Consider the following 130,258-nt stretch of genomic DNA (forward strand, 5'->3'; position numbering starts at 1 on the left):
AACCAGGATAGTCCCATTGAGAATAAGAACCTCTTTTCCAAGGAAGACCTGGCCAAGACAGTCAGCAGCAAAAACACAAAGTTACAGTCAGAGACACAAAGGGAGACAAAATACAATTAGCAAAACATTAACACATTAAAAGAGAACTATCAATGAGTCAAAACTGGGAGTCATTAGTTCAAGCAGTCGAGCTTTAAGCATCAACATCTTATAGAATGTGCTTCCAAGTCCTTCATTTTAGATGAAAAAACATTTAAGGACACCAGCTCATTGGGTTTCAAGTCACTCGGCCACAGATTCCAGGCTTGAGGGGGCAGAATACCCAAAAGCCCTTTTCACCAATTTCTGTCTGAGCGTTTGGGACAGAGAGCATAAAGAGGTGCAATGCACTTGATGCACGTTATAATTCTCGTTTGAAGCTCTGACCCAGAATAGTCTATATTCTGATGATTGGTCATGTGACCATTATGTATTTAACTCACCTGTATGCCCTCATGATTACGCTGGGCGAACCTGAGGATGCTACAGGTGAAACACGTTATTGGCTCACCATGAAGTGACATTAAAGTAATTTTCAGTGTGCAACGGTTTATTGATTTATTTTTTCATTTTATGTTCCTATTTATGTTTTATTGTCTGATACTCATATTTTGGTATTGTGTGGTAGGTAGGTATATTGTATTGTATTGTTTCGTATCGTATGGTATCATATCGTATCTTAACGTACCGTACAGTACCGTATCGTACCGAACCGCATCGCATCGCAATCCCATCATATTGTAGTTTTATCAGTATGGGTGTTGGGGAGGGAAAACAAAAATCTAGATAGCTTTCTATATATTGTTATTTGGTTTAAAAGTATTAATAGTTGACTTTCCTGGTGAGAAAGGAGAGATGTGACTGTTTCAAAGCCTGCTAGTAATTGTGGGTGAGTGTGGGGGGGATGTTGTGGCTCCATGGAAGCATGACGCTGGGGTGACTCAGTGAAGCCCTGCTCCTAATTGTGGCCCAGGGAAACGATTGTAGTCAGGGTGCAGGTCACCCCAGGCCCCATGAAGGTTACACTGGCCCTCTTAAACCTGTTGTTGCCTGGCGCTCACATAAAAATTACACCTCGTAAATATGTACAGCCAGGGAGTGTGTGAGGCAGGACGGGGTCACTTACTCTTCTGAACCCTGCCCTTTAAACTTGCAGTCACCTTGGTCCCGCTGCTGACTGCCTGTTCGGTTGTTTTCTCTTACAGACTGCTTGGCAGAATGAGAGACCAGCAGCTGTATGTTTACTGGCTTGTCCTTTCGCTTAATAGATTTTTTTTTGGCTAGTCATGTTATCTGAATTGCTCCAAATTTCATCTCCTGTGTTGTTAATCTAGAATATGTTCTTCTATTACTTGCTTTGATTGGTTGAAGAAAAAATCTAGATGCACCAGTGCACTATGGTTTGATACTGTTAATGTTGTGTGCATGCTATATGAAAATATGTGAAAATTTTCTTTGAATTGTTTGTGATTGTAAACTTGTTAAAAAGTATACTTTAATTTAGTATCTCTTGAGACCATGCAGGAGACTGTTCTCCCAAGAAAAGTGAAAGAAATGCATCACTTATATCAGCCACTACCCAAAAAACACTTGTTTTCCCTCATTTTAGGAAGAGGGAACAAGGGAGGAATCAGGGTGGAAAGGTGGGTTTACAAAACATGGCTGAATACCAAAAGAGGCAGCTGTTCATTTCCCCTTTTATCTACCATTCAATGTTGGTTTCTTTCAGTTACAACCGAATTTGCTCTCTAAACTAAGTTCTCTAGTCAAGTGCTTATTGTAGTAACCATGAAGAAGGTTGTTGATAATTCGATTTGATTCAAGACCAAGATTTTCATTTTCTTTCATTGTTTATGACCAGAACCACTCTGTTTCCAAAACCCTGACCATGTTGGGTTTGTGCCCATACACAATCAGAGCTTTTCAATTAAAGTGGATACCGGTCTTTTTGTGTGTACATGTGGTTTTGGAGGGTGCTGACGAATGATGTTGTCCTTCCAATAGGGCCATCAGATCAGAAAAAGCTGTTGTTATGGAAGGCTGTATTTTGTCATTCATTTTGGAAGATGTTTTTGTACGATTTTTCAAATTGTTTGGTTTATTTTAATACCTAGCAAATCCAATTAAGTTATTCTGAAGAAAAAAAACAATTTCAGACATGGTGACATTAAAAGAGCATCATATGATTTAGCATTTTTGATCTCAAGTTGGACAGTTTAGAGAAAAACTAAACAGATCAAGATATATGTCGTTTTAATTCCACACATTCCTTTTCCTTGTCAAAACCAGGCAATACATTACCCACAATGCCACCTGACAGGTAACAGCAGTGGTGTCTGCTAGCGGCCGATGTAGCCTAAAGCTGCAGGTCTGACAACCTATCCTCTTTACAACCCCTGGATTATTTTCAAATAAATAGTGTAGTCACTAATTCAATCCTCAAGCCTGAGCCTACACTGACTCAAGTGACATGACTCGAGGCAATTCATCAGACTTCACAGAGCCCCCTGAGGAAGCTTTGTATTACTTTTTTTTTCAGAAAGTAGCTGAACTTCTTTTAGTATTGTTATTGTCTTGTTCATATCATCACAGATTTTTTTTTTTGTGGTATGAGATTCATACAAAGGTAAAATAGATATAACAACCCAATTTACTCAAAAATGTGAAAAATAAAGAAATACATGGATAGGACATGAACGTTATACATATTACAACATTTTAATGTAATGTCCTCTTCATTGTGAGGACTGTAAGGTTCACTTTTTATTCTGGTCACAATTCACTCATTTTTGGCACTGTTACAAAAATTTGCTCTGCTCTCGTTGGGGCATCAAAACCTTGTGAGATAAATATTTTTTCAATGTATTTATTCAGCTTCAGCCTCATTACTCTCTCTCTTCCTCCCTCCCTCCCCCCCTCTCTCTCTCTCTCTCCTTTTTTTCGCCAATTTTCTCCTTCTTTGGTTTCCAGAGTCCTATGTGGGAACAATAGATGTACAATTAACGTGGGCCAGGCACGGGAGAGCGAGCGTTTGATGTTCCTGTTGAGTGGTCTCCTTACTGAGGGTAGGAAAGCCATGTTTGGCTGTGCTCGGGCTTCACTGTGTGTTTTCCTATTTTCTCAAGCATATTAGCTCCCAGATTATTAAAATTCAGGTCATAAATAAAATGATGGCAGCTGCAATATGCCAGAAATAATGTTTACAAAGCCAAGGCCCTCATTATCTCCCCAAGGCCTTAAGTAGAAAGACAAGGAGAGGGAGGAAAAAAAGAAAAAATGCTTTTAGCCTCCTTTATGCGCACTTTACTCTGCTCCTCTTTTGCCTAATTTCCTCACGTCCTACTTCCTCCCTCACTTAATGTGAAGAGCAAGAAATAGAAGATAAAGTCAAGGTAATGCCCAACTGATTGTAACAGTAGAAAAGGAAATTATCTCCACACGCTCCATATCTTATAGCGCTAATGTAAGTATGTACCTGTATATATTTTGTTAGGTGAGTGTAGGACCAACTTATAGGCTACTTTGGGAAAAGGGCAGCAGGAGATTTCATTATGAAGCAACGGTTCTAACCACAGAGACATCATGCTTTCACCATGTTACCAATGGACACGTTACAATTTGATCTTATTAACATCGATGGAACATTAATAGTTCCTTTTTTGGAATGTGAGTTCAAACCTCATCTCAAACTAGTGATGTCATTTCTCAGTACCTTTGAGCTCAAAGGGTTGCCTACAAGAAATAAACTGTACAAAATCAGGCTGTCAAATGTCTTACTTACAGTATTGTAAACATCAACTGTTACAGTTTCAATGAAGAAACTGATTTAGTCTCAGATGCTTTAAAAATATTAAGACATTCCTAAAAAGTGTATTCTCATTTTATTTTGCTCAACAAATGAAAAACCTCACCGCTACCTGTACTAAATGTCCTGCTCACAGACTTGTGTCAACTGAGCTCAGAGGTTGACCTGACACATAATCACCAAACTGCAAAACAGATTCAAATAAATAAAGTGGACCATCTAAAAGCAGCCTTTGGAGTGGTGCAGCCAAAGAAAATCTACGGACATGAGGAGAACCGCTAATCCAACTAGAAATTTGGCCACAATGGGAAAGGACATTCAATTGCTTGCATGCTCTGACATTGAGGATTTACCTTTTTGGTATAAAAAATAAATAAAAAATGGGGATGAGGCATGAGGCATGAATTGGGAAAAGGTTTGCTGCCTAGGCAACATGAGGAATGAGTCGTAGCATTTTCATGATAATGGAGAAACAAGTTTGTAGGAACCTTGCCATGAAGAGTGTCAAAGGTTCATGGAAAACATCGTTTAAATCTATTCTTACCCAGCAGCTCTGCCTTGGAGGTGGGTTACATGGCTCGAGCTGCTGTTATTATACTAAGATGCAATGTAGGCCACACAGAAAACACAATGCCTGTGTGTATTTGTGTACTGTGTGTAGTTATAACTAAACATAACACTCGTACATATATTGCAAGCACTTTCAGCACAGTAGCAGCAGGTGCTTGTTGGAAATGTAGTTGTTTTCAGTGTCTTTGATCAGTGGAGCTGCTGATTGAGGCCGGGGACAGTCAGAGTGTGCTTTCATAAAAGATGAAGACAGTGTCACATCAAAGATTGTTGCTTTGTTGGGAATAGCAGACAGGAGGGACTGTGAGTGTTGAAGTGTGAAGTAATGAGGTGGGTGTTGAATCTTCTCATGCAAAGCATAAACAGACCAGAAACCACACGGATGCTCACACACATTGTCACACTCTCTATGTTACAAGCACAAGCAGGAACCATCAGTGGAATGATTGAACAGGAAAAAAAACATTGTTTTATGACTAGACAATGTATGTTGATCAAGCACTAATTTACTTCCCGTTTGGGGGAACATAAACATATAACATATCTTTTCTCAATCCAGGAAATAGTGCATTGTTGCCCAGAGAAGCCAAATAGATCAGAGACCCCGCAGCCTGTACATCCACATACCTATACCTTTGAACAAGAGAAATTGTCATGCTTGGCCAAGAAATAATGATGTTGGGATGTGTGTTCCCGGGGGAACAGAGAGAGACAGCAGGCATGAATCCAAGAGGGTAGCATCCTTTTCACTTTTTAACACCTGATGAACTTTTCTGTCAAAGATAATGGAAAAAAGTGTGTTTTTGGGATGAATTTGAAAGAAAAAAACAAAATAAAATGTTTCCAACAATTGACAACTTACATGAGTTGTAAAATACAACATGAGGTATCTTGTGACACTTAACACTTAAACCAGGTCTAGACTGTAGAGCTACCCACTAATAATTTACAATGAGCAAGCTCTTAGCAACATCTGCAATGCATATGTTTGACTGCAAATGATTGAATTCATGACGTAGTCTTAAAGTTCTGTAACATACCTTCTCTATTTTTACATTTAAAAGGTAACCAGTGATAACAGGAGGAGAGGAGAAAGAAATAGCCAAAGCTTTAATAGAGTGGATGTTCACTGTCTTTTCTTTTTTAACGTCAGTGTTTTTTCTTCCTTTCTCTTCTTCTGCAGTCTGAGTCTTTAAGTGAGTCTAAGACTTTCCATTTGGCTGTCACTTTGCGTCTTATCTTCTAAGAACTCATCCACTCCTGTTGGCAGCTAATGGAAGTGGTGTGGAGGTGTGCATCAGGAATGAAAGCATTTGATATCACAGGATAAAAAAAAAAAAAGAAGTAAAAGACGAAGAATATATATTTTAAATAGGGCCACAGCAGCCGTTTAGGTAACTATGTAACAAAGTTATTTAACAACGACATTCGAGAGCCAAACGAGAGCTAGCAACAGATTATTTTTTCATTCGTCAGTATTTTAAGCAAAGACGCAGATGTATCACTGATATATCTGTGCTCTAACACAAACAAACTCTCTCTGCATAAGTGACAACAGAAACTGAGCTGAAAGTGCTGAAATTTATCGGTGGCGCCTTCACAAACTGGCAACGCAAAGCTAACTTCAATCTACTCTGCATAGAATTTAATGGAACGGATACTACTCATGCGATTGCTGCCAGCTGCAGTGCTCCATTTTCAGCTGAGAGAGAGGCAGCAGGGATAAATCAGAAGTCAAATGCCAATACGCCATCGGCCAAATCTCTCAACCTGATGAAACACAAGAATAATCAGATTTGGAGACACTTTCTTTTTTTTGGGAGTGGAAGTTCTTCTAGGGGGAAAGTGGGAGTGTTGGGTGATGATATGAGCAGAACGGACAGAACAAGGAGCTGCTTTTTTTCCTGACTGACAGAAGGTCCCAAACAAGGCTGTTCATTGAGGGAGGGAGGGAGATGGGGGGGGGGGGGGGGGGGTTAGTACAGGGTCTAAGGGAGGAAAAAAAATGAAGGAGGAGAATTGTCATTCGGTTAAGGACAGGGGATGCTTGGTTGATGTGTAGGTCAGATGAGGTTGGAAAAGTTGAGAGATTGATGGATGAATTAGTTTTGGCAATTATTGTTGTGTAATGTTTTAATTTGCTTCAATGTTTTTTTTTCAACTAAACAAGCACATTTGAGTTCTTCATCTGTGGTCCTTTTATGAGCATTCATATTTAAAGTGATTTCATAGTGTTAATAGTTTTCTGGTGTATTAATGTGTGTGTGACTGCAGACACATAAGTGCAGTTTTTGTCTGTTCATGCATCCATGGTGACTAATGTGTGCGTGTGTGTGTGTGTGTGTGTGTGCATGTGTGTGTGTGTGTTGCCTGTCGCAGGTATTTCATCTCCTTGTTCATGTGGAAAGAACTGCTGGAAAACAACACACACATAGCTGCTTCCCTGTCAAGACAGACTTTAAACGCCTCGGCTGTCGTTACATTTTCACTTTTCTCCCACACTTTGCCATCGCTCGGTTGGCTTCTTACTGCACACACTGAACAATGACGTGCATGTATCTGTAAAGACTTAATGAAACGTGAGATTCCTCCTGAATAGAGGACTGTACGGTGTAATAGTTTAGGTCGTGACTCATTTGAAATAGAAGGGCATGTTTGGACAGGAGAGTGGGTTAAAGCGGTCATAATATTCCTTCAACTCAATCAGGTGTGAATTTTATTGCATGAGTAACAATAATCTAAATGCTCTCTCTAATTATCATGCAATGCCTTCCAAAATAAACAAGCAAATACTTCCCAGTTAAACAAATAAAAACAAGCTGAAACAGAAACTTTTATACAGTTGCTTTTTTTCTTCAAATCATGCTCGGTTATTGTGTAATCTTACTGAATCTTCCAATCATCGAAACAAAAACAATAACAAATTCTGTTATTCACAATAAAATAACTTTGTGAAATGAAACCCACAAAAGGCCCAAGACGTCGACCAACACTGAAATAACAAAGATACTTTTTTGATTCTTTATTAAATAAACAATATGAAATGTATTTATCATTACAATTAATACATGACTTACATGAATAATCTTTAAACTCCTGTCAGCTTGTACTCACAAACTACTTTAATAATTCAACTCTAAAAAAAATAAAAATAAAAATAAAAATAAAAAAAATAAACATTTTTCTGACAAATAACAAATACAAAATAAAACCTGGTCTTAAGTTAAGTTCAAATCCCAAAGAGTTAACTATGAATTACATTCTTGACACGTTTGGTTGTATTGACATCGCTCACATTAGGGCGCCAACTTTGGACTTTTATTTTGAGAGTACAAACTTGCTGAACCCATGGTGTCATTTTCTTACAGCTGTAGTGCTTGCACTGTTGTTATTCTGTGCTTTGCTCTCTGCTATTTCCAGCGGCCAGAAGTAAGCCTAATATAGCCTACTGGAAACGTGTCCGCCGTTTCAAAAACTGAAAATGTAAACACACTGTGAGCCAATGTCTAACTGAGGAGAGATTTTAAGTGATGTGAACAGGACAGCTGTTAGTGTGCCTGTACTGATCCATACTTTTTACAATGGGAGGGGTGGGGGGTATATTTACAATAAGGGTGTTTAATTTCCTGATAACATTTTGTTTAGTGTCGTTAAATACTTTTTACTCCGGTGTTTGGAGGTACTTGGTGCAAAGCGCGCGTGTGTGTATGAACAAGAGAGTGTAAGAGAGTGTGCGCGGAGTATATCTGCCGTACAGTAAGCAGTATCCGGCTGCAGCGGCGCCAGGTATGCAGCACACACACACAGCAGTGTTCCCGTCGAGCAGAGAGAGTCAGCAGGCCTGAATCCGAGAGGGTAAGATCATTTTAACTTTCTAACACCTGAACATTCAAACAGAACAGCAGCTTTAATTCATTTTGACTTTAAACAAAATTACTGATTTGGGTTATTAATCTGCGGGATGATATTGAGAAGGGATTTGTTAAATGTATGCATAATAATAATAATTAAACATGAAATGTAAAATGTGGCACGTGGGATGATTTTGTTTCTTGACCTTGCAAATGTATTCTTATCGAGTATTTTTTTATTTAAAAATTAAAGACAAGTTAATGTGTTTTTTTTTTATTATAATTTAAATGAATTGTCACGACTGTTCCATGTAAAAGACGCGCATTGCGCAGGAGAAAAAAGACAGTTGTCCTATTAAATTAAGATTAAAGTACGCGAAAATAACAATGTTGTTTCATTCATATTCATACAGCTTAGACATTTATGTTTTCAACGGCCCGACTGACAGTCAAAGTATTGATGAATTGTTATATTTAAATTATTATTCATTGTTTTTGCCTCACTTTGTATACAGTATCCTGTGCAAATGTGGACGAAAGTGTGTTATCCTGCAGTTCCCTAGCGCCATGCAGTGGCTGAGAAACATTTCTTTTTGGCCTCTACAATGACCAGGAGTGATTTATGCTCACCGTGTGTCCACTTTGTCAGATCCCCCCTTTTTTTTTAACAAGACGATGTATGTTCCCTTTTCTCCTTTGCTGATCGAAAACTCAAAAAGAAAAAAATATGACGAATCCAGCTCCTTCCATGCGCACGTGCTTTGAATCAACTTATTTAAGTTGTTAAAGGAATTATAACATACGATTTTATAAAATAAAAAATAAAAAAAAAACCTTCTCATTATCCTCCGAGTTTAAAAGATAAATAGGCCTATACACCGTGTCGTAACCTAGATCAACTTTTGTTGGAGGTAACTCTGATGTCAGGAGACAGAAGCGTTTTAGCCGAGGAGGAAAATCCTAATAGCATAATTGGGTCTATCAAGTAAAATTGATACAATAACATCCACTCACTCGGTTCAAAGAATGCCCGAAGAAAACTCTAACACTTCCTCCTTTTTCATTTTTTTTTTTAGGTCTAATGACCCCTGCAATTTTCCCCCAGCCGGACTCATTTTCCCGGCGAGTCGAGGAAATATTCCATGTGAGCGTTTGAGGATGGTTTTTCTTTGAAACCGTTTCTGCAGGTCGCTCCTGAGGGGAGTTTGAAAACATGTCGGCTCTAATTAGCGCTTCAGACATCACACACCAGTCCTCGAGTTTGTCCGGTTTACACCACAGAAAGGTCCCCCCCCCCCCCCCCCCCACCAAAAAAATAAAATAAAATAAAAAATAAAAAAATCCCAGTTTCTGTGTAAAATGTACCCGTTCATAGTGGAATCATTTCTGTAAGCGATTTCAAAATTTATAAGAAAACATCATGCTAATTTTTTTTTTTAATGTCGCATAATTTATATTTCCTAGTTAACAGCAATTGTTAAATAAATAGGCATTTTTCATAGTAAAAAAACAATTAAAAAAATCAAAAGTTCCTCACTTAATCCAACCTTTAATTGCAGTAAGTATGAGCTGAATATATTTATGAACTTGAAACTTCACATTAAATATTAAACTGTGTAAGAGAGAAAACAAAATGTTGTAATTAAAACATGTACACATTCTTAATGCTGGTCATTAACAATAATTAGAACAACAAAGCTTGTTTTTTTCTGCCTTTTAAAAGTGTTTCTCTGTTTTTCTGTCCTGTTTCTGACTTTCTGTCTGTCTTTCTTCCCTTCAAAATGTCACACCATGATCAGTCCCGTTATTTTGTGAAACACGTAAGCTAATGTTCTTATTTATCCAAAATTTTTCCAAATATAAATCTTAAAAAAAAAATGAAGGTCTGTCTGGTGCTAGTTATTTAGAAAACATAAATAATACAGAGACAGATATAACATCTGTTTTTTTCTTGTTTTTGAGTAAGTCTACATTTAGCTGAATCTCTGCCTCAAACGGATCAAATACAGATTTCTGCTCAATTTAGCATTTCATCCTTAAGCCCACGCTAAAGGATCTTAGAAGAAGGAATATGATCATACATCATGGCCATTTCAATCACATTACATCAGTGATGATACCAATATCATTGCCATCATTTACCGCAGTTGCCTATTAATCACCTTTCATTAGTGTCTTTTACCGAGCTCTCAGAAGAGGTTCCAGGATCCTGGTCCATGTTTGAGGATAAATGAGTCATCAAGCCAACCGCAAAAATACAATAACTATCTGCCTTTTTGTTCCTGAGTGTCAGCCCGGCGTGATTTTTCATTTGGGTTCAGAACACGAACAGGGCTATCGATTAGAATATGTTTCCCCCACCCACAGGAATGGACACCGTAGTGTCCCACGGGGTCCCAAATCTGGGTGTGAGCAGAGTGAAGGGAAAGAAAAGAGAGCAGGAGAGACTCATGAGCAACACTTTAAAAGAGGAGGGTTCTCCATCATGCTTTGTCAGGGGGTCTGCTGAAATGGGGAAACATCTGCTGTGGAGAAATAGAGACTGATGACTCAAATGATATGCAGTCAGTGGGTCTGCCAGCTTAAATGGGGAATGTCACGACAGAGAATATGCATAGACAGCATTTGTTTGACCCCCCCGTGCCCTTCGATTCTTTTAGGTCAAACACAAAAAATGTTACCTTGTGTCATACAGGTAAAATCAATGTGGCAAATCATGAGGAGGTTGTGTTTGATAAGCTATACCGCCTGATTTATACTTCTGCATTGAAACTACACACTGCAGCACACGCTGTAGGTTTGTGTAGCTCTCTACCTACAGAGAAGCCTACGTAAGTGTAGCCTGACATGCACCCCCTCAGAAATGTGACTACACATCGCAACAAAGCAGCCGCAAGCCCTGCGATTGGCGCGCTGGGTGGCATCTTATTTTATGTATTTACAACATTTCTGGCATTGCTGTTGTTTTTCAAAATTCTGCAGATGGAAGAACGCTACAAGCCAGTAAAATCACCTGCTGATCAATATTTATCAGCTCCAACTCCAACATTATACACCCAGTTTCAGTCATCATGGTGTCCTGTACACAAACAAGCAGAGAATGTGGCTGAACCAAAAACTGGCTATATAACAAGCATAGAAATCAGACTGCCAACTAGTGTTTGTGGACGGAGTTTTGCAGCGCTACGCAGACACATCAACTCACAAGTATGTACGGCATATAGCTACGTCGTTCATTCGACAAATAAGTATAAACCAGGCTTTATTCAGCCCACAAATGTTCACGATCAGCCTGTGTTTGACCCCCTGCCCAAGAGTGTTTGGGGTCAAATCTCATCAAATGTATCCTTTTCATTCAGGTAACAATTATCTTGCAAATCAGTTTTTGTTTTTGTGAAGCTGAAAAGCTGCTTTATTCTCCCAACACATGTCCAATACCGTATACCTAGTGTCTGTTTAACCATTTTCCCATAAATGTTTGGGGTCAAATCGCACAACATGCAACCTTAGTTCATCCAGTTGAGAAGAATCCCACACATTAGGGAGCCGGCGTGGCTGCAAATGCCGAAGTGTATCACATGTATAAAATGACTTTGCCCATGGCTGCGACGACCAAATCTTGCAAACTTGGGGGTTTGTATGTGCAAAGCTGAAAGGTTCAAAAGAAAATCTTCCATGTTCTCCCCACATATGTGTGTGCTCTGTCGTCTGTTTGAACCTGCCTCCAACCCACCTACAAATTTGAGGTTCAAATCTTTTTTTTGATCGGGTCCAACTCATCTGTCACATCAGCTTGTTTGTGTTTGTAAAGCTGGAAGTTGCAAAGATAAGCAGCTGGATTCCTCCCACACTTTGACCTCGACATGCTTCCATTTGACCAAATGCCCCCAAATTTCAGGGGTTGAAATCATAGATTGTAAATTTTAATGGTTGAAGCCTGAGTGACATCACCCATCTGTTACTGCAGGGGGCTTTGGAGCCCAGTCAATGGCTGAATGCTAGAGATTCTGTCTCAACCTAACTTTCAGTCAACCCAAGGGCTTAGAGACAGAGTTTAGTTGGGTTTTAAGCTTTTTGCAACTGTTACATTGCGCTCGTCTGTCCATCAGGTCAGCTTCTCACCTTATTGTGAATACCGCTTATCCTCCATCAAATCAAAACGGATGAGTTATCACTTTCAGCATGTTCCCCCAAATAATTGGGGTCGAAATGTGTTAAATGTAGCCTCTACTTGTTCAGGTAAAATATAATTGACAGCAGGGGGGTTTGTGTTTGTAAAGCTGAAGGTTCCAAAGATAAAGTATTTCCCCCACACATGTCCAGCAGGGTTTTTGTTGTCTGCCTCTAATAATCAGCCTCTCTGCCATTTGATCTGCAGGCAGCTGAGCAGTCTGTCTCTGTCTGCTGCATGTTATTCGTTGTGTTGGTCCACTTGAGTGAAGATGGAATTTTTAGGAGCATGTTTCACCTCTCGGTTTTTCCTTTGCAACAGCAGCTCGCTGATGCTTTTATGATTAGGAAGACTAAATTAGAACCAGAGAGAGCAAAGCGGGAGAGACACAGACAGGAAGACAGAGGAGAGAGTGCTCCATGCAGCAGCCAAGCGACCGGCCTGCTACCTTCGCTTGTATTGATGCAGGGAGCCAATAAAGCCTGGTTTCAAAAAGATCAATTCTGTCATTGTTATTATAATGATAATCACCAGACACAAGGCTTGCAGCAGGCTGTTCCTTGACAGCATGTCAGTTCTTATGATCATCAGGAACAACACTGGCTCTCAGAACGTTTCATCAAATGTTTCCACCATAATAGTGTTGATTTACTTGCAATTGTGAACCCTCCATGTGCTTGACAAAAGAAAGCTGAAACACAGACATAAGTGCGCCTACATTCTCGTTGTCCATCATGCCAGTGAGCTGATATCTCCATAAGAGTCAGATCTCCAGAAAAAGCAAGAGGAGAAGGCTATCGGATCATTATTACGTGTTCCTTTACTCCCCTATCTTCCTAATGACTGCAGGATTCCTGCTTTGATTTGGAGCCCATTCTCCAAAGTGACTTGAGTGGACTAGCTGAGCTAAGACACAATTTTCAGGAGATTGCAGAGTAAGTGCCTCTGGCAAGACCTTTCTATTTTTTATGGCACTTGACTTTCTCTATCTCTCTCTTATGTTTGGGAGAAACAGAGCAGGGAGGGAAGACAAACAGTTTTAAAAAAATCACTCGGAATTCAGGTCAAAACATTTCTTTGATGGTTCTCCAAAAAGACAGTTCATATTTATTGCTGTTTACAGGCTTGAAAATATGTTCTGTTTCTCACCCATATTGCTTTTGAGTAACAGTAAAAACGTCAAAATCTAGATGAGTCCAAACTTTTCAATTGTTCTTTTTCTATAATACTCAATTCGTTGCAAAAAAGCCGGGAAAAAAATATATTTTACAGTTTGCATGGAGACACATTTTCTTAATTTGTCCAAAAATCTTTCATGCAAAAAGAAACAAAAAACAACCAAGTGGAAAAATCAGCAGCCTTTTATGTGCATAGCTTACAGATATTTGGTAGATTTTGTTTCAGTGTCACTTTGTTTACAAAAGGACACTGACCTGTTTTAGTGGCGTCCTGATTTGTTTGTGAGTGTTTGTCCAAAGAGACTCACAATTCAGACGAGATATTCTGTGGACATTTTCAAACAAACATTTCAGTTTGAGTTACAGTACGCCTATATTTTTCCATTACATTTTTTTATACACATTGCTCTCATAACCAACAACCCTCACAGCTGTTTACAGTCCGCTCAGTCTCTCCATCTTTGCCTGAGTTTGTTCATGACAGTGTGTGTGTCACCTGTGTGTGACCCAGAGGTCTCCTCCATACAGAATGCAATCAGAGATCATTGATTCATTTGATTGGTGACAGGTTGATTTAATGTTCACTGAACCTACAGTCATGAATGTAGCATATGTTTTCTATGCATGTGCTATAGTTCATCTGTTGACTAACAACTCTCCCTTGTGGGCCAGGACGACACTGCACGCGTAAAGAAAGAATACTTCAATGCAAGGTAGCCTACATCACAGTCTTTCCTTTTTTTTTTTTTTTTTTACCAAATCATTATAAATAATGTTACAGCATTTAGGCAAAAAGTCAATCCAAAAAATTAAACAGAAAATGTTGATTTGATTTGTTTATCCCTCCCACATTGAGTATAGTGTAACACTGATGGGCACATCATCGAATCACTGCAAAATAATTGGATTCAATTAATTATTTTTGTAGGCATAACATATAATTAATTACATATTGATAAAATATATTTAAAAAATACAAAAATAAGTGTGAAAATCTGTTTAAAAAAATGCAAAAAGTGAATAAAAAATCATGCCATTCATCTTTTGTATTTTTCCCAAAACAATAAATAAGCAGAAAAGTAAGCTTTGAGCACAACAATACGTTTGATTCTGTTGCTAAACAGAACACTGCGATTGCTAGGCAACACAAACAGAAGTGTGTAATTACTAGTGTGAGTGGCAGTTTTCCATTAGCGTGCATAACATTGAAATTCACAGTAATTCAGACCCAGGTGTGCCGTTGTTGGCTGCTTCAAACACGTCTTGGCCAATCACAGCAGCGGACAGGAAACCTCCTTCTCATAATGAGGTCATATAATTAATGAAAGAACAAAACAATGAGGCTGGAGAGGCCGTGTTTTACATGTCAGAGGCGTTGATAGGCCTCATCATGATGCCAGGCAGGGGGTGAAGTGTCTGATGGCTTATTGGTTTAAGGGCTCAGCAGAAAACACTCTGTGCTTTAGTAAGATACGACAACGTGTTGTTACTTTGCTTTTATGAACAAATAATTGTAATTTCTTCCGAAATAGTTTCTTTAATACTGAGCCTGTGTCTGATTTAGTTTTAGCAAATAAACATTTTCTTATTTTTAACTACAGTGTTTGATGTGTTGGTGATGTTCTAATCGATTATAAACAGATGTTGCAAGTTGACAGTTAAACATCTGGGACATGAGCTCTCTAATATTAGCTTACATGTGAACTGTGAAAATGCCAAATAATATTAAGTTGCTGAAGCCTCACCCACACACATCAGTTTGCTATTCGTTTTCCTACCATTAAAAAACACATTCAGCCTCCAGCTAGTCTGTTCTTTAATCATTGAAACAAATTCTTGCTCTGTTTTCTTTTGAAAGACTTAGAGTCTTACTTTATTATAAGTATGATCATTTCCTCTTTAAAATACCAAGGTTCAAAAAAATCATGTGATGATGAAACATTATGGATCCTTTATTTTTTGCAATTGATCAATACCACTTCTTGTCTTCTTTAGTGCCTAAACATCTGCTTCCATCTTCACCAGGTATTTAGCTTGATGCAATCATGCTTCTAATTCAAACGTTTTAAGGACCTTATTTCTAAGCCTTATTCATCTAAGTCCTTGTCTGAGCTTTTTGTACGGAGGAAAACAAATGAGACTGTTCAAAAGTGGGTGAAGAAAAGGAAACTTCATGCAAAATTTCAGAAAGTTTGTGAGTCTCTCAAACGTCTACGTGTAAAATGTTTCAGAAATATCTTTATATAATGATATTCCAGCACACTTATGACTAATGGTCAACAATTCAGTGAATTGAGTTCTTTTAATATTAATAAACATGAACCTGATTCACATTCCACTCTTCACTCTTTCCTTCTTCATTCACCACATCCTCTCCTTTCCCTGGATGGCTGTGGCACACAGTCATCAAGGGGATTAATGTCCTTCAAACTTTCATATCCGACGTCAATGACTCATTGTTTTCTCTGCCTCGTTTTGATGTGTGTGAGAGAGTGGCCCTTTGAAGTCTGCAGAGCTTTTTATCTCCCCCTATTTACATTGGTTAAAGTGTTAAGTGTTCTCATTCAGCTTGGAGGATGTTAAAACCCTGCAATGAGAGATTTTACATGAAGGACAATTGCAACTCCTTGCTCATTTTCGCTGTAAACAAAAGCTGTGCATGGCTCTTTGTGTTGGGTAAGAGCTGTGTTCGCTTTGGAGCCATTTGGAATATGGTGCAGGATTTATCTGGCTGGAGTTGACCTTACACAGAAGCAAAGGCAACGTGAAGACACTAATGATCTTATATCGACTGATTTCCTCAGTTGACGTGAGGGGAATATTTACTTATGTTTGCATCTTCTAAACAATCAGACATACACATTTACTGTCAAGCCAAGTGTATGATTCTGCTTTCTTTAAATAGATTTGTCGGATGATAAAAGTCTATTTCAAAACCTCAAGATAAGGTCAAATACAATCTCTCACCTTGTGTAGATTTGTGTATGTGTCTGAATCGAACCATGCAAGAGGTATGATAATAGAATCTCAATTAATAACAATCCTCAAATAAAAATAGAAGGTACAATTAGTAGGGGAACCAAATGCTACAATATTATCTCATGAAAGTCAAGGAATGATGTGAATATGGACTTTGACCTGATGATAGGCTAAGAGCGCACTGTTTCACAGTAATTCAATTGGGCAGCAGGCAAAAAAACGGAGGCAACCGAAATCTCAAATCCTCAAAATCTCCCACCTTTTGGAGAGATCGATTTGGATTTAGTCTCTCAAGAGCCACCGTATTCTCATTAAATAAATAGATTTTTCCATAAAACATTTCTGCAAATTAGAACTTAAATGTTCAATGTCAAATCAGCGTTTTAATATTTTTATAGTTTGTAAAATTAAACAATTAGAATTGTTGCATCAGTGGCCCCGTTGAATAAGCCATATATATTTTACCAATAGATAATATTTTTATCACAGATCTGACTTGACACCTCTCAAACCCAATTTTTACTCGAGGTTCTCAGAACAGGATGAACTTGAGCTTAAAGTCTATTTATGTGTCTTCCCTAATGACCCGTTTAGCATGCGTGCTAAAGCAAGTGTGTAAATTAGTTACACTGTAGGTCAATTCAAATAAAAATAGGAGCTACAACCTTCCAACATCATCATCAGCTTTATCATTGGGTGGTGATCACCCTGACCGGAGTCGCTCACAGCCCCTGCAGAGTCCTGAACCCTGGCTGACCTTAGTGCCGTATCAAAGGTCAGGCAGAGACAGGACCCACCACGATGTCCACTAAAGGCTGCCATGACAGACAACAGGCAGACAGCAAGGTATTCAATAAGTGTGTGCATGTGCATGTGTGTCCCTTTCTCTCTCTCTCTCTCTCTCTCTCTTTAAAGTTCAGGAAATTCAGCAGAGTTATCGCCATCTACAAAGCGGTGTGAAGCTACAGCCGCCAGCTGCCTCCACTTCTGAGGGAGAGGGCATGTCAAAACAGCACAGCTCTGCCCCAGCTAAAGTCTCTGCTGGGACCGGAGCACTCTCACAGGTCATCGGGAGTGACAGACTGGTTGCAATACTGGTCCTTCACGTACCTCGGGTTTCAGGTCAGGATGGTTTGTCATTCCTTAAAGATCTGCATTCAAAGCATGCATCTGAATCAAACAAAACATGATGCTGGTGTTTTGTGAAGTGACTGAAGTATGCCTAATGAAGCAGCCATTCTGGTGAGCTTTGAAGTGTCACTCTCCTCCAATGAAATAATCTTGTGCAACTGTGGGTCAGGCAGCAGTTTGGCCTGTTTCTGTCTTTCTGTAGCACTTTGTGTGACTAGGGAACTGTGACATTTCTCATAAAGGCTCCAAGAGAGAACATTTTAGTAAAGAGCTTGGCGTGTTGACAGACTTGAAGGTTTAAAACATGAAACATGGTGGACCAACGTGAAGGTTAGCTCTGAATTGATTCACATTCAGCTGATTTTTAAATGTTGAATAAATGTGTCATGTCCTGCATTCTGATGCATTTGACTCTGTTTTGATGCTTTTATTTGGCTACCTTGACAGACATGTTTCCCATTTATGTTAATCGATTTGCCGCTTCAGATTCGGGGGAATCTGAAACACGAGGAATCTCGGGATAAGTTGGGCCAGAGAGGATTCACCGGATGGATCCATCATTTCACGGGGGTTATAAGGACACGTTTGTCGGCTGCATTTGAAGGAGCTTTCGAACTGGGACGCTTCTCTGATCTGATTGGTATTCCAACGCACTCTAAGGACGCATTCCTTACATCAACCCATCGATCCAGTGTGAATCCAAAAAAAAAAACAGTTGCTACTGAAATACAAATATAATATAAATATTGTGAATTTTCTACCAAATCTGTTGATCTGAGATGCTGTCAGTATAATGCTTAAATATACTCCCATTACATGTCTTCATTCCTCAGAGGCAGTATTTCATGTTCTGCTTCATGGCTACAATAAGCCAGCATTCAAGTGTTAAGTTGTCTCTTTTTTTTCTCTTCTGTTAGGGCTTTTTAGAACAACCTTGTCCTCTTACGTGGGCACGCTGGAGCCAGAAAACGCCGATGACTTCTAATTGAGTTTGCTCTAATGCTACGTCAAGCCAGACCCTGGTCTGGCTTCTTTTGTCCAGTCTGCAGGCCATTTGGCTGGAGCAATCCACTTGGCAAGCAAGATAACAGGTAAATGGCCATGGTCTAATAGGCCATCTGTGGAAAACACACTGCAGTCAATTAGAGTCCACTGCCTCCTGTTGTGACGGCCATTAGACAGCCCCACCACGACAAGTGACTCTTTAGTGGCTTTTACTCTTCAGTGAACCGCTCCTCTTCATTCATAGTGTCCTCAAGCTGCTCAGGCCCTCAACACTGACTTTTGTCCTTTATGTCAACCATTTTGTTCTGCTTTCCAGGTTCTATTAAAAAGCAATTTTCCTGACCCTGATGGTCAAAAAGAACATCCTTCACTTCCTCTCTCTCTCTCTCTCTTCCTCACAAATTCAAATTCCCCAACTACATCACACAAAAGGAACAACTTCCACTTATAAGGATGTCCTTTAGAATCAGACACATAATAAGCTTACTTAAAAGTCCATGAAGTTTGTTTGACAAATGCATTTACAATTTTTCACTTCGAGTGCTTTAAAACACCACAACACTCACACACACACACACACACACAAATGCACACACACTCAGCATGCAGTTGACTCTCCGATATTTAGCACTGCTGCACATACACGACTTAATGCACAATTGTGCAACAGCTGAGAAAGATAGCACATCATCAAGCAGCAAACATCAAAGATGCCGCTGTGACCTGGAGCGCACAGCAGCAGTCTTCTGCCGTGATGAAGGCTTTTATTACAGTAACATACTGATGTGGCACTCCTTGTTGTGGGGCTCGGTCCCATTTCCTTTTGTATCTATTTGACATAGATTCTAGAGGTCAGTGCAAAGTAACAACTTTTTGATAGGATTTAATAGGATAAGTTGAATAAAATGTTTCTGTTTGTCTGGAGTGCTTCTAGATAAATGAAACCAGCTCTTACTCTATGTCTACATGAGAAAACTGAAGTCAATAAAACTAGACTATCTTGTTCAACAGGAGGGACAACAGCTGGATGACAGACAGAATCTTTCATTATTCATTTGCTTTAATGACCTAGCAAGTAAAAAAGACTATTTTTTTGAAAGGTCAGACTTTCATCTCATCCTCACCTTCAGGCTTACTCACAATAACAAAAATAAAGCTAAGTAATTAGCTGTAATCCCTTTGGGTGTTGAAGTATGTTAAGCTTATGTTGGAAAACAAAGCGTCACACGTTTCTGACAGCAGTGTAATAAAGGGCTGGTCTTCCTCTTCACACACGTAGTTATTATGATTATTACTACTGAACACTATACTCTCACTGTTTCATGTTGGACCTCTCCTGCTGCCTGCAGCATTTACTGTTCATAAAAAACATCATTATGTAGAAATACATTACATGAGACACTCTGGAGACAAAGAAATATTGAACTTTCAAAGAAAATCCTGATTTTATGGAATAAATGTCCCCTTTTCAGACCCTTTTACTAACAGTAAAATTAGGGCTGAATTACTTTTGATTAGCCCCATATATTGTTAGTAGAGGAAGGAGTATCGAGGTCCTTCATTCTAGTAGAAGTAGCAACACCACGTTGTAAAAAATGCTTGTTAAAGGAAAAAAAAAAAAAAGAGTAGGGCTTGAATTCAAATGTGATGGTCCAGGAAAATAACACACATAAAATTACAATTAATAATAATATTATAAAGATAATCAAATGGTTTTGATAACATTTAAGATGAATTTGAAATAAATTTTGATATGTAACCTTCTTACCTTACCTTCTTAAAGTAATGGATTAAACAAACGATCAGCAACGAGTGAAATCAGTGTAAGCCAGTCCGTGGTTTACAGTTCCTTGTATCAAAAAAGAACTCAGAACGCAGCATCGCTTTCAAGAGTTTTAATAATTTACTAAAAAAGAGTGTAAAAGTAACAGACCCCTCCCGCTGAAGTGGATCTGTTCGATATTCAAAGTGATGACAGATGTAACAAATTTTTGCAAACTTGCCCTCGTCTGTACATTTGTGTACACTTGGCAATTTAACCTCTCGGTTGTAAATATGAGTTTTGTACTGTATACTGTATCAAAAAAAAAAAAAAAAAAAAAAAGCTCACAGCAAAATAAAATACTTTGATATGAATCACTTGAAAGTAAACCAACCAGCATGAAATGTACAGCTTTAAGAAATTCCAAAAGACACGGCGGAAAAGTGTATATACAAACATGCTAGGAGTCTTAACAAAGAGCAGACAGAGTGAAGCTGAGGAGACAGGACCTTCTATTGGTTTGACATCATTTAGGAGAGCCAATGAAATAAAGTCTCTTTTTAAAATATTTCATAACCTTGCAATGTTCGAATGCCATCATCTTAATATTGCCTATTTCAAGATCTCTTTGATAGCAGAAGAAAAAAACACGTTATAAATATAGAGTATACTGTATCTCCTGCATCGACTTGTTTAATTTAAACGCATTAAATAAAAAGGCAAAGTTCTCATTATCTGTAGAAAAACAATCAACTCAAATGCAATGTCTTTGATAAATGTTCATACTGTGTCCACTTCAAAAGAGATGGTTGACTGTACCACCTTTTCTCCTTAAGTGCCTGCATGGAAGAGGTAATATATATTTATATTTATATATATATATATATTTATATATATATATATATACACATAGATATCAAATTTTATGACATGATATACTTTGTATAAATATGGCATCTTTACAATTGCATTAAAATGACATTTTTCTATTTCAGATCCCAAGACAATTCAAAGTCAATCGGGAAAAAAGGCTTGTTTTAGTTTCTCTTTTTCTCGCTTTAAATATTAAAAAATAAGTCTCAATTCTTTGCAAATGTTTGTCTGACATAATAAACAACACATCTGTCTTTACTGGTCAAATATTTTCCATTGTGTTCGTATCGACAACACTTCGGAAGGTGAAGAAAAAAAGTGCCATTGTCAAATTCTCCCCCCTTTGGAGTGAACAAGGACGTTTGCCCCTTTCAGAATAAAGGTAAAAGGTTTTATCAACCCCACTGCAAGTCCCCATGAAGCTCATCAGTTTCGTTCTATACAAAAACAAAATGTAAAAGTATCATTGACAAAGCCAGGTGTTTTTTTTTTTTGTCGCCATGCCGTTTTTGCTGGTTGTACATTATGGAGTTATGTGGCCCTGTATAGACGTCCCTTTCCACAGGAGAGGGTTTCATACAGAGCTTCTCTTGAAGGGTCATCCACACACACCTCAAAGTGGAACATAATGCTGCTGTGATCAGGAGAAAGTTGTGATATGTCAGTCAAAGGAGCATTGTTGGATGAAGAAGTCCGTCTTCATTCTTAGAAAGCACCACAAAACAAGCTTTGAAGGTACAAACTGCTGCAGTTAACCAGTAACACTTAAAAGGAACTGTTCGAGCATTTCACCCCACTCATTCATAACATTCCTGCCGTGGGAGAGTCTGACTTGCCCTGTCCTTAATTTGGCCGTTGAAATCCACAGAGGAGCTCTGGTGCTCTCTGGTGCCCAGACGGAGGAAGCGTATAGGCACAGAGAAAGTGAACCATCAGCTGTCCATTGAAGTGTCCCACAGCTAAAGCATGTTCAGGATGGCATTGTACATTTGGATCAGTACCGCCAAGTGGACCGGCAGGCAGGACTGGCGGTCCTGGGTGGCAGGGGTGCAAGTCAGCCAAGAGAGGGCGTTGTACTGCTCCAGTACAAACCTGTGTTTGGAAAACAGGCAATTTTTGAAAACAGAATAGGTAAGAAACTCTGGCTTTCAAAAAAAAAATACTGAAGTTATTTTCCATTTAAATGCACATCCAGAGAAGTAATAACTATAAAGGACTGGTTAAAAAAGGATCACAATTTTGTAGCATACGGTGGCACTAGTAAATCTTTTGGCAATCTCATCTCTTTCCCTTTCCCATCAGTCAGTTTTTAAAGAGAAATGTACATTTTATCAAGACAATGATAACAATGAATAAACATATTATTTAATCTAGCAATATCACACATGAGGGAGTATTGCTGTAATGAAAATCAGCTGATATTCAGCACAACAGTACACCCTTGAGTGTTGCATTGCTTTTTATTACACAGTTTTATGAGCAAAATACAGTTCTAAAAAAGTCATAAGCAAAACCTGCGATACAGTGGTACCAGCTCATATCCTAACAATACTTCACCAGCGCTTATGGCATTCCTCTTGTCCAATCAAATGACTAATTGTTGTAGTTCTATACAGGTTAACCAAAGGGACAGCATTGTGCTGTGTGTTTACCTGAGCACATCAGAGGTGGTCTTCGAGTCTAAGGGGTGAGGGGTCCATTTGATCTTTTCTGACATCAGCTCATCTGACTGGGCGATAGAGATATGGTGGTGGAGGGAGGCCTGAAGGAGAAAACACACCACAATGTTTTATCACATTAAACAAATTATTGATCCAGTCACTTTTTCAGTATCACCTACCAGCTCTGTCTGTTTCTCTCTAGTGAAACAAGTCTGACTGACACTTTATTTGTTTCTTTCACCCCTCCCCCCACACACACACACACACACAGTATTTTGAATACCTTGAGAAAGAGTGGACACTGGCTCTCAGCCTGCGGGCAGGAGGCCCAGAACCAGTGAGGGAGTCCGTTTGCTTGTGCAGTGGAGACGTAGTAACCCAGAGCCAGCGGCTGCTGCTTCAGCTCCTCTGGTGGACTGTCTCTGGACAGCAAGCGCTCCCCCTGGCTCTGTGCACACAGGAGCAGGCCAGCAATTAATCACCAACACACAATGAGATCCAAACAAACCCTGGGTAACGATTTCAACCAGTTATTTACCCATCTACATCAAACATGTATGAGCCTTTGCAGTGGCTTTACAGGAATGTGAAAAAAAGGATACGCAAACATGTAATTTTCACATTAAAACATGAAAGCATAACAAAAAGTAAAGACCAAACTAGTAAAAAAAAACCTGTAATATTGCTGCATATCTTTTCTCCATGTAACAGCCTGTCTTTTATCTGGAGCTGAAGATTGTAATAAAGTTTGAAATGAAAATGGAATCAGGTCTTAGTGAACAGAATTCTTTACAGATGTGCTGCATTTAGAAAATTGCCAAATGAGATCTGCTTTCTATTTGGGCTCTGGTGTTTGGAGCTGTGTTTAAACATAGACTCACTGTATGTAAAGCCAGAAATAGACACTGTGTTGAATGATAGCATACTTTAAGTTACACCTGCATCACAGTAGATACAATATAAAGAGAACAAAAATGTCAACAAGATGTTTCCCCTCCATACATGTAATATATTACTTCTTCAGCCCAATAAAAACAAGATACTTGGGGCACAAATATCTTGTGTTTATTTCAATTTTCAAAGGAACAACACACATATTTGCAAATCAATATGGAAATAATGTACATGTATGTTTTTATATAATGGCTTGCTGTTGAACGAATGCTCCCTCAGTTTGTCAGTGCTGAATGACAAGTTCAGTTATGTAGGTTGTCAATGTGTCTTGTCTCTTGTGCCCTGAAGACAAATTCCTTTACATTTGTTATACTTGGCAAAATGTCAGATTTTTGTCTGATAACATGACAACAACCCCACGTGCTTTAGAGTGAGAAAAAACAGATCCATACCTGAAAAGGTATTCATTTGTATTCCAGGAACACAGGAATTTAATTTAACAAATATTAATTATTGAGCTGTGGAAAAGGGGTAGGATTAAATACGTTTTATACTTCTTCCTACTCCTTTTCAGGCATATCAATTGAATATATGTAATTTTCTTTTTCTCTTTCTTTTTTTTTTTTAAAATTATTTGAACATTGTTTTTTGTTTATTGTATTTTCGTGCTTTTCATTTTGTTTTGTATTTTTGATATGTTTGATTTTATTTGATATGTCTGAAATAAATTTAATCAATCAATCATTTGAATTCCAGTACAATACTTCTGCAATAAAATCACGTCATTTGTCTAAAGGTCATATATAAGAATATTGTATTTATGCTCATCCATTTATCATTATCATTATTTGTATAAGTAGTACTGTTATTTTAAGGTTGTCCTGGAAGGTTTAGTAAGCAGACTATAGTAAAGGTAAATCTTTTTAAGTAACACAACTATTTATTGTCACACTGTGTTTCTCTTCCTTCCTCTGCAGCCTCAGAGCAGTGGACAGCCGTCGTTGCTCATTCCCAAACAATGAGTTAGTACTGATGTGTAAAATGCAGCCGAACGTTTTGTCACAAGGAGGATATGTATGTCACTGTCTTTCGGCTGCTCCCCTCACTCACCTTGGTGTGCTGGAAATGTGATCCCATTCCCAGCCCAGACGGAGAGCCAGGCGAGGGCACAGGAGAGGTGTTAGGGGAGGGGTGGAGGTTCCCCGTGATCAGCATCATGTCATGGTCAATGTCGTTCTCCAGTTCATCAGGAAAGGGCAGATCAAACATGTCATCTGCAGGAGAGGGAAAAGAGACGAAAATGATGTCAGCTCACCCCAAATTAATTTAAACTTTTGGAATAAACAATGACAAATATCTGATTTGGAGTTATTTCCCATCAATAAAATTCATATTCACACAAAAATGCTATTTTTCTGTGGTTGTGATGCATGGAGAAGTTTTTTTTTCACACAACGATGCCCCCTGGTGGTAGATAATAAATCTAAAGATACACTTTTTTGAACATTTCATCATGTAGACCTTGTTATCTTGTTGACTGTTACAGTGTTTTCCTTACCATTATTGTCCTCAGTGGGATAGGAGCTGGGTGCCAGCTGTGTGGTGGCAGACGTTGGGAAGACTAGGATGTGCGTACAGGAAGCATCCTGAGGTGTGTTCAGCTGCGACGTCTGCAAGTTCAGAGCAGTGCTGCGGCCAAACACTGAGCCCATTGTCACTGCGTCTGGACGTACGCATAGAGAAACAGCAAAGGTAAGATGTCTTTCAACACCGGGTCTCACAAAGTACGATTCTTTAAATAAGCTGTAAAATAAGTGCGGTCCAAATCAAATAAAGTTGTCACTCATTTAGAGTTGATCTATTCACTTAGTGTCATTTTGTTTGTCAATTGAATTAAACAATACTATTACAGAGCGCTGCAACATCCAATAATATAATCTCTTTATAAACCACCAACGTCATGACCATCATCTTGTTATTGAAGTCAACCAACAGTTTCCCTAAAGTGAACAGACTACTAACCAGGCATGACCACAAAGGAGCCCTGTGGCTCCATGGCGACAAGGCAGGCACTGAGGATAGCTGGGGTGTCAGCAGCTGAGATCCCACAAATACGACAGGCCTCCCTCAGCTGGCGCCCTACTGAATGAAGGGAGTGCTCCCCAAGGAGCGAGCTCCAGTCTATTTGGAGAGCGAGAGAGAGAGAGAGAGATTGTAGGGAAGACAAGAGAAAAGAAGACATACTTAGAAGGAAAGACATTAGGGAATCATTCTCTGATACATTTGATCTCTTCAGGGATAATAAAAGAGAGCAAAAACAAACAAATAAGAATATAAAAAAGGGTTGGAAAAGGAGTGTATAAGAGGACAGTCTGAAAGTAAGTGTATGCTCCTATGTTTACATGTGACTGTTTGTACTATAAGTGAGAGCAGGTCAATGTCAGAGCACAACATCACAGTTTATGCTAAAGGAAGACTCTACTTTCTATTTCTCTAAAGCAAGAGTCTGAGTTAATACGTATAGGAGAGCTAAGCCTGCAGCCATTTTATTTTATTGCGGGAGTGCAAGTATCTTTGAGTTAATGATGATAAATTGTTTCAATGTTTCATCCACTTTTAAATGAGACAAACAATATCATTATCATGCATAAAACAGGAGCTACTTTTTTGCTTTCAACATTTTTAGTTCAATCCTCAAGAGAAACATCAGGTTTGGTCCCTTACCTTTTAACTCTCCATGTCCCAGTCTGCCTAAGCGACCGATCACAATCCTCCAGGGTAGTGACGTCTTCTGTATGATGCCAATGCACCATTCCCACATCTTCTGTAGTCCCATCTTCCTGGCTGAAACCTTTGGCCTTCGTGATCTGAAGTTAAAAAAATAAAAAATAAAACAAAAAACGCATGAAGAGAGATGCTGCCAAACAAGTTCACACACACACACACACACACACACACACACACACACACACACACACACACACACACACACACACACACACACACACACACACACACACACACACACACACACACACACACACACACACACACACACACACACACACACACACACACACACACACACACACACACACACACACACACACACACACACACAAAAATGACAGTCTTTTTTATGAAGTTAAGTACAGACAACTTTTCCACACCTGTTGGGTACATCAATATTGATAATGCAGGTCTCCAGAAGTTCCCCCTGCTGGTCTGTGCAGGACACCAGGATCCAGCGCTGGTCATGTGACAGACAGTATCCAACGAAGAGCACGTTGAATTTGGGAGGAGGTTCGGCCCACATTTCCCCTGGTTCCGGCTGCTTGGAACGGGTTGGACCAAGGATGAAAGGAGGAGAGTACATCTGCCGTGGACTTGGATGCTGGAGGTGAAAATTCAAGAAATTAAAATGAAAGAATGTAGACAAAAGTAAAATAAAGTCATACAGTATACAGTGTATCATATGAGCTCTTTCCTTACAAAAGTATACATTTTTTGGATTCTTACGCCTACCTCTGGACCGTTTAGTACAGAACTGACAGTGGACACTGGTCCAAAGCCAGTCAGGGACTTGATGTGTGTTTGATGGGGAAGCAGACGCCTGCATTGGGAGTAACACGAGAAGGCCATGGAGCGCAGCTGTTGCAAGTACAAATGGCTCTCTCCACTGGCCGGCTGGAGGAGGTACTGGCAAGGCACCACCTACGTTCAACACAAATTAAATTGATGATGGTCACAAGAGTGGGAGTAAATTCGCTTTCATTTTGTCTAGAGCAAAACCACAGCATCCTCCTACCTGTAGCACCAGTGCAGGTCTCATCATCTCAGGCAAAGTCTGCAGCATCTCTGTGTAACAGCGAAGAAGCCCGAGTAGCCAAATGCTACCTGCCTCCATATCGTCACACTCGTCCTCCTCTCCACCTTCATTTCTTGCTCCATTTGAGCTAAGAAAGGCATCCACTATGTAAATAACAATAGCTGGTGGGTTTGCATGGCTGTCCGCTGAGTCGGGCACGGTTGGGATGCCAATTCTAGACTGCTCTGAAGTACTGAAAGAGAGCAAGAGAAGAAAAACATTAGTGTTAAAATGTGAGGAAAAAATGTGTGTGAGGTTATTTTTCAAATATTTCGGCCTTACAGTTCAGGGTTTTCTGCTGGTGTGTTGGCTGGTGGAGTGACAGTGGGAGGCCCTTTAGAGTCGCTGGTTGCTGCTTGTGTCGTCTCTCCTGTCTGGCTTGAGGTCGCCCCGTTCGGGGTTGGAACATTTCCCGAACTGGCAGCTCCCGGAGCAGGTTCACCATCAGGTCCACAAGATGGAGTTTGCCCAGAGGAGGCGGGCTGGGCTGAGGATGTGTTGTTTGCGGGCGGCTGGAGTTTGGGAGGTACAAGAAGACTGCTGTCCAGAGGCAAGATTGAAAGCTTGGGACCTGCGTTTAAAAGAATTGGAGTGAAGAATTCAGTGAAAATCTGCATTTTAAAAAGACAATTCAACGAGACATCAGGCTGTTTTTCAAGTATAAATAACACAATAACATACACACATACAGGCTACATAAAGGTTCTAGTTAGCTATTTCCCTAGCTAACATTAGCAAGGGAACAGTAGTATTAGCTAGGGAACAGTAATGCTAGCTAGGGAGCCTTACAATGCTTACATTACCATATGATAGAGTAACAGGATATGATGGTAACGGTGTATATTCCAAGCTAACAATAACCCTAACTAGAAACTCTAGAATTCTTACATTAGCTGTTATCCGATGCTACTTTACTCAAAAGGAATTTCTTTGTGTCCATTTAGATTTTCACTAGCGATTGTCTGAGTAGTTTCTAATTGGTCTTGCAGAGTTGAAATGACATTGTTCTGAGTCCCAAGTTTTTTTTACAATTAACAACCTAGTAGAGCAGTCAATCTGTTATAACATTATTTAAGTTTCATACCCTGCGGTGTGTGAATACGGCGAATGGAAGTGCTTGGATCATATTTTATGAATAAGATTAGATTACATCAGATTTGAAAAAAGATTAGTAGAATAAATGTTCTGACCGAGCTGCTGCTTGCAGGCATACGCGTAGAGTTTAAGTTTGCTGAGGTTGTCGTTGTGTTGCTGTCCAGCCCAGGGTCCTGTCAACCACTGGTCCACATCCAGCTCTTCCATTTTTTCCGGCTCTACCGCTTCCCCCACACGCACGAGGCCATCTCTGGACACCTTGGCAAGAGGTCGGTGCTTTCCAAGGCGGCACGTCTGGAAACAGAGTCATCATTCTGTCATTAGAGACACTTGCCATGTTAACGTACAATCCTTTGTTAGCCCTCCATCTCGCTTCCTTTTCAGAATCCAGCCTCCTACCTCATAAACTGTGCTTAGCTCCTGGAAGAAGGCCTGGGCTGCAGCCAGCAGAGAGGGACTGTTTGGACACAGCACCAAGTAAGCTACATCCCGCTGCCCCCCATAAGGCTCAAGTAGTAGCTTCTCCCAGAAAGGTAACGCTAAGGGGGACAATGCTAAGAAGTCTCTCTCACGGTCATAGCCAAGTAACACTGTAGGGATGGGCAATGGCTCTGGTGACTCTTCCGAACCTAAGAAAAACCACAAATAGTCACAATTTTATTAGGCATTTCTATGTGTGACTCTTCAGAAAACTGTAATCTCAAAAATGTAATAAACAGAAAATTTACATAGGATTTGTTTTTAGTTTTTTTTTTTTTTAAATCAATTTTGGGAAGTACTGGACTCACCGTATGAGCCTCTACCGGCCATCTTATGGAACTGCTGCCAGGTGAGTGGACCCTGAACGTGCTGAATGTTCTCCCAGGTCCTTCCTGTTCTCTTCTTCTGGATGGCGTCCTGAAGAAAAGGCTGAAGAGACAGCAGCATACGAACCATATCCTGGGACGACAACATGCTCATCTCCACCACTGTGGGGATTGGCAGACACACAGGCACGCGCACACAACAGTACGTACACACACACACACACACACACACACACACACACACAGACACAGAAAAAGGATACATGAACAGATGCACACATGTTAACATGATTCTATACACAAGAGAAACAAATAAACACACATGAAACAGATTGATATGTAGTTTAGATATCACAAAGGGAAACAGGCATACATGAAACATTTATTTGCCAAGGCTTCCTGTAACAGGACTATGTTTAAAGGACTCAATCACACAGTGTTTTCCCAGGAACGTATTTGAATGGTTTTATTTTTCTACATAACTCTTTGGCTGCTAAATTGAGTTTCTTACCATTCGTGTGAGGCCAGGGGTGAAGAGCAGTGCTTCTGACAACAGCTTGATCTACTTTTCCTCCTGTGGAATTATCCACATACTGCAGCCCCTGTTCCAAGGCATTGTAACACTCCACACAGGCATCGCTCCCATCTGCCCACTGCTTCTCAGACATCCAGCTTTGCAGCAGCGCCCCCTTGCGGCCGTGACAGGAACAGCTGAGTGGGACGTGAAGTGATGCCAGGGAGGAAATCGGCTGGGAGCACTGTTCCTGCAGAAGTACCATGACTAACGGAGATGCAGGGGCTGCATCCTGGGGCTTCTTAGCTCTCGGGTCTCCCATAGCTGGGTCCCTCCGGCATAAAGCCAGCCTCCTCTCAGCTGCCCGGCCTACCTCTGAAGTCCTACCGAAAATATCCAGCTCATCCTCCAGGAAGAGGCCTGTCCCATGGGCCAGCAACCTGTTTACAATGGCGCTGAAGCCGCACATGCAGCGGTACTGATCCTCACAAGTGGAATCAGGGATATATACCCCCACATCTGCACCTTTGACATTCATATTACAGGCGCAGATGCAGCAGCTGTCAAAGTTACGATCCTTGAAAACATTGAGGACGGAGTCAGAAAGCAGGAGGACGGCGTACAGGCTGTGGGCTTCGGGAAGGGAGGGTCCTGGCCGAGCTAAGGGATCCACAGAGCTGAGAGGCAGGCTGGTGGAGGTTGAGACCGGCGAGCTGAGCTCAGTACCATCCTGCTTCACCGAGCCCTGCCCAGAGCTCGCAGCGTTAATCCCCCGTGGTGTTCGAGGAGTTCGTGGAGTGGGCACTGAGAAACGTGGAGTGGCAGGAGAAGGAAGGATCCCGATGGTGGTGCTCACAGAGGCAGTGGTCGCGCTCATCTGACCGTACTCCTGGTCGTTGAGGGTGTTAACGCTGGGCACATTTCTGGTAAACACACATCGACAGAATCAAAAATAAGAGTTAGACAGTCGAGTACGATTGAACTAACTTACAGGATATTTTATGAACCAACTGACATTCAGCATATTCACATGATGACCCAGTTTTTCTGACATCCTGCTCAAGGTGGGAAACTCAAATTCTTGTATAATGCAAAACTGATTTATTCCAGGTTGTAAGTTGGACAGTATCCGACAATTATTATAAGTTTACTGCTTTTTGATTGATCAGCAACTGAATAAAAAGTGACAACAGAATATTTAGAGGGACTTTGGGCCACATCTCAAATAAAAATAACCTACTTCACAGTATTCTGTCTTCTGTTAGAGACTATAGCAAATTTTAGCGTTCAACCACTTCCTGGCTAACATTGTTAGCTTGAATTTAAACCTCTCCTATTGTATCATCTAGCTCAAATAAATGCTTAAAACAGCTTAAAGCCTGATGCCACCTAACGATTATATTAGCTAAGTAGAATGCTAACAATAGCTAGCAATGGGTATCCACTGAAAAAAATACCTTTTCCCCCTTTTTTTAACAGTTTATTTTGTGGAATTTTTCCCCTCCAAATGCGGCGGGGAGAGAAAGAAAAATGGGGAATGACATGCGACAAAGGAACCACGAGTCAGATTTGAATCAAGTCTGCTCGCTTGGAGGACCATAGCCTCTGTACATAGGTCGCGCACACCAACCACTAAGCTACCAGTGCCCTTTTGTTTAACTTAAAAACTTAGAATGAGCTCATGTCCCATCAGAGTTGTACGTTTCATTGTCTGCTTGTCCTAATAGAAGCAGTGAAATGATAACGATTTATTTGAGCTTCCATGAGCATGACGCCAGAGGAAAATGGTGGCTGTGTGAATATGGCTAAAGTCAACCTCACATATCCATCCTTCAGAAGCTAAGTGGTCAAACAATTTTTTTTATTTTATTTTAACAGAATGAAACATCTTCATCAACAAGAAAGGTTTATTTTCTTTTGTGTCATAGTTGACTACTCACGTGTATCCGTCTCTGATGAAAGCCTGATGCTGTGGATGCATGATCGTGGAGAAATGCTCCATTTTGGGCATGAGGGCCCATGATGGACGGTAGTAACATTGATCTGGAATCTTAAGCGGTGGTATACTCTGGCTGGGTAGGCAGGATAGTGGAGCAAACATGGAGGAGCCTATATGTGGCTGCATAGAGAAGATACCAGGGAGAAATTAAAGTTTAACATTCAGTTATATTGACACATGCTTCTACAATGTTCTATGATGTTGCAAGTTGTGTTTGACACAACATCCTTTTAGTAAGCATGTCCGGCAAGAATTAGGTATGCGTAACAACATTTATTAAGTTTTTAAATTTGACGTTTTGTTAATTGTGGAACCTCTGGAATTCTTCAGCTGGCAACTTTTTTTTATAAAATGATATTTCCTTATTAAACAAGTGCTTAATACAATAGAATCTGTGTCAGGATACCAAATAACGGATAATATGTCAGGCGCTAACACTCATGTCATCAGTTGACTAAGATCCAATCCATTCAAATGTTAAATTGGATCCTGTTTGTGTGTTTAACATATTGAGCTGATAGAATAAAGCGTATTGTCTGGAGGAGCTTTCTGTTTGTGTTAATGAGGAGATGAACATAATAGTGGCAACTAAATGCATTTAACTACACAGTAATTAGTGTTTCCCAAATGCTTAAAGTCTGCAGTAAGTACAAGAGTCTGACTTATATCGAAGATAGCTAATTAGCAAAGATAGCTAATTAGCACGCTACAGGTTATAGTAAAACAATTCTAATGATGTGAGGGCCTGACAGGCTTGTAAGGAACTGACTGCCATTCATATTGACTTCCCCGTGTTGAGTTTTAAATGGACTAAAGCAATTTGTGAAAGTAATTAACAAGCCCAAGTTGCTATTGTCTTACTAAAGTGTTGTTTTCTAGGTTCGCAATGACACACAAAGCTACATATGCTGCTATTTGTGCTGTTAATTGAAGATTGGTTCAGCATATTGATTGAACACTTTAATTAAAATGTCCCCTCACCTTGATATCTTCCAGCCGTGGACTGACCATGCCCTCATCAAAATCCATCCTGTATTCCATTATCTGGGTGCAGGCTAAAGGCGGCATGTGGTCCAATGGTCCGCTGGGTGCGGGGGGCTCCTGGCTCGGGGTGTCACGATACGTCATGATTGGAGAGAAGGCTGGGTGCTGTTCTAAGGAAGGAGGGGTGGGAAACATCCGCTGGAGGTCTGCTACTGCTAAAGGGAGACAGAATAAGGAGAACAGAGGAAACAAATGTTGTTAACAAAGGTGTGTGCCTGTCATCAAAACAACTAAACAAACAATGATAGATGCGATTGTAGTGTGCTATTAATTTTGTAAAAATGATGAAAGTAAATGCTCACTTGATGGATAAGGTACAGCAACTCTGCCTTCTTTCCCCAGGGGGCGATCTTCTGTTGATACTTGTGGCTTGGTTGAATGCTGGTTGGGATAAACAGTCTACAAATTATTACACATAAGACATAATGATCAGATTAATTTAACACAATATGTTCTGCTTCGGAATATGACAGTATTGACATGGATAAAGAAAATATGTTTGCTACAAAGGCGACTATGATAAAGAAGGTACAAACATGCAGTTTCTTATAAAGCAAAAACAAAAACATGTGGAACAGAAAAGCATGTAAATGATGACAACTCACCCCCAACTCATCCTCGTCTTCATCAAATATGTTATCCAGATCAGAGATGTTCACCACCAGATCTTTCTCTCTGGTCAGAGAAGGGTTTGCTTTGGCAGCTCCGTCATCCTGACTTGAGTCATCTGAAACAAAAACCAAAAACATTAGGACAATGGCTACAAATTACCCATGAATCATAAGAAGTGAAAGATTTGGACTCGAGTCAATATACACTAGGAAATGGATATGATGTACTGTAGATGGTGGCACCTGATTTTGGAGCAGAGTTAAAAATGGACATGGCGTCTTTCCCATCAGGCAGTGCTCCATTGCTGGTGATTTCTTCTCCCTGCTGGATAAATTACAGGAAAAATTGTATTTAGTTTAAGTACAGTCTCATATTTTCAAAGGTTTAAAGCTAGGAGCTCTAAAAAGACAAAACAAGACTTGTGTGTATAGTGCTGCTGTTGACAAGCAAAATGTACACAAAAAGAACTCAGTACACATAGAAGCTGCAATTTTCACAAATAACACAATGTCTTGTATTTTTTTAATTAAAGAGTATTTATTTGACCCCTGAGGGTTTTTTTTTGGCCACTTCAAGGCAGCAGAGATGGGCTGTGAACATAAAAGTTACAGTTAATAAAGCCAACAGATCTACCACCAGTTACACATCCAATAGATATAGAGCAATATTCAAACTATTTGGAGTCTTCCTTTTGGCCACTTAAGAAATGCAAGTAGTCCAATATGAACTCTGCTTTAATTCATTAGATTATTTTTCTATTTACTTTATTAATCCCAGAGTGCAAATTCAGGTTTGAGCTGACACTGAGAAACACACATGGGCCCAAAATACAACATGAACAAACAGAATTCTATATACATGCATTAATGCATGAATGGAGAGATATGTCAAAGTGAGGGAGCTGAACACAGGGGGGCCCCCAAGCAGTTTGGGGTGTCTTGCTTAAGGGCACCATAGCAGTACTATGGCAGGCCGAGTCCCTACATAGGGAGCTAACTGCAGCCTGCACTGTTTCGAGGCTCTAACAACTTCTGTGACAGATTAAATAAAAGCAATAAAGTTGTAAGGCTGGATCAATAAATCATAACAATTAGCTCTCTCCTGATACAAGTTACATGGTCCTTATTTCAGAAAAAAAGCTATTATTGCATTGTGTTTTTAAACAGAGTGTGATCTCTTACCTTGACCTTCTTGCTGGGCTCTCGCCCCTGACCCTTTAACCTCTTGGAGGTGGAGAAAGTGTACTCAATGTCTCCTTCCTTAAAGTCATATGGATCGTCCCCCGGCTCCCTCAGAGCCTCGATACCGGGCTGCTGGTAGAGGCCTAATGTGTGAATGTGGTCCTTCACCCTCTCCTCTGAGATTTTAAATCTCTTGTGAGTCTGTGTATACAGTCTGGGGGAGACAAAAGACAGAAAAACACAAGTGTTGTAGTTGGGGCTTGTTCTATCTGTATTCTTTTTTTTTGTGTCCCCATATCTTTCATTTCATATCTGCAAAATAAAAGCCAGAAACTCTGAGGAGAATTATAAGAAGGCATGAATCCATTTATCCATATTCTTAGCTATGTTCCCATCCCTTTCCTAACTTATACCCTTCTGTTGTTGTTTCTCTTTCCCACCTCTTTAGCGGCGCTCCCTCTGCGGCTGCATCCGTCTTCAGTTCCTCCGACTTATCAGCGGGAATTTCGGGGGGTCTGCAGTCAGTCTTATCAGTTCGGGGAGTTCTAAAGCCTCTCCACCAGCCACCCCCACTCTCCCGCTGCCTGAGAAGGGCTGTATATACCGCCGTCTCGCTGGTTATCAGCCCCATCCCTGAAGCCCCATCCTGGCAAACAGACATATCCACAGGCCCATCGAGCACCTCTTGGTCCTGCACTCTCGGGTGTGGGCTTAGCGTGGGTGGAAGTGGAGACATTGGTGAATGAAGAAGGGACTCAGAGGCTTTTCTGCTGTTTGAAAGCGGTTTGGGAAATTTACAGCTTGGCAGAGCAGCCAGTGGCTCCAAGGGGGGCTCAAGAGCTCCAAGACCTCCAAGCTGGGGCCCTCCTGTTGAGTCCTGCTCAAGAGGGGTCTCCTGCGTGATGGAGACACGGTGGTGAAAGGGGATGGTGGCCGGCCTCTTGGACTGTTTGTCTGCCTTCTCTGTCTTGTCGCTGGTCTTGTGTTTGGGCAGGGAAGCGGGGTATGAAGACGGGCCTGAGGACTGAGGGGGGTTGGCACTGGTCTGAGGGTTGGCAGTGGATGTGGTGGACATATTCTGCTTCTGCTGCTTCAACCTGGAAGAAAATCAAATGAAAGTACTGTACTCATGAAAGTAAAAACAAAAAAACCCATCATGAGAATACTCTACAGGGCCTATTTCAGGAGAGAATTTCACAATAATTAGTCTTTGAGTTGCAAAAACTGTTCATGTTTTTTGTATTTCCCATTTGTTTCCTAGAATTTCTGCAGTTTTTCTTTCCTGAAAAGAATACGTCTTCAGTTTTATTCCATTTCATACCTAACTGTGTTTTACAAGAACGTATAGTATGTTGTAAATAAAAAGATCCCTAGGCATAGTCATAATTGTAGCATGTTTTCAAGATATCTTCATATAAAAATGCCCTTTGTAATAAACATCACAACACATCGCAGATGCTGTAAACATAAATGTAATGCTGAGCTGAGCAGCTTGCATGCAGCTCTGGTACCTGGAGCAGCTGCAGGACGATCTCACTCCCAGATCGTTGAAGTCCCATGTAGTCACTCCGTTTGGCACCTCCTTCTTCGGTGTGGCATCAGTTGGATGATTGTGTCTACAGGGACAAAGAAACAGATCTATGAGGTCAGCGGCTCTCCTGCGTCACTCCTCCTCAGTTGTAATCACGGCAAACACATTCAGCAGCGGTTGAACTTACACATAATGTGGCTGGTTGAGATAGCACTCCTTCCAGGCTTGGTGCACTACCTGACAGGTTAGCTTCTTCCCAGAATGCTTTGGGCTGATGCTGGGGACCCCAATGCTGCTGTCTGGTGTGAGGACGCTGGAGACGGAGGTCACAAAGCCGCTGTCCGCTGAAAGGTGGAGGTTGAGACAGAGGCACGACTCAGCACAGGATTTTAAGGAAGTAGTTCACGGATTGTTTATTGCATTGGCGTCGCCTGAGCTCTGATTTAAATGCTAATGTCAGCATAACGAGCTAATAATAACAATAGCAACTGACTTACTGATAGGTAAAAGGTTTTCAAATGTCCCAATTTGTCAAAGTAGCTTAGATGACTTAACTGTAAGTATAATAGGTTCTGGTGTATTTGGTAATAAAACAAAATGTTTTGTACAAACTGAAAGTCTAACCAGATGTTGTTTTGGCGATACAGGATGATTTTTATTTATATTGATGAATAGTGATATATTTGTATGTATGTGTTACCTGAGCAGGGCTGCTGTGGGGATGTGGGCGGTGTGAGCGGCACACAGCAGTGGTTCGGCTCCCTGTTGAGGCCCTGAGCTGCAGGAACAGGTGGAGGCTGCTCCACTGGGAGGTCCCCCTGGGCGATCAGAACCAAAGCAGCTGGGTAGGTCATCCTTACACCTCCTGAGAAGATGAAATAGAAGGGCATTATTCACTTTAGGATAGGGAGATGGAGCTCTTTTTTTTTTTTACAGCATGGGTTATTGTACTGTTAAAACTCTAGCTGGCACTATTTGCAGGAGTCAGATAAATCCAGAAAATAAGCTGTAAAGTATTAGGAATGCAATTGTTCCTTATCCATTAATGTAATCACACACTTTCTATCTCTCTCTCTGCTCATATAAAACAAATGATCTTTATTCTCGTCATACTCATTCCCTTACTATCATTGCAAACCGACTTTCCTTTGCAGAAGCTGCTATCCAAAGGAGTTTTGATTATAATCAGGTCAAACCAACGCTGTGGGATCAGGCTGATTAGACAAAGCTATTAGAATAACTCCCCGGGGCTTTTACCTCCACTTCCCTTTTCTTCTCTGTCTGTCTTTCCTGCTCTCTTCTTCCCTTTCCACATTTCCCCTTTTTTTTTTTTAAAACTCTGCACTGAAAGATGATCACCGCAGTCAGAGTAAACATTTGTAACACACACTCCCTTGTGTGTAATCCCTTTGCGAATGCAGACATTCAAATCTAGACTAAAGATATCCTAACAGTGAAATTATAGAATTCCTTCATGATTATTTTAAGAACCCTGAACATTTACAAATCAAGGAAAAAATCATATTTAGTAGATAATTGAGATTCTCTTTATGGATTATATTTTTTTCACTAATGAGTTCAATAAAAAAAAATTAAAAAAAATAAAAAGAGGTTTATAGTTAAGGTTTACATCCAATAAGAAAAATAAATCTGTAGAAATGTGTTTGTCTTTGAACTTACTTAAACTTAAATATGTTTCATTCCTTTTTTTTTTTTTAAAGCAATTTCCTGTGTGGTCATTTTGCAGACCTTGAGTAGAAATAATACATCTTATATAACATGCATGCATATGAATGGTTTTCAGCGTGAATTGACCCTAAACAAATGTAGACTAAAATGTTTTCCATGAGGCATTTGATATTGTGAGACATATTCTTCCCATTCAATACTCTCTTAGAAATGAGAAAAAAAACATGTTGACTTTCTCCTTACCTACAATGACCTCCACTGCCACGTGACGGTTGCTATCATAAGCGCGGCTTCCTTCCTCTTTCTCCTTTTCTCTGCTCTCCTCTTTCTGCTGTAGTACCATCGGGTAAAAGTAGCTCCACTCCTCCATTAGCTTGCGCGTCGCTGGATCGCTCATTTTAAAAGCCTGACCCGTGAGAGTGCCGCTCAGGCCGTACGGACTCAGGATCACTGCAGAGGGAAACAAAGAGACATTGCAAAGCTGAAAGATACACATCGAAGAGGTTCCCTCAACGTTTTCACCAAAACCTGATAGCAAATGATATGATTGGCTGCAGTTCAGTTTAAGCTGGTTTCAAGTTTGCAAATGCTTAAATAGATTATATAACCGCCATACAATCACAAACTGTATTAAGTTGCAGTGTTGGATTTGTCCTTTAATCAAACAAGGAACGTATGCATAGTTTACTGTAGATTCTTCATTTCATTATATTCTATAATTATCTTAACCACAATTATCACTTTCCAATTTCAGCTGAATTTCTCATTTGTCCCTTATTATGTGACATTTTTCAAATATGAACTAGGACAGTCAATTATCAGTAATAGAAATCCAGTGATTAAATGTGTAATAGCCTAACACTCACAGGCGTCAGTTGTCTTCATTAAAAAGATTTGGCACACTTTATTTTGTTGAAACTTCTTACAAACTTTAATACTGCAAGACTAATATGTTAATAGAGCGCTTATATATAAGTGGCAATTCCAATTTTAACTTACAGTAAATCCATGGCAAAATGAATGATCACACATGTTGTTCAGAGTATGTTTTTCTTCATTGTCTATAAAACTAAACCACCTGTATGAGTGTGTGTTGTTACCTTGTACTGGAGTGACGGAGGTCTGTGCCAGCTCGATGTGGTGCTCTGTGACGTGGTGCGCAGGTTGGTGCTGGGCGATCTCCACACTGGTGCACACATTGCTCTCCCCGTGGAGGAAGAAGGAGAAGGAGCAGGAGAGGTGCTCACTGGGGACAGAAAACAGGTGAAGTTTTTTAGTGAATGAGATCACAGTAGAGCCGGTACAAGTATGTGCTGGTATATAGCTCGTCTTTGTGTACAGCAACAGATCTCTGTGTCCAATTTCATAACAAGGACATGTCCATTTACCTCTACAAATGTAATTAAACTGGGATTTAAATGGAACCAAATCTACATTTGATTATGTTAAACTTGAGATTAAATAAACCCATAAATCTAATTTATTGAAGAAAAACGTTCAGGCCTAGACGTGACAGATGATGAGTGCTTTCCTCCAACAGCAATTTAAAGAACACTCTCAAAGCCTGGCCTCGCTCACATTGATCATCTTCATCGTTCCCCCACACAGGCTCCTTATTGCAGGTATAAATCCTCATTTGCTTATGACTGATTGTGTTGGCCACATGTTTACATATGCAGCGCTCTCTTTATTACACAGCTGAGACACAGTCCATCATGCATTGCTCTTTTTTTTCCTTCTTTTTTTTAATCACATAGGAGTGATTGTTGCGGCCTTTTTGCAATCCATACAGCAGTGGGCAGGCTGGACATCATTAACTACAAAGACGGCTTCACTGATGTATACCCCTAATCTATAAATGTATCAGACTGACAATAAAGTCAGCAGGTACTGTAATCTCCATGTGATTACCCCGCTGCCCATGCAATGGCTCTTTCTTCCCTGAGGGAGCCGGACCTCCATTGGAGCTGAAATGAATCATCAAATTCAATAAGAGGAAGAAAAAAAAAGAGGACAGCTCTATGGTCACTCATTGGCAGAACTAAAGACAGTCTTGAGGGGGTAAAATATCTCGCGGCAATGACCATAACCGCCTCCAGGTGGCGCCAAGTACAACCCAAGGAGAGAGAAGGCATTTTTTTGTCTGCTTCATAAACATTCTAGAGATTCTCACAGTAAACACACAACAAACAAGCGGAATGCACACACGTCGGCACAATTACAGCAGGATATGCAAAGCTCAAATGCATCAATGTGCATGTTAAGATCACACATAAATATACAAAATGTTTTTAGTGATTATGCACTTTTTCCTACAATGCATGAGTAGGTGTTGTTTACGCTACCTAACAGTCATATAGCTGTGGAGTGGCTTTCCACCTAAAGGCCTTCTTTATCATTATTATTTTTATATTGTACACTGCATTGTATACAGTTTCAGGATTATTTTATGTATACTTTTGAGTTAAATTATTTAAGAGGTCATTTAAGGCTTGATTCTGCACGCCATATGACCTCTCTCTACATGGGTTCTATATCAATTTGTTTTAAAATTCTTCCTTCTCTTCTTGGCTCACATTCATGGTATCTAAGCTATCCGGGCTAAATGTCTGTGAATGTATTTCCTGGTACATTCTCTATTATACCAGTGTTTACCTCCACAGGTTTATTTTAGTATAAAACACAGTATCCAATATATTTTATTGTTAATACTGTTTTAGATGTACTAAAGTGAGATGAATATTTGTGTATTATGTTGTTTGGTAATTCATCTCTTTGTCTACTCAAATGTGTGTGTAATAATTAATGCATCTGAATTAGAGAGCTCTTTATTTAATCATCTTTGTTTATTCTACAGAGGGCTTTTAGTGTGTAGTGGTACAGCTTTAAGAACTGAATGAATCTATGACAGTCTTTCCTGATAGGTGTGGGAACTTTTTTTTTTTTAAAGGAAGTGTGACTAGTGCTGTTCTGATCTTGTTGATGACAGATAACCACTTCAGCATGCTGGCTGCCATTGCACTAAATAACTAAATGAGAGGACTACTTCATGTGTGAGTCACCAGGTTTTGTTACGTTGGGGCCTGAATTGTTCCTTTACGCCAAAGTTTCAGCTGCAAGCATTGAAACATTGCTTTTCCATGCACACCCCTCACACACATACACAGCACAAACCTATATCATCTCCACGATCCACATCCCTACAACACGAGTTCAAATGTTTTCAATGAGACTGCCCTCCAACTTTGTCCTCAGCGCATCATTACAGCATATGAAGAGCTATTTATAGCCGCACATGGAAGCTCAAGAGAACAGCTGCAAGTCAAGAGCACCAGTTGAGCTAACTGCCGTGCACAATATGCACAAATAATTTACACAGAGGACGTTTAACCAGGGTATTGAAAAGCATAAAGCTGCTCTAATTGTTCTCTGAGTTTGCACTGATTCCTCATAAAATAATCTACCTATATAATGACGGACTAACTGGCTGAATGATTTATACATTGCATGTGTTTCTCTGTGTTAAGCTCTCGGTTTGCAACACTGCCCGGATTAAATAAGTCTGTGAAATGAAGCATCCATTAGAGTTTATTTCCCTCCTGTGTTGATAATTCTCTTTATATTGTTATTGTATATTTTTATGAGACGTGTGTGCACTGATCGGGACTGATGTGTGCACAAAAAACATGACTCCCTTAACGCCGCTCGTAAAACTGCAGCTCGAGCCAATAGCAGAGCTATTGGAAATCATCTCTTCTTTTTGCATCCTCTAACAACATAATTTGTGGTTGGATTGATACTCAGGTGGGATCAATGTGAGCTGAAAAATATCATATTATTAGTTTGATTCATAAAAATAAATACCTACAAAAAAGCCCAAATAAGGCTACAGATGGAAATAGTCGACTTGTGTAGAGAGGGACCTTCAATTGGAAGGTCAAGTACAATTGATTAATACTGAGAGCAAAAAGTCGAGCCGATGACTGACGTGTAACAATTATGATCTAAGCTCTATTACAGCTGCAATAAAGTGCAATTAAATGCAAGTCAGGCAAAAGCAGAAGTACAAAAAGAGCATCAAACTGCAGCCTGACGCAGCTGGAAGATTGATGCTCCCTGTCCTTTTACAAAGGGCATTTTTCTGCACAGTAAGCGGGTGTGAGTGTGTGGACACACTGGGCTTCTTGCATCCTCAGGGACATTTGTGCAGTCGGCAAAGCGTGAGTGAGTGAGTGTGTGTGTGTGTGTGTGTGTGTGTGTGTGTGTGTGTGTGTGTGTGTGTGTGTGTGTGTGTGTGTGTGTGTGTGTGTGTGTGAAAACAGTGGACAGGGATGCGAGGCAGCTGTGTGTGCTGCCTGGGCTGCATGAGTACAGGTATTAATAAATGAAGAGGAGTGATGGCTGAGACTCGCCTCAGGGCTGACAGTACTGGAGAGAGATAGAGAGAGAGGAGACGGAGAGGAGGAAAGAGAAGGGAGGGGGAGATGGGTGAGGGGGATTATAAAAGGAAGTAAAAAGAGGAAGAGGAGGACGAGCAGTGTGGAATTAAACAACAGCAACGGAAGAAGATTGAGACAAAGTGAGCACCAGAGGTAGAAAAATGATGGAAATGCATGAGGAAAAAGGGAAAATAGAAAGGCGGAGAGGAAATTAGGAGGACAAGGAAAGAAAAAATGAGGACTGAGAGCAAAAAAAAAAAAAAAAGAAAGCGTGAGAGGAAGAGGAGGAGGTGAATAATTCAGAGCCACACACTGCAATCGCTGCACACATATCGATGAGATCAGAGTTTTAATGGGTGGCTACTGAGCACAATTTTATGGTGAAATCAATCAAGGCATGTAGAGGCGGAGAACACACAGAAAGACACATTACTGTACGTGTGTGTGTGTGTGTGTGTGTGTGTGTGTGTCTTTCATTTGGGCCCAGACTTATATGACAGCATTAAGAGTGTGCTATCATTTGTATGCAAATGTGTATGCAGGGAGACACAGACGCACACTCAAAAAAAGAAAAAAAAAAACCACAGTTATCATAACATGTTCATATGCATGTTTTAACACCATCGCATGAAAAGAACAGCTATGTTTGGCTTGTGTGACAACATGTGTCACTTAATCTCATCACAATACAAACAGCCAGACCGCAGGAGAGCTGGTTAGTATCTGACATGCATCATGGACTTCACCCACATGAACCATGTGTGCACAATCCATGCACGCTGAAAACACTGTTATCTCAGTGGTTGGGAGCCTCCGTGTCTAACACAGCAGGAAAAGGAGTAAAAGGAGATTAGATTAAAGAAGATAATGAACAATAAACAGTGAAAAGAAGAAAAAAAAACAGAATTTGCACAATTCAAAAAGGTTGTGTTTCGACTGTTTAGCAGCATCTAATCCCAGTTTGAGATATCATTTACTGCATCGCTTTTTTTTTCTTAAATTCCAGCAAATTTGAGAGATTAATCTCCCTAATCTGTTCCTTTAATACTCTCTCTTCCAGCACAACTATGAGTTATCTTTCTCCTTCTAGCTGCCTCACCCCTCCTACACACTCTGAACACACACACTCTCTGATGCTCTGGTGTACGAGGATGTTTACACACTTGTAAGCTCTTGTGAGCAGCATGTATACACAAGTTCTTCCACCACACTTGCACAATAAGTATTATTCTATACAAGCAAATCCCAGAGATCCATCAAACATGCACAATACTCCACAGGCTTATGCAGGTGTGTGTATGTGTGTGTGTGTCTGTGTGTGTGTGTGTGTGTGTGTGTGTGGTTGTTCCTGCGTGCACACATGACGCACCAGTATTAACACAAGTGTAAGAGGGATGCAGTCAGCTTGATGTATTATTCAGGAGCCCCAAGTGGGTGGCTTTAGCCAGTGTTGCTATCACACTGCGTGCGTTCAAACTGTTTATTTGGATTCCGAATAAAATGATGCAACTACAAAGCACATATTTGAGTCTTTATGAGCACAGGCAGTGCAGGAAAAGTGTCAGCGTGTGCAAATTAAATTAGATTCTTGTCAGCCTTGAAAGACAGCTACATTATCGTCAAAATAACTTTTTCCAGTGGGCGATTCCCACACAGAAACTGCTGCCAAATGGAAGAGTCTAAGTTTCAAACCTCAAAAAACACAAAACATGGGAGCTATACCACCGACTTCACATCTGTGGTCCTGATTAACAAAAGGGATAGAATCCGTTGGTTGGTGGCTGCTGTGATGGATCGTCTCTCTCTCTCTCTCTCTGTAGTTAAAATTAGAAAGACATAATGTCTCCAGGGAGGCCTATAAGAAACATGCAGAAAACATATTTCAAAAGGGAAATATTTGGGCAATCCAAATATTTAACAAGAGAGCATATGAATGAAAGGATGACACTTATTAACTTTTATCTTAACAATATGGCATAAATATCTCAGTATAAACCATATAAACATATCAGACTATTTGTAATTTCACTGCAGTATATTTTATATTTTTATAGCTGATGCTGCACGTCGTCGTCGTTTGAATCAGAAGATAGTGGGATCCTTTATAGCAATGTTTCAGAAGCAGGACCACACGTCATCCTCGTCTCTTCCTGGATTCCAATGAATTCAAACCTAAACCCTCTTCTCTCCTTTCATTCTCGCATTCCAATAGAATTTACATCTTATTGTAAAATTGCATCAATTTGATGGTGTGGTCTTGCTAGATACTTAAGTTTGAATGAAGTATATTTCCTATTGCTGTAGCAGATGAATGAAAAACAAAACATTGGAGTACAAAGAGTGATAGAAACCATGAGAGAGATGTTTTCTACTGAATTGGTAACAATACGTATTTACTGGTTGAAGTGTGAAAAATCATTCATTCAAATTGAAGATTCATAATCAATCCTACAGCTCTAAAGTAAAACCCTTAAACCTCTTATCACAGACTCGTTCACAACTGGTCTTAATAAGCCAGTCAGACAGTAATTTAGTCAGCGACCACTAATTCAGTTATTTAACCTAATCATCAGTCTGCGAGTTCCCATCCATCACTTAGCTTCAATGGGCTCACTGTCAGTCACCTTTGTAACCAGTCAAATGATCAGCTTCTGATATAACCACAGTTAAACAATCTTCACACAAAACACATCTGGGATCATCTGGATTATCCTACACCATTCACCCCAAACAATTAAAGAAAGCACTGACTTTTGACTATGTATTGAATGTTTTAGAGTAAGCATTAGAATCATGTCACGCAACATGTTACTTTGTTTGGGGAAAAAAAATGAAGAACAAAGACTGAAAGAGTTACAAGCAGTTGTGACTGTTCTTAATCTCACTTATTGCAACTATTGCAAATAGCCGATATAAGTCAAATTAGGTCATTAAAAACTACAACTTTATATTTTGGATTTAAGGATTATAGGCTACTTGATTGCATTTACAGATATTTCAGGTATAAAAGGACTCTTTACCACTTTGGATTCTGTGTTTCTTTCATATATCCATCCCCTTTACAAATATATGAACAAATAATCTTAGTGTAAGTCGATTACTGAAACAGCACATGTTCAGACAGTTTATACTGCTGGTAAAATGTGAAGAGATAAGAAACAAACAAATGTGAAAAAAGGAGAGGAGAGGAGAGGAGAGGAGAGGAGAGCTGTGGTTTTAAAAAAAAGTACTTTGTGTCTCTTTTAAGTACCTGAGGGTTTCTCTGTTACACTGTATAAAATGAACATTATTTATGCATGAGTATGTGGTCATTAATGCAAATGAAAGCAGGTAGATGAACAAATATACTGTGTACTGTACTTGGCATGCATAGAACTGACTGAAGTAATGAGCAGGAGAGAGACTCTAATACATCCATTCAGCCGTCTATTGTAATGATTAATTTACGACCCCCCGCCTTCTCTGATCCCCACCTCCCTACATCTTCCCTGCGCCCCCACCCCCCCCCCCCCCCCCCCCCCCATACACCCGTCCCTGCTCTTCCTTTTTCCCTCCTTTTTTCTCTGCATCCCTGTAACTCTCTCTTTCTCCCCTCAGCGTCTGATGCAATCCGTTACCAACACAGAGTGCAGCCTTCCTCTCATTGAGACACAAAGAGAGCACGAATATTGTGCTGAGAGAGGAGTCGGTGGGGGGTGGAAGAGGAGGAGGAGGACTGGGAGGAGGAGGAGGAGGAGGAGGGTGAGTTTGGATGTGTCCTGGATGTGCCAATCCTCACCGTGCCCCCGGGACACACACGAGATAAACACCAGATAAGCCTGACAAAGACGACGGCGCCAAGGCTCAGGGGTTGGCACGGGTATAAGAGGGGCACGGCAGGATGTTTTGCGCCCCCTGTTGGTGATAAATGGCAAAAAGAGTGTGTGAAAAAAAGAGACAAAGGAGCTGGTTACAGCTGAGGCAGGAGGTCAGTGTATGCCTAACTGAGCAATGTTCCCTCGTGGCAGGAAAACACTGCCGGCCAGGGATCTGCAGGGGCTCTTGCTGCTCACACTGTCATTTGTGGGGCAATGCTATTCTGGGAACAAGGTGGTGTGTATGTGTGTGTGTGTGTGTGTGTGTGTGTGTGTGTGTGATGGCATGCATGCTGGAAGCAAGCAGTGGAGATATAAGGCGGGAAAAATGTCATATTTCTCAGACAATGTATTACAAACGTACAGACTGCAGACAAACTTAAATAAGATTTCCTTTTCTTTGTGTCTACATATTCAAGAAGATTTTTTTTCCCCTTCTCCCTCTCTCTGACTCTCTCTCTCTCTCTCTCTCTCTCCTTGCAGGATGTTCAATAATTCACAGACAGAAGAAGTCGGGGTTGGCTCAGCAGGGGGCGTACCAGCTGACAAGATGTTGGTATAGAGCTGTCAAAATGTGGAGGAATTACATGATGCACTAAAGAGGCACCACACACATGCAAATCTCTGCACTCACTCAAAGCCTGAGCGTGATTTCAGAAATTCCGCATTATGTTAGTGTGCATACATGACATACCGTACACAAAGTCAGGATGCAATGTATTCACACTTTTATACCTTCCACACAAACCTCACAAGTGGCTCTTTCAGCAAATCCTCCTGCCGCACTCTCAACATCTCGATAACTTTTAGATTTGATTATATTTGGTCGTTTAATTGTTTTGGACTTATTTTCCCTATGAGGCAAAATCTTAGCTTTCAAACTGGATAATTAATGATCCACTCTCACTTATCAAACACTTAGCGGACAGAATCAGTAAAAGATGTTACAACTACAGGCGCTGACAGCCAAGTGGTTATTTTGAGCGCCCCACGTATGGAGACTGTACTCCACAGCGCGGCGGCCGCGGGTTCAAATCCATCCTTGGCCCTAAAGCTGCATATCATCCCCTACTCCCTCCTCCCAACGTTCCCTGTCTCTCTTCAGCGGTCCTATCTTATAAAGTTGAAAAGGCCACCAGAAAATAAAAAAATAAAAAGATGTTAAAACTAAACCAATCGTGTAAATCTAATCTGGGGTCACCATGGCCAGTGATGTCATAACAGTATATTCAGACACGTTGTACAAGCTTGCTGGATGTTTGACCATTTTAAATTCTGCAGCTAACAGTTTCAATGCTGCTCTTTCTACAAGTCTATTAAATCTCCCATAAGAGCTCATTCAGGTGGCGACCTGGTGACTGTGGCGCTCTTAAGATATGATTCACATCCTTTGAACTCGTGTCGTGCGGATGCCTTTCATTCTCAATCAAGTTTCTGAACATTTTCATTTAGTTTTTAACCCATCAGCAGTTATCACAGAAGGCAAAAATCACAGTCTTGACTCAAGTAGTACCAGTGTAAAAATTAAATAATGAATCAACATCTATATTGAAGTTAAAGTGAAAAAGTGAAGTACTAGCAGTATAAAAAAAGGCCTCTTAAGGACATTTCATCAACCTGTTTCTGTGCAGTGTATTGACCTCACCTTAAGTTTGGGAGACCTTTAAGTCTAAAGTCAATTAAATAAAAATCTTAAATGAAACTAAAGATGATCTTGCTCAAAAGTGCAATTCAGATATCAATGTTTGCTGCTTCACTTTCATTCATAGCTCTACAAACGATCCATGACGGTCAAAGTAACTGCTCTTTCTGGACGCTCCTTTCCTGCACTCCGCTTTCCTTCTCTTTTCTGTGATGTCTTACATCTTTAATGCCGTTTTCTTAATGATACGTCTGTCATGCGTGATAGACACTGATAGATATTCAGAGAAACTGTCATAGAAGATGCATTTTAGTTGAAAACTGTGAGAATGTTTTGAATTTGGGCTCACAATAATGCACAATACACACAATCAATAATTCATTTCAAAATGATCTAAGCTAAAGTGACAGCTTCGTTTTAGATGTAAGGAGTAGATGTATTTGTTTAAATATATTAAATGAAACAGCTGTTGGAAAAATAAACCCCCAAGAAAAGCACAAATACCTGAAAACACTGCTTAAGTATTTATACTTTGCACCAGCATCTGTTTATCACTTGTATCTGCAGAATATTTTTCCTTGAGAGAGCGCTAAGACACACACACATTAACAGTTACATCAGGGTTCTTTGCAGTATCCCTCAAACACTAAGCAACACAAGTGACACACAATCTCATGAGCGATCACACGGCGTGGCTCACTGAGGGCCATCCACCTGCAGCTCTGACCAGCTTAACATGTGTCGACAACTTTCTACAGCCGGAGTTTCCTGTGCATTCCTTCACGCACAGCAGGTGAACAATAATGTAACCCTGACACATTTGTTCACGTATACCATTATTTCAAGTTTAAACTTAAATAAATGTAAATCCAAAACATTTTCTTTCCTTCTCCACACCGATTCCATTACCTTGACTTAGGAGACAAGAATTGGCCAACCCCCGAGTACCCTCCAAAGTAAGATACATAATACTGGCATATACATAATAAGTGCTAACATTTTTTTAGCTTCTACTAACATTAGTTAGCTCGACACCTTCGCTATGTGTTTACCTGAAACATTTTGCTTTTGGGAGGCTTATGGGTAAAGGTAATGAATCGGTGCATTGACTGGCATATTCTGCAATATCCGAAACAGGATTTAAGTCTGTATTGGTTTCATAACCATATGGGCATCAGTAAACCAGGGGGGAAAAAAAGTGCAGAGATTTGACTGAGCTGACTTTTCCTCGACCACATTTTTGCCTTTCAAGGAAAGCCCTTCTACTGTAAATGTTAACCATTTCACAGCCAAGTGGATTCCCAGGAGTTGATTTTAAAAAGTATTTGTGTTAGCAATGTAAGGAATGTATCATCGTCACCAGCAGGAGAATCAGCAGTGGGCACACTGAGCTGTGAGAGAGCTCTGTAATGACTGCAGCAACAAGTTGAGCTACTGTCATCACACCCACCCCTCTTTCTTACTCGCTTTCAGTCTGTCTCCCACACTGCGTGCACATTTACACAGCGTGACACTCACTCACACACACACACACACACACACACATACACACACACACACATCCAAAGAGCTGTGAGAGCTCGCCTCGCCTCTCACCTCTCACCACCATTCATTCACTGTCCTGCTTTTTAACAGTCTCACACACACACGAGCAGCCGGTGGGACATCAAGGAGAGAAGACTCGACAAATGCTGAATCACATGAACGCCTTCACACCACTCGGCTGTGTCACACTCTGACGTTCACACACACACACACACACACACACACACACACACACACACACACACACACGGTCACACACATACTGTAGATGGAGACACTAAACATGCTGAAAACAGTCCAATGACAATATCCCAGTGAGGCATGTGTGTGTAGGTGTGTTTAAAGCGCTACTCACCTGTTGCCCAGAGACTTTTCCTCCAGTTCATGTGGCTTGAAAAACCACTTCCCGATCCTCACGAAACCTTTATCCATCAAACATCTGCAGCAGGGAAAAAAAGGAAATCATAGAGGGGAAAGTTATTGATAAGATAAGTTGAAAAACTAAACTAAACGTATCTTCCTCATAAGAACAAAACTGCATCTAGAATTCAAAGGCTGTAGTTACAATTGCTCGTCATTTGGTGGTTAAGGCAGTGAAATCAATCATATTCTATTTTCTGTTCAAAATATTTTTAAAATCTAATTAAACTAATCATATTTGATATATAATAACTTATTTCTGTCCCTGATATGATTTTTAAAGCTCATATGAGCAGAAAGTGTTTTCATATTTAGCTGATCTTGCACGGGTTGAATCGCTTCTTTTTTTAAGCTTGAGCAAAAATGAGCAATGTTTGTGGAAAAAGGAAAATTGACTTTTAGTTGATTATTTTTTTTGTGAGGATTCAATATTTATTAATTATGAATATTTTTTCTTTTCAAAATGTCTTTATTTTTTATTAAAGCTCCTGTAAGGACCTTCTGAGTTGTGTTAATTTAGGCGACCCCTTGGGATAAAACTGGAAAATGTGTCTTTTTGTTTTATCTGTCTCTGTACAAATGTAAGAAGTGTTTTCTGACCTTTTCATTTTAACAGTCTAATTTGCCACTCACACTAAATCCTTGGAAATAAAAAAAAAAAAAAAGGCCCTCAAAATGTAGAAGGGAGGATGATATTTCAGAGCAACGTGTGAGACGTAAAGTTTATGACAAGTGCAAACGGGAAAGTAATCTCCCCACTTATCTGCTTTCCCTTAAGTGGTTTACACTTTAACACATAGCTCTCCAAAACCTTTTCCTTCATCAGATCAAAAATGTGACACATCAAACACTCGTGCTCCCTATTTGGCTATCCCGCCATCTGTGCACATCTTCACCTCGTTTTGGCCTCTTTTTCCCTGACAAAACTGGACACTGTCAGAACTCTGACTCCACTCTGTGAGCAGGTGCCAGAGAATTCCCCCGCTGGATCCTCTGACCCGCGTCGAGGAATTACTAAATGCATTCATGGCCTCTCCTGAGCTATCTGAAAGCTTTCAGTCTCCTCTACCATCTTTGGGGCATTCTTTTCATTGCCTTTTTTTTTTTTTTTTTTCCTTATCTTAGAGAAGCTGATTACTCCCTGAAACAACTCATCTTATAAAAACATGACCATAGAAACTGTATTTAATGTGGTCACACATAGCTGACTCCCAAAACCACTTAATAAGGTCAGCACCGGCCCTGATACCAATTTACAGTATCGGATCAGTGCATCAGTAAGCAGGGTCACCTCACTGGAGCCCTTATTAAGAATACACAGTGAGGGAGATAACAGTGCACTTTATCCATAGAGTATGCAGACGCTTTTACTGAAAGGAATCCTGATATAATTTATCTTTCTCATCATCTTTATTTGCTGAAAGCACAAGATCTTTTTCACAGCAACTTCAGCTCTCTTTAACAGTTTATTGCTGCACAGTTGGCATATATGTGTATTCATAAAAAAAAAACCAGTTGATATAAAGGCTCGTACACTGATATTTTGGCTACATGCTGCAGCACAAAATCATTGACATATTATATCTGTGTTTAGTTTATTTTGCAAACATGTTAGCGAGCAATTTTGTGCACATCAAGAAGACATTAGAGCGGTGTGAGGATACATCCAGAGGTTTCTGCATTGTTTTGTCTCCACCTACTCCTTAAAAAAATATCTGGCTTAATAATGGTAACAATAATTACCTTTAGTTACTGGGGCACTTTTCTGAATTCCAGCTACAAAGTGCTTCACACAGCCAGCAAAATAAAACCAGCAGGTTATAAACTCATTAGCAATAGGGAGGATCAAGGAATAACAAATATTTAATTTTAATTGCCAAGTAATTCACATTGTCTCTGATGTTAGGTGGGTTAGCATTTACACTGAAGGAAAACAGTGCAGTTGTCTGGCATAAAGGAAAAGCACTGCTGTGGTTGAGGCTGTTGTGCAAGTTTGCAGCGGGGCAGCTTGTTTAGAGATGATCCAACCCGTCCTTAAAACCCCTTAGTGAGGAACTTTCAGTTTGTGTTCATTTTGGCACCCCCTGTGGACTAAGCAGTACCTCTGATCTCTTTGCCTATCGTGCCCTGAACATGTGTAGGTCATGTTTTAGAACAAAACAAATCTCATCCTACTTTTGACTGGGTGTCTGACGCCTATTTCCTTAGCAGTGGTTGCAGGCTTAAGAGATACCTACATGTAGAGAAACAATGAATGTAGTCTCTGATGTTCTGCTTTGCTTTTGCAGCTCGTAAAGAGGCATCAGTGTTAATTGAAGTCTGTTTCATAACCAGCCAAAAACTCCTCTCAGGAGCTTTAAAGTTAAAGTGTTGATAAAGCTGCTTTGAGAATAATAAGGGTTTGAGTGTTTGTGCTTTATTGACAGGTGTCTCCAGCTACAATGGAAACTCTATTGTATACCTGCCTTCATAAAACATTTCATAAACTGATGCCCCTTGTGTTTCCTCTCTTATCTTATCTAAATATCATTACACTATAGCACTGTCTGGTGTAGTGTTAAGGATCACTCAACCTTTGTTACTATGTTTCTCTCGCTTGTTTAATTAAACAATCATGGCCACTGAAACGCTAATTGTTTACCAGCTAATTAACTTGATGTTACTGCTAAATGAAAATAATAATAACAATAAGAGCAGGTGACAGAGATCAATCTCATGTGTGAGAGAGGAATAAAAAAAAGTGGCAACCATCCCTCCTGTGTTGAAATAGTGAGCTATAAAAGGAGTTAGCTTCAAGGTAATAGGAAGGTTAATTCAGCCTGCCCCCTATGATGATCAGTGATGCTTAACTTAATAGAGAGCAAATATGTGCTGCTTCATTTAACAGATGGCTCTGACTCAGAAAGGAGAGCTTTGGGTACTTGAGCAAGTGATTCAGCACTCGGATTATAATTTCATTAAGGTGAAGTGGCTGGAAGAAAAAGTAAAAGCTGTCCGTCAACATGACATCACGTTCATTTGGTTTGGCCACTTCTGTAGAGTATTCAAACGGGACGAGTTGTTCATGTAACAAATGGTAGAGTTTATATCTACGGACCCATTTTCAATTAACTTGAATATTAATAAACTTTTTTTTTTAATCAAATTTAAAGTACAAAAATAATCTGACAATGATTCTCACTAGCTCAGTTTTTGCATCCGTTTTGAATGTGCAAAAAGTCTCAATTCATCTTAATTATTATTGTTTAATAATATCAGTGTATGAGGTTAGAATGAAACTTCCTAAAGTTGAATTATTTTCTTCACACCATTACTCTCTAAACCAAACTGACTGCATCAAAAAACGTCATGTTTCTGTCGCTTATTACAAGCCTTAAAAACATGTTTCTATAAACCAAGCCAAGTTACTACTTTTACTCCCCTACATATAATTATTTTTAAACAATATAAACATTTTATCACTATTTAAACATTCAACAAACAGCGTCAACAGCCGGTTTAGTAGCTGCACACATAAGATGTTTTTATAATGTGACATTCTAATAATCTGTGTGACAATTGTTCTAACTTTTACTATTAACACATATTAACATGACAATTTTTTGCTTTACTCCATAGTCTAAAATACTTAAAAATACATTGCTCTATATATATTTATCTCCTTACTATATTTTGTTGGAGTTCTTATTAAACACTCTGAAATGTTTGGGGGGGGGGATGATTTATCTTAAGAGCACTTTGTAGGTTGCATTACCTTCTCTTTAACTTTATCGGTTATGTAACATGATTGAATGTTCTTGTATATCATTTAGAATCCTTCACTCTGTAGCTAAAGAAGTATTTCTGGGGAATGGTGCTGTGTGTGTTTTTTGTTTTTTTTACCTCTCCAGCAGGTTGTGTATGGCCTTGAACAGGAGGGTCCTGCACTCGTATGAAAGCCCGCACTCCCACAGCCCCTCCTCAGCAACTGAAACACAAGCAGAAAATAATCAGCAAATTATTATTCTCTGGTTTTTTTATGTCTCACTTAAAAAACAACAAAAGTCGTCACAAATCCAGTGATAGCGAAACATCTGCACACACCAGCTTGCAGATAATAAACAACACATGATTCAGCGTTTAACTACATGTGTTTATGGCATCTCTGTCAAAACATGCTGCATGTGCTGATTAGAAAACCTTCACATCGCATCAGAAATGGAGATCAAGTTATGTATGTGTGTGTGTGTGTGTGTGTGTGTGTGTGTGTATGTGTGTGTGTGTGTTCAGAGGGTGCTTGGCGGTACAGCTGTCAGGTTGGCTGCAGCGACAGCCCAGTCAAACCCCATGCAGTTGTCAGCTCCAGTTAGCTGCAGAACAAGATTGTGTATGTGTGTGTGTGTGTGTGTGTGTGTGTGTGTGTGTGTATCTGTTCAGGCTGACACACATACTTGCATGCTCAGGTTTGTACACGCATACACAGAGTTTGAACCTTTTTTTCCTTCTTGGGAAATTTAAGCAGCTGAAGACAAACGTGGTCAAATCTGCAGCACACGGGTCACAATCCACTGTCCTACTGATTTCTTTAACCCCCCGACCCTTTCCTGGCACCGACCCCAATTCCTGTCCTCCCAAAAAGAAGACACACACACACACACACACACACACACACACACACACACACACACACACACACACACACTCAGGAGCCAGTTAACAGAATTTCTCTTTGTTCTTTGCCATATACCTGCAGGGCTCCTGGAAGAAACTGGAGGCTTGTGTGTGGGTGTTGTGTTTGCTTATAGGGTGGTGGCAAACAAACCAAGCATCACAGAAATACACAAGAAAAAAGGAAAGAAAGACGCACACTGCCTGGGGGATGGGTGGCATAAACCCCAGCAGAGGTTTTCATTTTCCTTGCTTTTTCTTTCATTTCTCTCTTTTCCCCCTCTATCTCTTCTGCTTTGTTGATATTTCCCTCCTGTTCTTCTTTTCCTTCTTCTTCTTCCTCTTCATACAAGAGTGAATGAAATTTCCTTACTCGCCAGAATTACCCCGTCACCATGGAAACGCTGGTGGTGAGAACATGGCGCCCTGGCATTCAATTTCTAACACTGGTTCCTCCCTCCCCTGCCCCTCACCCTCCTCCTCCTTCCTCTGTTCTATTGCTTCCAACACAACCCCCCCCCCCCCCTTTCCTCCTCCTCCTCCCCCCACCCCTCATTTACTCCTGCTTCAGGGCGCAGACAGGAAGCTGCTCACTCTAGCCAGCTCCTCTACAGAGCAGAGAGAGAGAGAGAGACAGACAGACAGAGCGAGCACCATGAGCAGAATGCCAAGTCGCTCGCAAAATCTAGCTCATTATCACTCACTGTCTCCATATCTCCCTCTCTTTCTCCTACACCTACAAATCCCCCAACTTTTTTCGGTCTTACCCTAACTCTGCAACTCCTCCTTCAGATCCCATCTTTATTTCTTTTATCAGGATAGGCTCGGACAAAAGCCCCTGACCCCCATGAGAATATAACTGTTTAAACCACTACTCTATTTAATGTCCTCCAAAAACGCTTCTCCCCAAAAGATACGACACAATATAGTTCCAAACAATATCATACTCTATGCAAGTTTATACCATCCAATCTTTTTGTGATACTGCTGTACAATATCATATGATCCAAAACCATACAATAAGATAAGATAAGACAAAATCATTATATGACAAGACTTGAAACGAGACGATATGATGCTAGGGGAAACGATAAGATAAGACAAAATAAGATAAGATAGCACAAATTGTGTTGAACGTTTGACTATGACTCAATAAAAGTTATATCATATTCAATTAATTATACACAGTGAAAGGAAAATGTTGAACATGTGAATTGTAAAGCATGGGTTGATGAATAAATAAATATAGAGGAATATTTATGAGGCTATATCTGTTTACATATAACATGCAATCAAATATAAATGTACATTAAGTTATATTAAAATATGTATTCATATCATGAACTTGAATACGGATGAAATTAGTGTAAAGTTGACTATAAAATAGAGTCTGGCTCCAAACTTCCCACATGAGTGTTTATAGCGCCAAAGAGAGCAGGTACAACGTGTTTTCACATTCTCTGATTCCTGCTAAACATGCAACCCACATTAGAGGCTCCTGTTTATATTGTCGCTGTCATAGAGCCAGCTCACTGCACCACATCAACACAAGGTGTAGCAAATCACTCCTGCATGCAAGCAAACAAGGTCACAAGCATATACGTCTAACACCACACTCACACGTAGGAAAATGAAGTGTGAAATAAAACAATGATCTGATACATTAAAGAAGCAATGTCCTGTGGGGATTTGTAAAAAAAAAAAAAAAATACCGTGAACCTGTCATTTCAGCTATCACCATGTTTGGAGTTTTTTTTTTACAGCCTGTTAATCAGCGGAGGAACACAGATGGCTCGAGGGAAAAGTGCGCTGTAGACACTAAATGCACAGCTAAGTGCAGTAGGGCTTTACAGCATCATGATCCATCATTCATCACAGGCTGAGCTGCAGGGAATCGTGCATCATGCTTGAAAGATCTTAAAGGAACTGGATCCAATCAGCCTCAATTAGATTAAAGTGAAAGCTCATCATTCTTGGTGTTTACTGATTTTTACTGATAAAAAAAATAAAAAATAAAATAAAAAAAAAGCCAGATTTCTTCAAAAGAAGCAGACAACATCAATTTGTCTACAATAATAAAAAAATTCTAATGGGATAAATTGGCTTATAACAATACATGATGCTGCAACCAGAAACGTTTAATAATAAATGTAAACTATAGATGCAATAAAGTGAAAATAAAAGAAATCATATTTAACCTTTTGTTTAAAAGATCCCTTAAAATATATACATGACCATAAGTGTTCAAACCCATCAGAGTCATGTTGACAGTATGTGTATGTGTGTTCATCTTCATGCATGCAGTGTGTGTATGTGTGTGTGTGTGTGTGTGTGTGTGTGTGTGTGACAACTGGTTCCCAAAGGACCTGACTATGCATGCAAGCTCTGGGCCTACATTTTGTATTTGTGTGTGTGTGCGTGTGCGTGTGCGTGTGTGTGTGTGTGTGTGCCATGTGTGTACAGTGAGTGAGGTAATGTCCTCAAAAATGCGTGCATTTCACACGACCCCCCCCCCCCCCCCCCCGCTCATGCTCTCCATGCTCTTAACTCCCGCACCTCCCCAAACACAAACAAGCAGTGATGGAACTGGGTCGCCTGCTACCACTCGCAATATTTCCACCTCTCTTTCCCTCCATCTCCTCCTCTGGTTCTATCTTTCCATCTCTTTCAAATCACAGCCTCTCTTCTCTCTCTTCCTGGCTCTCTCCTTTTTCCACGGCGTCCTCTGGCTGTTTTGCTCTCACAACGCTAGATGGAGTGACCCATTGCTACAATTATACGATCTGTGCTTAGCAAACACGAAGGTGGTATTGATCTAAAGGCGGGAGTCGAGATGTGACAACACTCGATGACCCCTCTCTACACGTTTCCATCCTTCTTTTCTCTCTCTCTCTCTCTCTCTCTATCCCTCGTCTTTCTCTCTCTATTTCTCTCTCATTTGTCTTGGATCAATATTACCATCAGTCCTGGTGTCCAGCAGCATCTCTGCAGCATGCAGGCTACGAGCTCACCCCAGCAGCGTGAGTATGTGTGTGTGTGTGTGTGTGTGTGTGAGTGTGTGCAACATTGCCTGTATGTGATTTCACACAAACCACACTGCCACTTTACTAATTAGCTGCCCTGCTGCATGTCTGAGCAGAGGTTGGTCTCTCTGTGTGTGTGTGTGTGTGTGTGTGTGTGTGTGTGTGTGTGTGTGTGTGTGTGTGTGTGTGTGTGTGTGTGTGCTGCCTGTGGTGTCTGTGCAGGGTAATATGCTTATGGTGATGTGTGTTTTACGAACAAGAAAGACAAAGAGAGATAAAAAGTCTGCACAGATGGGCTGATAGGGAAACAGAGAGAAGGGACACACAGGTAAGGGGGATACAAATGAAGATAATAAAGAATCACTGTTCCAGTGCTCACTTAAAGACCCTGGAAATATGAATTGAAAGATTTTTTAAAAATCACTAATTACATCAAAGTTTTGTCTCATTTAGAGTTCATGAAAACTAAGTGAAAGTAATTGTTTATTAGTTTGTGAAAACCTAGATCAAACTAGTAGTATATCTGCGTATGCAATTTAGAGAGCATGTCAAGTCTGGTTTGGCCTTTGCAGATCATATTTGGATTGACATCTGCCTGGTTTCACAGACAACAACAGCATACATGAGGAGGTGTAAATCAGCCTCATATGTCTCAGTCCCCTGAGTCAGAAGCAGAGGAGGAAGCAGAAGTCTTGCATTGTAAGTGACAGTTGTCATTGTAGTGAGAATTTACGTCCATTTCATTGTAAGCAGTTAGCATACACACACATAGATAGTGTCAAATAACTAATTAAAACTAAAGCTGTCTGATGAATTAACATTTGGACGTAAATCATTTAAGAAGAACACAGAAAGCAGGTTTGAGACCAATGTAATTGCTTTGGCTTCACTTCCAGGGAGATGTTCTTTTGTCCATCTGAATATGCAGTCAATGCAGGTGGAGAGCTGCTATGTGGCATTTATATGATAAACACCCAATTCAACTCAAATATAGGAAAGGCTATGATGGTCTCTATAATGTACATATAACCTTGAATCACATGGTTTATGTGGATATGAGGGGGAAACCAACATATGAACACATGCATTTTTGTGAATCTGTTGAAGTGGAAGGTATTGGAAACAAATTTATTGCAATTATGCATCAGAAAATGATTGAATACTATTGTTCTTTAATGACTACAAGTATAAAAAGTAACACCTAGAGAAATTATTTCCCATTAGTTTGTGACTTTGACTTTCTTTTAATTGATCTAATACAGACAAAATCAAGCACCACAGCATGTTTATACTTGTGAACCTTCACAACACAAAACCAGATTTATTATGTCACTTTAAAAGCGCTGCCAGAGAAAGTGGAAACACTTCCACAAATGTGTAAGAGTTCTGCAGAGCTGCACACTGCATTTTTATGACAGCACTCGACAGTTTAACTGACATGAGTATAACACCCTGGGGTGCTGGAGGAACATGTATCCAAAAGGAAATTAAGAGGCAATAGGAGCTGACCGTTTAAAAAAAAAAAAAAAAAGGGAGAACAGAGTGGGCAGAGAGTTCAGATCAGCAGAAAGAAAAATGATTGTTATGTCCCTAATATTGATCAATGACAATTAATTCAAACTCTGCACTTTTATTTTAAAATCTTATTGATTGAGACATGCATTTTTTGAAAACAGAATATTGGTCCTGCTGCTGTTACTACAGCTCTTTTTATACTGCATTTCTTTTATCCTTTATAAGGTACTCTACAAAAAGATAAGAATCCCCAAGAGATATAAGAGAAAACCTCGTGCTGAGCCATGGGCATAAGAAGAAGAAGAAGAAGGACAGTGTGCAGTGGAGACAAAAGTAGTCTGGATGTGGTAACTAATAGCCTTTACCTATACTTAACAGCAGGTCACTGTCTTTGTACTGGCTGTTAATATGACCATTATATTCTATATCAGCCTGGAACTGGGCCAGAGTTAATGCCTCCTGGCCGGCAGAGCTAGAGCCATCTGAAAGAGTTATAACCTGTATTCAGTCATGTACAGAAAGGAAACGAAAACACATTGAGAGTTCAGCAGTTTTTCCACTGCAGGATGTTTGTCTGGGTGTCAGGATGTGAGAGAACATTTCTGAGGAGGCTACTATACCATTCAGGAACTTTACCTCCACTTTCACGAGTCAAATCTGCTTTCAATTCATTTTGGCAACAGTTCTAGTTTACAATGTAGCGGGCATATATCAGTGTGTCAAGTCACCGCAATTCTTGTAGATCAAAAATGTTTAAGTTCTGAAGTTCCTGGATTGTTTTGGTAAAAAGAAAATGTTATGAAAGCCTCTGCTTAATGTTAATTGAGGAGATCTTGTGAAAGTTATTTTCACTGACAGATTTTTGCATCATATCTGGCGTGTTGTCATTTTGTCAATATTCTTTCTGCATACTGTTGTAAGCTTCTCTGATTGTTGTTGTTATTCTGTCTTTCAGATCTACTGGGGGTTCAGCAGATCACAGATCTCAGTACAGATTGGATCACAGACAAAAATACATACTTATAATATATTAGTAGAAAATCAGATGACATCAGGCTGTGATATAAAAAGCTGCATCATTTCAATAAAAGGTATTTGTCATTGAACAAAGTACATCAACATAACAAACAAAAAATAGAAATCTTTCTGTGAATAGCAAATCTGCTGTTAATCTACACAACAAGGTTTCTCTCTTCGATTGAGCTTTGAAATGACACACAGTTCATTTAGCTGATGTGTGTGTCTCTCCTGTAGTGCCTGTTGTGTGAGACACACAAACAAAAACATGGGGAGCATGTGTTAAGGGGCATCATCTTCATTTTTGGGATTGATCACAGTGGTCCACAGTTGGTTTGTTTAAGTTTCGACTACAGCAGGCTGTTGAATGACACTGCCAACATTGACTTACTAACTGATGTCATCCCCATCCACCAGCTGATACTTGCAAGACGAACACAGACACAGTGAGAATAAAAGTAGAAAAGTCAAACCAGAATCTGATAAAAAAAAAAAAAAAGTAATCATACACACTGACAAATTCACCTTTTCCAACTGTTTTGTTTTTGGTATATCTCAGGGCTTTTAACTTTATTTGATAGGACAGTGGAAAAAGTAGACAATCAGGAAAAGAACGAGGGAAATGCCATGCGGGAAAGGAGCCACAGGTTTCGCCTCGAACCCTGGGCTGCCAGCTTGGAAGATTACAGCCTCCACACATGTGTTGCGACCTAAACGCTAGAGTCCAGAAGCCAGACCATCAACCCCCTATTACCCTTTTTTCTGTATGAAAGTCTGCAAGAAACTTGCTTAAATATATTTCAAAATGTATTTTTAAAGACTGAATTGTCTTTCTATATGTACAGAGAATCTCCATGACAACTACACTTTCTACTTAAACACTGCCTTCTTCTCACTGAGACTCCGCACAGGGATTTAGCAGCAGTACATTTATTTTACTTCATGATATTAAATGTTACATCGATCCACAGATCACATTCCAAACCATAGGGGGTTCGAACAGATAGTGAAAGTACCACATGATCTACTATTCTGCAATAAACACATCCCTTGAGAACTTTTCAAGAGATTCAGCTGAACAGCAGCTATCACTAATGTTCAGGGGAAAGTATTGAATAAAAAATTGTCTAATTTTAACAGAGTCTAATGACCAGTCTTTAATGGATGCTAACTTTTTTTTTTTAAATCTCTCATGCCTTATCCTAATTTTAAAAAAATAATTTAATTATGCTTAGGTAAGACGCATACGTAAGACGAAATGTGCTCCACTGCACTGTGTTGTGAAAACTAGAAGGTGAAGCGTCAGTTTCAGCAGCATCATTTGGTCTCAGGGTGTAAACAGCTCATATCATGGTAAATAATAAAGGGACTTGTCTCAACTTCCTTTGCTGATTAAATTCAAACTGTAATGACTCTGATGATGACTTGCTGGGTGAAAAAAGACTTAACTTAATAATTGATTGCATAATTTAATATGAGTACTGTATCATCTGCATCAAAGAATGATCATGTTAGTCGGCTCTGCAGACAAACATTTTCAAGAATCACGACTGTGTAATGACTGTGTTATGTCACAACAAGGAATTCTAAAACTTGGACAAGTAACAAGCTTACTGGTTGCAGATCAACCATTGAAATCAGAACCTGTTTTTAAAGTTAGCTTTAAAACCAGTTTGTTTCCAAGTTAAATGCTTTAAAATCAGAGCTCACAAGAACTTAGTGGGTTGTAATTACTCCGGTTATTTTCTGTTTTCTGTCAGTCACATGAGAATCAAGCTGGCTGATGGGAACGCTTCTCTTACAAAGAATTACAGGGATCAGACGAGGTCGATTCAACAACAAGTAGCATCTGACAGCGGTAGCATGAGGACACGGTCCCTTCTACATTATTATTATTGACATAACCCTGTAGGCCATGATGTTTAGGTGGATGCATGTCTTAGTCATGCAAACATATCAGTGTTTGCCTCACTGTATGTCATTGTATGTATCTTGTTATAATAAATAATGCATGAACTGTTATATGGTTTTTGAAGATTATTATTACAGGATACATTTTTACAGTGTAAAATGTAATTGTCCACAAAATACACTATTTTTGTTTTACTTTCTTCTTGACTTCCTCACCTCATCAGCTCTTTCAACACAACAGACCTCCAATCCGTCCTTGTGACACGTGGACACACCCACACACACACACACACACACAGACACTTGCTCACGTGCTGCTGTATGACACCATAACCTACATTTTTAAGTGGCATCTGTCAGACCAACACAACATTGTCTCTGCTGCTCCTCTAAAAACACAACCACCAACCTGCAAAGTTCATAGTGTGCAGGAAACAGCCAGCCAGTCAGACAGCACTACCAATGATAAGATCTTGTCTCCAGTTTATTACCCTTTACCTGTAGTCATCTTATTTTGTACTTTTACTCTCCTTAGAAAAGTCTTGTTTTTAAAGGTGATTCATAAAATAAGTTATTATTATTGCTATTAATAAGCTCTAAGTCCTGAATTATGAAAGTCTGCTTATCAACTCCAGCTATAGGTCCTTTTCAAAATTACCTAATGACAGTGATCCATTACGTTAGGTATTGTGTGCAAGCAACCCATGGACAATCTAATTCACAAATTAAAGAATAAAGCCTTCATCACTTATCAGAATTATCCAAAATGTCTGTTATTAATTGGTATTTATGGGGCAGGCATTAAGACCCAGGAGGCTCCCAAAAATTGGACAGAACCAGGGGCAGGATTGACAGCGAGGAGGAGGAGGAGGAGGAGGAGGAGGAGGCTCAGAGCGAGTGAAAAATCTGGATTCAATTAGGTGACTGAGCTGTAGTTGCTCACATAGTTGTGGGAGTGAGTCAGGCAGAGAGGCAGGAGAAGGGACCAGGGTGTGAGTGCTGTTCTGTTCCTCACACAAACTCAAGAATGCAAAAGAAACTGAAGTACATGTCTGCCTAAAGAGGATTCTGAAGACATATCTACTTAGAAATATTCTGTCATTCCAAAGGATTCTGTTCCTCTTCTTTTTTTTTAACCCTAAATGCACCATTTGGAGCAAAGGAGTCAAGTTGCAGCCAGAAAAAAAAAAGCTCCACCCTCTCTTGAGCTGAGGTCAAAGTGGAGGGTAACAATCGGGTGTCTGGCACCCACCCAGGCCATGTCAACACATTTCCATGTACAACTTCCTCTTGTTACCTCTATTGCACACAACATTCACAGCGCTTTGTTTTCTACCACTCCCTCTGACGCCCTTGTGGGTTTGTCTTGAATGAAAAAAACAAAAATAAAGAAGAAACAGGAACTTTGTGAGAACGAGAACTGGTTGTTTGTGCAGCTGAGGTTTGCAGAAAAAAACATTGATTGGCAGAAGTAACAATATGCATGAAATATACCACGCGACAGCTATAAGTAAGAGATTTTATTTGATTCAATAAACAGTGACACAGAAAGGCACGTGCACAAGGGGTGAAAACATAAAGTGCATTGTGTGAAACAGCCAGATTAACAGGAGAGTGAAAGGAGAGCATGCACAAAGCAGCAGAAGGATGGAGGGATACACTGACGAGGTGTAATTCTCAGAGGAATCCGCCCTTCCATGTGCAAACAGGGATCTATTTCACAGACAAAGCTGCACGTTTTTACACACTTAGAGGAAGGGAGGAGGGAGAGCAGTCATCACGGACATGCAGGAAATAAAAGAGGAGAATGAATAATTGAAAGCAACAAAGAAGACTCTCCAAACTCACAATGTTAACATCATACAGCTGTTAACAATGTAACAGCTGTATGAATTTCCTCATTAAGACCCCACCCCCACCCCAAAAAAAAAAAAAGAAGAAAAATAAAAACATCACTGTGGGCCTATTTTTGTTGTTGAAAATCTATTTGTAAAATTAAAAACTTTCTTCTGTTTCTTGCTGAGATTTTTCATTTGTTTTTAATCTGGTAAACAGAAAAAAAAACATGTAAAAACTCATTGAATTATTCAGCATCTCGAATGCTGGTTTGCAGTGATACTGTGTGTCATTACTGTAACAGCATGTTGACAGTGTGATTTATAATTTACAGGATATTTACTGTATTAATGCACAGTCAATAGTGTAATTAGAGAGAGGAGAATAGGGATCTAGCTGGGGCTATTACGCCCAACATAGGGAACAAAATGAGATTACGCTTTAGTACAGCATGCTATAAAAATGACGTGTGTGTGTGTGTGTGTGAGAGAGAGAGAGAGGGAGAGAGAGAGAGAGAGAGAGAAGGGGAAATAAATGACAAAGATAGAAGAAGAGACAAAGAAGTTAGAAAATAGGTCATCATGAAACAGACTTAGAAGTCATGACAGAAAAGGTAAGGAAATAAAAATAAAATAAGCTCTATGTTATGCTGGAAGTGCAAAAGTAGTGTGTGTGTGTGTGTGTGTGTGTGTGTGTGTGTGTGTGTGTGTGTGTGTGTGTGTGTGTGTGTGTGTGTGTGTGTGTGTGTGTGTGTGTGTGTGTGTTTCGTTGGCCTCTCGCCTGCCCTGACAATCAAAAGAGAAACAACTGTGCAGAGAAAAGCCAACAGAATTATCCCACAGCCTTACATAATTTGACAGTCATTTAGTTCATTCAACCCAGCACACACACGGACACAACACACACTCACCAACACAAAGCTACGCCACACACACACACACATCCTTTGATGTTTGGGATGCTGTGGATGGAAGGATGCTAAGTGCCAAGTGTTTTCCCAGAAGTCACTGAGAAATAAATAAATGAATGGGACGAGGCGTCTAAACTGTTTTGCACATATTGTCAGGAAAACACATTTTGTCTCTGCGGGTCTCACATTATCACAGTTGGCCTCTATGAGTATACAAATAAATAATGTAAAGGCAAAGAAACTAAATACGCAAAATTGAGTCTGCTAAACAAGATTAAATAAATATTAAACAAGATAGGAAATACTTTTTTCCCTGAATAATTGTGACTCGTGACTCTGTATTTGTAACGATCAACCATGCACGGTTTATATCCTAACGATTACTATCATAATGTTATCTTTTCAGTAGTTTTGATGACATGTCGTGAACAACGAGCATCTCAGTGCCTTTTTCAATAACCTGTGTGTTCAGATGAGCGGGAGTTATCATGGGTGTATTTGCTGACCTTTAACTAATAAGAGGATTATTATTTCCCAACTCTATTTTCTAATAATGTGTATTCCCTTTATGTTCCGAGTTTAGTGGCTCTAAAGTTGCAGCATGAAACCATCGTCCTGTCCTGAATTCCCCTCCACTGTCGCTGTCTGAATGAATCCTGTCGGTCTGAAAACAAAGGAAGTGACACTGTTTATTTCTTCTAACTGAGCTGAATGTGGTCGAGGATTATTTGTATTTACACTCTGATATTAATGTAAGCAGATGTCTCTGATGAACTGTGATGGAGGTCTGTGTGACGGCCTCATTTATTTATATTTGAACCAATTTAAACCTTGTGTTTTTATTCTTAATATGCATTAAAAAAAAAATCACATTTAAACCTGATGTTTACGCAGCAAACTGCCCATCAAGCGATCAAACTGATCGAAGGAGAGCTGAGGAGGGGATCACTGGGAACTTGTAATGCCCATTCTGCTCAAGTTTACCTGCAATCTTCAATAAGTTTGCATCTTTTGAATGTCTGGATGGGAAAATTGCGATCCAATACGACATGTGACGATACACTTTATTCTCATGTAGGTACATTCGTCTTTGATTTGAAGGCTTCACACATGTAGCAGACCCCACAGTAACAAAAAAAAAAACAATAAGGATGCCAACAATATGCATGTAAACAAAGAAGCACCTGCCAACAACAACTACAGACAACATGTTCTGCCAATGCCTGTTCACACAAGCAAGTACTCCATGTAGTATCACCATCAATGTTACCACAAAGCCTGTACTCAGTTCACACCAGACACCACATGAGGGGAGGTTATGACATGTTTTCAAAAACAATGTCAGAGGAAAAGTTATTGAAGTGGGAGTGTTAAAAGTGACTGAATCTAAAGTGACTTTCAGTCTTCTGTCTGCTGCACTTTCCAAAGTGTCTGTCTGTTCAGGCTCTTGATTTTTGTAGTGTTGTTCAGTAAGAGAGACGTGATGCACCCTTTGAAGCCCATGTACCTGAAGCTGTCAAAATAATGTGTCAAGTGTCAAGTATGGCATTCACAGGTTAAGTATCTAGTTAATGACAGCACTGAGGTTTAGTGAAAAACTGTTGATTTCAAAGTAACACCTGAAATCAGACAAACAAGTGTAACATGATCACTGTTAGCTGTTTTAAATGTCCTGTCTGCAAGCTGCAGAAACAAACATTTAATTCTAATGAAGTTATTGTCTCGTGCATAAAAAGTTTACCAAGCATTTTACCGACGCACATAAAACTGAAACACTTAAAGATTCCAATATAACAGCATGATATCATTAATCACAGATTTAGCGCTGCAGCTAGCGGTGTAAAAGGACCGTTTCTGTGCTGTTGACCCTCATGTTAAGCCACAGACACTTGAGCACCTCATTAGAAGTGAATGGGCCTCGAGGTGGGAGGCCAGGCTGCTATTGAGAGGCTTAGCGGGACTCCACAGGGCTTCCCCAACTGCCACTGGAGGACAGACAGAGAGAGAGGGAGAAAGAGAGAGAGAGAGAGAGAGGAAGCTCTCTTCCAAGTTGGGATGATAAGAGATAGAGCGAGCTCTCCTCTGTCCCCAGACATCAGTGTTGGTCTTTAGTTTTTACAGCACTTATAGCATGAGGATTCATTTCTTCAGTGAAAATTTTGAGTTGTGACTCCAAAAATCAAACATTTCTGGAGATCACATAGAATTTAATATTTGATAGCACAGTGGATTAATCCCATTAAATGGCCATTATCAGTTATTATCAGTAACAAAGAGGTCAGAGGTAACAACTATACCTACTTATTTCTAAAGGTTGAGCGACCTATATTTACACTAAGCTGAAGGACTATCGAGTGAAGCAGTCATGACTGGAGCAAAAAAATAAAAGAAATCAGGTGACGTAGTTTAAAAAGTGTAACAGGTGTTTGAGGGGTCGAGGGGTCGATGGGTCGATGGGTGACCCCCCCCCCCCCCAAACAGGACTTTCATCCAGGAGATCACAGTTGGTGTCCGGTGTGCAACCTGAAGTGAAAGTTATCTTAGATTACATTTACTTCAGAAACACAACATGACCTTATTTTTATCTTCAAAGTTACATATATTTTAACTTAGACTACAAGCTTCTTTCTAAACCGAACCCAAGTGGTTTTGGTGTCAATACAAAACCACTCTGCGGTTGCTTCAAAACGTCTATCTTGTTGTATCGCTACCATGACGATGAAAGTTTGGTCATGTTGCCACTTTTAGCAAAACAATGTGTTGGCAATAAAAGATGAATATGAATAAAGGGTTATTGTCTGATTACTTATTATTAACAATGTAACTTCAACTTATTTTAATGCTTTCTACAAAATTCTGTATTCTAAAAACATTTTTCTGATCCATAACTGCAGTAATTTTTGAGAGCCTACCTAACAACACAGCAAACATTGTACAGGGTTAAACACTTGTTTAGTATTCTTAAAGTGAAAGCAAAGGTCATGTGACATACTGTCACTACTAATATTGCTCTGTATCTGTTCATGACGCGATTATACACATTTTTGCCTGCTGGTTCATTCAAAGCATTGTGATGGTAGTGATAATAGCAGCAGGTCATTGAATGCACTAAACATTGCTGCTGTTGCTGTGGTAACAAAATTCCAAGACACAACCTGATTAAATGAGTATGTCAGATAAGGTAGAACTGTTGGTCCAGTGTCATCAAAATTGTCTTGCTAACCACTCTGGGTTTTTTAATCTGAAGTTTGTACAATAGAATACAGTACAGTCTTCATTTATGGTAATGTGGCTAAAAATGTGTCCCAATGAAAGGGAGTAACAAATAAACAAATAAACCAAAAGTTCAGTTTCCACAGAGTTGTGAGGGAATCTTTCTGCATATTCATGAATGATCATTTCTGCTCATGGCTTCACAAGGATTCATCATCCAAGGTTTGGAAACAAAATCTTCCCTTTTTCCTTTGAGCCAGAAATGTGGTTAAAGAAGATTAAAGACCAAGTGATGATCTTCTTAAAGGGTCTTTAAAAAAGGGGTAAAGAAAAAAGTGTATATGAATTCATTGTGGGGACAATACAAAGCAGTGATTTGAATCTTAAAGGGTTAGATTAGTGGGCCACTAAAGAACAAATGTTGAAAAAAAATAGATTAAAAAAATGTGCTAACAGCCTGTGTTTGAGTTGAGATCACATGTGATTGCTTTAAGAATCAAAAGGTTCCATTTTCATGATTGCTAATGGTATAAACACACAGCAGAGGTCCCTCTATGAGAATAGCCGTCCATTGTGTGAGACATTGATTGTGTGGGCACTGCAAGAAAATCAGCATCTCTGTGCTGGTGATAAAAACGCCAGGGGAAAAAATCTATCTGGCCGCTGTATCACTTGATGCCGGCTGAGAGGCCTCACACAAACTGCAGATATCAAAGGAAGCTGGCTCTTCTTCAAAAGGAGGGATGGAGAGAAACAACAACACTATTCATTCCATTTAATCCCCGATTATTTATTTAAAAAAGAGATGTATATATAGCTTCTTTTTTTGTTGTTTAAGACATTTGGCTTCAGTCTGAGCAGCATGATACTTCTGTCCTGAAGCTAAACAAACACAAATCTTAACGTCAGGCTGAAATAAGATGTGGAGGAGTTCTATACTTCTTTATTTATATCAACAGAAACATTATATTTGTCTTCTTTCACGTTGCTCAAAGTATTCTTTTGTTTGAGATGTTTTTGCAATGCACCCTAACTGCTAAAAGCTATAATCATAGATGACTGTGATTTGAATGCTGCTTAGGTTCATACAATGAGGAAAGAAAGGGTTTGAAATCATTCTCAAAGTAAGAAAAATACACAAACACTATACTTAAAACAAATACAAAAATATGAACAAAATAAATATATAGGCTATATAGTGGAAGGACTGTATGTATATTTCTATATTTATCCTGATTCTATAATTACATAACTTCATATTCTTAATCCTGATATTTGAAATGCCATTGATACGGCAAAGAAAATGTAATTTATTCACCCCAAATCAAATTAACTTATTTTGGTAAAATTTGATCTTCTCTGGATCAAAACAGAGACCAACAAGAAATGTATTTCTTTGGGTCTTTTCTAACGGTTAGCAGGCGCGCAGAGCCTGAAGTCCCTGATGTACAGAGCCTGAAGTCCCTGATGTACAGAGCCTGAAGTCCCTGATGTACAGAGCCTGAAGTCCCTGATGTACAGAGGCTGAAGTCCTTTACCACATGTCATTCCCCCAATCTCTCTCCCTGGTTTAAAGGCATAAAAAGCCCAAAAATAAATATTGAAAAGAAAGAAATGGATTTTTGGTTATCTATATTTTGACGTTAGCAAACAACAACAACACTGTTATGCTGGCAGATGAATGATATGTTAGTCAGAGCTACACCTAGACAAGCAATTTCACTTTAAAAACTTATTTTACATTTTCATTAAAACGACAGGTGTGAGCAGCTGCTAGCATAGCTGCTAATGTTTGCCTAGCTAGTTTGTAGCAACTCTGCTTGGTTCTTTGGTAAGCTTTTGAGCGTTTGAGGTTTTTAATAGAGTGTAAAAACACTATAAATGAAGCAGCATCATAATTAGTTTATCAGTGTATATGACGGAGAACAACACAACTGTTGGGTCTGAGTTAGCTAAAAAAATATGTGCTCCAAAAACAATGTAGGCTATCTCTAACGCTTTTCAGCAGACACAAAGTAGAGAGAGACGTGTTAAATAATTATCTTAGGGATTTTTTGCCCCAACATTAATTTATATTTTCTTTATGAGCGACTGTCAAATAACATTACATTAAGCTATCTTTCCTCCATTCTTTGAGCCAGGCAATACAGAAATGATAGCACACATAGGCTTTATTTAATCCACACAGAGTAAGCAGTTATTATTTCCACTCTACTACTCAGAATCAGGCATTTGAATTTGTATCAGAAAGGGAAACAAAGGTATGGGAACATCAGCAGATCTAACAGAAGACTCTGTGACCCACTCCTCACAATCAGAGGTTTGAAAATGTTTATGGCGAAGGCTTTGAGATGATTGTGGATACGAGTGTTTGATAAATCAATCAAATGTTCCAGCACTTGAAATGTAAATGTGTATAACCTTAGACAGCAATATAAGCACACAATCTTTACCTCAATAAAATCTTCAATGCATGAAGACTTATTAAAGAAGGATTTGTGTGTCTCTTGTCTGTTTGTTGTTATTCAGAATTATCCCATTAAAGACAGTTATATAGTTCCAGATTGAGACATAAAGGCTTCTTTTTCTCTTTTTGACTTAAACATGGAATAAAGTTGCCTTAGTGATGAGCTGCAGAGCAAACAACATAAAAGAGCTGTTTTGAGGGATACCCAACCACCTGTATAGTATCGTATAGCACTAGTTTGTTGATCTTGAACACAAAACAGAAATGTCATTCTCTCTCTTATTTCCTCTCCCCTCCCTCCACCCACCATCTCCCAGTTTGCCCCACCTCCAAACTCTGTTTCTCACTTTTTAACATCTGCACCCTTCCATTTATATTCTGTCATTTCCCTCCTGTGGTTGCTATTTCTTCTTGTTCTTCTTCTTGTACTCTATCTTCTCCCTCTCTTTTTTTCTGTATTACACGTACAAAAAAAGCTCTCATTCCTTCTCTTTGCAGCTTCCCTTTCCAAACTGAAAGCATTCGAAAGGAAAAAAACGCACACCCCCACCCTTGTTTCATGCAGCTGGGAAACTTCACCCTTTACCATGTCATCTCTCTCTTTTTCTTTCACTGACACACACACACAAACACACAAACCCAAAAGCAGGGTCAGGAGGTCACAGGCCACGCCCTGACTACCCATAAGGGGTGGAGAGAAGAAGAGGAGGAGGAGGGGGTAAGGAAATCAGAGAATCTTCCGTCCTTCCCCATGAATTTACAGACAAGTAAACATGACTGAGGCAATTTTTTCCCTCCCATTCTCAGTCTTCTTGGTTCATTTCTGGTTTCCTAGCTCACTTTTCCCCCCTCTTCTCTGTGTTTATTTCTTTCCCGGTCTGTCAAGGAAAAGCCCGAGGAAAAAGTTTTCCCCTCCACAAACACTTTTTTTCTTCTTCTTTGCAGCAAAGCTAATCTGCGACAGCTTACTGTACGTCTGTCCGTCCCGTCAGAGCGAAAAAGAACAGACTGATCCTTTCTCACAGATTTTGAGATGAGAAAGATGTGAACAGGAGGTGTGAAGTGACCAATTTTTTTAAAAATAAGTGTTTATTTTTTTTACTGGCAGGATGGCAAATAAGACACCCAAAAAAAAAGAGGAACATGTGCGGCACAACAAACCGACTGCATATCTAACTGCCCAAAGAGGAATCGCAGATGTTCTCCTCTCCCTCCAAACAAACCACTTTCTTTTCTTCTCTTTGAAGCATGAATTCCCGTCATACACACACACACACACACATACACACACACACACACTCCTCCTTCCCCTCCCTTTTCTCCCCCCTCTACATGTATCTCTCCCCTCCCTCTACCCCTCCCTTCGTCTCCTTCTTCCCGGCCCTCCTCCTCTTTTTTAGCTTTTTTTTTTATTTGCTATCATGGAATCGCTGCTTTCATGTGACTCACTTTTTCACGATCCAAAGCCAGACAGAAAAATTAAAGTTAAAAAAAAAGTTAAATGTTTGTGTCTTCTTTTTGCCTCTCATAAGGTGAGGTAGCATTTCTTCTTATAACCTCCATAGGTTTTGCCTCTTCCCTATTGAGACATGTGTCAGCCAGCGACCTAGTTCCTGATTCAAGCTTAAAAAAAAAAAAAAATGGCAGGCTAATTATTCATTCCCTCTGTTTGAGTTTTTTTTTGCTTCTGAGAGCTGCTCCTATAAGACAAACCCTGGAGGAATAAAGAGAAGGAGTAGGCCATGATTGGCAAACGTACACCCCCCCCAATCTTTTTTATTTGCCAAGGAACTGAGCGTGCTCACCAACAGACATGCGCCACCCCTAACATCACAGAGAGCAAACCCCAAAAACAAGGGAGGAGAGAGAAACTAAAGCACAACAAAGCCTGAAAGGAGGAGGAGTAGCAAGGGGAGGAGGAGGAGGGGGAGGATGGAGAGAGAGAGAGAGAGAGAGAGAGAGAGAGAGAGAGAGAGAGAGAGAGGGCTGGAAGAGGCAAGCGTCAGAGGAGAGAATGGATGCCAAGGAACTTGTTGACACAAAAAAGGGGTTTGGACGTCATTTTTAGATCTTTTTTTGTGTAATTTAAATCAGTTAAGAGAAATAAGCTGTATTAAAAAAATCACATTTGTGCTTAGCTGATCAAAACCTCAAAAATTGCTATTTTTTTCTTCTTTGCATTTCACTTTAATCACTAAAGGAAAGTGTAATAGTACAATCAGAAAGAGATGTTGTTCAGTGATTGAGTTTTTATAGCTGAACGGAACACCAACAGGGATTTTACTTGCTATATTTGACACTAAATTTGGACTTGGAAATAGTTTTATTCATATAGAAAATATAGTTTTTCTTCTGCATAGCTTTAGAGTTTTACAACCTCCTGCCTTTTCTTTGCTTTTAAGACCAACATCAAATCTCCTTACTTATTTCTGCCTGCTGATACGATAAGAGTTAGTTCTTCTAAGTCTCTTACTAGCACATCTGTGATGAGCTAACCTGACTGTTATTACTCACGTTAAACTGAATATTTCCACTGATGGTGAAGTGGGACAAAGTGAACACATCTGTATGTAGCAGCGTTTTTCTGACTCATCAGACAGTTGACATTCTTGTTCCATTCACCAGTTTTAAACACGGTTGTATCCCATGTTCTGTTTAGTGTTTTTTGTGCCTTCTTCAGTTTCGTTGACTTTTATTTGTCATAACCAAAAGCTTTTTGTTGGTTACAACGTCTCAAGCTTTTTTCCGGCTGTTTTTGTCTCTTTGTCGCCGCATAATAAACCGGCCAACAAACTAACCGGACTCTTTTCAGTGGATTGATATGATACAAGTTACTCCTTCAAAGTCTCTGATTAGTGCAGCCTTATGTTAGCAACAGTCTTGGAATGATGTAATGGACCAATCAGAATGGAGTATTCAGCAAAGCAGTGTAATAAATCAAGACAAAGAGTAAGGTATTTTACCTGCTTCTTGTAAAGTGTCTCGAGATAACACTTGTTATGAGTTGATGCTATACAAATAAAAATTGATTGATTGAATAAATCATGAGGCTCACCGTACATTACACTATTTACACAGCGAGAAATAATTTATTTGGCACACACATTTTGTCCAAGAAAATATTTTGTTGATTTGAAAATTATTTTATTTTAGGGGGAAAAAAATCATATACCTGTTATAACATAACAGGCCTTAGAATGCTGAAATGGACCAATCAGGAGCAACAATTTAACACGGCCTAGTATTAATATAACCTAATGCATGCTGATTAACAAGAGGTGAAAAAAATGTTGCTGGTCTTAAAGATGAGTGTTCCTCTTTGAGGGGAGTCAATGAAAAATACTACCCCACATTCACACAGCTTTATCTCACTTTCATTCACTCTCTTTTATTCTCATCCCGCCAGCTTTTTTTTCCACTTTAATTGACCCACGTGCCTCTCCACTTGTTAATCTTTAACATCTTTCATCCAATTCCTCTTTACAATTTTATGACCACAAGTCATAACCGTAAAAAAAAGGCTTCCTGATTAAACCTGTGGGCAGAAAAACTACCACTTTCACCCAAATCATCAGGTCAGAAACACACTTTTCCTCTGTGATCGCTGACTGTTCTCTTCAGACTGTGATGTATGCTGGGAGGATCTAGTGCGGCGTGTTTGCTCACCGTTTCTTCTGTGAATGCGGGATCAGCACGGACACATTGCTGAGCGGTGCTGTAAAGCTTTTTGTAACATCACGCGCAATTTTTTTCTTTGCATTTCCATTTTACACTTTAGCGACATTACGATAATTTCAAGAAAAAGACAAGTATGAAGTATGAGTATATCAACAGAAAAAGCAGTGAAGAGGAGGAACGAGGTGAAGGGGAGATTACATAACACAACATAACACCACCTACATCCCAGATCTTAAAATTTGAATCCTGGCTGCAAAATCATGGAGGTGAAATGGACACCTGCCTCCCTTCAATAAACAACTGCTTGTGAGATGCACTCCAGAAAAACACATTATCCATCCCTGATACGATAGTGCTTTGAAGAGGAGAGGTGTAAATGTCTGTCACTGGAACACAAGGCTGCTATAAAGTGCACACCTGCTCTGGAAAACTGCACTAGAAATATTTGGGACTTTTTTTTTTTTTTATATGAGTTAGATGAGGTAATTTATTCCACTTGAAAATTGTCTTAAGTACAAGCTACAGCCAGCAGAGAGTGAAGTGGGAGAATTAAACTCAGCAAAATGACTTAAAAAAAATGTGGAAACAGCAGGCTGGCTCGGTCCAAGGGTTAAAAAATCAACTCAACAGAACATCTTCAAAGATAGGAGATAGGAGATAGGAAAGTGGATAGCTTCAGAAACCGGGGAGAGCGATGAGGGATCAATAATGCGTGAAAGGAACCACAGGTCGGATTCGAACCCGGATCACCTGCTCCCGAGGACTTAATCCTCTGTACAAAAGGGCAAAGGCTACCACTCCTACAGAATCTCACTTCACAAGCTTTACTGTTTCTATTTCCTGAAACTCATAGGGGAATTTTAAGGTTTCCAAGGGAAATGTGTTGTACATAAAATAGGGCAGGGCTTATACAATGTCGATATACTGGCAATAAACATATAATAGTGTTGCCATTACATCAGTCCAACGCTAGTTCCTCTTCTCTTGTTCAATGTGCACAAAACCACAGCAAGTGTATTCTGCAAAATGTCTACATATTCCTTTAATGAGGCGGATTTTCAATGCTTTACTTGTAGAGGATGAAACTGTATCTGTCCTGATTCGTGTCTGGTGTAATTCAACAGGAGTGAAAATAATGTCTCTAAAGGTTCACATGTACTGCGTCTTTTTTTTTTATTAATACAGAAGATAAACAGTTTTTTTTTTTCCTTGTGCTCTTCTCTCCTTTTTGAGTATCATATTGATCTGTAGTGCCCATAACTAGAGAAAGAAAAACAGATGAAGTTATAACACTTTATTCATTAAAAATAGTTTTAAAGCTTTTTAAAAATGTATTTTCTATAAACAACTGTAAACCTTCATCCAAAAAGCATTTTAGCCATTCAGAGGCTGAAGTGAATAAACATCTAAAAAGATAAAGCAATACGTTTAAATCCAATTCAAAATATTGTCATCCATGATTCTGGTAACGTTCCTGATTTCAGTAAAAAAAAAAAAATCTACTTCTGTAGTGTGCACAAAAATAAGTACATATAAATTAAAAACATTAATGCTGATGGTCCCATTTGCTTCTTTAAGTCATAAAAATACATCAGTGCCAATTTCATTCTGTTTCATAACCAGCTGAAAACTCCTCACGGGAGCTTTAATGAGATTCTCACAACATAGTAAATACATTTTTCCTATTTCAAGCCTATTTTTATGCTAACATGCTAAAGACTAAGTTGTTTCCTGAAATAAACAGTAGATTATGCACGGCTCATTAATAAATGGGCATCCTGGCCAGCAGATGTATATCAGCAATAACCTCGGTGTAACCTGTATTTCTGAAGCAGGTGGCTGCTGGTGAAGAGGGTTCGTCTCCACAGGCCAGATTATGAGTTCACAGCCAGACGTGGACAGATGGAGGCAGAGGTTAGCCCTTCCTCCTGCGCTCCGCTACACACACACATTTGGCAACCAGTTTTTCACAGAACAATTACCTTGCGACCTCTGCCAGCCCTCCCTCACTCACTCACATATACACACACACACACACAGAGGCACACACACACACACACACACACACACACACACACACACACACACACACACACACACACACACACACACACACACACACACACACACACACACACACACACACACACACACACACACACACACACACACACACACACACACACACACACACACACACACACACACACACACACACACACACACACACACACACACACACACACACACACACGCGTGGCCAATTACAGACACACACAAGGAATGATAACAGCCGCACTCTAGCCACACATACACCCTGTCATGATGTGTACATGCATGTACACACTCCACACAGCCTCCAGCTCCACACAATATGACACAAAGCTCTGTGTATGAAGGGCACAGCAGCACCCGGCTGCAGCTTTCTCACACAGACACACTGAGACATTACACATTTGGCAGACTCTTATTTTTTTTTTCTTGCTTAAACCCAGCGCCTAAAGTCATGTCCAATTCACTCCCTCTTTCTGTCTGTTAATTCCATTATCTCTGATTATTTTCTCATAAGCATTGCAGCTCTAATCCACTTGTTGGTCACATATCTTTGTTGCTGCAGCCAACCACTGGGCTGATAAAGGATGAGCACAAACTAGGTTCTTAGTTCAGTCCTATCTCATATGCTCTCGATTTGACTTGTTACTCTGCCAGGAGCAGAAATTAAATCCTTTAAAAAAATCAAGGCAGAGACAAAAAAAAACTCTATAACAATGTGATTTATTGGTGGAATCTGCAGAAATATTGTAAAGATATAATGTTTAAACATCTCGCTATTGCTCTGAAAGCCATTGCCTTTTAGTTGTTTTTTTTTAGATCATTTTTGGATTAAGTATGCACACAATTTCTCTGAGACTGTGTGGTTAAGACTTTCCATCTCTGGAACAACATTCACCCCCAGCTAGGATTGATTCCAGTCAGAATCTTTTTCTGCTGGATTTCCCCTACTTTGTATTCCTCTCAGCTTCGGTACAGTTTCAAGAAAAAAAAAAAGGAAAATTCAGGCTGGTGGACGGCTGACTCTCGGTATAAAAATATATAGAGAAAGAGAGATTATTTCTATGGTTTGAGGTAAAAAACATGATTTCTATTTACCATTTAAAAAACTTTAATGTGGCACTGATCTGACGAGGAGGCAGAAAATAAATATTTAAGCAGCCTCTGATGAAAGTACTCTAATCACACAGCATAGATAAATATGCTAACACCTGCTATGCAGTGTTAAATTGAATGGCCCTCTAACTCCTGCATTCACCTTGACCACATGCTGTTCTGGTGGCACACAGGAGCACCGCCTATGGTGTTATCAAAGTCATCAGCCCTTAGTTTTATCTGCTGTAGAAACTCCTAACGAGATAAAGCTGCACCCACACACTCCTCAGCCATAATCAATCCTATTACAGGACTCTTGCCTCATTGAGAATCAAGCATTTTTTGTGGGCTGACAAACCAAACTGACGTTTCCATTTTAGTGATCCGGCTTGATGCTTTTATTCAGAGTAATTTGTGGCTAGTGTGACAGCGGAACAATTTGAAATTCATAAGTCACCAACCCACTGTAAAGGCTGCAGGGTTCAGTGCCTGCACCGCACATGTTACACTTGTAACAGAGTCATTTTATAAGATATAGAGTGTCTGTGAATGTTAAGATAGCTTTCGAATAATGTGAGGAAAGGCACGATTTATGGACTTAAAAAGGTGCTATTTTGAAAGGCTTTTTTGATCATCAAACATAAAAAAAACCATAAACCACAAGTAAACGACAAGGCACTACACATTTCAGTATCAAGCCTTTAGTGGGGAGTAAAAAAACCTTCATAACTCTCAGATGCAAAAATAAAGGCATGCAGTTTCATGGATGAGACACAGGGAGTGATAATCTAAAAATCTCAGATGATTTTGAACAAAAACAAGGGCAGTAATGTGGTTGTGGATAGTCAGACTTGGGAGATTTAGAAGGTTCAGTTCTAGGGCTTGCACAGCAGTTTTTTTATCTAAGTCAGTCCACTGTTGTCAGTATTGATAGGGAGGTCTTGCACAGGTTTTTGCAGGAGAAATAGCAGCTCAGTCTTGTCAATGCTGAGCTTGAGGTGGCGGACAAGCATTCGACTGGAGATGTCAGGGAGGCAAGAACAGAGAAGAAACTTTCCTAGTCCCCATGTGTCATGTTCCCAGGTGACAGAGTGCAGACAGTAAAGGTAGAGTACTGATGGATTCAGAGCAGCAAAAAAAAAGAGACGTGTGATGTAAAGCAAGAACCAAAGACTGGAGTCTGGAAAAAGAAAAGCAGGGAGGCCCAGAAGTGAACCCTGGGGAACTCCAGTGGAGGTGAAAAGCATTCAAAAAAACAACAGGGTTGTTGTCTGCAGTCTTTATAGTTCATGAAATAATTTATAGTTATAAAAAAAGGTGTCAACATTGACACTCCCTTATCTAATGTACCTTTCACTGAAGAAAAAAACTCCACTCCTAGTTATTTAGAGGGGATGACATTTTATATTAAGTTATTGTGCTTAGTGTAAAAGATTGTGCTCAGTAAATCTGTATTCATAAAGCTGTAAATATCGACAAAAACTTAATATTTTAAGCTCCTGTGAGGGGTTATTAGCTTGAGATTAGCACAGGGGATAGATGATGTCTCAGCATCTGTATTCCTATTTAATAAAAACAATGCTGTTTTATTTCATAATCAATAACTTACATCCATACTTTGAAGGCTATACCATTCTGTTTTATTGAGCATGTCATTGGCTTATGTGATGTGCCTCCTGTCTCTGAGTCTGTCTGCAGGCAGCTATGACTAAAGCTTGTTCTAACCGGACACAACTCAGACACATTATTTTGTTATTAAGCCCTCAGACCAGAAGCACTTTGATTCAAACAAACACCGCCGTCTACAGCATGAGCTCTATTCAGGTTGAAGGTCCATCGCTATCATACACACATATTCACACAAACCACCGAGACCTGAAGCATCCCATCCCATTTACATGTTTGAAATAAAGGTCCATCTAAGGTCTAACTTTTACAATGCTTTCCTGATTCCTGGAAGGTGTTCTGACACGTCATGGCAGGAAATGCACATGTGTTAAGAATTACATGAATTATGGCTGCATTCCATTTATGTGTCTGGTGTTGAAACAGCACACACACACATACCTTTACAAGTCAATTAATAATTTACTTTTTCTCACATAACAGTCATCACACAAACCAGATGGGTGACACTTTCATTTAGATGTTGAGCTTTCAATAAGGTTGTTTATGTCAATAATTATAAATGCATGATTCTACTGAACTAGGCAGCTGCCGTGTTAATTCATTTAAAGGCACTAAAGTTATGTGCTACTGTTTATCAGCAGCATAAAAATGCTATTAATCAGAACACTGCAGTTTTTATACTTTAAAGTTATTTGTACCGTAGTTGGAGTTTTAAAATGTACTTATAGTTGCGAATCCTAAAATACTTGATTGATATCCTTGAATTTATTTAACAATCCCACATCACCCTGTGGTAAATCGTCCTTTACATCACATAAGCCGTTTTCTCACAAAACTCGTGAAAATGTCCAGAAATTCACTGGGTGAGCTGCATGTGTGAACAGACTTTTTCCTGCCAGCTCCATAAAAAAAAATCAAAGTTTCAACGTGTACTCTGGGTGAGCAGAAGTGTGAACACAGCAGGTACAATTCAAGGAAAATTCACCGTTTATGAGCAGGCGGGGTTGATGACCTTCATATCATGTGACCGCTGCAATGTCCCCTCAAACACTGAAGCTGTTCCCGCTCGTTGGCATACATTATTCTCAATTCCTTCGTTGATGATGTACATACATCCGATTACATGTAGCATTTGTCATCAACCATCTTGTATTTAGGCAGCGTCCTATTTGCATCATGTCTTGCCTCCTGAGAACTTGTGTTTTACATTCTAACAAGCATCCAAGTCTTCAGGTGATACAAAGTTGCTCTGGATGCTTTATTTCTGCCACTCTAGTGCACCACAGTTATTCAGTGATTTTAATCATCATTACCATCCTCAACAATCATCTTTATAAATATATAAACAGCTGAGTGGGATTAAGAATGTAAACACTACCGAATTAGATGATTGAAGACATATTCGGGTGTTTTGTGAAGGGAATTTTAAAAAATATCTGTTATTGATGCAAACAAAACTTCACTGAAGTGTACAGTGCATCATTATCTTTTACACATGCCTGCAGAGTCTGAGTAAAGGGCTCTCCCAGCAGCTGTAACAACATCTGTCAGATATCTGCTGCAGTGCCTGAAAGGCCTTTTCACATCAAGTGAGCATTAAATGTAACAGAAGACTGAATTCTCACTATCGCTTCAACCTCTCCATTCAATATTCCTGTTTTTTTTTTCTTTCCTCCTGACTGTTGTTCTGCTAAACCAAACCCAATATAATCCCTCTCCTGTTTCCTGCTCTGCTCGTCTTGCAGGCTTAGTCGATATGTTAGACTTCCACACACGTGCCCGGTGAGATAATGAAAATGTTTCTATAAATAGGGACAATAGTGCTGACAGAAGCACTCTCTCCACTGAGATATCTAAGTGTAATTTTCACCAACACAACCACACACACACACACACGCTGTAAATACAGGCAGGAGAAATCTCATCCTGCTGCTGCGTTTTTCATCATAGTGATAGTCCTGAAGCAGCATATAAACACTTGAGATGCAAAGCAAACACATTAGATATGTTCTATATGAGGCTGGAATAAAGGATTTCTCCAAACAAAGAAGATCAATGTGCCCTACACGTCTTAAACAAACAGCACGCAGCATGAATCTGCAGCACAATCAACAGCTCCAATCTGCATAACACTGAACACCAGCTCTTTGTTAGACACTGAAGCTCCAGTAGAACATACAGGCCTATAGAGTACACCATAAACTGTATGTGTTCATGTTCACACACAGGATTTTTCAGATAAACATACAATCCGCAAAATATGATAAAAACCTGCAAATGTGATTAAATCTGCAAAAACATGTTAAAATCTGCAATTCTAACAATTACAAAAGCCTCCATATCATGATACAAATCTGCAAGAATGATTACAAAACATCTACAAAAATATGAAAAAAAATGTAGCCTACAAAACGAGTGTGATAAAACATGATCAAATCTCCAAAAGCTCGATGAATATCTGCAACTTGATACAAATCTGCTCAAAGTGTATCGTCTGGACAAGCCTGAAACCAGACTTAAAGTACACGCCTCATTCTTCACCCCTCTCTCTCTCTCTCTCTCTCTCTCTCACTCTCTCTCTCTCTCTCCTGCCTTACCTTCCAGCTCGTGATGAATGACATCTGACAGGTTGGGCTCTTCGCCCCACCAGAAGATCCACAGCTCCTTGGCGTCGGGTTTGATCTTGCGTCGCCACACGCACAGCAGGTTGGCCTGGACGCAGCGCATGAAGCTGCGCAGGACCGGGTCGTCCTGGGCCGGGGCCGAGATCACTGGGCCGTACTCCCCTCCGCTGCGGAAACAGTAGCAGCGCCATTTAATGCCCGTTAACTCGGCCTGGAGGGGAGAGAGAGAAAAGTTAAATTAACAGTCTATTTCCTCATTTTAAAATTGATTCACTGAGAAGGAAAATCAGCATTAAAGTGAATGATTCAGTGATTTTTAAAAATATATTTTAAGAAAAAACACCAATAATCTCTTCTTACAGCTCATTTCATGTTATCATTTGCACGTTTTTATATTTTTAATTACACTGTAAACTGAATCCAAATGTCCTGATGTTGCTCTGACACTTAGAGCATTATTTTTGGCCCAGGGAAAATAAAGCTCTGGGAAACACTTTTGTGATCTTATAGCAAAATAATTCAATTATCAAATAATTAACCAGCTGATTGATGAATTCAGAAAAGAATATTAAGTGGCAACCATGACTGTCATAAAGTTATATATTAAAGAATGATCTCAATAGCATTTTTAACATTAGCATTAAGAGGGATCTTGTTGCATATTCTTCATCTATAACAATGTGTTTTTTTATTATTCGTCTGTGGTTCACATGCAGTATAAACAACACAACGATTGCATGACTGTTAAATACTGGAAGCAGCTTTTTGTGTTCATGGTGAGGTGCTGTGCTGTGCTGTGCTACAAGGACTTCTTTCACACAAAGCGAGAACAAAGAAATGCTGCCTCAATCAATAACTGCACAGATTCTGTCAAATTATGTTTTACTTTCACTGACTTCCTGTTAACACGGCTATGATTGTTGTGTAAATCTTAACGCGCTCTGAGTTTTACATCCCCTTGTGTTGTGTTGTTTTAACCTTATTTCACAGATACCTTCACTCACTTGCTGTAAGGATACAATAAAGCGTGTGTAAATACTGTAAAGCGGGCGGAGGAGGCGCACAGCAGCAGCGAGACATAAAGGATGACCTTGGGTGAAACACGGTGAATGAAGTATTACAGGAGACACAGCACTGAAATATAGAGCACGCTACAAAGACATGAGAGGAAGAAACAGCACCGGGGTCAATGTTTGGAGCCAGGCCCAGCAGCTGACATCTTCTCCACTTAATCTAATGGGATGATAGGTGTTTATGTTGCAGACTTGGGCGTGGAGGCACTCTGATAAATTTAGTGACGAGCCAGTAAAAAGATGCAAACTTTTACTTCCATCCGAGGCACAGAGGATGCATGTTGCATTTGTTTCTTAATTTTGTTAATGAAAACATCAGTAACCCTGTGATGCTCATGTGTGCTTTGGGGACTCATTTAACGTTTGTGTGTGTGTGTGTGTGTGTGTGTGTGTGTGTGTATGTGTGTGTGTGTGTGTGTGCGTGCCCTTGTGTTTGTATTTGTGCATGAATGAGCCGAGCGCAACAAAAGGCATTGTTGAACAGGACGGAGATTTGGCAGGCGGGGGCCAAAATCTCGCTGCCCTCCTCTCTTGTGTTCAACCAGCTGTGAGGATCATGTTTGGCACACGCTGGCTCAGGGACCAAGACATCCAAGACCAGCTGAGAAAAGGAAAAATACAGTCTCATTTTAGCACAGAGACAGGTGGCAAGGAGCTGCTCTGAGAAAATTAAAGCCTGCTGCAGTGTCTTTGAGTGGAGGAAGAAAAGGAAGCTCTAGGGCTTTGAGTAGGGGGCTAAGCAGTGTGTGTTTCTTCACCAAATGTGTCCTAATGTAGACCAACATCTAGCCAACAAAAAAAAAAATCATGTTTATAAGGGAATCTCCTACACGCACTGCAGCGTCTCCTTAGTGAGTTTACATGAAGGTATGCACACAACCCCCAGGAACATCCTGCAGCTGAAGGCACCCATAATTACAAGCATGTTCCTCCTTTAATGACAGTGTGTGTGTAATGGGAGATATAAACATTGGCGCTGTGATAAGCCGAGCCCTAAAATTAGCCGTGACAAGGTCAAGGATGCTGTTTCTCCCAAAGCAAAAAAAGGAAGAAGACATCTGCTTGCGCTGCCTCGTCACTCCCAGTCAATGTCAAAAGTTGCTCCTCTGTTTGACACCGCTGCTGTCTGCAGCGACTTAATCAGGCAGCGGAGAGTAAAAATGTCAGCACATGCATTCATAATAAATACGTTTCATAAGGCAACACATGCTCTATGTTGACTTGGTCGTGTAGTTGAACCAGGAGAAGTGGGTATACTCTCCTGTATACCCTAATTTATTCCCCAAATGTTCTTTTAAAAGGCCCGTCCTGTGTTAAAAACAGTTACATGTAAGACTACTCTTGCATATTTAGTTCATCTAAAAATGGGCCTTTGGCATTTACACATAGATGCTTAACTTCTGCTGCTTGAGTTCAGGAAGTGAAAATCATTATCAAATTAACATCAGCCAGAGAAGAGGTGCAGATTTTACAATGCTGGCACACAAACTATACAGTGAGACCACTATATATTTAATCATTTTGAGGCATCTACTCCTTGTTCCTTAGCAGCTTATGGGGGTAATGTGTTACAAAGCAATGCGTTAGAGTACTCAGATTCACACTGTTTCAGTTTAAATCATATGGGTTTGTACGTGATGCTGAGCTGCACATGTCATGTAATGTAAGTCATACAAAGCCTGCGCATTACCGTTTTCATAGGGCCAGCTGTGACTATTATGCCTCTGCCAAGTTCGCTGTCACACCTGTGCAGAGGTAAAGTCCCCCAGACTACCCTCAATTTGTATTTTGACATAACGAAGGGAGAGAAGCTGTAAGTGGCGCCACCAGCTCCGTTTGTGTTACTAGATTTTTTTTTGAGGACAGCGATGGCAAAGTACGACCCTCCCTACTCTACGTCTGATTGGCTTACAACGATATTGTTACCAAACCAACTAAACGAAGGCAACCACAAGTACAAGGCAATTAGAAACAAAGTATAGAGCGGTCATGCCTTTACCATTCTAGGAAAAAAAAAATGCAGCATAGCCTACTGAATGACTCAAGTCAGAGGTGATTTAGGAGTCGATATACCTGAGTACTGTATATCCTGCACTACATCACTCTCTATCCTCGACAATGTTTATAACAAATATTGAGTATCAAAGCGTTAGCAAGTCTTCAGCCTTGCTAGCAGCTCTGTGAAGCTAATCAGATTAAGGGTTGCTGTGAGCTGAATGCTAACATGCTAAGAATGGCTATGTTAGCATCCTGCCGTCTCAAAGACAATGTTATGTTCACAGCCCAAATTGGCTCGCTTATAAGTACTAAACATAGATATAGCTGAGGCTAATTATTAAACTAAGGATAGTAAAGGATACCAAATAGGCTACTGAAGCTATTCTTGGCCATCCCTTCTGTAAATGCCAAGAGATTAGAATCAGTATCTGTAACCAGTTGGACATACTGAATTTACATCCATATCAGCTAAGTCGTTTACGGCTATTAAAATAATTTGAGTTGATGTGTATTTTTTTCAGCATGCTGGTTTTGGAAGGGTATTAGTATTGGCTAATATTTACTGCCAGAATAATATTTAACAAATACTGCAACCCATAAAGCTATGCCGCTAACATGGGTCCACGTTCTTAACATAACTATTAAATATTCTCTTTCAAGAAAAACAAAATGCTCAACTGTGAGTGAAAAGTTGTTCTGTGTGTGTATGAACTGCATTTAACTTCTGCATCAACACAATCCTTTTTTACAAAATAGTCGCGATGCTACTATTTAGTAACACATACACCTTTAGCTGAGATTTAAGGTGAGCAGAGTCAGACTCTCCACCTTCAGCCGGGTGGTGTCAAGCTGCAGATAAATCATCCTGCAGAGTGAAGGTCAAATTTCAAGAGCAGCAGACAATAGCAAAACATACGAGTGGAGGGTTATTGTTACTGTTTGGCTTTAAGGCCAGGAAAGGCTCACTTGTTTTGTGCAAGTACATGGCTTAAAGTAGCAAGCATTTTCAGGTGAAATATTGCATTAAATGGCCAGAGGCTGCACTGTGTCTTCCTGCAGACCCAAACACAGGTGCTGTGTATCTGCTGGCCGTGTGTAAAGCACTAACCCAACACCCTGCTGAACTCCTGTGGAGGATTAGCTGTGGCACAGTTGCAGAAAGAGGAACAGAGCTCCAGTCACATGCTCCCAGGCAAACACATGCCTGCACACACACTAACACACACACACACGCACGCACACACACACACACACACACACACATCACACAGCAGCTGTGATGATGTGCAGACCAGAAGTGCTCAAAAACACTGACATGCATGAGGAGGCAGACATATTTTCCGGCTGATGTCCAGTTATTTCTCGGTGAAGACAGTTAAGATCTGTCTGTGTGTGTGTGTGTGTGTGTGTGTGTGTGTATGTGCGTGTGTGTACGTTACAGTTTCTGTTTTCAATGTACAAATGCATCTACATGTATGTGTGTCTCGGCACACTTTGGTTTGGTGAATCAGCTCTCTGAAATCACATTTATACAAACTGTTAATTGTTATATTTGTATGAATAAATTATCATGTGTAAGGTGATACAGAAAGCAGAAAAAAAAACCTGTCAAGTGTGTAGAGATATTATCTTTGCAACTTTGGTGACAAATCTCTGTTGTGAGAAAAATCCTGTCATGCAAATAAAAACAACCTTTAATCATCTTCGCTTTAGTTCCTTCATTGTTAGTCATGAAAGCGTTTTGGATAAGGATTATTGAAGTGCAGACATCTCTTTCACACATGCAGAAAGTGTCCAGTCGGGATGCATGTGTGAACGCCAACAGCTGAATTTTTCACCCTGGCTTCGCCCAGAAATGTTCTTGCCAGCCCGCTGCAAAAAGTCTGTGTTTGAGCGACTTGGCATGGTGATGAAGTTTATGTCATGCAACATGTGCATGTCATGCAGCTCATCTTTTGTTCTTTTACACTCTTTTGTTTATACTTTGAATACGTTCAATTACACGTAGCATTGACATAAAGGCAATAACTGTCATTAAAGTGTCCAAATCTGTTGCTTCATACATCCTCTTTGATATGTTGTAAACATTACACTGTGGTTATACGTATCGTCCTTTTCATGTCTGGCCTGCATACTTTGTGAAAGTATGTCATTCTGAGAATTAATGATAGTTGTGAAGTAAGTCTTTGGTCTGGTGGTAAAATCAGCAGAATCATCTAACATTGGACCTTTTTCGAAGAGAAAAAAAATGGGAAAGTACATTTTTATAAATGGATTTTATACATAAAAAGAGGATACGCTCTTTGATGTCAGGTTCATTAAGCCATGCCCAGAGTGAAAACCATCCACAGGAAATCCTTCAATAAAATATTTTATACAATGGAAAAAGTAGTACTAAACGATAGAAACACAAAAGCCAACAGTTCACCTCTTTAAAAATCTCCAGATTTTGAAAAAAAAAAATGCTGCAGCATTGCACAGAAGAAAATAAAGTTCGGAACAAAAGAGAGAAATGTTTCTGTTGGAGATACTTAAAACTGGGATAATCTTTTTCTTAAAGTGATGAGAAATCAGATCTGCTGGATTTTTAAAAAACATTGGGTTTTTTTTTGTTAAATTGTATACAGAGGTGTGTGTTTAGGTTGACATCAAATGTTTGAATACATAAAATAGCTTAAGAAAAAGCGCTCATGATGCCAACTGTGTTTTCTAATATTTTAAGTGAAGATTTTTGGAATAGCAACCTTATGTATGATTTCCATGCAAGGGAGCAGCAGAGCAAACATGCATTCCAATTCAGCAAATCCTGCGCTATCCTTCCGAGTGCGTGAGAGCAAATCAATGATTATTCGAGCCAGCAGTCTCCGTCTCTTTAAAGAACGAACACAGGGGTAACAAGGCCGAAAAAGGTCAAGGAAAACGAGTGTGGATTTTGTTTCTCTGTCAATAAAGCGAGCACTCCTCCGATCCCCTCGTTCTGCAGGTTAGCTGGTTCAATTTCTGATTGAGTGCGGGACCAAAAACAAGAGCTTTTCCTTCCATTGCAAAGACGGACCAAAGCTTTGACCTTACTCTCACCTCTATTATCTTTGCCGTCTGTGCTCTCCCTCTCATCTCTCAGCGCGCTCTCTCTCTCACTCCCTCTCGCTCTCTCGCTCTCTCAGTCATGGATGCCTATTGAATACAGCCAGGAGGATCTCAAGCTCTCGCCTTTTTGTTATTCTTCTCTTTATGTCTAGCAAACAGAGAAAAGATAACAGCTAAGGGTATGTTTCCAGAATATGTTTGGAGGTGGGAGTATTCTATTAAAATCCCTTTTATCAGGTTCTCACATTGTGCTTGATTCTTTTATCTTGAAAATGTCTTCCAAATGGCATCGTGAGCTAAAAAAGCAGAGTTAAAAATAATTTCCTGTAGAAAAGGTGAACTGAGCCCAGGTTCTGAGAATACAATCTGTATCCCAAGCAGAGGTCAACTTCAGTGCAGCGGACATGTGCTTGTAATCAAAAGAAAATATGAAAGTTAGGACTTTAATCTTCAGCATGCATCGCTCAGAGAGAAAGTACGGGATGAACTCTTAAAGCATGTGATTTTAACGGAAGGGAGGATCCTATTTCCAGAGGTCTGTTACACTGCAGGTCTGAACAGCACACACATTCACTTTAAACTGCACAACGTTAATACACACGTTAATGAGCTATATACAAAATACAGAGGAAAACACTCTTTACATGCACCTTGCAGGAATCCTTCTACAGACAGGAAAGTCCTCCTCATCCTCCTCAAAAAAACGTGTGGGACATTTGAATGGCCCTCTTCAACTTCCCAGCATGCAACTGCATTTTAAAAGTTAACCAATTGTTCCTACTTCAAACAGTTGAGATCCTTTCACACATGGCCCCGCTGAAATGTTTTTCTAACTTGATCTCATATTTTAATGTGAATTAACTTTATATGAGTAAAGCGTCCGTGATGAACTTTCAATTCATGCCGATTTTGGCACAAAAAGCAGTCCCTCCTGGGCGCAGATGAGTGGTTAGGTCATGGCCCCAAAGTATGAAGGCTATAGTCCTGCAAGCCGGCAGCCCAGCTTCAAGTCCAACCTGTGGCTCCTTTCCCGCTTGTCATTCACCATTATCTCTCCCTAGTTTCCTACTCTATCCACTGTCCTGTCCAATAAAGGTATAAAGCCCAAAATAAAAAAGGAGTACCTCTTATCTCTATGCGCTTTCTTTAAAATGTCTAATGTGCAACTCCGAGTGAATCCTTAAAATGGAAAATTTGCTTGTCTGAGTTGCAGATGCAAAGAGAAAAGACTGATTTTTTTTTTTTTTTTTTTTAAATGTTTGTGTTCACTGCAGAAGTATATAAAAAGACAACATTTACTATACTCAGATGCTTGAGCTCATTAAGTACACTGCAGCTGATCTGAATGTAAATGGAGCAGCGCGTTGTGCTCTATCAAAGCTGACAGAGAGCGTCTAAGAGAGATGCCACTTCTTTAGGAATCTCACAACAGAGAGTAAGAGCCGCGCAGTCTGATAGTCTGACAAAGGAGCCACTTTGGGCAATTGAGAGACAGCCTGCATCAGCAGTTTTTACCTACTCTGGCACAAGTGGAACACTCATTCTGTCGGAGTGGCATCGCTTTCTCATCACCATCAAATCTGTTTAGACGCTTGACAAGCTGCCAATATTTGGGGTGTGCTCTGACCACTTGTGATGCCTGTGAGTCTTTAGATAAAACTGCAGGTCTTTATCAGACACAATGCTATCTGTCTGTCTTTTCTGCAATGTCAAAGAACAAGGCAAAGACAGACACTGTGAGAGGATTCACCTGAGGAAATGTGAAAATATTCTTCGTCTTTACTCTGATTTGTATTCAATTAAACAACAGATTTTTTAATTGCTGTAATCTGAGTTTTTTTTTTTTATAGCCATTCATCTCCTCAATACTGTGTATCGTCCTTCCTGTAGTAGTTTGCATTGTTAGAGGTGAGGCTGAGCTAAAACAGGAAACAGAGTTTGAAAACTTACTCTAACGTTACTTTTGTTACTGTTTGACATTAAAAGCATTAAACTGGCAAAATACAGACCAGCTTTTACTGAGAAGCAGTCATCGAACATTACATCTCATTGTAAGTTAGTCTAATGCTGCTGACTGCATCATTCCAACATATCTTTAACAAAAAAGGAGAACAATGTTACTAAGCATCAACCAACTCTTTGCTGCTGTGTGCTGATACTATTTGTGATGGCAATAGATAGTGGTTGATAGGGGTGGGACAAACCATTGATACAGCAATTCATAATCGCCCTTACTCACGTGATACAACTATACTATGGCCGGTGTAAAATATTGTTATTTTAGAAAACAAAAAAAGTAATATTTGAATGCATCAGAGTCGTAAGGTTAACACAGTTCATTTTAAATCAACTTATACTGACAAAGACAATGCAGGTTGTCTGTACTGTTGAAAAGTCCCCCATTGGAGGAACAAGTGGCAGAAATCAGAACAGACAATGACTCCCCCTTCATCAATTAACCCACTGAAATCAAATTAACCCACAAGGAGTAGCACTCCCCTCTGGCGTTTTACACCACAAATGAAGAGCGATGCACATTGCTGCACTTGTGAGGCGGCCAGGGCGACACAAAAGCACCAAACAGGTGTAGAAAAACCGTCCTCTGGGGCTGCATTCACTAAACAGATGCTTTTCCTCCGCCTTCTGCCGCCACCTTTACAAGTCCCCGCAAAACAAGGGACCGTCATTTGATCTGTGTTCTGCTGCAGCATCCAGCCCTGGGAGGTGAGCAAGCCAAGCGACCTAATTAGAGCAGCGAGAGTCCCCGGGGTTGAGTGACGGATAGACCTGCCAATCACGCGGCAGAACGCCTCCATCAAACCGTGACTTCTCACCTGACACAAGAAGAGGGGAGGGAGGCAATAAGGACAGAGAGTGTGTGTGCACTGCGTCTAAAAGGGGCTGACAAGATCCCCAGCCAGTTTGGCAAATAAAAACAACAGAAAGCTGCAGCGTCAGGATGCTTTTAAAGCGTACAGAGGGACGGACTAAAGCAGTGGCCGCGCTTAGCCTAAATTATTAACGTGCAAATAAATAAACCAGGCTCGGCTTTACGAGCATCTCTGGTGTAACTAAATTAACCGTGACAAGCCACAGGGAGGAAGAAATGACACACAAAGACAGAGAAACTGAGAATCACAGAGTGGGAAAAAACATAGAAGACCGAGAGAGAAGTAAAAACAGTTGCTAGGCAACATACAACATCTATAGGAATTCAGCAAGGTATTCATTTTTTTGAGATTTCTGTCTCCAGGGTTACCGTGGCAATGTAACATCCCGAGCACTTCTGTGGACCTGATTTTACCTTTTTAAAAAAAATCACAAAGAGATCTCCCACACTGTTTGCTCCGTATGGTGTCTCTACATTTGTTCCCTTACAGCCGCAATAAATCAGCTTTCATTTGGATGGAGATTGAAATCTGTCACGTCATACGTGGCTCAGGGATTATCAGAGGCATTGTAGCATTGCACACTGAGCTTCTTTTTTTTGCTGAGAAAAATGACAGCACAGTAATTGTACAATTAGCACGGCATGGAGGTTTTTGGAAATGCCTACAAGTAGTTAATAGTGTGATTGTTCCTCAAATTGGGTAATGGAGCACAAGAGGTATGAAAAGAATATCTCATTTAGACTTGTAATTTCCTGCATTGATTTTTTTCCACAGGGATGCCATCTCTGATAAAGTGACAGTGCTGCAGAAGTCAGCATGACTTTCTCTTGATTCATTTCACACCAGATAGGCAAAATGCTTCTGTTTTGTGTGCCTCTGTGTGTGTGTGTGTGTGTGCGTGTGTGTGTGTGTGTGTGTGCATGTGTGTCTCTGCAAAAGAGGGATGGGCCTTTATTTTCACTGAAGGTCACACCAGAACAGGTTTCAACTTGCAACTCACCTGGCTGCTGTCTGTGATCTCTTGCTTGCTTACTGAGCGGGAGTGGCAGCCAATCAGATTTTTAAACAGCAGAAGTCCTCTGCTAACACGCATTTACAGACACACACACACACAAATACACACTAACAGTCTTACATAATCAAGCTCTTCTCCGTCCTTCCATTCACTCTTTGGAACCGATATAATATCAATATAGCAGGTTCATTATCTTTTACTTGTAGAAAATCCATTTGTGTCCTACTTTTATTCTGAGCAGTCCATTTGAATCCATATGAAGCCATCCAGGTCTGAAATGGAGCTGTGCATATTTTCATTAGCTTTTGAAAAATCATGGGTGTCTGCCTAATTCAGGATGAGAGAAAGTGCTGTTTGGCAGCGTGCAGCGAATCAATGCACCAAAAACGTCTGTGAACCAACACTCTGCACATAATGTGTTTGTTCTCATCAAGCAGCCGTTTGATTGGTCGCAGATCATCTCTCAATGGAACGTGATAATTAGGATTTGCAACAGCAACGGCAGACAATGTTAATGTTTTGTCTCTCTCCCCCCCCCCCCCCCCCCCCCCCCACCACCACCACCACCACCACCCAAAGACACCCTTTAACCTAAGTGTGCTCTAACTGCAATTGAATCCCAGCCAAGCATGATATTGGCAGAGCTGGCGGGCTTGCAGAAAATATTTACCCGGCTACAAGCAGGGCAGCATCTCCCTTTAGAGAAATTCCCTTTCTTGATGTGTCTGCAGTCAGGTGAAGAGATTTTACAAACAGATTTTCCCCCAAACAAAAGCTGCAACTCTCATGTGGCACAGATGCACCATCAAACTCAGGTTTCATCTGTTTCTGGAATTTATCAAGCAATCAGGCAGCAGGCCAAGAGTTTGGTGTCAGGCGAGAGGCTGACACCAAACTTCTTCAAATAAATCCTTGAAACAAGTAAACCACAGACTGTGACCACAGACTCATTAACAAAACTGATGTGAAGATCCAGCCTCCACATCATCCATCGATCAATCCACCCATCTAAACCCAGCATATTCTCTGTTTGATCTTATATGTTGTGCTGTTAAGTTATAACTTACCATATCTAAATCTGAATCTGTGAATATGAATATCCCATTAGGGACATTAAATCTATTTATCTGTCAAAGATGTTTAGATATATCTTTATCAATACAACTTTCTTTCAAAAATATTTCAGTGGACTTTCTTTGGAGAAAAAAAAGAGATGATCTTCAGCCTATGTTTTGGCAACTAACATCAAAATGCTGATTTACAGACCAATGCACAGGTTTCATGTGTGATGTTGTAACACTTTAAATAATAATAATTCTTCTTAATTTGTATTTTTAGTTTTGATCTGATGTAAAGTTTGACTTTTTTCTTGACTTTAACTTCAAGAAGTTAAAGAAGAATGTGCAACATGGATCATCTATCTATCTATCACCAGCCAACTTTCCAGCAATCACAAGCACTTGGTGGCTCCAGCTACTGCCCATTCCTACCAATCCTCTGTTCTTACTCAGCCTTGTGTCGCTGTGCACACAGGAACACCAGTGGGCTCTGAGAATAGCTCACAGCTGGCACAGAGAAGCTTACATATTTCACACTCAAGCCACCCTGCTCAGAAATACTCCTCCTCCTGACCATCCTGGCTCATTTCCAGCTAGGGACCAGCGGTGATTCCCTCCCTCACTCTTTCTTCCTCCTCGCTCCTTGTCAGTCTTTGAACCGTTCTTCAAATATCTGACAGAGCTTTAACAAGCCTACTCAACAGATAAGATCCATAAATTAAAGAGAACTTAAGAAGAAAAGAGATGTGACAACAGAATCATGAGTGTCTTTAGGTTATAGGTGCTAGCAGGGAATAAGAGAAATCGTTAACATTTCATCATCACAACTAATGAGCTACTTATACGACAATGGCTGGTAAAAATAATAAGATTTGTGCCAAATTTTAAGTTAGAATACCATTTATAGCTACTTTTAGACAACAGCTAATGTTAGCATAAAGCCACTTCATAGCTAATATTACTGCTAGCAGGGAAGTGGCTGAATGTAAAGGTTACCTCTTCATTTTGTGGTATATTACCATTGGGAAGGTGTTATTTGCTCAGGTTGATGTTAGCTAGACATTTGTAAAATGCTAACCTTAGCTGTCAGCTCAATGTTCTTTTGACACAGTTACATTTGTTTACACTGGGAGCGCCAGTATCCTAATGGGCAGTGTGAGCTCCCAATCTACGGAGGCTTGGTTACCCAGGCGGACGGCCCAAGTTCAAATCAGACATGTGGCTTATTTCCCGCATATCATTCCATACTCTCTCTCTCGCCCCGATTTCCAACTTCATCCACTGTCCTATCTCTAAATACTAAATAAAGACATAGAAACCCAACAGCAAACCTTTAACAAAAATGTTCACATCTTTCCTTTTGCCTCTTATAATAAAAGGTATGTTAGCATTAAGCCACTTCCTAGTTCATTTGGATGTGATTTAAAGGCATTTTTCTGACAGAACTGAACTTCAAGTTAAGTGTGTTTTTCACCTTTCCAGTAGGGGCAAGTTAGCATTCAGTCACTCTTTTCTCTTTTTTTCCAGATAAATAATACAAAATATGATTCTTACATTTTGATATTGAGTCAAAATGTGTGTTTCTTGAATTCTAGGGGAATACCAGGACTACCAGGACTACCAGGCCAATGTAAAGTGATACATCAATTCAAATGAGCTCCAGCTTAAACAGTTGAAACTATGAGCATCAGATAGGACAATAACATTACACCAAAAAAAAGTATTATATAATAATATATTTCCTAAAAAAGAATCCTGCATTGTTAATACTTTTATACTTCAAAGTATAATTTAAGGCTTTTTTATTTTTTAATGAAGTAATTATCAGTGAAGGACTATAATTTGTTTAAGATTATCTCTGCACTTTAGTTTTACTACTGTAGGCTGCTTCTAAGATCTGACTACTTCTTCCCCTGCCCCTTATTTATTTGTTCATCAAAACAAGGTCTTTATGGGGGGCTCCTGAAACTTTTTTTTTTATATGAAAATAATTTTCTGTCAAAAGATAATTTCTGCTTTAATCCCTGTGTACATTACTTTGTATTGTTTCTGTCGGTTCCTAATTCCTAACACGGTTATTCACACACCAGTTTGTCATAGCTAACTAGCTGAGGAACATCTTTGTCTGTGTGTGACATACAGAAAGTCATGTTCACACAGGTGGGCCAACGCCGGCTTGAGTCATATTGAGATGACAAGGGATTCCCACAGCAGTGACAGGGGCAGATTAGTGGGAGGCTCCACACACAGAGACTCAAGGTGAAGCCAGAGCTAGCTGTCAAAATAGCGAGCAAGCAGAGCCAAAAGCGCAGGTTGGGCGTATGCGGAGGGGGGGGAGGGGGGGGGGGGGTGGACTGTTTAGTGAGAAGCAGCCAGATGGAGCGGCTCCATAGGGCATGAAGCACAGGACTGGGAGTGAAGCCTCGGAAGCCTGGACTGATCCTCTCCTTGAGTGCTGTGGCTTCAATGTCAGGACTAGGAGGTGTCGATTTATTTTACACGTTTCAAGAGTGCTTCTTGTTAAGTGTAGAATATCAGCAGCTGTAATCACTGGTTTTAACTTATCAGATCTTGTCATCAGATATGTTCCTGCTCTAAAGGCTGGTTATCTCATTTCATCTTATCGTCGACAAATCCAATGCAACAAAGCAAGTGATCCTGCTACTTGTAGTTTTAGAGATTCCTCGAAGCTGAACTCCATTGTTGTCCAGAGATGATTAAAAACCCATCAATGAGCCAGAGTACTGACATGGGAGACATGTTCCTTCAATAAAACAAGCAGGCTCAGCCAAATATTTTGAGTCTGACCTGCCTACATGGCCAACAGATACTAGTCTGTTTGATGTATCCAAACTAATTCACCTATTTAGGGTGCTTTGTAAAACTATTACAGACCCTGATGAAAATATCTGCATAAAACAAACAAGGGCCTCAATGATACCCGTCCTCAAGTGAACTCGACTGACACCCCGACCCAGCAGATCCTGACACACACTTCATCCAACCACTGCCTCTCTCTCCCCCTTAAGCATCCCTCTACAGCCCATCATTAATAACCGGGAAATGCAAACAGTCTATATTAAAAAGCCTCCATCCCTGATTACCTCCTTCTTCTTACAAGAGACGGCCACTCACCTGCCATAAATCAGAACTCCGCTGTTAATGGTTCTCCCTCTGCCTCGTCTCCTAGCACTTAATTTCTACACCAGACAGTAGCATCATCATTATTATACATGCAGGATCTCTATTGGAATACAGTTGGACTAACGAGCACTTCTTACCTGATCACATTAGACCTGCACTTGAGGACACTTAATTACCATCGAGGGGACACAGTTAGTCCTCTAATTAAGGCCTCTGCCTGTTACCTATGTTTGTTCAAGCATACGTCCTTGGGATATAGGAAGTATTGAGCTTATGTGCATGCGTGTGTGTGTCTGTGTGTGTGTGTGTGTATGTGTGTGTGTGTGTGTGTGTGTGGGTGGGTGGAAGGTTTAGTGCATGTGTGATGCATTTGTGCTACATATGTTTGTGCGAGCATGTGGGTGTTTATTTTTTTTTTCCCCTCTCTCCCCGTGGTGTTTGTGAATGCATATCTGTGTGTGTGTGTGTGTGTGTGTGTGTGTGGATAATATGATGGGTGTTTGAAGTTTGTCTCCAGAGTCTAGATGGTTTACAATGTTTACGGCATACACACACACACACTCACTCACGCACACACACACACACACACACAGACAGACAGGCACAGGCACACACCAAGGCTTCCTGTGTCGTGAGGCGAGCTCTTTACTGTCTCCTCCTCGCATTTCATATTCAGGCTCTGGCTCGAGTCAGTGTCAGAAGAGAGAAAAAACCTGCCCAGTCCACAGAAAAGATGACTGTTTTCTCTCTCTCGCTCACTCTCTCTCTCTCTCTCATTACATTCCTACCTCTTTAATTTTCTCCCTCGCTCTGTCTCCCTCTCAGTTTCTCTCTCTCTCTCTCTCTCGCACACTGAGGCTAGCAGTCAGGAAATGCACATCAGTCATAATACTTTCCTAAAATGAAAACAGATTCCGCTGCAGCTGAAAACATTCCTCTGTTTCTCCACTGTTCCCTCCTCCCTTCCCTGCCCTGTTCCTTTCCCTCTCCTCTCCTCTCCGATCTTTTTCTCCCACATACGAGGGTCTCGTTTGCTTTCAGTCACAGATGGATGATCACCAGCACACCAGACAGTTGTTTTGTGGGTTCTGTGCGATCGCAGCGATCTCAAGTATGTGACATTGGCCTCACACAGAGAGAGAGAGAGAGAGAGAGAGAGAGAGAGAGCATGACAGTAATCTGCTGCTGCCTCCATAAAGTCCCACAGTATGGGCTCTTACGCTTTCTAAAGGTACTTTTTTATTGATGCAGGTTGCAATAACAGCTAGTAAATCAGTGTGAGGGACGATGTTAGTGCGAGCTGGAATGCTGTTTAACAGGCTGTCACTGGTTAGCTACAAGTCCTTTATGTATAGTGTGACCTGGAGGAGAAGGTGAACAAATACCCCACATAAGGAATTGTATTCTTGTCATTTTTGGACCATAACTAATTATGTTAATTTTTTTTTTTGATTGATTGATTGATTGATTGATTGGTCATGTTTTCTGGAATTAAAGCTGCAATTTGAGATCACAAGAACAGCGATTAAAACTATAAGTATATTCACATATCTCCTTTGTGGGTCTTATCCTGCTTTTAATTTTTATACAAAATAAAGTGTTTACCGGCTATATGAGATCCTGGTTAATGATCCCCCTGTAAACATGATCACAATACAGTATAGAGAATGTGTGTGCAAATGTGTTCTGGTTCCTCACCACATTGGAATTTTTTTTTTTTATTACCCTGGTATTCCAGGTAGCAGATCCTGTTTGTTTTGTTTTTTCTGAAAACCAGGATCTATCAGACCCAAGGGTCAGAAACCTGGTGTCATGAACACGTTTCTTAAGTTAAATGTTAAAAAAAAAAAACATAACATGAATAGGGTCAAAAGCAGGAAGAGACTCCAAAATGGGGTTTAATGACCTTGTTAAGATGCTAAGTTTAAAAGGAATGTCTTTTGGTGTTTTTGTTGTACTTTTCCAGATGTCAGTTTTCATTCCAGGACACTTGATGTATCAATCAAAAACTTGTAAAAAGGATGTTGAATGACTTGGAGGCAGACACATCTGGTGGTAGAGGTTCTCCTTCATGTATTTATGGTTGTGGGCGATCTTAACAAATATCTGCTGTTATTTTGTGTCTTTTACTGTTTAATATTTATGGACCTCTGTTGTATTCTATGTTTGACGTCTGGAACTATGTTAGTTGTGCTTCTGCCAGTCTTGGCCATGAACACTCTTGAAAAAGATATTTTCAATCTCAAGTTTTTTCTTCGCGGTTAAATAAAAGTTAAACATATTAGTGTGATTAGACGCAAGCTGATTGGTGTTTAAAATGACAAGAATAAAACCTTAAAAAGGATCATATTTCTAAACCCTTTACTACAGTTGATGATTTTTACATGCACAACACAAAACTGGGAAAACCCCAATAATAACCAGGATACTAGGGCGCACATTAACGCACCTAAAGAGAAGAGAAGGAAATCCTCACATTTTACCAGCCAGGACCAGTAAATGTACCTCCAAATGTATGTATCAACAAAGTTTTTGTGAAATACAAATAAATAAAATACATTTCTGTCAAATAAATCAACTTATCTTTTTCAACAAATCAAGTCAGAGGTGGTTAAAATGCATGCAGGGAAGCATAACTACGCAATAATTTATCTCAGATTCATTAAAGTGTTCTTTTTGCTGGATCAATACACTCAGGCCTCCTCAGCATACCATGTACATACAGTATGTCTAATTCTCAACATTAGTATGCAATCTGTGTCTGTCAGTGTGTCTCTTTGTCTCAGACGTTACCTCTAACCAGGACACTTGGGAGTGTCATTACGGTTTCATTTTCGGTCTTGGACTTCCCTGTAGGAGCCCTGCCAGAGAGGCACCGCTGTGCACCATCCAGTCATAAATATTCTCAACAAGCCGGCTGATGGATGGTCTCTTTCTCCCTCGCTCTGAAAGGGATGTTCACACAGGGGCCAGCACGACGGCCAACAAACGCCACGGCAAGTGAATGAAAGCTTTTCTCCACGAGGGAATAACCTCGGCTGAAGGGCTGACAGAGACGTAATCGCTGTAACGTGTCAGACTGAGTGAATTTAAGACGTGTGATGCTTTGGATTTCAGCGTCGGTGAACAGGAATTTCAAATAAAGATGCTTTTTGAAGAGCTTAGGATTTTATTTAGAGTCCCTGTTTTCTCTGACGGACACAGGAGAAGAAGAAGGGGAAGAAGAAATCAAGTTGTTTGTTGGACAGATTTAGACATTTCTGTAAGCCTCATGTGTCACCTCTCCAAAGTTTGTTTCTCTTCCTGATAACCTACAACAGAGTTTCTTTGGCTTTTGATATAATATGCCTGGTATAACAAACCTGCATGATCACCTAAAAAGCCCTCAGGACCCCTATGTTTGTGTGCTCCTCAGCAGCCTGGACTTAGTCTATACCGCATGCCTTTCCACTCGGCTGCCTTCTGTAGTAGAACAGTTAACTCGCTGATTGCAGGATGAAAACTGTGAAAACACACTGCTCAATCTCCTGCACCCTCAAAACCAGACACTTCTGCAAAAAAAAAAAAAAAAAAAAAAGATGCTGCCTGCTGAGCCAAAAGCCCCTTATTTTACAGATAAACTGAGAGCAAAAGTGCCTGTTTCCGCTGTGAGCTGTCAGTCAAAGTCTTATTCACCTTCCTCCCAAAATGTAAGCCTAATCTTCCAATTCATCACCTGGGGAGCCTTTTATTTGTACATCAACATGTTCAACTGAGAGAACTTACATTTGTTGGCTTTAAAAATCAAACAGAGGCAGCCTTCTTTCCAAGTTAGTTGCTTGGCAATGAGACGAGACTTACAGCAACATTTCCTGAGAAATGATTATTTAAAGAGGGAGGAGAATGTTGGGGAGAGTGAGTCTGTGTCTGTGTGATGTGTGTGTGCCAAAAAGTGCAACAACGTGACAAAACATGTTGTCATATTGGATTGGTAGCATATGAAAATGATATTTTAGGCATTAGGAGGCTTGTATGTAAAAAAAAAAAAAAAAAAAAAAAAAAAAGCCAAAAAATGCATGTTCATGATAATGCCAGTTTGTCCCCCACTGAAATTTGTATTATTATATGTTTAGGGCATGAAAATAACGTGGAAAATGAAGTGGCAAGATTTGTTGTTAGCATTTTACAATTTTGTTTTAAGCCTTATGATATATATTTGTGTTCAGTTAGATATGTTTAGGCCAAAAAGTGCAAATAAAATCTTTTTGTTTGTATAGCATATGAAAATGTTACATTCAAAGCGTCAGGAGTTTTGTTTTGTGTTAGAATCAGATAATAAAGAGGAGTTTTTCTTTGAAATCCATGTTTATTTATCTATCTAAGCTGGGATGTACTGGTTTCGTTTTGAGATATTGTGCTTTTTTTTTTTTTTAACCCTTGGTAATGATTACCCAATAACACCGCCAGCAATTGGTTCACCTTTGTACAGCAGACACACATTTACGCGTGCCTCCCACAGTCTGATGACTTGTCGATCACAGCTGGCTAGCGTGTCAGTGTGACGTGCGTGATTTATTTATTGATACTGTACCAGAGAGAAGATGTTGGAGTGGCAGTCCTCAAGGCTTGCCCCGTTAGCCACCCAATTCGCTGTTGTAGTCATAATCGTCCGCCGTTGGGGTCGTCAGTGCTGGGCATGTCGAAATCCTACATCGGTACCAAACACCGAGCAGGGCTGACAAATGTATTTCCTTAAAACAAGCAGGATTAGAACCTCACCAAGACGTCCGGATAACAGACGAGGGGTTGGGCGTTTTCAGAAAGAAGTGCAGGGCGCATCCATGAAGCCCCAAGCGGATATAATGTTGTAATGTAAATCCGGGGATCAAAACATCGTTACAATCCAGGTCAGGCGGTTCCAAATGTGATCACTGTCAAAAGGCGGAGGGCTCACAAATGTATCCATTTCAATCCAAAAACGTACAGAAGATCAGCCTGTTTCCATATCAGTCTGTCCGCGGATAGTTTGATCAATAAAAGAGCAATAATCCATGAGGGTACGCTTTTTCTCCCGCTCCGGAGAACAGCCCCAACAAAAAAAAAAAGATGAAAAATTCAGAGTCGAAACTTCTGTTAAAAAATGTCCCCCCGTTCAACGCTTCGAGTGACAATCAACTTAAAAGCGAGACATTACATGCGGGATATCTGGTTCCGTCTGCTCCACAGGCTGATGCACCACTTGTGATAGTTTTCGAGAATTGCATGAGCTATTTATAGCCTCCTTTCTTACCACAACCCGTTCCTCTCACAATGTAACCCAGTCTGCCTCGCACAAACAGGCGCTGCGAGCAGGAATGTTTAATCCCTCTGTTGCTCTTGTATTAAACGGACCGCAGACGAAAGAGAGAGGGGTCGCTGAGGAAAAGGAAAAAGCCCCCCGCTAGTGCTCCTCTCCGTGGCAGGCAGGGCGGCGGGTTCCCAGTATAACCCCGAATCATGAGTCAAAGCGATCAGACAAGAACAACTATTCTTACACTCCAGCAGCAGCAGCAGCGGCGGCGGCGGCGGCGGCGGCAAGCAGGAAAACGGCGAGCAGGCTTCTGTAGACGGAGGTTTGAGAAAAAAAAAATCCTTCCTTCCTTTCAGTTTGATATCATTACGAAACGTCCCCGCGCGGTCACAGCAGCCTCAATCTTACACACACATAAACAAAAAAAAAAAAAACTGTGATAATTGTGTTCAAAAGACTCACTTCAAGCCAAAGTGACGGTCCTCGTGCGGCAGTATGAATACGTTTCCTTCTGCAGATTACGACATTTAAAAGCGAATCCTCTTCCTCCTCCTTCCTCGAGAAAATGATGATTTGATCATTGAATTAAATCCTCAAACATGTGCATGGTTTCTTCAGCAGATAGTCTCTCCCTTTGCTTCCTTCCTTCCTTCCTCCCTCGTTGTGTTTATCCCTCACGGCGTGTTATTATATTGGTAAATAAGTGTGTGTCATTCTCACCCTCTTGTGTGTGTTTGTTTGACGCGAAGCGCCGCTGTAGCATTTTTTTTTCTTCTCTCGCGCACGATCGTCCAGCCCACCACGCATTGTAATGTAATGGCGATCGGAAGCGTACTACAGAGACTCGCCCTCCCATTTGGCCAAGTTTGCGCTCACGTGATCAAAGTCTGGGATTACAGTACTGTTTAGTATCTTTGATATGAGGCTGCATGCGACACTGTCGCGCGCGCTGACAGTCAAATGCCCTATAGGTTTTTCTTTTATTTTGTCATCCTTTGTTGTTAATGTGTTTCTTGTTTTTTTTTTTTGTTTTTTTTTTACTGCCGGTTCCTCTGGGTTGATAAAATGCTTGAATAAAGATGATTTATATGATTGCATTTCATCTCTGTGTGGTCCCTCTCTCTGTGATGCATGTGTTACATAATGTAACTGTGTTCCCAGAACAGAGGATGTGACAGAATAGAGGTCAGAATGACTTACTGCGCTCATACTGTGTTTCATAAGAGGCGTCTACGTATGTAGTTTTACACCCTCCAAATATGACATCATTGCATTGGAGTCTTAGAATTTGAAAAAAAAACTTACAAATAAATTGACTTCATATTTATTGGCTGTTTTTGACTGGTCCCCTTATTGCATAGGCCTGCAGAGCCATAGCCAAGTTTTAAGGCTGCTGCAGGTATGATCGGGTAATGTCCCTTGAGACACCAATTTACATTTTATTGTACTATTCACTATTTTCATATCAGTAAAGTGAAATAAAAATGCTTTAGGAAGTATGAACAACATCACCTGAAATGAATAGAGTCCCAACTCAGTTTTGTTTTTACTAGAGGTCCTGAATCATAGCCTGCCTTATCATTAATTTCATTCTAAATTAGAACTACATGTATAAAAAGAACACTGTGGTGTATTGATGAAGATTTACCAGTAAAGAGATTTACTCTTAATCATCAGCTAATATTTTACTATAGTGATAAATCAACTGAGAATTTGTACTTCTTTTCAAATACATTTGGACAATGCAAACCGGCAGTGCTGCCCCCTGTTGGCCATTAGAAAGTAAGCAAATTTGAAGCTCTTCCACTTTGCTTCCCTTTGGAAACCATGAGGCTGTGTCCAACCTTTTATACAGGGTCTGTGGTCTACAGCGTTTACTTAAGGGTAGCGTTTATCTGTAGTAATGGAACTTTGGATATGATCATGTAACTTTTATAACATTGAAGTCTTTTCCAAGTTAAAATTTAGCCACTCAGTGCTCAGTTTCTTTTATTTATTTCTATATAGTCTTAAGTATTTAACTTCCCTTAGGTAGGGTTATAATTGTACCCTAAGGTTGTTCAACTCCATGAATATATTCACAGAGAATGCATTGAGTCATGACCTTAGTGCTTCTATCCTAACTTTATTTAGATTTGAATGAACATTTTAATTATTCAATACAAACAAAAAATGTAATCCCTCTACTCTCCAGTCATGTGGTGCACTGTTTTGTCCACATGAACGAGTTGTGGGAGGTTTTGTTTACACTCTTTTCATAAAAAAACTAGCCACTGTTGTTCTCTCTGTTCTCAGTGATAGCAGGTGGTGCTCTTTGAGGATGAAGAACAAAAGATTATTAATACATCCACAGTTTCCTGAGGTATAGACTGACGAGGCCTTCAAGGAGTCAGTGCATGAAATATGTGTGTCATTATAAATAACGTAAAGGCTATTATATCCTATAAATACATGCATTAAATAGGTTTGGGCTTTCTTGATGTTTGGATGAGAAATGTAACTGAGCTTGCAGGTTCTAGCTCAAATGTCAAACTAACTGTACATTTCCCTAAAAAAAAATATTGTATTCTCTTTTATACAATAAGGGAAACATATTCCTGCTCATCTTTTAAACGACGATACTACAATGTACTTCAATTCAATTCAATATTGACCACACACATACGGAGATAAACTAGCATCTAAAGACACGGTAGAGAAAAGTAATGTTTTAAGGCGGCTCTTAAAAGTAAACGTAATGTTTTTACAGACCTCAGGTCAGCAGGAAGTTTCTTCCACAAATCCGCACCATGGTGACTTAATGCACCTTCACCAGATTTAGTTTTGACTTTAGGTAAACTCAGCAGAGCCATACCTGCTGATCTGAGGGATGTGATTGGGCTGTAGTCAGTGAGCAGGTCAGAAAGATATGGAGGTGCCATTCCATTTAATGCTTTGTAAACCGGAAGTCATATTTTGAATTCAATGCTGTACTTCTGTACTGTACTGTTGTAGATTACTTTTTCTTATGAATTTAGTTTAAACAAGAGAAAAAAGACTAGTGTGTGCACATCCAATCAAATTTAATTCAGGTGCAGGACAAAAAAAAAGAAAAAAGAAAGGGGAAGGTCCGCACACTGTTCTGTCCAGCTCCCAGTGAGCAATTACTTTATTAAGGGCAAAGTTTCATCCAAAGGATCTATTGTTGACCTTAATAAAGTTATTGCTCACTGGGAGCAGAACAGAACAGTGTGTGGACCTTCCCCCTTTTTCTGTAGGAATTTAGTTTTAGTCATGAGAAAATGAGGACCTGCAGACCTTTAAACACTGGGACCCCTTAAGGTCTATAAAAACATTCAATAGTGAGTTTATTCAGTGAATACACTTTTATCCCTCAATCACTATGTCCCTAACAAGAAAATCAAACCAATCACATCAAATTGAATGGGCTTTTTCATTTGCACTCATAAATGTACAATGATTTTTCTAAATGTCCACACTCTTCGCAAATTACAGAACCCTTCATCCTTTTATCAGGCATCCTTTCCAAGGACTTATTTTGAACGTCAGTGTGACTGGGGATTCAGCTGAGGCCGTGTTCGAGACTGAATTAGTTACAGATGGTGACAGAGAAGTCTCTTCTCCCTGCCAGGTTTTCCACTGAGCTCAATCACAGTCTGTACAAATAATAACCGTGCTCTCCTGGAGTGAGATGAGGTCTTGTGAAGTAGCAGCGTCAGCAGCGGAGATAAGTGTCACTGGTGTGTCAGAGCGCCCGTATAATCTGAGGATGAAACCTAAAGTTAACTCAGACGAGGAAAGAAATAGTACAAAAAAAGTTCTTGACTTCTATTTTTGTAATGTTGATAGTATAACTGGTGTATATCTGAAATAATCTTATGACATCTGGAGAAAAAAAATGTTATTATTTAAACAGGCCGATTAATTTGTTTTTAAGACGGGCAAAATTTGGGCAGAAAGTAATGAAGTGCCAAGTGTTCAAACATATGTATTTCCTAAGTCTGATCTGTAAAACTAGGGATTGATTTATCAATAATTCACTTTTTTAATCTTAAAAGAGAATATGTTGTTATATAATTAAGCAATATAACCACAGACCAGTGAAGGCAAGTGAAACAAGAAGAACCAGAAAACCTAACAGAGGAAGAATGTTTACTTTAAGCTCAGTTATTGTTGAGTATGAAACCATTTTAATTAACTCACTGTCATTCAGTGTTCTGACAACATTTCTCTTATCTGTCCGTCTTTTCTCTGCTTAAGAAACTTTTTAAAGTCCTCCTCACTACGCCGATCAGGATTTAGTTCTAACTTTAAGGGGAAATCCTTAGACGATTTCATGATTCCAAGAATTTTCTTAGGATTACATCACTAGGAGCAAATCTTTGTTGAGGATGCTTTATGGACGTGTCCACTGGAGTGCATCAGAAATGTCTGATCTGACCTCCATCCTTCAAATGAGCATCTCCTCTTGTGGACAGACTTTACCAAACTTGTGATTGTTTTAGTTTTTTTACAAATCTGCCGCATGGTGAGGATGTTGCTGCAAACCCATTAATTGCAGGTGTTTCAAAAAAGAGAGAAGCCTCTGTGTGAGTTACTATTCACTGTAAACTGAAATTCACCTGAAACAGATGAACGGGCGCTCCTACGTATGTAACAAACCATGAAATGACGGTGTTTACACTGCAGACCTGTCTGGAGGAGGGGATTTTGCTTTGCTTTTGATCAGAACAGACGGTTACTCGTTACTCGATAGACTGTGAACAAAGCAGCAAACATAAAAGGAAGTATTGGCTGGAATTTGTTTGATGCTAACAGCTGGCTACTCCAGAAACACAGAGATGATGGCATCCGTTCCTAGATGCATACATCCTAGTCATACAATAAAAGACGCTGGGTTCCAACATTGAATCCATGTGAAAAGTGTTTTAAGCTTAAGTTTTTGACAACGTTCAAAGGGCTCAGTTTGAGATTGTTAAAGGGCTTATTGTGGCCCACAGGCCTCTTTTTGAGTAAGTCTCATTGAGCACAAGGGCTGTTTTTGTCAAATTAATGTATGACACAGGAACATATATTTTAATAATATATATAATATATATATAATATTTTGTAGAATTTAGAAGTTCACATTTTCTCAGGGAGACATTTCAACACCAAGCTGCTATCATGTGAAGCCTATAAAAGGATGAACAGTGGGAGTTGTTTGATTCCTATTTCATAATTTATAGGCTGTTCTAGGCTGAGTATCTACATGTACGAGATGTTACCTCTGAGTGTAAACCTAACAGAGCTATTTATAGAGACTCTGGAATTTCTTATGCTGCCAGACATTTCTGGAAAAAATCACCATATTGACATTCCCACTTCATTATGATGTAAGTACACATGTGACAATCTTAATCATACAGCTTTATATAGTCAAGGAAACAGTTAACAGCTGGTATATACTGCCACAGCGAGGGAGCCTTTAGTCCAGTGATTCCTTTTCTATCTGAAAAGCAAGAGGGGGAAAGATATGAATCAGATGGATGAGCGAGGGCTTAGCCTGGCGGTTATTGATCCCTCTGCTCCTGGACTGATCCAGAACTCATTTAGAGACTTTTTTTTTCACCCTTTTGTTCAATACATCCTTTAAAGGCTTCAAAAGACTCTCGCACACATCTTGGCACTCGTGCTGTGGAGCTGATGGGATGAGATGCTATCAGTTTGAATAAATCTATTTCAATATGCCACACATTTCCCCTCATCAGGCCCCCACTGACTTCAACTGTGTGTGAGGAGAAAAGATGCATTACTGCTCTGATTAAAAAGAATGTGTTTGTCTAGACAATGTGCTTAGACTTCTTCTGGGTGGAGTGTATAGGCGTGTGTGTGTTCAATGTGTAGCTTTGTTGAAGTGTAAATGGATCTTTCATTTATTGTGCGCTTATGAAGCTGCAAGGTGCAGTTATTAGAATCAGAATCAGAATCGGGTTTTATTGCCAAGTACATTTACACATACAAGGAATTTGACTTGGTGTATTGGTGCTAAGCTATTAACAAGGAAATAACGCAGAACTAGCAACAACTTGAATAATACAGTATAAGAAGCTATTACAATATATAAAATAGAATTTAAAAATGTAAAATATAAATTTAAAAAAATGAAAAACACAAAATGTACAAAAGGTGCAATGTAGGAGCTGTGCAGTGGACTATGAGAAAAACAAAATCTTACAGTGTATGTAACCTACTCACAGAGTGCATGTAAAGAAAATAAATTTAAAGTCCAGTGGGCGTTAATGTAACGCATAAAGAACAGTTTCAGCATTCGCCTTATGAACATATAGTCTACTCACATGAATATTTAGAGCTGTCGTGAGACTAATCGGACAAAACACCAGTGAAGGAAGGTTCCCACAAGACAACCCCAGTGATGTCCATGCTCTGGCTCCCCATCAGTCTACGCGGTTGTGTTTTGGGGGCCAGAAGGGTCCACGCAATGGGGCAGGTCGTAACTTGGTTCAGAAATACTTTGTTAATCTTAAATTACTTTGTAATAATAGTTGTCACTGTACCTAGCGATAGATCACATACACGGAGCCTGGTCTGTTAAAGGTGGAAACGCTGTTTTGGTTGAGCATAGGGGCATAACTGGGATATTCTTTCATAGGGCACAAGTATCATGTATTTATTTAAAAATATATATATACTGTTCATTTAGGTTACACATGGAGTATTGCCTCACATGTTTCTCCTTTATGTTTGATTTAAAATGTAGGTATGATTTATTAATCCTTAGAGAAATATTTTGAATACATTTCAAAATCATTTAAAATTGGGTGCAACAGAATGACAGTAAATATGCTCTATATGCATAGTTTTTTCATCTTTTCTTTGTTATTTCTTTCAAATTAACTTAAATTGGTTCTCTCTTGTACTAAATATTCACAATAGAAGAAAAAATATGAGAAAATTGTATAAATTGTTTTCTTTTGGTTAATTTTTGAGACTCTTTAAAAAAAAAAAAAAAAAAACATCTAGCCTAAATAAAGACCCAATTGAACAAAGTGGAGTTTTCCATATCGATTGAATTTCCCTCAGGATCAATAACTAGTATCTATCTATCTAGGCATCATAAAGACATGTTGGGAAGCTAAAATTACTCAGATCAACCTAAGTAACTGATTATGCTAATGTGCGCTTACCTGTTGACAAGAACAAAAGACAAAGTGACCTGATACTTTTACTAAAATCTGTTTAATATAGGCCTAGATGTAAGATTTTATACCCCACATATTCAAAGAACATAAAATAAATTAAATGATGGTATGGTGTGTTTGCACTTCAAGCGCAACTGTTCATAGCTGAGTGACAATGCTAATGTTAGCTTACCCTAAACACAGGAGTAAAAGACTAATGAGGCCTGACACTTGACTCAAATCGAACATATGAAACATAATATACCTTAAATCACAAATAATTCACCAATAACATCAATATAACTGGATATGAATAAGCATTGATGAGATTATCTTAAAGGAACAATATTTAACTTTTCCACCTTAAAGTTGTTTCAAAGGAGATCTATAGCAAACAAAAAAATCAACGAATATAAATATAGCTTGTGCAAAACAAGGCAGACTTTCTGTGTGGTTTGAACAAATAAGATTAACTAACAAACTGCAACTGTTCACTTGTTGATTAAAATGCTGTTCAATCAATACGTGTCAGTTAGCCACTGGTTTTCAGGACCTGAGAAACCTCACAAATTGGCCAAGATGTCAGACACTCTAACTACATGTTTTCCTAAATGTGTTACATGCAGCTAAATGTTGGGAGGCTCATTATAAATTTAGGACATGCATTTTGCCAGGGATAATGCTAACACGGACATCTTAGGCTGTTTATCATTCACACCCTGGGAAAAACGTGTTTCTTTTTAAGAACAAGCAGTAGCCTCGCAGTATCTTCATTAGTGATTGATGGATCACCGTGCACTAAGTTAACACACACCTAGCAGCACATTCTCTCCATAAAATCAGATGAGAGTTTCTCCTCGTGGCTCCACTACCTCTCTGGCATTTCCTGGAGCGCAGAGAGTCTGGCTGCGAAGAATAGATGGTGTGCATTATAATGAACATGGGCTGACACCGTCTCATCCATCATTCCACAGAGGAAAATTATAGCAGTGCCAGGGAGAGAGTAAGAGAGCGAGAGACTTTAAATCACAGTCGCTCCAACTCTTCTTAGACTGTCATCAGCTCTTTGTTGTTTTTTAAACTGCCAAGTTCACTTCTGTTTTTTCTCTCAGAAGACACGGTCTGTGTCCCTGTCACTTTACTGTAAACCTTTTGTAATATCTACTTCAATGTATTTATCCTTTAACATGCTTCTGGCTCTTTCTACTCATATGCTAATTTTGTTTACATGTCGCTTTGAATGCAGTTTTGCTTCCTGTAAATGGGGCAGCATCTTACTGTTATTATCTATTCATGATAAGTCCGTCATTTTTCAATAGGTGGGGAAATTTAGCCTTGACTATTCCCTAGATTTGATGACAACATCTTCTTCTATTCTAAACCAAAGTGTATTGAGTTTTTAACTATTTCAAAGAGAACAGAACGTGAGAAAACAGAACCAGTATTTGTTATCCCAATGATATGTCTCTTTGGGTGGCGGTGCAGTTATGATGGTCAGTCAGCTGGTCCACTATTTTACAGTCATCACAGAGTTGATATTTATGACATTTATGTTTTTATCAAATATTTTCACAAGTATTGGATGAATTGCCAATTTTTTTTAGTATAGTCCTCGTTACAATAGGTTAATTTGAACTCTGATCTTCTGACTTTTCACTATCTGAACATACAAATGTCCCTTTGTCTAGTACTTGTGTCTGACCAAATAACTGCAGAACTAATAACATCCACAGCTTTACCTGTACTTTTGAATTGCTAATTAGCAGTTGTTACCATGCTAACTTTCTTAACTTAAGCTTATGAACATATCATTATAGCATATAAAGCATGTTAGCATTAAACGATGGCCATATTAGCATTGTAATGTTAGCACTTTCCTGTAATGTCAAAGCCTCATCAACATGGTTTGAGGCTCTTAACTCACTAATGATTCAAACTTAGTTCATCCCCAAAAATGTGGTTGAATCATTTTCTGCTGATTAACTAATCAAATAGTTTCAAACAATAACCAAGATTTGCTCACAAACTCTACAAGCTATGATTACTTTTTTAAAGATCACTTATTTGGCCTTAATTAGATAGGATAGCTTTAGAGAGACAGCAAATGAGGGGGGAGAGAGTGAGGGTAGGCCTGCGCCCCATCATCACACATTTTAATATCTCATATATAAATATTGCCTGCTATGTTACATATAGATGCTAATTGATGTTAAATGTCCTCGCCCTCTGTACTTTAGCTGAATTAGCACTCCTGTGCTTTTTGGGCTTTTAAATTATTCTAGTTTTATAAAAGGATACACTGGATGTGACAGTTTTTTGTGTACCTCATTTTGCATGTGAATGTGTCTGTTAGTGTGTGTTTTTTTTATCTGTGGTCTCGAGCGATTCAGTCAAGCTCTGTGAAGACTGTTGTAATGGTGTTTCCGCAGCATATTGATTTCACGACGAGCAGACGATGTCTGTGAGATTACTCGAGAGATGGGAAATTAGATGTTATCTCATAACAACAGAGGGTGAGGAGTCATATGGAGTGTTATCTGATTTTTAAATGATGTTGAGCTGTCAAACTCTCTAATTCACAGATGATATTGTACTACAATTTTCATTTGCAGACAAACACGATTACCAGAGATATATACTGTAACCAGTAAATCAAGTGCAAGATGGGACAAATATAGATTTTAATTTAAATTGCAAATACTTGCTTAAAGTTATGCAGGGTGAGAGATAGCCTGAAGGTTAGAGCAAGGCCTTTAATCCTCTGTTGCTCCAGTAATGCTCAACTGTGGCCACTATAGAAACCTGGTTGTGATGCATATTTCAAACTGCAAGTAGAAGAATACAGCCTGAGCCACACATTGCGCTTTCATGTAGAAATATAACCACAGATAGTGTGCTCTAAGTGACCAGCCAGCATTTCCACATGGCTGCACCCTCTGATGCCACCTGAACAGAATTCAGTGGGAGCCTTCGAGCTCCTCATACATTATGTATCTCTGAAGGTCTGCTCAGTTTTCATGTCCTCCTAATTCACTTCACAAAGAGAGGGAGCTCTGCCAGCATACAGAGCACACAGCCAGTGTTGCAATGTTCAAATCTGCAATCAACACTTCAACACAGTTTAAAGGAAATACCTAGAGTATTTGATATTCAGAATGAATCCTGGTATTATTCTGTAAAAATAAAGGGGTGACTCCAGGGCTTGGCATGCATTTCTAAACTTTCTGTCTGATCTAAGACTCTCGAATCTCTTAACACAAATCATTGTTATCCTCCAATAATATTTGATCAGATAATCAGTCAGGTTTTAGGAAAAAAACACATGGTAAAAGAAGGTAGTCAATGATTTTAATGATTCCCTGGACAATAAAGAACCTTATGCAGCCCCCTTCATTGTGTCGAAGGCCTTTGACACTGTTGACCATGTAATTATGAAACACAGACTACAAAGTACAAGATTGTCTGAACAGTCCCAGATCCCAGTGTGTGAAGGCAGAAGGAATCACCTCTTAATCTCTTACAATAATATATGGCAAGCCTCAGGGCACAGTCTTTGGACCGCTGTTATTCACACTTATATTAACAGTGTCAGTCATAATGTTCCTCATGTAAATTTTCATTTATATGCAGATGACACTGAGCATCAGGCTCTCTGTTTGTTGGAGGAAGATGCAGAGGCTTTGACTAATACATTGCTGCTCTGTGACCACTGATATGTTGATCTGTGTTTGTAACTGTTATATGTGTTGTATGTCTTTTGAAAATTTCCTGCTTCCTGTTTTGCACTCCTGTGAAGGAGATTCTTAATCTCAATGAAGTTTTCCTGGCTCTATAAATTTTGAATAAAAATAAAAATATGAAGACATGCCCCTGCTGATTTCTTGATGTACAGTACACTGTATTTTATGGTTGGCAAATTATCTGAAATACACTGACACTGGCACTGGTTGTTTTCTATTATTACAGGTTTATGAGTTAGTTGGATGATCACTCCCCTTATTATCATCATCACTATGTCCTTTTTGGATGTGTTTGGTTATTTCTAATGTGTAAATGATCTTTTTACATACATCAATAACTGGTTTAGTTCATACACTCTAAAGATACTAAAAAAGAAGAAAATACAAATAACATGATATGAAAAGAGAAAATAGGAAAGAATGTCTGGATAATAGCATAAGAAGCAGCATTCTCCCTGCTTTTTGTCTTCATGTTGCAGACAGAAATTGATATTTATTAGTTAAATGCTCTGTGACATGGCTCTGGCCTTGCCCTTCATTTTTTATCCTCCTTTCTCTCGTTTCTTTTGTGGCGTGATTTGATGTGCCCTGATTGTCTTTTGTTTTTCTTTGCTCGCAGCATAAAATCATTCATGAAAATCAATCCTAACATAGCCCGCTCCTCTGTTTCTCAAAACGTAGCCTTCTGCTGACCTCAATAAATCGACCAGTGAGCGTCAAACATTTCAGTTAGTGCCCTTAAAGTGGCCCTTCCACAAACATAGTCCTTCACTAAAGGGGGGCACTGAGAGAGTGTGCGTTTTGTGTGTATTAGACAGCAAAAGAGAAAGGAAGAGAGATAGAGGCATGTAGCATGTAGTAACCATCATTTAACTGTAATAAAATGGCCCATTGCAAAGGATTATGTCTGATCATTTAAGTTTCTGTTATTTTAAGAGGAGGAATGCTGTTCAGTCTGTCCTTTGTGGGTGTCAAACAAAAAGTCATTATTTTGAAGGTTAAATAAAATCGGATCTTGCTGATGATTGGATGTCTCTTTATAATGATTTTTATTCAGGCTATTGCTGTAGGGATGGTGATTTGAATATTTGGTCAGTAGAAACTTCCAGACATTAAAATTTTCTCAACAGCCATTGGACGAATGCTGGAAAATTGCACACATGGTGCCAAGAATATGTACTACTTTTCCTTCAACTCCATTATAAATTAAAAGTCTTAAGCATAATCCAGAGGTTAATCCCAATCAATTAGGCTACCATGAGGTTTTAAGAAAAATATCTTGTCCACGATTGAACGGACTGCCATTAACCCCTTCAAATAACTTTTGCCCTACTTTTATTTTACTCTAACCCCACTAGGTTTTAATTGGTTCAACACTTTCATTTTCATGCTGTGATTTTGGTAATTCTTATTTTTATTTTATTCGTCTGATTTTGTTGTCTGCTTGTTTACACTCTGCCTGTTGCTTTAATTGTCTATCTGCTTTTATTTTCTGTTGTAAAGCCCTCTGTTACTTGTACAGAAAAGTGCTATACAAATAAAGTATTATTATTATTATTATTATTAATATGATAATGTCATGACGCTGTGTATCAGGAGTTTATGGAACACATGGAAGCTAGCGTCATGAACGGTTGCTTCCCGAGAGTTCATAAATCTCTGATAATGGACACCTTGAAGATCATTTTTCCACTTATGGTCACATAAGGACACAAATAAGACCATTAAGTTTGTCTTGATGTATTTTGAGATCAAAATCTATCAAAAAGTTTTTCCAAGGGGCAACATATTTTCCCGGGAAACACCGGAGCATTTGTCGGATTTAAAAAAAGACATATTTCTATTTGAATATTATCGGCTCATTTTGGGTTCGACCTTGAGACGGAGCAGATAGCGTAGCAAATGATGTCATTTTTGAGCTCCTAGTAGACACAATTGAGTCTGAGTGAATCAGGCCCTCTGTGTTGTGAATTGCAAAATGTTTTCAGATTTCTTTAATTGTTCTTGTTTTTTTTAGCTGAAACCCTGTCAAAGAGTTTGACATGTTCTCATTTTGACTTTAGTAAATATAACAGTTTCAACAGTACTACTTTATAGATTTCCAATTGTCAGGAATACATTTCTATCTAGCAGCCAATCAGAATCAATTATTCCGGTATAATGAGGGATGATTTCGTCTTTCAGTAGTAGGCATGCAAGTTATTATTTTTTTTGTCTGGTTATCATGTCCTGTTCAGGATGAGTTCCTTCCAGCCTCATTGTAACCATTATAGTCGTCTGCAAGCTTTCAAAACACCTCTGCACCCACCACTGGTCTAGTGGCAACACTTCCTTATAGTGTCCATTTTAACGACAGATACTACTTTGCCCCCTGTTCACCTGCTGCTATCTTTGCATGAAGGTCTCCAGTATCCTGTGCTCTGATGGAAGCAGATATTATCTGATCTCACTTTGTAATCCACACAACCCACAAAAGCAATGAAGAAATCAGAGCTCTGTATCTCTTTTGAATCTCCTCTTAGCACCTGTTCCTTTAGCAGCTCAAGTGCCCTTGAAGGGGCAGGTGCTTCAGAGACAAGAGACTAAAGACTCAGAGCCAAGAATTCCCCACAATGAACACACTCACACATTTGATGAAGTGCTCTGCTGATGCTATTGTTGCCAATTGTTTGTTATAATGAAATATTGAGCAGCATAGAAGGCTTTAAATGTAAATCTATTTGCTCTGACCACAGGGGTTAAATGAAACATAATATTGCTAGGATCAGAATATTAATTTCTCTGAAAGTCTGGAAACCCAAACAAAGAAACTGAAAAGATAGCTCCGCTGTGGAAATCATCCACTTTGTTCTTATATGAGTCTCAGAGTTAAATGATGAACATCTTGTTCAAATTCAATGCCAAGATAAGGATGAACTAACTTTGAGGAAAAAAAATAAGCCATGACATCATTATCTCCATGTTCAAGACATATTTTGATGAAAAAAATGAAATAATGCACACATATTTAGACAACATATCTGAAAGAACTGTCAACTTTGAAGCAAACTGTAGACATTTATACCAAAAAAAAAAAAAAAAAAAATAGGTCAATGTTTTTAGCATTTTCTCTACATTTGAAATGATTTAGTCAGATTTTGCTGAGAATAATGGACAAGTTTCAGATTTTTTAAGTAAATAGTTGAATTTCATACTTGTGTGGCAAATTCATTACACTTGTATCACCATGCTCTGTATTTCATTACAGCTCACATTATTTTAAGGATTATGAGTCTGATTTTTAAGTGACCTGCACACATTGCAAACCACACAAACGGTACATAAAAACAAACTGACAGATATTTATGCTTGCTTGTACTGAGTGAAGGCTTGTTTTTCTGCTTCTGGCTGTATGGATATCAGTGTGAGTTGTGGGGGTGGAGGAGGCGATTGAAAGGCTGGGAACTCCTGAAGAAAAAAGACAGAGAGAGGGAGAGAGAGAGAGAGAGAGGGCGGTCTTTTGGCTACTTGTGGCCTTCACAACCCGGGCACAAATCATAGAGGGACATGGCAATCTGAGTGACAGATGAACAATGCTCCCATTTTCCAGCCCCCTGTGAACAGGCCCATCCATCACAGGAGGGGAGATTAATTCAATTCATCAGCTTTTTGTCTCCGCGGGCCCCCTAATGCCACCTGATATTGCTCAAGGGGGACTTATAAATGTTTGTGGATTTGAGCCGAGCCCGCTTGCTTGACACTGAATTAAAACATTACTCTTTTCTTGTAGCAGCGCTGGTTTTGCTCTCGGCCTTCCTGCCATAATTCTGATCAAAATGAATTCCTACAAAAAAAAGGGAGAAACACTTGCCAAAAGCATCAAACAATAGTATAAACTAGAGTTTACACAGTGAAAAGAGCTGTGGTGTTATTTGGGCTGGAGGTAAAGAAAATACAAGGGCTGTCAATGTTTCATAGAATCTCCGATAATGAATAAGCTAGAGCATCACTGTTAGGATTGATTTTAAAAAAAAGGTATCAAGTCAAGAGATACAGGCATAGGACTAGCATGTCACTGCTAATAACACAATGGGCAACCCACACAACTTCGTTCAGCATGTTTGGGCAGTAAATAATTTCTTTTTAAACGTGAATGTCTGCGTGAGTTCCAACTATTGTCCTTTTCAAAAGGTTATATTTGAATGGACTTCTCTTTCAAGGACAATAATATATGATTTACACATTTTCAAGAGATGAATAATTTATAAAAAAAAAAAAAAAAAAAAAAAAAAAAAAAAAGGACCCAACACTTCAAATAAGGTTGGAGTCACACAATTTCAGATGTGTGCAAATCCATGTTCTGGAAATACAAAAATATGAAAGTATAACCCTTACAAGTGTTTAGTTATTCTTTCAGTGAGGGAAAATATTGCAGACCTAATGTTAGTGCTGACCTCTAGTGGCAATTGTAGGAACTGCTTTGTCCTCAAGAGTTTGACTAAAGCTGTTCACACAAAACTCATGTCCAGCCCTTTTAACGTCTGAGTTCAAATGTCAAACTAGACATTGTAAGGGTTTATTAGGCATTTAGAGGCACTAATCTGTAACATACGTTTCTGCCCGTTAAAACCCGTTTACCCATGCCACTGTTACTTTGCTAAATGCTGCGCTCATGGTGGGTCTGTGTAAATAAGGAGAACTATCTAAACCTGCCCTTTTTGGAAAGCGTCATGAAATATCATTTGCACTGTACAAATAAAATTTAATTAATTTCGTACCTGTTTCTGGACACTCTTTGTACATCCTTATACATTACTAGTTTCAGAAATCACACGCAGTTAAACATTTCTTCTAACTACTTTTAGTAGTTAAAGTACATTTTCACATTCATGAGCTTCAAAGCCTGATGTGCTTTGAAGTATTTGACTGCCCAGACTAAGAACACACACTCAGTCAAGTCAACCAGAAACACCCACAACTGCACAATTGTTATACGAATCTGTTCCCTCTCAGAAAGTGACCCCAATCATGTTCCATTGTATAGTCCATGGCCTAGTGTTGGAGGAAAAACTACAAAAACCAGAGGTCCTGATGTAAGGTTTTTACTCAGGGGGTACTTTATTTTAGGAGAAGCCCTCCTTCTGAGCCTGATAGTGAATCCTGCCTCCCCTCCAGACACAATAATAATAAGCCATGCTCACAGATCCCACAAGAGACACCAACAGGATGCTTACAACCAGGACGACTTTCCACGCAGCAGTTTTTTCTACTTTATCCAACTCTGAGAACAGGACAGAAAAACAGAAAAGGTAAGACGCAAAGTTAATCTAATGTGGAACAAGTTTAAACAAGAACTCGCCAAACTCTCACCTTGTGCTTGAATAGCACTCGAGTCCGGAGTGGTCTGCAAGTCCTGGTCACTTGGTGTCACCAGTTGAACATCTTCCATGGGGTTGTTGTTGGGGTTGGGCCATACAGCATCCTCTACTGCCTGTGAGTGTTCTTCTGTTTCTGAGTCAAAGATCCAGGGTCAAGTTTATTAAGATGTTTGACTTTTGCACATTTGTCATTACATTTGCTCTTTCCCTGCTTTTCCCATGACAACTAGTCATGAAAGAGACTGTTCTTTAAACAAGGTGAGAATAACATCTCTCACACACCAGAGCTTTGAGCAGGCGTGTTTCCAATATTTAAGAAAATCCTATACTGTTAGATGGGCTACATCTTGATCATACTCAGCAACAGGTTGAGTCCGTTTCCTGAAGTCAAACCATGAGCATAGCTACAACCCATTTTACCACACGCTTCTCTATCAGTATGACAGAAAAACAAAAAGGTCAGACACAAAGTTAATCTAATGTGGAACAAGTTTAAACAAGAACTCGGCAAACTCTCACCTTGTGCTTGAGTAGCACTTGAGTCTGGAGTGGTCTGCAAGTCCTGGTCACTTGGTGTCACCAGTTGAACATCTTCCATGAGGTTGTTGGACCATACAGCATCCTCTACTGCCTGTGATTGTTCTTCTGTTTCTTCATACGCTGGCTTCTCATCAGCGATAACCCACCGGCCCTGGACATATCGAGGAAACCCTGAAAAACATTAAACACGTCACGAGTGTGCTGGTTACATTTACTCAAGCTTACAGCACATTTAAGCTTTTTCTTTTCTCATACCTGGTTGAGCTGATGATGATGATGTGGCCAACAGAGCCAAGAACACAAAAATGAGAACAAACATCACTGCACCTGCCTGCTCTGATTTTGGAAGCTTTTTATGTGCTCACGTTCATCTACGGAATTGGCCTCAGCTGTGGCCTCCTGATTCAATCAGGAGAAATGACTTGAGTGGCTCTCCTTCATTGGTTTGACTTTTCCTTGAAAAACACCGTTCATCTGATGATGGCAGGTTTTTACTCAGGAAGAAGACACTGTGCCTGCAAAAAGACGAAGTAGTTACTCTGCCACATGAGATCACACTGTGAAAGGTGTTCTAATTAAACCATTTTTTTACACACATACTGAGCTGATCACTTTTCCCTAAAGCTAAAATAGGTTGCTGTCCATGATTTGTGGTAAAAGATAAATGTTGGAAATGACATGAAACGGAGAAAATCTACTTCGCAAGTTCCTCATGTGAACGTATACGTGTGAAACGGACCAAATGTTTTTAAAGGTGTGATTTGTGTTTTTGGAAAGAAAATCCAGGCAGGCTCATAGTTCCATCGTTTATTTCACTACAGATTTACAATGTTTTTAATCTCCAGTGTTTCATTATGTTCTTACAGAAAATGAGAAGTGCTGAAGATAAAATGTCCACTGTAAGGAACAAAGCGTCAGCATAAACACTGTTTTTGACACTTGAAAAATAACCTTCACCTTATGAACAACAGTAAGCAGAAGAAAGATGCCGTTTTTTTTTTTTTTTTTACCCAATTAAAGCTGAAAAAGTGACTCATAAAACCCACATCTGAACATAATGGCGCTGAAGAAAATGTGACAGAAATGTTGAGAAGGGTAAACGAGTGGTTTCTACTTGTAGCTAAGACAACAAAAACAACAATGACATACAGTATGAAATGTTCAAATTGACAATGAATATTTTATTTTATCACTAGGGCTGCATCTAAATGCCTTCCTCATTGCCGACTGTAACATGTGACACACAGTGTAATGTGTAACATTAATAGTTGTTGCTTTATATTTAGGAGTCAAAGATCCAGGGTCATGGTCATATGCACAATAAATCACTGGCATGGCTGACAGGGAAGAAACTTTATCAAGATGTTTGACTTTGGCACCTTTGTTATTACATTTGCTCTTTTCCATGACAAATAGTCATGAAAGAGACTGTTCTTTAAACAAGGTGAGAATAACATCTCTCACACATCAGAGCTTTGAGCAGGCGTGTTTCCAATATTTAAAAAAAATCCTATACTGTTAGATACATCTCGATCATACTCATGAACAGGTTGAGTCCGTTTTCTGAATCACAAGTCAAACCATGAGCATAGCTACAACCCATTTTACCACACTCTTCTTTATCATTATGACAAAGTGAACCAGGTCCGTCTCAGGACAGAGAAGACAGTGAAACACTAAAACATTACACTAAGTATTGCAAAAATGCTACATTTGTGTATACATACTCCATCATGTGAAATGGTAACCATTCCCAATGCAGGGCGTCCCTCGTTGCCTTTGTGACTGCCCATCCCAATTTTAAGCTCCTATTTATTTGCATAAGATTTTCCTTCTCACGTCCCCACATTTAACCGTTATGTAACGACAAGCCTTTTATAAAGTGTGTCAACAATCCCGTAAGTTTGTGGAGCTCATGTTTAACACAACAAATTCTTTCCCTTGCATAGCTCAAGATGAGATACACTATATACAGTTTTATGGCTCTTCAAATAATATAAATATAAATCATCTGAGTATTTCTAAAATAATCCCTTTCCTGCATTTGAACGACACTGACCTCGACGTCTTAGAGAAAAATAAATTGCATCTACTCTTCTGCATCGAGGAGGGAAACGTGTTTAAAGCTTGATTTTATGTGTAAAGTTTCAAACTCAAAGGATTTAGCTATATATATTTATTTTTAACAGTTTTTTTTAAATGATGTCACCATTTTATCTTGAGCCAAACATAATCAACACTAGCGTTGTAGTCAAGAACACACCAACCAAGACAAAGACATACCCAAGACCGAGACAAGACCAAGACATTTAGGGATCGAGACCAAGTCAAGACCACGGCCATAAATATCAATATCATATCAATTATTAGTTCTTTTAGAAAGGGGCATTTTCCTTCTAATCACAGTAATGAAAGAAGCCTATCAGTGGTGGTCTTGAGAGGTCTTGATTTAAAATCCAAGTCCACCCAGTCTGAGACTGAGACAAGACCAAGTTAAAATGCTTTCGATGTCGAGACGAGACAGAGACTAGGTCTACACAAGTGGCTTGAGAGCAAGACCGATTTCGAGTACTACAACACTAATGACAACATGTGGACTCCTGATGCAGAAAAGACAGTTTTAAATAACAAATCTTGTGTAGATAACATTTTCAAACTAGACACAGTGAAGATTTTCAGAGAAATGTAAAAGATGAGAAGACTTAAACTGAGTAATAATTTTGAACAGACCCGTAAACCATTTAGAGAAAATAGATTGTAACCACGGTGAGAAAGATGCAGGGAGTGCAGGCTCACATGTTTAACAATACGATAGAATGAAACCATGTAAAAGTGCATCTCTTGGAACGGCTTGTTCCAAGTGACAGACATCTCTGTATAGAAAAAAACAAGAATACAGCTGAAGACGTTTTGAAGTGAGCAATGGAAGAGACGGTTATTGCGCCTGTCATTACAGTACTACTGAATATGGCTAACAAACACAGGAGGAGTGGATATCTCCTGGACATGAGGTGAAGACTCTACAGTGTAGGCAGGGTTTGTCTGAGGAGGATCACAGGACATAACATCACTCTACTATAGTGCTTCTAACTATATTTCTGCCAAAGAATTCTTTAACAAGGATTTCACTGTATAAAGCTGACTTTTTATTCCTTTTAATACGGTTATATCCCTGCTTATAACTCCTGGTGTCACTACCCAGAATGCCCTGTGGGGTTAAATTTAAGGATCCTCAAAGAAGAAGGATTTCATTTTAAACAACTTAACTTACTGTTGAAAAAGTTAGAAACTTTTTAAATGAAATCAATTGTATGTCTCTATCTTGGACTGGCCGTAGAGTCAAGCTCCATGAAATCCTTCTTCACATTTCTTTAGTGCTTCACAGTGTGGAATAATCAGCACCGGTCTGCTTTGACTGGACTGGTCCCTGACACGGAGAGGACCATTTCACCTGCATGATCCCTTTTTTATTAATTTTTTTATTTGTGCTTTTCTTCCTCATTGTAGACCTTCCGAAGGCTGGAATCCAGCAGGTAATCCACCGACCTACAAGTAGAGCAAAGAGAAAAAGTTCTGAGGTTGGACATGGTGGAACATTTCTGAATTCATTTTGTGAAAGAAGAAGGGCTTGATGAAAAAACTGTACAGAGTCTATACAGAGTATCAGTGAATTCAGCTCTCTGTTGATCCTTACAGAGGGAAAGAAAAGAGGCGTCTACTTTTGTCACTAAACAAGAGCAGCCTCACAAATGAAACCAGGAGGAGTGAAACCTTTAATGTAATGCTTCTATGTTGTCAGAGTTGGCACCAGATATTAGTTATTTCCACTGCTGGTTACACCATCATCATATTTTACCACCTATTAATGGAATATAAACTTCATTATGTTTCCATTTCCCAAAAGTTTTCATTATCAGGCACTTGAATTGAAACATGTAAAGGAGTTACAGCGTTTAATATTTGACTTTACTATCCACTCTGAAGAGACGTGTTGAAAAGTAAATCAAGTTATTGGAGGAAGGGGTAATTGGTGTAGGTTTGAAGATAAGTAATGCAGGAATCATGCATCTCTTCTGGCTATAAATCTGTTATATTTGTTTAAAGTGAAAATAATTGAGTTAAATAAAGGAAAGGGAATAAGACTCTGCAGTTTTGTTAGCTGGCTTTTTTTGCGGAGAGCTGTCATGTTGACACATTTAAAAATAAGTTGCACAATATTGCAGTGTACAGGGGTATGTCCCTGGTTTAGCATATCTTTATAATAATATCTTTAATTCTGTCATTAATAATGCACTCTTTATTTATTTATCTTTTTTGGGCCATTTTTACCTTTATTGGATTGGACAGCTGAAGAGAGTCATGAAATGTCGGGGGTAGAGAGCGAGGTGATGATGTGCAGCAAAGGGCCGAGGTCTTGATTCCACTAGGCTATCGAGCGCCCCAATGATTACCTCTTAATGCAATCGAAACACTTAAGTTCTTAAATATATATAAAATAACTATAAGTGAGGATCTTTTTTAAAACTAAAATGAGGTAGTATTGTTAACTCAAATGCAAACATATATTAATATATATACTAATCCTTTTTCAACAAAATGACAGTTCACTGGGTCTCAATAATCACGTTCTTTGTCTGTATCAATCAGACTTTAGTTTCTTCCTGAGATGTAACATCAGCTCACATATACATCACGTAATTTCTAATTTGTAAAGAAATTCTTTGGTCTTAAAATTTGGTTTTCTAAAATAAAATCTCACCAGACTGACGATTTCACCTCCCGCGGTGTAAATACAGAGTAAAGAAATACATGACAGATCATCACTTCATCTGCTGTGAGCAATGACTTTCCTACCAACGCAGCAGCGACTGAAGCCTTACCCACAAAGAAAAAAACTCAAACCTTACATAATGGGCAGCTTACATAATCGACATGCAAACAAAGAGCCAACCTGTCAATAGGAGTGATGATGAAGGGGATTGTAGAGAGGCCTATTGCTGTGGTGGTCCACTTGCGGACAGTAAGGGGCCACTTGGTGCTTTTGCCCAGCAGGTATAGTGACGCAGCACACACGCGGTTAATGGTGAAGCCCGGGATTATCACAGAGGCAAGGGCCTGCCACACGAACGTGTCCACCACCGCCACCGCTACCCGCGTTGTCCTCCCCGGGTTGTCCCCGTGGGCCTTGAGGAACAGATGGAGGATCAGGAAAATGAGGGTAGTCGCAGCTGTCGCAATCAGGTTTTATAACACAGTAGAAACACTAAATCAGTTTATTCATTATTAGGACTTTATATTCTAGTCTTCTTCTCTGTATTTAAAGACCCAGCCTCTGTTAGATCATGAAAGACAGCGATAACAAACCTGTTGAGCGTGTGACCCACGTCTACCTGTGCTTGTAAACAGTTGCATCTAGTCACCTGTTTAATTTACACGTCAGACAACTAAATCTCACTCATTGCTTGAAGCCTGAGGCAGTGAAAGTTGATAAAACAAAAATGAGCATAACCATACGGTGCTCAGAAAAAAAATATTCTGCTGTCTGTTAATGCATCACATCAGCCATCAGATTACTCGTTTAATCCCTTGTAGCATTAGCAAACAAGTGATATAAGATGCTGTTGACCTAGTATATTCTTTATCTCCTTTCTCATTACATATTGAGACAAACCACACACACACACACACACATGTTAATATCTTACCACAGCTGCTTTCTTCCCTTTGTCCACAGCATCAGCAGTGACGTATGCAGTGGCCACAGCATAGCTGCCCCACACAAAACTCGACGGCACCAGCGCCCGAAAAGCCTCTCCCACCTCATTGGAGTAGCCTGTGGGGGCAAACACACATGAACATCAAAAATATGACTTTTGACCTTCATCGTCTCCTCTAAATGCTTCAGGTGGTCACGCAGCTGAGAAGACGTCAGAATCAGGTCTATAAAAGAGAATCATTGGGACTTAACATTTATCAAAAATGAACTCTGGTTTGGTTCCATTCAAAGTAATGGGGCAGTGCATTCATTATTTAAACACTCAGTGCCTCTGGATACCTGTGCATATATCAAGAGGTTAACAAGCCTAAACGTTATCTCTGACACGGTGGAAAACGGATAGAAACGTTTGGGAAATTGTGACAAATTTCACAGAGGCTGAATAGTTCAAAAGCCTCTCTGGTCTCTTATAAAGAAGTCGCCTGTGCTAAACGCCAGAGTTCATGTAAATCACTGATAAACAGAGCTCCAGACACACAGGAACTTTTATCTTTGGTTCATCAGAGTGTGGTCAAACTCTGACGCAGCCTTTAGTCTCTTTCTCTGGACACAGTTTGTTTTTCTGTTGCTTCGGCTTAATAAAGTAGTAAACCAGGGAAGGATTAAAACATCAAATATGTTGACTACATATTGTCCTTCACTTGTAGAAATCAAAACTGAATTTATTGAGGAAACTGATCAGAACAAATCTCATTGATCCTCACATCTGATATTCGCTGATAAGACACCTATGGTTTTTTTTACCTTAGGTTTCATGATACCACTGCTCCACATTAACCATAGTTTCTCTTTTTCTTGCTTTATGTTACTTCACAATCACAACTATTATCTAAATAGCTTTTTTACAATGTGATTGGGGGGGGGGGGGGTTAGCATCTGCAACAACCAAGGTTTAGGTTTCAGTATGGGGATAGAAACATAGACTGGTGCATGCATACAAAATGTCACAGAGAAAGGTTGCTTTGTTCTCAAAGCATCATCAACATGTATGTTGCATTGTATTGATTTTAAAGGGAGCTATAGACTTCCATTATCACAGTTTTCAGTTGCTTATTGGACTTACGAGTCCCCCTGCCGCCAACAGATTACAGTTATTACTCTACTACTAGTTATTACTACTTGTAAACCTTTAAAGGAACGTTTACATTCCTAAGTCAAGTCAATGTATCAGCTGTTTAAAGGCTGAGAAAGACAATAAGAGGATTTTTTTACCCCGTAGCAGAGAGCTGTACTGGTAAAATTTAAACATTATAAAGAGGAGAGACAAGATAAGATTATCTTACAGCAAGGTACTTAGTTAATAATAACATGTGCCAAGCAACAAAGGCTGGAGCTTGACTTTGGCCTGTCAACAAAAGGTTTCATGTTACACTTCAACATTCAGACCTTCGTCTGTCTCTATAACACAACAGAGTGTGTTCAGCAGATGTTGAAAGAAGAAGAAAGAAACTGAAGATAAAGAATGACACATGGCGCAGGGTGAGTGCAAGGTATGAAGGCTTGGATGGTGAGTGAGAAAAGAGGAAGAACTGTCTGTAGAGAAGTCAAGTGTCTCATTTTATACAGACATTCTGCAGTAATACACCAAAAGTGGATCGTATAAGTTACTAAAAAAATTGTTGTTGTTTTTTTTATATTATTTTACATATATTTTTATGACATGTAAAGCAAACAGAAATCGAAACCAATCGGGGCGCTGGTGGCGCATTGGTAAGTGCGCGCCCCATGTACGGAGGCTATAGTCCTCCAAGCGGACGGCCCAGGTTCAAATCCAACCTGTGGCTCCTTTCCAGCATGTCATTCCCCACTTTCTCTGACCCTGATTTCTGACTCTATCTTCTGTCCTATCCCTCCAATAAAAAGGCACAAAACGTCCAAAAATAAATATTAAAAAAAATTAAAAATCTAAACAAATTACTCAATGCAAGGATCCTCGCACTACAAATAAAACATCTATTTAAATATCCGCTCATGCATTATGTCAAAGCGTTTAAAGTGACTCTGCACAGTGTGAATGTGTGATTTGTTGCATAACAACTGTACCATTTGTTCCAAAGCAGTAAAAAAAAATAAACTTTTCCAGGTGACAGATTATTGGAAAAATCCAGGGCTGGGAAGAAATGTATGTTTGGAAAAAGAAAAATAGTAAGGTGTCACTATGTAACTATTTCAAAAGGGGAAAATGCATATCAGAATAAAATGCTTCGTTTGCAATAAGTAAAATAATTACTGCCACAATGAATGTCAGCAGAAGTTATATAGTATGACGTATACACTTAAATTGCATTTTTTTCAAATATCAAAGTTGATCTCTTTGGGGTCTGTCCATTTATAAATGTGGCGTGTAATCAAACCAGAGTTGGAGGATTATCATCTGCCTTCTTCACATCCATCTGATAGCTGCTCACCAATGCGTTTGATTCTGCTCAATGTTTCTGTCTGTAAAGGTGTAACGGAGTTAAAATGCACTTCATTTTTGAGTACAGTTTACAATTTATATTTGAGATTTCATTTATAATTTATTTCTATTTATTAAGTATTTGTGAATTTTATCGTAACGAGTTATGTATATTTAGATAAAAATGTAAAATGTAAAAATGTGTATGTAAAAAAATGTAAAAATGTTCTTTTGTCTTCTGCAGAAAATAAAAGCTGGAAAACAGTCAAAGTCTGGTTTTCTTCACCCCCCTGACCACATCTGTTACAAAGGCATGTTGTTAAAGGTTTGTTTTCGTGCTGTTTGAGGAGGATTAAGTTTATTTGTAAGACATACTACAGAAGTTCTCCATATTTGAGGAGATACCCTTTTGTGATTAGGCGACTTGTAAATATTTTAAATTCATTGTAATTTGTGAGAAAAATAGATTCTGGCTTTGTTAAGGGGTTAATTGATGCTCTTGGCACAACATGGATACTGCTGCCCAAAGTTTGCTGAGGTGGAGCATTGCATTAGATTCATCAGGGAAACTGGTGCAGTGTGAATGCCCTTCAGTGTGTTCTCCTCTTCATGCCCTTCTCGGCTCACTTACCATCCAGATGTTACAATAGCTTAAATAAAAAAGTCACGTAATTTCTATCTGCTGCAGTTTTGTGTCAGTCTGGAGATGCCTCCAGGCGTTTTCGTCGGGGGTTTGTGAGTCACCGCCTCAACTTGCTCAACAACTACCTACCTGAGCGACAGAGTCAATTTTCAAAGCTCATGTTTCAAACGCGTTATGGAAACAAAAGCAGCAACAACATGCGCAGTCCAATCGGGGACGTCGTCCTTTACGTCCCGTGGCAACAAATTGACCTTTAACAGCCAAGTTCGCTAAAAATAGATGTTTGGAGGGGTTAGCCAGCTGTATGCTAACCTTCAGCGAGCTAGTTTTGAGGGTCAAAAAAAGGCTTCAGAATAACGTCAACTTACTCTCTTGATTTGTAAGTGTGCTGAGATAAAAAACGAGGAAAGAGCGACTACCACAGGAAAATGGGATTACGTACCTAGGAAGCGGACCCATGTATCGCGATATATGTCCACTGTTTTGCTTGATTTTTCTTCAATGGGATCCATGCCTTCCTTCATCTAACGCTACTCCATCCCCCTGTAACCACACCGGTGTACGAGCTGTACCAGAGCTGAGAGGCAGCGGGGGAAGTACAGGGGGCGTGAACATTGAGCAATATTCTTACAGTCTGTGGTAATAACTCCTGCAGCACGCGGAAGTGGGCGGGGTCTGGAAATCAGATGGGCGGGGCGTTTGTGTGACTCAAACAACACCATCTGCTGGATTAGGGGAAGAAATACAAATATTTTCATGGTTTTATATTCACATTTTCATGGTTTCATTACTGAGCGGTAGAAGTATAAATGCATTTCCATCAATATTATGAAAATTTCCCTGTATATGATAAATTCCCCCATTGTGGGATAAATAAAGGATTATCTTATCTTATCTTATCCTATCTCATCTCATCTTATCTTATCTTATCTTAAGATAGATACATAGATAGATGTTTTCCTATAAATGCTCCCCCAGTCTTCTTCTTTCTCTTCTTCTTTGAGGTTTATAGTTTAATAATGTGGAGATCTTCTGTGGCATCAGGCCGGTTTAATTGATCCACTTTAGGTGCTGCTGCTTTCTGTGACTGTCTCTTGGGGTTGTTTTTAATGCACATGTACATAATTTCAATTCCTTGTGTGGAATATTATATACTGTATATATAATACTGTATATGTTAAATGTAACAAAGACCAAGGAAATGGTGGTGGACTTTAGGAGGGACAGGCCTGAGCTAAGCACCATCTCTATTCTTGGGGATGAGGTACAGGTGGTGGAGTGCTATAAATACTTGGGGGTGCACATTAACAATAAACTGGACTGGAAGCACCACACAGAGGCCGTCTACAAGAAGGATCAGAGCAGACTCTACTTCTTGAGGAAGCTTAGGTCTTTTAATGTGTGTAGCAAAATGTTATCCATGTTTTATCAGACTGTTGTTTCAAGTGCCATTTTCTTTGCAGCCGTCTGTTGGGGCAGCAGCATCAGGGCTTGTGACTCTAAAAAGTTTAACAAGCTGGGCTGGCTCTGTGCTGGGGACTGCTGTGGAGCCCCTGGAGGTGGTGATGGGGAGAAGGATGATACAGAAACTGTTAATAACATGCATCCCTTACACAATCTCGTGTGTGAACAAAAGAGTGTTTTTAGTGGGAGGCTACGGCAGCTAAACTGCAAAAAGGACAGATTTAAAAATACTTTTTTACCTACTGCAATTGCACTTTATAACGACTCCCCTTTAAGTAAGGACAGAAGACATTTAAACTTTTAAACTTTAGCCTGAGTTGCATATATCAAACTGTATTGTGGGCTCATGTTTTTTTGTATGGGTGATATGTATGTATATATGTGTTGTGTTGTGTGTTTGTATGTATGCTGGCTGCTGGAACACCTAAATTTCCCTGCTGGGATGAATAAAGTATATCTTATCTTATCTTATCTTATCTTATCTTATATATAAATATAAAACTATATATCCCCACTGTATATCTCCAGTGGGCAGTGGTGTAGTGCAGGGCATACCAGAATCAGAATCAGCTTTATTGGCCATATATGCTTACACACACAAGGATTTTTTCTTTGAACAGTGAACTGTACTCTCTGTGTACAAAGTATAAAAATGAAATCTAAGCAACCAATAAAAAATATGCAAAGACTAATATGTACAAGACTTAATAAGACAACAGTGCAGTGGTGAGTAGTGCAAAAGATGCTGAAGTAAACATGATAGTAATAAAAAATGTTATCGTGTGAGAAATGGGTTAGTTTAGCCTAACTGATGTAGAGTTTTCAATATTTAAATTAAGGTGCTTAGATTGATCATTTAAATTTATATATATATATGTGTGTGTGTGTTTATGTGTGTGTGTGTGTGTGTGTGTGTGTGAGTATGTAGCCTACATGTGTGCATTCACAGTGCAGGTTAGGTTGCAGGGTTATTTCACAGTCAGTCAGGTTAACTGCCTCACGCACAGACGCGCGTGCGTCAGTAGATGCCATGGAAACGGATCGATCATAGGCGGGCTGGGCCTGGGACCAAATCAGTATTTTATCATAAGGTAAGAATTTCCTCAAATCAGCATGTTCTAACAAAGTGGTGATGCTGCATGCTGCATTTCTGAACATGTGATCTCTGCTGTGATTGTGTGTGATTGTGTGTGTGTGTGTGTTTGTGTTGGGATCTTAATCAGGATCAATAGAGGAATCTTGTGTGAGTTGTTTGATGTATCTTGATATAAGTGATTTGGTCTTCCTTGAACACTGTTATCAGTCAAAATGAGATGGTTACTGGTTATTTCACATGAGAGATATTTGTATGTGTTTGTTGTTTCCACTCTTCTGACATTTTAAAGTAGCTGGCTCTGTGCTGGGAAAAGGTAATGTCTGTTTTTGTCAGCTATATGTTACAGCATAAGAATAAACATGTGAATCTATTTTTAAAGCTATTTTTAACTTTTTAACTTTGATTGTTGCTTATTAAATCACAACCATAATATTAAAGTTTTCTTGTGATTAAACTTTTTCCTGCAGCTGTCTTCTTCATCGCTGAGCGTCCTGCAACTGAACCTGGCCTCATCACCTCCAGGAAGAGGAGAAGGGAGGAGGAAGAGGAGGTGCAGCATCCTGCTCAGAGGCGAAGGAGTGCAGAGGAAGGCCTCAGAGAAAAGGGAGAAGAACCCACTCCCTCAACTTCAGGCCTCATATCCTCCTCAAACAGGTTCCGACACAGTCTCTGGGAGGTTCTCCGTAACGGTCTAAGGCAGGACAGTGACTCAGATTAGGACGGCTGGCCCGGTGTGCAGCCAGACCAACCAAC

General features: G+C 39.6%; 2 protein-coding genes across 9 annotated transcripts; both read right to left on the bottom strand.

Moving 5' to 3' along the window:
• Window positions 1–20,609: 20,609 nt before the first annotated feature.
• Window positions 20,610–101,715, bottom strand: LOC132992667 (mediator of RNA polymerase II transcription subunit 13-like). 4 transcript variants are annotated; one of them, XM_061062137.1, is made up of 31 exons: window positions 100,612–101,715; window positions 81,749–81,986; window positions 54,041–54,125; window positions 50,094–50,177; window positions 39,359–39,504; window positions 38,502–38,708; window positions 37,270–37,434; window positions 36,757–36,913; window positions 36,550–36,654; window positions 35,479–36,135; window positions 35,039–35,252; window positions 34,100–34,181; window positions 33,851–33,972; window positions 33,548–33,644; window positions 33,183–33,397; window positions 32,143–32,321; window positions 30,200–31,125; window positions 29,671–29,850; window positions 29,282–29,511; window positions 28,978–29,176; window positions 28,070–28,358; window positions 27,728–27,980; window positions 27,445–27,633; window positions 27,090–27,313; window positions 26,644–26,786; window positions 25,942–26,100; window positions 25,478–25,642; window positions 25,030–25,193; window positions 23,309–23,473; window positions 23,017–23,126; window positions 20,610–22,456 (listed from the first exon to the last, which is right to left on the bottom strand). In XM_061062137.1, exons 1-31 carry the CDS (start codon window positions 100,681–100,683, stop codon window positions 22,324–22,326), a joined length of 6,354 nt encoding a protein of 2,117 aa, XP_060918120.1. In that variant the 5' UTR covers window positions 100,684–101,715; the 3' UTR covers window positions 20,610–22,323. The 4 variants fall into 4 exon arrangements, with proteins under 4 accessions (XP_060918120.1, XP_060918122.1, XP_060918121.1 ...); XM_061062139.1 differs by having other exon boundaries at window positions 33,548–33,626; window positions 100,612–101,714; XM_061062138.1 differs by having other exon boundaries at window positions 33,183–33,400; window positions 33,548–33,626; window positions 100,612–101,714.
• A 15,589-nt stretch (window positions 101,716–117,304) lies between these two features.
• On the bottom strand, window positions 117,305–127,546 carry mtfp1 (mitochondrial fission process 1). 5 transcript variants are annotated; one of them, XM_061061809.1, is made up of 8 exons: window positions 127,388–127,546; window positions 123,834–123,961; window positions 123,080–123,312; window positions 119,701–121,674; window positions 118,384–119,656; window positions 118,108–118,299; window positions 117,581–117,721; window positions 117,305–117,491 (listed from the first exon to the last, which is right to left on the bottom strand). In XM_061061809.1, exons 1-4 carry the CDS (start codon window positions 127,467–127,469, stop codon window positions 121,608–121,610), a joined length of 510 nt encoding a protein of 169 aa, XP_060917792.1. In that variant the 5' UTR covers window positions 127,470–127,546; the 3' UTR covers window positions 117,305–117,491; window positions 117,581–117,721; window positions 118,108–118,299; window positions 118,384–119,656; window positions 119,701–121,607. The 5 variants fall into 5 exon arrangements, with proteins under 5 accessions (XP_060917792.1, XP_060917793.1, XP_060917791.1 ...); XM_061061810.1 differs by lacking the exon at window positions 117,581–117,721; XM_061061808.1 differs by lacking the exons at window positions 119,701–121,674; window positions 123,080–123,312; window positions 123,834–123,961; window positions 127,388–127,546 and having other exon boundaries at window positions 117,581–117,715; window positions 118,384–118,503.
• Between the last annotated feature and the right edge of the window lie 2,712 nt (window positions 127,547–130,258).

Source organism: Labrus mixtus, chromosome 17 (assembly GCF_963584025.1).
Source record: "Labrus mixtus chromosome 17, fLabMix1.1, whole genome shotgun sequence".
In the NCBI taxonomy this organism is placed as follows: Eukaryota; Metazoa; Chordata; class Actinopteri; order Labriformes; family Labridae; genus Labrus; species Labrus mixtus.

Excerpts from the sequence above, each read along its gene's own strand:
- LOC132992667 (XM_061062136.1), bottom strand. The coding sequence starts at position 100,683 with ATGACTACAACAGCGAATTGGGTGGCTAACGGGGCAAGCCTTGAGGAC. Across the intron at positions 36,136-36,549 it reads TCGTCCTGCAGCTGCTCCAG|GTTGAAGCAGCAGAAGCAGA; the intron begins GTACCAGAGCTG and ends ATTTTCTTCCAG. Across the intron at positions 33,645-33,850 it reads AAGACGAGGATGAGTTGGGG|ACTGTTTATCCCAACCAGCA; the intron begins GTGAGTTGTCAT and ends AATAATTTGTAG.
- mtfp1 (XM_061061807.1), bottom strand. The coding sequence starts at position 118,447 with ATGTTTGTTCTCATTTTTGTGTTCTTGGCTCTGTTGGCCACATCATCA. Across the intron at positions 117,722-118,107 it reads AAGTGCTACTCAAGCACAAG|AAACAGAAGAACACTCACAG; the intron begins GTGAGAGTTTGC and ends TCTTTGACTCAG. Across the intron at positions 117,492-117,580 it reads GAGTGCTATTCAAGCACAAG|AGTTGGATAAAGTAGAAAAA; the intron begins GTGAGAGTTTGG and ends TCCTGTTCTCAG.